The sequence below is a fragment of the Lytechinus variegatus genome, chromosome 11, assembly GCF_018143015.1.
Source record: "Lytechinus variegatus isolate NC3 chromosome 11, Lvar_3.0, whole genome shotgun sequence".
Lineage (NCBI taxonomy): Eukaryota > Metazoa > Echinodermata > Echinoidea > Temnopleuroida > Toxopneustidae > Lytechinus > Lytechinus variegatus.
In genome coordinates, this window is record NC_054750.1 from 16,560,745 (window position 1) to 16,702,047 (window position 141,303).

At 37.4% G+C, this 141,303-nt stretch overlaps 3 protein-coding genes across 8 annotated transcripts in view; 2 read left to right on the forward strand and 1 right to left on the reverse strand.

Annotated features, from left to right (window-relative positions):
• Positions 1-13,934: 13,934 nt before the first annotated feature.
• Positions 13,935-26,326, forward strand: LOC121424450. 2 transcript variants are annotated; one of them, XR_005971382.1, is made up of 5 exons: positions 13,935-16,827; positions 18,820-18,985; positions 19,352-19,587; positions 20,388-20,447; positions 22,920-22,945. XR_005971382.1 is itself a non-coding variant. In XM_041620139.1 (4 exons), the coding sequence occupies exons 1-4, from the start codon at positions 14,035-14,037 to the stop codon at positions 22,992-22,994; spliced, it is 3,270 nt and encodes a 1,089-aa protein (XP_041476073.1). In that variant the 5' UTR covers positions 13,935-14,034; the 3' UTR covers positions 22,995-26,326. The 2 variants fall into 2 exon arrangements, 1 of the variants encoding a protein (XP_041476073.1); XM_041620139.1 differs by lacking the exon at positions 20,388-20,447 and having other exon boundaries at positions 22,920-26,326.
• A 5,010-nt stretch (positions 26,327-31,336) lies between these two features.
• On the reverse strand, positions 31,337-121,685 carry LOC121423448 (KICSTOR complex protein SZT2-like). Of its 5 annotated transcripts, XM_041618786.1 has the most exons (70): positions 121,481-121,685; positions 118,231-118,356; positions 117,221-117,400; positions 114,868-114,945; positions 114,316-114,408; positions 113,169-113,268; positions 112,006-112,257; positions 111,287-111,507; positions 110,649-110,748; positions 110,098-110,143; positions 109,104-109,261; positions 107,496-107,592; positions 106,483-106,617; positions 105,353-105,508; positions 104,592-104,657; positions 103,920-103,970; positions 101,933-102,085; positions 100,474-100,585; positions 99,516-99,712; positions 98,727-98,945; positions 96,420-96,498; positions 94,860-95,056; positions 93,706-93,880; positions 93,217-93,448; positions 92,100-92,534; positions 91,304-91,657; positions 89,850-90,100; positions 89,415-89,521; positions 88,707-89,022; positions 88,137-88,254; positions 87,058-87,117; positions 84,671-84,979; positions 84,000-84,246; positions 83,364-83,442; positions 82,720-82,905; positions 81,974-82,175; positions 81,644-81,786; positions 80,934-81,275; positions 79,961-80,255; positions 78,800-79,075; positions 78,280-78,415; positions 76,934-77,027; positions 76,053-76,182; positions 74,730-74,885; positions 73,549-73,648; positions 72,687-72,799; positions 71,935-72,041; positions 70,147-70,267; positions 68,083-68,207; positions 67,203-67,494; positions 66,602-66,760; positions 66,148-66,357; positions 65,566-65,639; positions 63,267-63,341; positions 55,711-55,896; positions 53,624-53,786; positions 48,137-48,306; positions 47,228-47,384; positions 45,226-45,380; positions 44,160-44,321; positions 43,132-43,405; positions 42,021-42,115; positions 41,480-41,742; positions 40,406-40,547; positions 39,251-39,325; positions 38,031-38,244; positions 35,286-35,722; positions 33,475-33,717; positions 32,749-33,009; positions 31,337-31,704 (listed from the first exon to the last, which is right to left on the reverse strand). In XM_041618786.1, exons 1-70 carry the CDS (start codon positions 121,547-121,549, stop codon positions 31,558-31,560), a joined length of 12,048 nt encoding a protein of 4,015 aa, XP_041474720.1. In that variant the 5' UTR covers positions 121,550-121,685; the 3' UTR covers positions 31,337-31,557. The 5 variants fall into 5 exon arrangements, with proteins under 5 accessions (XP_041474720.1, XP_041474721.1, XP_041474722.1 ...); XM_041618787.1 differs by lacking the exon at positions 87,058-87,117; XM_041618788.1 differs by lacking the exon at positions 63,267-63,341.
• An 11,155-nt stretch (positions 121,686-132,840) lies between these two features.
• LOC121424528 (arylsulfatase B-like) overlaps positions 132,841-141,303 on the forward strand; it is a 12,870-nt gene continuing 4,407 nt past the window's right edge. Inside the window, exons 1-2 of the mRNA XM_041620243.1 lie at positions 132,841-133,553; positions 140,693-140,879. Coding sequence (XP_041476177.1) covers positions 133,263-133,553; positions 140,693-140,879 — 478 coding nt within the window. The 5' untranslated portion in view covers positions 132,841-133,262. The remainder of the gene's footprint in view (positions 133,554-140,692; positions 140,880-141,303) is intronic.

Consider the following 141,303-nt stretch of genomic DNA (forward strand, 5'->3'; position numbering starts at 1 on the left):
TCCAGCATTTTCGTCGATCTCGGAGCACGTGTCCCAGCCGACACGCGGGGCCACCCCGGCGCTTACTGGACAACCCCCCGGTTCAGTCCATAGAGCGAGACTCCCTTTACGAGGACAACCCCTATCCCGCGGTCGACTTTTCAGTAAGCGCTCAGGCGCTGCTTGACAAGTATCTACCTCACATCTACCCTCCGAGCGGGGGTATTGATGAAGCAAGGGAGTCCATATTTTCTCGCCCCGCCTCTTCAGGCGCTCCGAGCTCAATCGGCCGAATTGGGGGTCTCGGAGAGTGACGGGGTCGCTCTAGACGAGGCGGCTCCTACGACGAGGAAGCCGCCAGCTCCGTGGGTGTAAACCCACCCCCGCTCTGCTGCTTCCCGGAAGCGCCAGGCTCCGGCGCCGCCGTCTCGAAATTTTCAAGCCTCTCGAGGCTAGCGAGAAGGCAGAGGCAGGGGGGGGGGCGATTATTATGCAGGTACTCCCGAATTCGCCCTCTACGTCAAGCTCACATACGGCGACGACTCCTTCAGCGGTAACTCTCTCCATTCTTCCCCCTAAGCGGGCCCGTAGATTGGAGGTATGAATCTCTTACATACCGCACTTCTCTCGTGAGAATGTTTGGCTGCTTTGAGAGGACAACCTATCACGTCCGCGGACCGTCCGCCCAGGCGACGGGACCGTCGCCTTTCTGGCCTGAACCTCACTTTCTATTCGAAAGTAAGGGTGCCCTGTCTTACTTAGCTCCTACCCTTGCAACGCCAGAGTCAGGGCTAGTACAGACACCCGTTCTCCAGCGATCGCCGCTGAAGAGAGGGCGACTCTGATATGAGCACCATCACCGCTCAGCGGTATGTCTCACTATCTCATAGCTCTCCGAGCTTATGAGTATGTATATCGGATCTGAATGTCACGGCGATTAAAAGTTCTCCTGTGCTTAATAATCGCTATGCCTTCACCACCCGGTGCATTATGGTTATGTTAACCTATTTGTCTCGTATTCGGGCGGCTCGTACGAACCCTGCCCGAGCTGCCATCACCGGTCGTCCCCCCGGACACCGCCGGCAGCACCCGCACCGAATACGTGGAAGGAATCAGCTTTTCATATGCTAGATATCCCTCCTGTTGACATTCACAGCTGTTCCCCGAGTCTTTCCCGGTTGGGTAAACATCATCTCGGAGGAAAGTAACCGCCGTACATCTCATGAGATTGTTGGCTATGTACGCGCGTTCAAACTTGTTTAAAGACCCAGGATTCTCTGTCGGCATTCTATGCCTACTTTCTGGGCACACCCACCGTACCGGGTCGGCGAGTTCACACCAAACTGTACACCGCCAGACCATCGGTCGAGCTCTAACTGTCTATCTTATAGACTGCCCTCTATGTGGGTCAATCTTGCGGGCGTCTCCGCCGCTCCCTCCTTGTGCGGAGTGGTCTACGGTGGATGTCTTTACCGTGCCCGTTAGTCGAATCGGCTTCTTTCTTAGAAATTTTTTCACGGCACACTCGAGTCGCCCCGCATGCTGCTTTCATCCTCCTTCCATGCAAGGCATGTGGCCAGGGTCACCGCACGACCGAGGATGATGTAACAGTGGATGGATGTATGCTTATGCCTTCCTAACCACGATCACTACGACCCGCCTTCTCTCGGGCCGACTGTGGATGAGCCTCTCCATGTAAGTGATTTACTTCAGTGGAGTTCTTCTTTTAGAAATTTAGATTCTCATCCCCCGCTGCTTAGGGCGTCATTTTTGCCGCCCCCCCGCAGCTTTTTGGAGCTCCTTATCTTAACGATATCGGACTGTTCCACGCTGCCGCAACCGGCGCCGGCGGTGCTCGCTCTTACGATCACCTGAGAAACAGGCCTTGTGACTGTTTTCATAAACAACTGGTTCTCACCGCAGACTGATGGAAATTTTGTGATTACTTCCTCAAGTCTCCTTCGCTTGTTTCTTCAAGCGAGGACTTCGACACTCTTAGCCAGTTTCCGTCCCTAACTTGATAGGACAGGGCCGTTGCTACCTCATTCGATTCCGTTGGGAATGTAACGGTTGAGGTATCATATCTGGCGATGTCTGTTCGTTTAGAGCATCTCTTGATGGTCGTTTACACGTAATATCGTGACAGATTTTTTTTCGCCAGCTCCCTCTGGCGTACACTTGCTGCTGCTAGGGATTCCCCCGCCCAGCGGACAGCCATCGCAGCCTAGCCTCACGGGCTCTCTCGGCGATGGTGGCTTGAGCCAAGCCACCTCTTCCACCGCGGGCACTGCACCCTCAGATGGGTGCTTCAATCAGTATGGGAGAAAGGGGATCCTGAGTTCTCTCTCGATCACTCGGTCTAACACACTTTTGTCGTGATGTGTACCGCGCTGTATCCCTGACACGCCCGGTTGAGCTGTTTTGACCAGACTGCTCTATTCTACATAGGCAACATGTCCGCGGCATTCCTTATTAACAGGATGGCACTCAGTCGCTTCTCGACCCTTGTCTGCCTTACGAGTGGTTTTCTTCCTAAATCCCTACTCTCCGTCGTTCCTGGTCCCCTTCGGACCGCTAGTAACTTTTTACCACAGCTCTCTATCAGAATTCTGCAGATTTCTGCCCTCACGCATTTGAGACAGATATCGAATTCTGGGCGCTTTCTCCCACGCGGAGGCTTCCCCTACAGAAATTTCCAAGCTTGCGGGAAGCGTGCGACTAGCTTGCGCAAGCTTGCGGCATGCTAGTAACTAGCATGCGGTTAGCTTAATAAGCGTGTGATATGCGTGCAGAGTAATAGTTAAGCGATCTTTTAGCGAGCAGGGACTGTTCGCTAGCATGCACTCGCTTATTAAGCGAGTGCCCTGCTAGTCGCATGCTAGTTACTAGCAAGCGGCACGCTTAAATTTCGGTAGGGGTTCTGAGATATCTCGCCTTCTCAGATTGGTCGATTGATCACTTACTGAGCCTTAAAAGCTTCAGTTTTCCGATCACGATTCTTGTTGAAATTTTCAACAAATTTCGATTCTTACGCTCTAGTCAGCAGGTGATGTTGTTCTCCTGACACTAGGCCGAGGGCCCATGATACTTAGTATTCCTGAGTATTCAGGGCATTCCTCTCGAGGACATTTTTGAGGGCCGCCTTTTGGCGCTCAACTAACTCCTTCACTTCTTTCTACTTGAAGGACATTCCGTCCAGCGAGGCGAGATTTGCTGCTTCGGCGCTTAAAGCAGCTGCGGCTTTTTCCCCCTCTCCCTAAATTTCGTTGTTTTTGTTTTTTTTTTCTTTTAAATTTTCTTAGGCTTACAATTGAAAACATGCCTCCCTACGGTTTGAGTCCGTGCTGGTCTAGCAAATCAAGTAGATGTATGGAGTTATTGAAGTAAATTATGAAAATACTTACCTGATTTTCTTATTTACGAGATAACTCATACATCTACTTGATACCCTCCCACCGACCCTCCGCCTTGCGTAGCAACATGTTTCAACGTATGGGCTTGCGAAAGGTGAGGAAGATGGACGCTAATTGCGCGGTGATCATGGGTAGTAAGCCTGAACGGGAGAGGGCGCGCTCGCGCTTTTTAAATCCTTGGGAGTTCTATTCGGGTATGGCAGTCCAGAGGGCTGAACTAGCAAATCAAGTAGATGTATGAGTTATCTCGTAAATAAGAAAATCAGGTAAGTATTTTCATAGTTTAATACAATATGGTTCAGTCAAGGTGGTCCTTGTTGTCAAATATGTAAAAAAGCTGTTGAGTCCGTGATTGTGGACAAATAACACATTTTAATTTTTTTTTATATCTGGAACTTGGGATGAAATCGCTGTTTCTGTTCATCAATTTTTGACAAAGACTTCTTAGTTGTTCTTTGTCATTTGATGGGTCTTTGACAATACATTTACTCTGTTCTTGAGTCCTTTGAATGCCATTAGGTGGTTTCAAACCGCCTCGATCACAAGAATCCCTGTTAAATTACGAGAACTTTTTTTTTTTAGGCTGAAAAATACCATTAATTATTCCTGCATTCACACCGCCCTGAAACATACCCTTTGGGGTAAGTTCCTGAACTTACGAGCATGCGCAGTATGGTCTGATAAGCAGGCAAGGTGCGAGATTCAAAATCACTAGCCCAGCAGCCACCCACGGCGCCGCGCCCAACGACATGCTGGGCTAAAAGTTCCTGTAATTTGCTTTCAAATCGCCAAATTACCTGCGACCTTGGAAAAATCCCTGCGAAAGTTCTCGTAATTTCGCCAAGTACCTACAATTTAGCGAGTATTTTCTTTCGGGGAAATTACGCGTAGTTTGCTTTAGCATTACCAAAATACCTGGTATTTTCTGATTGGGGTAAATTTCCCCTTCAGAGAATACCTGGAACTGATGAACTTCGAGGCGGTCTGAAACCACCTATTGAGTGAAAACTCCCTCATAACAAATTGAGACAGACAGACATACTGACAGAAATGGAGACAGATGGATGATTGTAAGATGGGGACGGGAAGATGAATCAATGGTATTTATCCATATCTATCCCACGATTCTCTCGGATGTACTATTTGTGTAACATTTCCTGTTGACAATCAGTCTGATGCTGCATTAATTAAATCCAACGCTGTAATCACTGTCTACCTGAGAAATCTTACAGCTTTCTTACATTTGTAGCTGATATTACTTTGATATCAGGTATTTATCATAGCTCTGTTTCCTCCTAATATCGATCCTTGGAGATCCCAGGTGCCACCTTTACTTTTCTCAAACTCGCTCATGCTTTCTTAAAAACCTCCAAAATTATTCCAGATATGTAACCCAACTTATTTCATTCTAAAGCTATGTTCTCTTGTGATAATTGAAGGTTTTTTTTGTAGTAGTATAAACATAATTTTGTCCCCATACCAAACCTGATTATCATATTATAATGAGAACAATTATGAATTGAACTTGATGTCATTTTCCCCTCATAATGATGTAAGTTTTTGCACTCATTTTGAACTCGTATTCTTCAGCAGTTAGAGTCCATTTGTATTTTTTGTGGTATTGGATTTTCATTTCCTTAATGGAAGTTTTTTGAAGTATCCCTTGCATTCATATCTCTCACTGTTTCCCCCACCATGATCATCTTGCAAAAACTACGAAAAAAAAATTGACCTTTGTGTTTATCTGAAAAATTGAGGTTTGAAATATTTCTAAATTTACCAGCAGTGTACTCCTTTTGTCACTTAGTATCCATGGAAATACCTTCTACATTACTTGGATACACTTCCACTGTTGGAACGAAAAAGAGTGCGGTTGGGCCATTGGACGTCATTTCATCAAGCAAATATCCCTGTAACGTCCTTGAGAATAGTCCAGCTTTCAAGATTGGCATGACCCTATTTGAACAAGCGAGGGAGCTAGAGGAATGGGAGTATGCAAATGTATGGGGAGAGTGTGGAGGTTGGAATCGGAAGTGTTTGATTATCGACAATTGTGACATGGTATTTGATTTCTAGGCTAACTTGGCAATTAGCTCAATCTGTCATTGGCAGTGGAATACAAATATTGATGTGGTTTTGCTTTGTAATGGTTGGGTTGAGGTTAAATTCTGTATTGCAGAAATTATTTCATATGATTAGGAACCCAAATGATGAAGAAATAGGATCTTATTGTTAAAGTTATTTTGTATATATCTAGCTAGGAGGTGGATCTAGCTACTGTGTGTACATGTTTAGGCTCCCCTTTTTCACATTTATTGCAAATGAGTAAACACTTTGGTTAAGATGGGGGACAAATTGTTTGATTAATTGCTAGTAATAACTGCAGTGGCTGTTTTATTGATATTAAAAACCACTTCCTCCTTTTTATAAAAGAGGTGCGAAATGTGTTTGTCACATGATAATGAATCATAATTTGATCACGCAATACAAGTTAGTGTGCTGAAGGGCTTTGACATGATTTTTCCTAAATACAATTTTTTTTTTACTTTTCATCTCCGAGTGTAAAATTATATCATTGTCTCTGGACGGTGTATGCGCTCAATAAGATGTCGCTATTATTATTATTATCATTTCATTCTATTCAAAGGATTAAGATTCAAATTCAGGATTTTCCTTGTCAATGTTAATGTATTTTATAGAGGGCCTCTTACCCATGGTAAAGTTAAACTAGAGACTTGAAAATTGATTATTTTTTTTCCATGATAGGTGCTTCACATATATCAGTTGAAGACTATGCCATTACCTAAAAATGAAAAATAATTTAACGAAGGGCCAGCTGGAAGAGGAGTTGATATCAAATATAATGGCTACCCTGCATAAATAAAACCATTTTCATAAGAACTTTATGCATTTTCTAGGAATAAAACAAAACAATCTCCAGGGCTCGCATCTCCTGTCTGGTTACATTTCACCTTCGTATACAGCCTATAGGGGAAGGCGGGGTAAGTTGAGCATAGGGGCAAGTTGAGCCACCAGCCCCAGGCCAATAATGAATGAGTCAGACATTGTGTTGGTGTCATGTATTGATGACCCATAGCATAACCCCTAACCCCACCACATTGTTTTAAACTTTGAAACAAAAAGTAGTTTTTTAGAGGGAAAAATATGAATTTCAGCCAAAAAAGTAAAAAAGAGTGTGAAATAGGTAAGTGCTTTATAAACACACATGTCTTTAAATATAATAAAGACATGATAACAACATTATTAGTCAAGGTATGGATCTTCATTCTTGTCATAGTCTTTTATATGATGGATGCATAATAAATGTGTGGATATAAAATTATTGCACTAAGTTCGGACTGGGGTAAGTTGAGCCAAACAGCATGGGGCAAGTTGAGCCATGGTAATTCCTATGGTAATGTATCTTAAGAAACAAACAAACCATAAAAATCGATTGAAATGCTGGCTGAAAGGAGCAAATTTACATGACTGCTCTTTTCCTTTTAAAGGATGTTAGTATTTATAGAGAATTTGCAAGTGAAGAGACTTTAAACAAAAAATTGACATGCTGGTTCTCCCCTCATACATTTTGTAGGGGAAGGCGGGGTAAGTTGTGACAGTTTTTGCTTTTTGCATGTTAGAATTGATATGATTAATAATCTTGTCGAAATAAGTACCTTGCCTTGAAATTTTATTCTTCTGAAATATTTTCCACCTATATATAACTTTCTATCCCCACACTGAAAGTCATCGTGACCTTTGAAAAAAACGATGTCAAATGGCTCAACTTGCCCCATATATGGGGTAAGTTTGAGCCACCTTCTGGGGTAAGTTGAGCCACAAAAACTATGTACAAAATGTATTAGGGGAGAACCAGCATGTCAATTTTTTGTTTAAAGTCTTTTCACTTGCTAATACTCTATAAATACTAACATCCTTTAAAAGGAAAAGAGCAGTCATGTAAATTTGCTCCTTTCAGCCAGCATTTCAATCGATTTTTATGGTTTGTTTGTTTTTCAAGATACATTACCATAAGAATTACCATGGCTCAACTTGCCCCATGCTGTTTGGCTCAACTTACCCCAGTCCGAACTTAGTGCGATAATTTTGTATCCACACATTTATTATGCATCCATCATATAAAAGACTATAACAAGAATGAAGATCCATACCTGGACTAATAATGTTGTTATCATGTCTTTATTATATTCAAAGACGTGTGTGTTTATAAAGGACTTATCTATTTCACACTCTTTTTTACTTTTTTGGCTGAAATTCATATTTTTCCCTCTAAAAAACTACTTTTTGTTTCAAAGTTGAAAACAATGTGGTGGGGTTAGAGGTTATGCTATGGGTCTTCAATACATGACACCACCACAATTTCTGACTCATTCATTATTGGGCTGGGGCTGGTGGCTCAACTTGCCCCTATGCTCAACTTACCCCGCCTTCCCCTACATAGTTTTTGTGGCTCAACTTACCCCAGAAGGTGGCTCAAACTTACCCCATATATGGGGCAAGTTGAGCCATTTGACATCGTTTTTTTCAAAGGTCACGATGACTTTCAGTGTGGGGATAGAAAGTTATATATAGGTGGAAAATATTTCAGAAGAATTAAATTTCACGGCAAGGTACTTATTTCGACAAGATTATTAATCATATCAATTCTAACATGCAAAAAGCAAAAACTGTCACAACTTACCCCGCCTTCCCCTAATGTTGTTTATAATACTGTATTAGTCACATTATATCATAGAATCAAAATTTATTTTTCAGTAAACTGTAACATATACATGTCCCCTGAGAGGCCTATCGGATGGGGGAAGGTGGGATATTTTGAGCTATTTCCCTTCTAGGTGTTATATAGTTTTTCTTATCTGATCAAGACACCAAGATCAAGGGATCCTGACAGGTGTTCTGGTCCTCATTATGAACTGCAATGTCAAGGGTGTCTGGTGAGGAAGTTTGGGAGTTCAGGTCTTTGACCTTTGCAAGGGGCTCCTCGGCTTCTACCAGTAGCAAAGGGGTAAACAATATTTTTAAGGGAAGTAAGAGGAGTTAACTTACCTTAATGCAAGAATACCTTTAGCTCAGCATCTTCATGTACATTTAATCTTCAGCTTTGGTTTGAGGTTACTATGAAGGGCATTCTGGAAGGTGTTCAGTCAGAAAGTGTGTGGCCTGAAATAGACCTCTGTACTAAAGTGTTAGTCTCGTTATTCACACCTTTTGATCAAACGATTGAAAAAATGAATAAAGAAGTTTGGTGTAAATTATGTTGGCCATGTGCTTTTTTATTGGAAAATTAGAAAGCATTTCAGGAAACAAATGGTTTGTGATTCTTACTGTCGGACAGCTTTTGTAAGTGTAGAGTGGAACTCCTGGTGTAGTGGTCCACCTGCATCCCCCTATAAAATCATTTGTACTGACTGGGAGGGGAGACCTGTGGGTCATAGTGATTCAGTTCACTTTTCGCCTCCCAGGCACCGGTGGCACCAAACAAATAATAATAGTAAGCTACTGAAATCCTTGTATTTGATTGGCTCAGAACAAATTAGTCAGTGAAAAATCAAATCACTGTTTGCTTCAGGAAAAACTCCCTAGGAATGGTTCAAGCTATACTACCTGTTTAGCCCAATTATAAATGTTGTAAGAAAACACTAAAAATTGACAAGTTAGTAAATTTTAAGACTACATGGGTAGTTAACGATTTAAGGTGATGTTCTTTTCCCATTGAAATCAAAGTTAAATAGGGAGATAATTACCCAGAGATTTAAAATCTAGGTAAAGAATCTAAGTAAATGTCCATATATCTTATACCCCTTTCATGAACCTATCCTCCAATTAGCCGCCTAAGAGTAATGCGGATAATTCAATAAAAATTGCGTTCATAAACTCCGAAATTAATCCGCACTATTTTTACGAGCGCCCGTCCTGAAAAAGGAGGATAATCGTCATGGCAACCGCACACACCCCCTTCCGATGCGGTTGCATTGGAAAAGGGTGACCTTGTGACCGCTTCATGGCAATTATCCGCATTACTTTCGAAATGCGTTCATAAAGTCAAAATCTGGTCCCGATGCTGCTATTATGCGGATAATTGCAGCATCAAAATAATGCGGATAACTCTGGCCCTCCTCCGATTTTACGACCAAATTATGCTGCTATTAGCAGCATAATTGGGTTTATGAAAGGGGTATAAGTCAATGTATCTTAGTCATTGAGACCCCTTGTAAAGTCTGAGATATGACAGCAGGCAAATGAAGCCACAATTAGTTTCTGTTGGATTAAGAATAGTGAAGCCCAGAAACCCAGGTATTGACTCATCATCCGGGGATGGGGGGATTTCCTCGTGTTTTTTTTCCCTCTCATTTTCTTGACTCTATTTTGTTGCCAAACTGCAAAAATGTATTATATAGCTGTTTAAAACCAGTCAGCAATGAGTTTAATTAACTGTCAAACTCTGATTAAATACATACAGAAGGCCTACATGTATATGACAGATTAAGTATCATCTACATAAATATTTTTTGATAGAGGTGTGATATTGATTGTCCATCACAAGAACTTTATAATGGATAATGTTTTAGATTAAATTATGATTTCCACAAAAGTTCAGCGTATTAATTATGATTGAGTAATAAGTTCTTGCATAAATATTCATTATGAAATTGTGAATTTTGTAAATGAAATTGGATATTCTCTGACAAATTGCCCCATTTTATGTTGTTAGGCAATACTCAACTTATCCACATGTAGACCTTAGGCTATGCCTTTACCAGTAACTCCAGGTTTTTCTGTCCCCATTATTCTGTCAGTCTAGCCTTACACAATGACTTGCTCAATTGCTGATCACACTAATCTAGTTGGTACCACTCCCTAGCAGTGTTAGACCTTAAACCATGTCCCATTTAGCACTCTCGATCAAGAGCTAGTTTGCTGGTGCAAATTTCTTAAAACACGCTATCATGGTCTGACTTTTTTCTTTTTTTAGACTACTAAGGCGGTGCTGCACCATCCCGAGTCTGCTCAAACTCGGTATTTTAGCCCGATCGGCCCTCTTGGCGATTAATCTCGAGATTCAAGAAACCCCGTCTCCTCCATCGCAAAAAGAGCGATTCCTGCTCGAGTGAGGCATCCATACATTATGGTCTGACGCCGTGAAAAATAACCCCGAGTGCGTCTGCACCTAATAGTACAAATTAGCGCGATTATTCGTGAAATAGCGTGCGATTTTGCAAATAATCCTTGCAAATATTTATTGAAAGAAAAGTATAACGAATCATATTTGAAAATGAATCCAATTTTTTTCTGAAAACATTGTAGGGAGATGTAGAAAAAGGCATTATTATGAGAAAGTGGTTTAATAATTCTAAATGACACCTAGAGCTAAATGTGTGATCCATTAGAAGTTTGAATCATGATGGCATCCAGGTCCGGCAGTCAGGCTGACGTAAAGGTGCCTTTGAGAACATTATTTGAGGTCTGTTTGCTATGTGGTTGTGGTTGGGAAACTTCCTCTATTCTTGGGTTTTAGAAAAATTTAAAATTATATTTTTGTCAACAATTTTTTGTAACGTTTTGTCCAGGACTTGTCATAGTCTTACTTGATTGGCCAATTTTACAGGTCACAGTTTGGATCTCTTGTCAGAAAAAACCCTCGATTTAAAAAAAAATGTGTCTCTGAAAGTTTTCTTTTCTGAACTGTGCATTATCAAAATAGATTACCAGCATAGATGAAACTAATTGAATAATTTTTTAAAGAAAATTGTTTGAGTGCATTTTGCAGTAACTGTGAGGTCATGAAAAGAATGACAGATATATCTTTAACAAAAAGACTATATTGATGACAAAGTGATGATTACTGATTATCTGAATCATTGTATCACTTCAAGATGATAGTAAGAGCAGAAGCCCTCAGTTCATACCCTTGATTGTCAACCAATCACCGTTGAAGAATATCATTGCTATTTTTGTCAGTGCAATTTATTATGTCTTGGCAAGATCATGAAATGTTTCATATTTTCATTACTCTTTCTTGGCAGTAGTATTCCGTACTTCCTGATAGACACTGTTATTATACATGGAAACTATAATTATTCAGTCTTTTATTGTGTAATGGCATTTGAGTGCATGAATATATTGAGAGGAGAAAAAGAGCAAGTCACTTGGGTCTATTTCCGAATGTTTCAGGCAATTTCCTTTGTTTAATGAAACAATTCATGAATCACGTGAAACACAATTTTTGTCAACTGGGTGAAGTTTGAGAGAATTTCAACTTGGCGTGTGTATGATGTTGTGGATGAACTAAGAATAGGTTTAGTAATTACATTGGTCTGGTTTTGAATGAGGAATCATTGTTTCTTTGAAGTTATAAATAGTCTTATTGACACATGTGGGTGTACTATGAAAAAACAAGTGACCACAGATGTCGATAGTGATTGCATGAAGTATTGAATCACCATAAGATTCACAAATGTTGTTCCAGGTCGTTGCTTTAGCCAGTGGCATACATCTCGTTGCTTGGATCAAGAGAGATGTGGTATTGTGGTTACACTGGGCATCTTGAGGGAGGGGTGGGGCCTACAGAAAAGGCCCCAAGAACACTTTGAAATTTTGAATCCATATTTTCATTATTTAATGCAAAAAAACAAACAAAGCGCCTCTGCCTCAGACATGAAAAGTTGGAAAAAGACATGAGATGGTGCTATTTTCCATAGATACGCCATAGGCTTGAGACACGTTGCTGTCATTTTCAATCATTATGTGTCTTGCGTCAGTTATTTTGCTGCATTATTGATTTTGATTATATGCCTATTGAAATTCATGATTTGATTTCAAGAAGGATTGAAAGATCGCTGATATAATCTGTGTCATCAATACCGGCTGTTCAGACTATATTCTTAGCTTGATTTTTGAGGTTCTTTGGCAGTAAAAACCACATATCAATCACACACCACATTAAATGAGGATGATTTTGAAGTGCCCTACAATTAGGAAAATGACAATATTCATCCAACATGTCATTTCCTCTATTCATTGATTTTGAGTACTATCCTGTAGGTCCAGTCTCCTTTGTGGCGCCTAAGTGCCCTCAAGTTCAGGAACCAGTCCAATTCCCAAGACTCTCCTAACATTTCATTAATGTCCCGAGGCAAGTTATCCATAGGTTTCACCCTCTAGGCTTAACTTGGTGAACATCCTAAAGAACTTAGGCGATTCCTTCCAGAAGCCTGTTGAGTCCCTGCAGACACTTGTGACACACCCCTCATCCTGCGATAATTGTCAAACTACACTGTACATGAGGAGAAGGGAAAGATTTAAGTGTATTTAAATTTTGTATGATATCCCCATGAGTATGTCCTTCACTTAATCAAGTTCTTCTATCTTGTTACTACGTTTGTCAGAGTGTCATTATGGTCAGCTTGAAGTTGAACTATCACAATCATCTAAGAACTGTATGACCCCCTGGGACATGTATTGTGGGGATTTATAATTTTATTTCATAGGGATGCTTCTAATTATAAATACATGTCACTTGCTATAAATGAGAGTGGGGTGAGTTTCTCTCCTTTTTAGTGGTTTGATGGTTTAGAGGGTTTCTTCCAGGAGTTACTTTCCCAGGTCCTCCGAGGACTCTCTTCATCCGCTTCACCCTGACCTAGATGACTTCAGTCTCTGTTCTCTAGGCCAGCATTCTGATTTTCTTTAACGACTTTATAAGGATTTAAGTGCTAACATTCAACTTCCATTAAAGAGAATGAGTTAACAGGAACTTTGGGAAGGGTACATCCTCATTAGCCTTGGTGAGATTTGGTTGTCAGACTGATCAGCACTTCTTATGTGTCTCCAATCTCTTGAATCAAGTCATTAAAAAGCTGAAACTGCAGCGTTTTTGACAAACGAAAACTTTTATTTTGCCGCCCTCAGTAAACAGTCTTGCTCTTCTGCAGAATACATGAGCCAGACTATTTCATGAAGATGGCTTCAGCAAATTGATAATTCCAGTTTGCAGGATCCATGTTCATGAAAAAGCCTGGTATTATATGAAAAAGGCTTTTTTATAGGATTACAACCATGAAATAAGAAAGTATGTCTCAATTTGCCTCAAAACTTCTGACATTTGCAGGCGTACCAAATCGGTGGCTAATGGTGGTAGGGCTTCATGACTCTTCCTTGTATGTTACAGTTCGTCACATACCTCTGCGTTTTGTTTCATAGTGAATCATTCCTCATGGGGATGCAGTTCCTATGAATTTGCTCTTTATTTTATTGATATTGCCATGACAACATGTGACTTGTCTGTCTTCTCTGGTGGTATACAGCCCTGTTGAGGTTAATAAAGGTCAAGTAAAGTCACAAAAGGTTTTCATGTGAGATCAATGCCATATCTGTATCTGGTAAAGGCTTTTATTGAATTTAACTCATTAAATTCCTTTTGTTTCTTTTGATTAAGTATCCATATTAGCCAGTGTGTAATATATTTTCTTGGCAACAAACTCACTATTGCATACTGTACTTCAAGAGCAACATTGTCATCTTTTCTATTTTATTTTTATCATTTACCCAGATACCAGACGTCCCTAAATTTGAGGAGGGCAAATCATCAAGTAGCAAGAAAGGCGCTAGCACATCTGCAGTCATGGAGGAAGCCGCCACTGCCGATCCCCAAGTATATTCCAACGGGACCGACACCATGGATGTTGCTGACCACGATGACATCTTTGACATGAATGCGAGTGCAGAGGTCACTCAGACAGACGACGAATTCGAGAACAATGAACGATTGATGGAGGAGGAGGATGCAGTAACGAAGAAAGAATTTGTCGAGGTGGAAGACATTTTTCAGAATGACAATAGCATAATCCACACCAATGATACTGAACATGAAAAGATGGACAAAGAGAAAGAAGAAGTAGAAGATATCTTTGGAGATGACCTCCATGTTCAGGAGGAAGAGGAGCATGATTATGAACCTATATTTACAGCAGACGCAAGGGAAGAAGAGCCTGTCATAAAAATTACAGATGTAGATACCGAGAGGACCGAACCTGAGGTCGTTTTGGAACCCGAGGGGAATTTGGACAATGCGGCGGATACGTCTAAGCTTGATGCAGACTTGCCCTTTCCTGATATGCCCCGGAAAAGTGATATTTCCCTCAATTGGGAGGATGTCGTAGAGGAGGAGCAAAAGAGGGATCAGTCCTCAGCACCTACTTTGCCTTCCACAGACACTGAAGCACCTGCTGCCCCCGTGGCAGAGCAGGAAGAAGAAATAGACGAGGGAGAAGTGGCCAAATTTGTGGAGAAGATTTTGATCAGTTCAATGAATGAAGTGTCTAGTCAAGCAGAGGAGGAAGGAGAAAGCCAAAATGAAAGTTGTGTTGAGGTTCAAATCAGTGAGCCTGCTTTAGAAACCCCTGAGACCACGGTTGAGTCAGACAATGTTCTTTCCTTGGAGACTGGGCCAGAGAAGGTTGATGTTGATGTTGTCGATGAGCCAGCTGAAAAAGAGGACTTCTCAGTCAGCATTAAAACTCCAGCCAGTGTGCATCCTGAAATCAATGGACTTGCTAAAGATGAAGCTAAGAATGATAAAGAAGTAGAAATCCAAACTGCTGTTCCCTTGTGTGCAGTGGAAGTAGCAAAGGAAGTGGAAGATGAAGTGAAAGACAGTCCAGTGAAGGATAGTCCAGTGAAGGATATTAAAGAAACTCCAAGTGCAAGCTCAAATTTTGTTGACAGTCCGGATGTAGGGGTATCAAGAACATTTGATAAGACGGAAGAGCTTACGAAAACACCAGACTCTTTGGTTATTGAAGAAAGCAAACCAGAGGTTGAGGTTACCAAGAGCATGGAGTCAAGTGAAGGTCGACAACGTAAGATGTCTGTTCCGAAACCAAGGGATCTAAGGAAAGACTTGTCTGGAGCCAGACCCAGCTTTTTTGGGTCGGGCACTTCTGGCCCAAAGCCCTTTCTTTCTAATACGCTACCTAGGGTAAGTGTCCTTCCCAAAATCAGCACATCCTACCAACGTAAGTCACCAACGTCACCATTGTCTCTATCTGGAAATTACTCCAGCTTTGACAGTGCTGCAGAAGCACTACCAACAGTTGCAGGACCAGATTTGACCAAGGATGACACAAAAGTCATTAAAGAACTTGATACCATTGAACTTCCTCTTATTGAAACACTGTCAAAACCAACATCATCGAATGCAGCCACTGTATCAACAGATAACGTAGATCCCATTGTCCCGACAAAAGAGACCAAGGTGGAATCTGGTCCCATGGCACCTGTCTACGCACACAAAGGTGCAGGGAAGGATCCCATTATCTTGGATGGTACATCTCCTGAAGAACTTGAAGCAATCTTTGCCAAAGACCCAGAGGAAGACAAAACAAAGAAAAGCATGGGAAAGGACGATGTCATTGCATCAACACGAGTCAGGAAGGTATCCAGAACAACATGGAAAGGTCAAGATGAGTTCCAGAAGTCTATTGACAAGTCTGCTGTTATCCTTGATGAGCCGCAAGCTGCCAGCTTAAAGAGATATGAGGAACGGAAGAAGCAACGAATAGATGCATTTTCAGGAAAAGTCAGAGCCCGAGAAGATTCTACGTCAGAGGCTGAATCTGAAGGAAGTCAGTCATCGCATAGTGGCCCGAAAATGCCAGATGTTGTCCAGTCAGGAGGAAAAGTCTCCAGTAATGGAAATCCAGAGACAGAAAAAGTAGCACCCAAGCTGAACATGAAATCTGTTCGTTCTCTCTGGGAGCAAAAGGCTGCGGAAGTAGAGCAACGCAGACGTTCTCTACAAACCAAGAGTCGTCCAGTATCCCAAGGAGAAAGATCTAGACCATCCCAATCAAAGAGTATCAACAAGTCTTGTGATGCTCTGGACAACCTAGATGACAGCATTGAAGGCAGCACAACCTACTCGTATGATGGAACTTCTGATGATGGTTCTACCAAGAGGGAAAGTTTGATTGAAAGGGATCTTCGTCTACACAAAGAACGTACCTTGGATATTTCAAAAGACAGGGATCGTCTACGATCGGAATCCACCTCCTCAAGAGATGAGAGTCAGCAGTCGGAGACGTCAGAAAGTTTGGACGATCAGGCTGTGGACATCGTCCGTGACACCGAGCTAAGAAGAGACTCTGATGATGGAAGGTCTTCACCGAGTCAAAGCAGCGGGTATATGTCGGGTCGTTCCACACCGTCAACTCCTGCAGGAGATGACATCCTGAAGGTCAAGACAGGAAAGTCCTCAGGAAAGACTCCTGAGTTAAAGATGTCATTGTCACCCACCGATCCAGAGGCCAGTTCTAACTACAAGGAGTACCAGAAAGCTCTCAGGGGTTCCAAGGCAGATGGGAAGTTCTCCAAGAGTGCAACCTTCCCAAGGAGAATGGAAAACTATGACAAAGAGGTACATTGTAATCCCAGCCTTATATTTCTGTCTTGCACCTATTCTTTCATCTATATTCTACACATATTCTTCATCTTGCGTGTTAACAAAAAGTTTTCATGCTTGTATGAAGCAATAATCAGTATTTACATTTTGTCTATGTAAACATTCCATTTATTTTCAGCACATTAATGCCATTAATCATTACATTACATTAATTAATACTAAATACAATCAAGGGAAAAAGTTAGGGTTTTCCGAGAGAGACAGTTCAAAGTTAGTGTATACTTTCTTGATAGTCAGTATAGTGGCAACTATATGCTTTACTCTAAAATAAAATTTGTATCACTATTGCTTTATATTCTGTATTCTATTCCATCACAACGTTGTAGTCAGTTTGGTTATCTTTTTGTTATTTCCATTTTTCATTTGAAAATAGACATGCATGCTCATAAATTTATTAACCCATCCATTGTCACTGTTTCATGCTTGTATTGTGCAATTTATTTAAATGATTAGCCACTAACAATCATACCAGAATGGACAACTGTCAAATTAAAAAGCATATTTTCAACTATAAAGGAGGAGGTGAGAAGATCGTTTAAATTTTTATTCTGGGTAACTTTCCCTTTTCACAGTCTAAGAGACTATGTCTTAAAAAACTTTGTGTCAAATATTGGGTTGACTTGGGTTGAGTGTACGCTTTCAATTGCATAGATACCTAATTTAGATGAAATGCATGTACTGTGTGCACAAATGTTGATCGCTTCTTTTGACCCTGTAGGGCAAATCCTGAAAGTCCGCATTAAAAAAGTGAATAGTCGTATACATGTAGTTGTGTACATGAAGGTATGGTCACAATTTGGCTGATTTAAGATTTCATAAGGTGATGGTGAAGATGTATGCAGGAGGCATGTGACTCCTTTCCATTTTGCCCCCAAATGCACATTGTACATGTTCTTTTCATTTCTGTCTCGATTTGGAGAGTAAACCCCCTTTTTTATGTCAAAATTTTGTTGGGGATGCAAATCAATGCAATTTTGTGCTTTAGAGTAAGAATCCTTCATTCGCTTATTAGAAAAAAATATCCAACTTCCCCCTTCCTCCTCTTTCCCCTTTTTGGAATCTTGCTGGATCCACTCTGATAGTAATTTACAATGTAGATTCCCAGCACTGAGTCTAGGGTATCAGAAAGGAATCATGGTGCCACGAGTTATAGGCCATGGGGCAGTTGGGACAGATGAATTTATCATGAATCAGTTCATATCAAGCTATTTAAAGACAAATCTGACAGGTGAACAGATCGAGGTCCTTACACAGACCTGAGATTGCATCACAAGTAGGAACGGAAATGAAGACAGAACTTGTAATTTATCACAGACCCTGCAAACTACAAAACGCCAACCCAGCCTCATCCTGCTCCTGTATCCGACCACATTTCCCCTGTCAACTTGCATGCCTGCCTGCTATTTTGAGCTCCGATGAAATTCAACCATAAAGACCTCATCTTTCTCTGAAATTGATGCAGTTTTCTCAGAATATTTCATTCTCAGTACCTGAAAATATGTATTCTTTTAATAAAAGGGGGAAAAGGTGTGGCTAGGAATGGTCAGCAGTGGATGCAATGGAGGGGGGGGGGGGGGGGGGCAAAGGGGCCATGTGCCCCCTCCCGAGACTTCTTTTTTCTGTGAGTGTTTTTATTTGATTATTATTTTTTTTTAGGCTTGTCAGAATCTTAATGGAAAGTACCTTCAATGGTGGTGACCTTTTGCTCAGAAATCTTTTGCCGCCCCCCCCCCTGGAAAATTCTGGAATATTTAAATGAAAATTCTCATAGCTACACAGATCAAGCTGTAACATAACAAAACCTTGGCTGCAATATTGGACAATATTTTTTTTCATGTGTGATAGTTGCGTAGATCAATATATATATTTGAATAAAAAGATTTTGACGCATTTCCAAATCTTATGATCACATGACCATTACTTTTCTTTGTCTTTAACTTCTTACAGGGTGATTCATCTGGGGTTTCACCGACCAACAGCGTAGGTGACGTCCCTGACGTGATCATGGTGGATGGTAACAAAGCAACGTCTCCAACCGAAGGGAAACCAAGGAAGACCAGCATTGTTCAGCAAGGAATCAAGCTATCACAGACACTAGAGAAGAAGAAGATCGGTAAGCTTTCCATTCTGTATTTATACAGCAGTGAATAAATTTGTTTTTTTTGTTCATTATCCATCTTAGAAAGCCAACTTAGCTGTAGATAACTGATATATTCCACATATTTGCCAATCAAATCAATGCTGTATTGTACGTTAAAGTTGGTTGATAAGTATAAAAAAAAATATGACCAAAAAGGTTTCTTCAAAATGTTTTAGTTAAAAACTTATGCTATTTGATTTAGGAGGAACCTACTTTTGGCAAGTAATTGTACATCAGTTGCTTATGTAAGCGTTCTAGGAAAAGCTATCAACATATGAGAGGTTTGCATCAATCTGCAAAGTGTGTTTCACAAACTAAACTGGTGACTTCTTCTTGCAGAAAAACTTGAGAAGAAACCAAGACGCTCCTTGATGGAGCTGGAGATTGCAGCCCAGCGTGAGAAGGAAGAGGCGTTCCGTCGAGAACAGCAAACAAGGAAGATGAGCACCTCCAAATCGCTCTGCGAAGAGGCCCCGCCCAAGTCTCCTCCGGCCTCGTCATCGGCAGCCTCCTCAGTCCAGACGTCGCCCAGGAAGACCTCGGTGTCTGGGGTGACAGCCAAGCAGGTTTATAAGGTGAGTTCTTCTATTACCCTTGGGTCGTGACAGGTGAATTGGTGGTGAACAAACACTTGTGTCTGTTTCATAAAGAGTTACACTTATGATACCTTTGCCATTATTGGAACATGGCTTAGCAGCCAATCGTAATCAAGCTTTCCACTCTACAATAATAGCAAACTTACCATATAGGGGTAGTACCAGGGTACATTGCAAGTCTTTATGAAATCAACACTTTGGCGTAGTTTAAAGGATTTTTTTTCTTTGGGGGTAAGGGGGGGTAGAAAAGTCAATCACTGCCTAGACAAAATTGCTCTTGTATCAACTTGGTCAATAAAATTGTATTTGTTTATTCTTGATAAGAAACTTTAATTTTGAACTTTCAACTTGTCAAATGAAGAGATGCCTTCAGTGTCCCACATGATTATTTTAGAATGAGAATCATTAATAATTTATTTTGTAGATTTTATAGCAACAGATCTTGTATGAGCTAACGTTGAGCTGCTTTTTGAAGAATATCTGAATGTTTTCTCAAATAAATGTTTGCACTTATTAGGAATTGCATTGCATCTCGCCAAAGAACATTTAGCAACAGAATCCTTTAAAAAAAATACTCATGCAGCAAAATTGAAATCATCAAATGCGTTTCATTCTACGTTAATCCATGAAGCATTTTAAAAATAATTTTGGGGTTATTTGCATCATATTCTTCTGCCTTAACCCATTGGAATGCGATTCTAATTCAGTATAATGTATATTTTCCAATGATTTGATATGACCGACTGATAGATAATATGTACATTCTCTTATCCCCGCAGTAAAGCAAATGGATTATGGATTTTTACAATGATCAGCTATAGTTGCAAGCAAGGACCCAGGCACGTACATTAATCGTGCTCTTTTGTAATCCACAGAGATATAACACTACTAGAATGCCCACTTGTACTGATGGATGAGGTCAGCATTTAAGGCAGCCATTTTGGATTACTTTGAGATCTATTTACACAAAATGGTGCCATCCCCCTCTAAAAGATCAAATCTGCAAATTTTATCTGTGCTTTGTGCCATTTATATTCATCTTCATGATGTACCATCGAAAGGCATGGAAATGTAAATTTCATTCAGTTTTAGTATTATATATCCAAAATGGCTGCTATTTTGGCTTCAAACAGGGAAGAAGTGAGCATTCTAGTAACTGTAGGTCTGTGGGAGACAATCTCATTGTGCCATTCATGTACATGTAGCTTTCTATGTGACAATCAATATTAACTGTATCATGCACTTCATCCAACTTACATTAAACATTTTTTTGGACACATATTTTTTTCCCTTGACAATAATCAAGCAATGTAATGATTAAAAAAATATTCAAGAAGAATACATACAATTGTGTTGAGCATTTTCTAAAGAAAAAGTTTGTTCTTTAAAGAACTATTTTTATGAACAGAAAATACATTTTTCCCATGCATTGCAATATATTCATAAATGTGAACCTTGTTTTTGAAAAATTAAATTAAACTGATGCATTGATGAATTTAATGATCGGAATTCAAAGTGAAAATCAAATAAATATTAAGTTTCCAAAAGAAACCAAGATAGATATTCCAGTTAAAGATGTCTTATGAGCCTCCTTTGATTTATTTCTTATATTAAGTTAACATATTTCATATTCAGTCACCAAAAGTCTGAAAAGTATAGAGTGTATGTTTATCATTTTAACTTTGCTTTCTGTTCAGTCTGCATGCAACGTATATGTCGCCAGTTCAAGGATGGGTCTTTTTCCATCCGAAATATTTATTTTTACCTTTGTTTATGACATTTGTCCTACATTTGTCCTACTGTGTAATACACAGTATGGTCCCAGTTTGCATGCATGCTTTTTTTCAGTAATGTGATTTTTATTTGATTTGTAAAGTTGTGGGTTGTTCAGTTATCTAGTTTGTGGCATAAAATAATGATGGATTAACGATTTAACACATTGACTGTACCAATGAAGAGATCATTTTTATCTATTGTAGCTGGATCATGAAATTTCAAGTGTTGAGCAGTAATCAAAATAAAAAACTTGAATGTTTATCAGTTCGGTAATCTGGATAACTTTTTTATACACGGAAATAATGAATAAAATCTTGAATGATTTTGCTCAATAATTGAATTTAGAGGCTAATTAATCCTACCATTTATTTTTGTGATCAAATTTGATTCTGTGCAAGAAATTTCTACAGTAATATTTAATAATATTTTTATATTTACAAATTTGAAATGTGTTGATAGAATCTAAATCATTTTGTTTTGGTTTTAAATTTGATATACATGTAACTTCTGAAGGTTTTATAAAATGGTGCTCTCCTGAATTGATTGGAAAATTTTTAAATTTGATTTGCCATCTTTTCAACTTAATTTAGTTTTTCAATATTACAATAGCTGACAAGTATAGTTGTGTAGAAAATATAACAATGATTGTTTTACACCTACACTTACTCTACATGTAAATAGATCTTGATATACATTATTAAACTAAAATTAAGATACATCGGGGTAAATAAATTCTTAATTAATATGTGGGTCCACAATAAGTGACTAATTGTAAAAATAAATATTTTAATATGGTGCCATGTGATTAAGTGTTCTATTTGTGTTGCATGCTGTAATCCTTATTATTTTTGTTTATTTCTTTGTACTTGTAAGTGTGCAACCATGCCAGTCATAACATAACAATAATTTGTGTATTGTGTTCCAGATTGTGGGTATAGTATTGGGTGATCTGTGTTATCATCACAAGGCTACATACAGTACTTGTGGGTCTAGTTTCATTTGAATTGTCATCGATGACAAGTTGCAATACCATGACAGTTAACATAGTAACGTTGCTTCTTATCCAATGAGAAACAAAGGGTGTGTCATTAATCTCAATCTTTATAAAATGGTGCTCTTGTGAATCGATTGGGAAGTGATCTTGATATATTAAAATTTATCGCACAGGGTATTTTGGGGGATAGTTTATGATATATCAGGTACCGAAGTTCCATGTAGAACTTGCAACTTTCTTGTTTATGAAATGGGCCTGTATTCATAATGCCAGATAAATCTATCTGTTATTCTATGATGTTGAGCATTCTGAGTTTGGAACTACAGCAAGCCAATGTGTCATTTTGCTGAGGGTAGAATTAATTGAAAGAAGATCACATCAATTGCAAATTAAACACAAGTTGGACTGGAATAATATATATCATTTTTCTAATCTTAGGATTATTGAATCATTGAAAACTTGTAAAATATTGGGATTAAGTCAGCATGAAAGATTTATAACTTAATTTGCATATTTCTTTATTTTCTTTGTATCCATGCAGGATCTGAACTATGCTCCCCAAACAAACAAAAAGAAACTTGCCCTGGCCGGCCATTGGGAACACAAATGGAAGTGAGTTATTCTTCGCATCGTTCTGTCACTGCAACATTTATGCCTCTTGGGGGCGCTATTCGTGCTACATGTACATCACTCAGAATGTGTAGAGGCATGGACTATCCCTTGAAAAAAGACATTATTATGGGGTTTTGAGGGTAGATGTATGCACTGGCATGATGGAGGAGTCAGCTGTAGGAAGATGCTCCCTTAAACGCTTCTTGCTGGTGCTGTATATGCTGATCGCGCATGGAGCACAACTGACAGGAAAATGAATGCGTGGGACTGGAGGTGCTCCCTGCTGGCTGTTAATATTGAATTATATATATATAATACATAAAGAGAGGCCTGCAGGAGATAACGGCTGACATCGTAGGTGGGAGATTCCTCACCTTCATGTGTTGCTTAAAAAAGATAACATTACTGCCTGTTTAATCATTAATCACACATCATACTCAAAGCACATGGATGAATGTTGTCGCAGCTGCTCTGTCAATTTCCGCCCGCATTCGTCCTCCGCAGCAGTCTCTTAATCTATCTATGTGTCCGTCACCAACCCACCACACGTCTAGGATCTGAGGTGTCTTGCTGCATGTTTAACTCGTATCTTCCAACAACATCTCAGTCAAGCTGATCGAAACTCAGGACCAAATTCTCACTCTCTGCTAGAGCAAACGTATCGCTTGCTCCATCTGTTATTGTAATGTGATCATGTATGTTTCATCTGTCTTTGTGTATAATGCTTCAGTCATACCAACGAAAGAGATTCCACAATGGCTGATGGTATGTCATTGGTCATAATGTAATAGATTTGATTGTTCTGGAGTTGGTTTTGTTGGTATGTCTGGAGCACAATGTTCTGTAGTATTGGTAGGACATGAGCTCAGTGTACGTCTGCAGCTGTACAGTTTGATCAAAAACATTTTTGTCTAGCACCTGCTTAGTTTTAGTGTAAATAATTCTATTTTGAGATGTAGCAGGATTGCAAATGAAATCAAAATTGAATGAAATTATGAACTCAGGCTAAAGATAGCCTAAATGATTCTTCAGATTTTCTGTTTAATCGTAGCATGATCAGAATTTATTAACATTTCAAATTAATTTTGGTTAGTCCTCCATGAAACCACCAGAAACATACAAATGCATTGGTTTGAGTTTGGAAGGGAGTGTCGATTAAAATCTACATACATATAGAGCTGAAAGGGTAGATATATCCCAAAAGTAAACATCTTTCCCTGGCATGATATAATCTTCAAGGTATTAACCGATTTTTTAAAACTCCCTACCCGGGTGATGATCTTCATGGTGGTGAATGAGTCAGTGTAAAAACTTCACGTTACATCATATAACGGACTTACATACTTCCAAGACCTAACACATACAATATATCCATGTTGTACCATGAAACCTCTACTTTATTCATATGTAGTTTGCTTGGTTTTGAGCACATATAGGCACCAGTTTGGATCGTTCCCTAGGGAGTGGAATGTGTATACATGATGGTATGCTAACCTGATGATTGGGAAATAATTATCAGATCACTTTTCTACGAAACTCCCATACAACATGGTCTAATAATTATTTTGCAAGCTGTACATGTATATACATACTCTAAACATTTGTTTACCCTTTTTGACTTCAGGATTCGGTCACCACATAGGCCCATATTCCTAACTCTGGTTTAAACTAGACCTCGGTCTTAAGTAATGGCCAACCAAAAGTGTCAAAATTTATTAACAGTATATTCCCTCCCCCTATTAACTGATAATTCAACATAGTAAGTTGATTTTATGTTAATATAAACATGTAATATAGGTGGCATGGATACGTGTATAGTGGGGTTTTCTAGAACAAAGTTCAGGCTGCTTTATACGTGTATTTGGCCATTGAATGCAATGAAACATGTTTTTTTCTAACAAGGTTTAGTATACCTGGGGAGTGTTTCACAAATCATCTTGTCAGTGATTTTCACTCGCTCAATTGCTCTCATCCAATCAGATACTAGGATTTCAGTAGCTTATAACAGTCAGTGAAAACCACCAACCATGTTTTATGAAATTCTCCCCAGTTTGGTTTCTAACATGTGATGTATGTTTGTAAATATATGTATTGTAATGCTACAACTGTATATTTTCCAAAGAATTATATGTATAATATTTTGTAGATATGCCAATCTTTGTAATCTAGTCGCCATGTACTTGTAAAAAAAAGTTCATCATACGTGAGATATGATATAGCAGTGAAAAAGGTTTACTGAATTGATTATTGCAATGTGTTATTGAATATTGACAAAAATATTTGCAAGGTATTTAATTTGAGAATTTATTTCAATATTTGGTCATGAAAAAGTTATATATCATGTGCATGGGCTTTTGTAATATGTTTGAAAGTGAATTGTTTTTATGTTTGATGTATAAAAAGTGGTTTGCTAATTTTATTTCTAAATTCTATAGAAAAAGAAGTGGTTTGCTAATTTTCTCTGTTCAATGGAAAAAAAAAGAGTTATATACAGTGGTAGTTGTATTCTGATTTGTTGTATTATTGCAAATGTGTGCATTCGTACAGTTGTTATACGATAAATGTGAAGTACATATACGTTTCAGCCATTATTGAATTGTTTTTGTGTCGAATGCCAAGAAACCTTGTATATTTCTGTATACTGTTATACTTGTAGAAGCAAAGCATTGCATGGCAGCACAAATATATGTAAAAAGATATTAGTACATCGTAAGAACATCACTGGAAAATGTATTAAAATAGAAAAAATATCATACTTTGAACATGAGCTTACACGTTATGCCATTCCCTTTTTCTTTTTTTGTCATTGTGACATTGTAATACCCAAAATGCATGTTTTCAATAGATTTTTAATTTAGACTTGTTTTTATGTTTTATTTTTTAATTTGAATGAGTTACATGAACTTCAAAGTAAAAAGTCAAGTACAACTTGCCAGTAAATCCTTTTGATTTAATTTCTTTTATCTATAAGTGTAATTTTTTGGTTTAGATACGATGTAAGATCATTTTCTCAAAAATCATGAAGATAGGATAAATTATACAATTAGCATTATGAAAACAAATTATTCTTGTAATTGGAAAGTTATCTACATGTAGTCATATTTTTGTAGTCAAATTGTTGGTTTAATTTCAACAACTCCCCTGTAATTAGCATCAACTGTATAGAAAACCATTGTCTATCTGTATTCCATCGTAGTTGCGAGAATATTATGTTTGATGTGATGAAAGTTTTTTGTTTTCTTTACAATTGTTTCTCTTTTTTGTTGGTTGCATTAAATTTATATACTGCTTGTTATTGTATGGAATGTGATATCACATGAAAAATATATATTGTCACAAAAGTGAAAATATTTACTTGTATCCCTGTCCTTATTTATTTACATGTTTTCTTTCTTGCTGTTCTACATGAAATAACAGAGAATTCCTCATCTTTATGTTCATAATGCAGTAGTACCTATTGGATATGGATTATGACTAAAAAGCTGGAGAGTTGCTCTTTTATGTTCTTTATGATCAACACATCGCTATAAATTTTTATTTCCTTTTTCATAAGACTTGATTTTTTTTTAGCATCTTGACAAATAGACCCCCAACCAAAAATAATGTTGGCATATAGAAAATAGTTCATTTTATTCTCATAATTTCAGACATACATGTTGCAAATTCCATTTCCATACTTTAAATAATCATAATACAAATGTTCAAATTACACCACTTTCCTTTTTAAAGGGGCAAAGTGAGAGATTTTCTCTCTGGTTTCTGATGGCTCTGTCAGATGGTATTCCTTGAATTTTTTTGTCAAAAATAATAATATAGGTTTATTTACCCAGGGAAGCCGCTTCAGTTTTGGAAACTGTTCTCCCAGTGGGAATTTCTTACTACCGGGTACCCATTCACCTCACCTGGATTGAGTGCAGCAAAATGTGGATAAATTTCTTGCTGAAGGAAATCACGCCATGGCTGGGATTCGAACCCACGACCCTCTGTTTCAAAGTCAGAAGACTAATCCACTGGGCTACAACGCTCTTCATTAGTGTCATTGATATCATGAAATCATTAGTGTCTCTGATAAACAAGGCTAACATGTGTTCACCACAGAGCAAATAGCAATCTCTAACCAAGATTTCAGCACTAAGTGCCCTCTGCAGTGAAAAGCATGCATTAAATGGTAACCTCCGCCTTATGGTTATGATGGTCGACAGATATTAAGAAATAATTACAATGTCATATTTTACCCAGGGTGGCCACTTATGTTCCGAAAACTAGTCTCCCAGCGAACCCTGCTTATTTAACACGATTATGGTTGTGGAGCGTTGTGGATTAGTCTCCAGACTTTGAAATAGAGGGTCGTGGGTTCGAATCCCAGCCAGGGTGTAATTTCCTTCAGCAAGAAATTTATCCACATTGTGCTGCACTCGACCCAGGTGAGGTGAATGGGTACCTGGTAGGATTTATTCCTTGAACGCTTTAGCACCTATTAATATGGCGGCTTAGCTACAGTCGGGGTAATAATATGATAGCAAGTATCAAAGCGCAGTTGAGTATATGCACATAATAATTTGCGCTATATAAATGGACATATTATTACCCTGGCTATAGCACGGCTATCTTGATTGATATGAAGACATGGTAATTCCACTACTACAGATACAGTCAAACCTGTGTTGGAAGCCACCTGTATATAAAACCGATTTCCATGGAGGCAGATCGTGCGTATAAGAACCTACCTTTAAATGCTACATTTTGTGCTTCCGTTGGGTGGTCACTATAGACAGGTTTCATTGCAAATAGTTTATACATACTTCCAAAACTTGTTTCATCTTAGAATTGATGGGACGTAATGGAACTCGTCTAATCGGATAGATGATATTGTTTCAATATGACAACGCCAAAGGCAGTGCCGATAATGAAATCAACCCTCATTTTTAAATTATTTTTAAAAACAATATCAATTCTTATAACTGATCTGAAATGGACCTTTAACCTTGACCCTGTAACCTGTAAGTATATACAATTAACTTCTGATACCTGTCACCATATATCCAAGTTTGACCATGCTCAGTGATATTTCATGAAATAGTATACAAATAATGAATGTTTATATTTGTATACCAAGTGCAATAGATCATTTCATCCTTCACTGAATGAAGTATGCTGTCCATTGCACAACTGAAAAAACATTTTATGTTTTATGCAACGCCAAAAACAGATCGTTGTCATTTGACATTTATCAAGTTGGATGCAAAAATGTATGCAGCTGAGGGAGTGTGGTCTGTTGATTGTTGCAATCAGTAATACACCCAAACATGATTACACATAGCATTGTATGGATCCAAAATTGCATGAATCATGACGATCATGACATCATTGTAAAATGGGCTGAATGATTGATATCAAACAACCAATCAAATTTCAAGAATCTATCGAGGGTCATATAAATAAAGTTAGAACATCTAATTTGCACTGCATAGCGAGACCAAAATCATTTGTAAGGCATTCACTAACTTTGTCTCGGATTCAAAATCACCATTCCAGCTATGCTTAAAATTATTTTGCAGACGAAAACATGCAGGCATTGCATGAACTGAGAAGACATTCATATAGTATAAGAGATCAATGTTAGAATTTCAAACATATTACCTTATCATTACAGATTCTAGTGGATTACACCAGCTCACACATCTGCTGAGTCTGCTTTGATTTGTCTCAAACACTAAGGCCTGTATTCTGAAGTTTGGTTTAAAGGTAAATGCCAGTTGTGGTAATGATATCAAAATGAGTTTGTACAGAATCCAATGAAATGACCACCAAAGTGTCTGTTTGTATAAATAAAAAATTTGTGCCAAAGGATTCTGGAAGAAATTGTGTAATTGCTGAGAAATCAGCAAATAAGCACAGTATTCGGTTCAAGCATCGGGCCAACATTCAAAGCAATATTAATACACTGTCCCATGTGCGCTTATCTGTGTTGGTGATCTTCAGAGTGAACATTTTTCAGCGTAGATTTCAAGATTTCACAAAGTTCAGTTTATGTACATGTAACTGTACCAGATCTATATACTTGATGATATACTGACAGTTAAGCCTGGTTTACAGACTTTCTCATGAAATCAGTGTTTACTGCAACTACTGGCATTTCTCTTTAACCTTGGCCCATAGTCTCACTCTCTCTTCTTTCAAATTTTGGGAAGCCCAGAATTTCAAATTGCATTTACATTATGAATAATATTTGTACTTGGCTCTTTCCACAAGTTCTTAGAATTGCCTATTCATTATTAAACCATAACTTTGGACCAGAGTTTTAATTAAACCAAAGTTCAGAATACAGGTCTCAGGCACTTAGATCTGTTAGATCTTCTTCCAACAAAATTAGAATTTGCTTTCACTTCTTGCTAAAAAAAAGTATTTTCTATGGATATTCCTTTAAAAAAATCTTTAAAAACAATATCAAATTCACACTCAGCCACTTGTAATGCAGATCTTTAATTCTGAGCTTTTGTTTCGATATGACTTTTCATTATTTCTTGACTCTACTGTCTAATCCTATGGGAAAAAAATTTAGTTGCTAATTTTGAGCAAATTCATCCATATTTTCCAGTTACCTAATGGGTGTTTCATAAGCTGTTTGTAAGTTAAGAGCGACTTTAAGAACGACTGGTGATCCTTTCTTGTGGAAAATGGTATATTCATTGGTGATGGTTAAGCGCGTAAGAAAGGTTCACCAGTTGTTCTTAAAGTCACTCTTAACTTACGAATAGCTTTATGAAACGGCCCTCTGGATTGGGAGGACTGATGATCAGTCTTACAAAACCAAGCCATGTAACCAAACCTTTGGTTGCTATGAATCAGTTTAAAGGGGAATGAAACCTTTGGAACAAGTAGGCTTGTGTCAAAACAGAAAAATCAGAGTAAGAACAAAATAAGTTTGAGAAAAATAGGACAAATAATTATAAAGTTATGAGCATTTGAATATTGCAGTCACTAATGCTATGAAGATCCCCACATTGGCAATGCGACAAGGATGTGTGATGTCACATGTAAACAACTTTCCCTTTGATGGACTATAAAATACCCTCAAAATGTCTGTTTTTGCTTTTCTTATGGTGATACAAACTCTTTATCCATGATGTATTCTTTAAAAATATGTATTACATGCCCTCCTATAAGAAGAACGAATGATCTACTGATAGATGTGATAAAAGAGGCAGTTTAAGTGAAATATATACTAAAGTAATGGGGAAGGTTGTTCACAAGTGACATCACACATCTTTGTCGCATTGCCAATATGAGGATCTCCGTAGCATTAGTGATCGCAATATTCAAATACTCATAACTTTATCATTATTTGTCTGATTTTTCTCAAACTTTCATTGATCTGTTTCTTTGATTTTTCTGTTTTCACACAAGCTATTTTGTTCCAAAGGTTTCATTCTGCTTTAAATATGGAAGACGTGAAATACAAGTACAAGTGTGGCAGAGCAATCGCATCAGTATATATTCATTATACTTCTTTACACATTATCTGGCAGTTTCAATTCACAAAATTTCACAATTTTCAATTACTTATCTTCAGACTTACAAATATTGCAAAAAATATAGCATATTTATATTTATACAGAAACTTCAAATACATGTATACAACTGATTTTGGATAAGGTATATACCAAATATTAATTCATTTAACTCTTGTTTTGCCTAAAGAGAAGTTGGAGCAAATAGGCAAGAAATTCTATAATAGGCAAGGTATAGTTCACCTAAATACATGTATACACTTAAGTACATGTAAACACATGGTGCCATCAGTTGGGTACCAAGGATTGTTCTTTGCTTCTCAGGAGACTTTTGCCTAGAGATGAAAGCCAATGCCACTGATGATATTCTCAATGTAGATTTGAAGATTACCATGTTATGCAAGGTCTTCAAGGTCCAACCTCCGGTTTTCTTTTGTCCTTATAAAGCTTGTCAAGAATGATTGCACTGATGCACAGAAGAGCCCAGGTACCTACTTGTGGGATCACTATGTTACCATGTCTCAGGTTACATATACCTCAGACAATGTTTGATCCCTAGAAGAATGTACTTCCGAGTTCTACTGTCTACGATAATGCCATTTCTATAGCCTCTACCTCAGATAGCCTTTACCTCAGATAACCTTTACCTCAGATAATCTTATTTAGAAGACCACTGTCCAAAGAAGAAAGCCAACGGCATTGATTATGTCATCAAGGTTCAATCTCCAAGGTCCTACCTCTGAAGACTATATCCTCAATTGATGATATTCCCAATGTCCAAGATACCCATGTTTCCTCTCCAAGGTCCTGTACCCCTGACAATCTTTGATCTTCAGAAGACTTGTGGTTTAGATGAAACCTCTAATGACATTGATTATATCCTCAATGTCCAAGATCGCCATGTTGCCTCTCAAAGGTCTTGTACCCCTGACAACCTTTGATCTTCAGAAGACTTGTGGTTTAGATGAAACCTCTAATGACATTGATTATATCCTCAATGTCCAAGATCGCCATGTTGCCTCTCAAAGGTCTTGTACCCCTGACAATCTGTGGTCCTCAGAAGACCGTGGTCCATAGATGAAAGCCGATTGCATTGATGATATTCTCAATGTACTTCTGAGTCTCAATATCCAGGATGATGGTCATGTTGCCATCCCCGTCTGGTACCATGGTAGGACGTTCTTTACTGATCATCTCCAACTCCTATTGGGGAATAAGAACGGGAATATCAGTGAAACCTTTGGTATCGGTCAATAATAAGCACCAATACGATGGCATTTTGTTAAAGAGAGATTCATAAAATGATGATCCGGTATGATGGAAAAATAACACCTCATAATTATAGTCAAACCTGTCTACAAAGACCACTCACAGGAGACAAGAAAATTAGTATTTATATCCAAGTGGTCTTTACTAGCACATTCCTGTAGAACATGTTTCAATGGGGAACAACTATCCCAAAGAAACCAATCATGTGGTCTCTGAAGCAGATTTAACTATGACACATCTTATCAAGGGAGTGTTTCATCAACATTTTTGTCAGAACAGTTGTCAGATCTAACAAATTTCCTTGATTCTGATTGGCTGTGAGGCACTGTTACTATCATTTAATGGTAACTGTCGGATAAAACAGGTCTGGTCGGATGAAATTTCTGACAAGTCCTTTCTTGAAACGTTCCCCTGAATAACATGAAGGATTGAAAGTGAATTACAAAGCAAAGAGAGGAATACCATTGTGCATGTGTGACCTTGAAGTTAACAAATTAAGATGGTTTATCTAGGGAGTATCTTGTGAAGCAAATAGTCAATGATTCTTAATTGTTACAAGCTGCTGAAATCCTTGCAGCTGATTGGCTGAGAGAAAATTTGTCTGTGAAAATCACCATTCATGTAATGCTTCCCTGATATCTGCAAATATATTGGTTTAAACTGGTATGTTAAATAGGGATGCCAGTTGGAATTGATCAGAGGGCCTGAAAATCACCTAGAATACAATATTTTTTACACAAAAATGCTAAAACTATGGCCTGAAAATAAATTGCCAGAGCCTGAATTCAGGCTTTTGCCTGAAAACTGGCGAAAATTGTCAAATTGACTGGTTGCCAAATAAAAATAAGAACCCCCCCATCCCTGGTTAAAACAAATGTTCAGAAAAAACATGAACAAGTAAAGAATAGAATTACAAATAAAAAGCTGAAAGAAATGTAAAATGGGTGATTGGAATGGATCAGACAAGAAGCCTCTTACCGCTGTGTTCTCGTCGATGGTGAACAGAACCACCTGGTTGCAGGAGTCCGCAAGGAGAAGAACCAGATGCTTGGCCTTGCCATCCTCGCTGGTGATATACCGGGTGATGATGGGGTAACGACTGCCCCTCAAGGCACGGAAGAGCTCTGTATACCAGCCCACACTATTCGTTAGGAGGGGTTTGAGGGAGGGGTCCATGATGGTCAGAGGGGTGTGGTGGACACACCCTAGCAGCACCTTGAACTCTGGATAAGGCATGGACTGGTGGAGAATCAGAAAAGAATACTACAGGTAAAATCATTGTTGAAAAAATATTCATTCTACTTGTAATTTAGGACACCATTCATTGGACTCTTATACAATGTATTCCAATGCAATACTCATATTTCATGCACTGTGTATCATCTGGGATGAATAAAGCATAGTTATCAGTGCTATCAAAGTAAGTTAGCATGCAATTATAAACATCAACACCCATAAATCCATCCTACTGCTTTAATGGTGTTTCCATAGTCATGCATCCCTTTTTTTCCTTTGGTGACCAATGTGATACGATCACCCTGGTCATCGTAACCTGGCATGCCAGCACACAATGAATGCACTTTCTCTTCTCTTTGGGGAGCATTCTAACAAGAGTCCTAAGACTTAATTGCAAAGCCTACTGCAAAAGTACCCACTGAAGTTCACATGTTAATGTAAATCACATCAGTAGTCCGTTCATCTCACCTGTGACTCCTCTTCCTCTGCGCTGTCTCTCTTCTTCCCTTTCTTTGTTGATGCGGTTGCCATGGAATCCATGTCTTCCATGTCCCACATCAGTAGTTGATCCCACAGAGAGTCTCTTCTGCAGTTGATATCGGCACTGGTCAACATGGCCAGGATGCGCTCACGCTCGGCAATGGCCTCCGTCTCTCCGAGCTTGCACCGCTGGAGGAACGCTGATTTAGGGAGGAAGGAATCGTCTGCTCGCTGGAAGGAGATGATAATAAGAGATGGAAATTTCAGCGAAGGATTACGAAAAAAATGTGTGACTAAACGAAATAACATACTTCCAACAGTTTGAGTTGTTTGTAAATGTTTCTCATAATTGCCAAAAAGCTCTAAGTTTAAAGCAGGGTTGGTGATGATACTAAAATGTGCTGTAAAAACATTACTATGACAAGTGGAGCGCCTCTGGCAGTCTCACCTGCATCGCGTGATTCAATATGGCAGCAGTGCTGGCTTTGAAAACTACTATAAAATAAATATTCACCCCCCAAAGAAATTCATATATTGATACAATACTACGTTCATTGACAATAAATGACATTTGACCTTGATCATGCGACCTAAGACTTGTCAGTAATAATTGATTACCCCTATATCCACATTTTATTAACTATATCTATAAACTTTGAAAGTTATTACAGCAATCTAATAATTACCTCCAAAATGACCTTTGACTTTGGTCATGAGACCTGAAACTCGCATGGGATGTTCAGTGATACTTGATTACTCTTATATCCAAGTTTTATGAACTAGATCCATACACTAACAGAGTTACCGGTATGATGATTATTCAACAACTACCCCCAACATGGCCAAAGTTCATTGACCTTAAATGACCTTTGCCTTAGTCATGTGACCTGAAACTCGCACAGGATGTTAAGTGATACTTGAATACTCTTATGTCCAAGTTTCATGGATCAGATCCATAAACTTTCAAAGTTATAATGGTAATTCAACAGATACCCCCCACATAGCCAAAGTTCATTGACCTTTGACCTTGGTCATGTGACCTGAAATTCGCACAGGATGTTCAGAGATACTTGATTACTCTTATGACCAAGATTTATGCACTAGATCAATACATTGTCAAAGTTATGATGGTAATTCAACAAATACTCCCAACTTGGCCAAAGTTCATAGACTTTAAATGACCTTTGACCTTGATATGTGACTTGAAAATCCGACAGAATGTTCAGTAATACTTGTTTAACCTTATGTCCTAACCTTATGTCCAAGTTTCATCAACTAGGTCCAGTTTTTTTCTAAGTTATGAAGACAGTTCCAAAATTTAACCTTAGGTTAAGATTTTGATGTTGATTCCCCTAACATGGTCAAATTTTATTGACCCTAAATGACCTTTGACCTTGGTCATGTGACCTGAAACTCAGGCAGGATGTTCAGTAATATTTGATTAACCTTATGGCCAAGTTTCATGAACTAGGTCCACATACTTTCTAAGTTATGCTGTCATTTCAAAACTTAACCTTTGGTTAAGATTTGGTGTTGACGCCGCCGCCGTCAGAAAAGTGGCGCCAACAGTCTCACTCTACTTTGCAGGTGAGACAAAAAGCCAGAACATGTTTTTTTAATAAGTGTTAACGCCGAATATAATTCACAGCATGTGTATGTCAAATAGTTTGAAAAACATTAAAAGATGAAGGCTGAATAAAGAAATGTTTTAGGCGTGACTGTCATTTTAATGACAGCTCAATTGCAAATGACAATTAACAACTGAAACCACCAAAATTATTGAAAGATTTTATCCTTACCACGGGCTTAACTGTCTTCTGTGGGTAAATATCCTTGCGATTTGTCACAATGACATAGAACTCAAGCTGTAGCATGTTCTTGTGGTAAACCGCCATACTCTCAGCTGATGAAGACCCCGAGGCTCCAACGGCCGGTGAATTCGGCCTAGTCTGGCAGCGGTACTCGGCCTCATCCCAGGCCACCACTACGCTCACGTCATCTGGGAAGCGGTTGCTTTGACGATCTTGAAGGAGAGGGTGGACGCTGCCGTGGATGCGGCATAGAGCATGATGAAGCTCCTCCCTGTCGCTAGGAAAGCCTGCAGCCTCGGGCGTGCCCGTGGAGGAGGAGGAGGGATGGACCATCACAAGTTTCCGCCAGTTAGGAGGTGGGTGGTTGACAAGGTACTCGTACAGCTGGGGAGCTGGGGTGTTCAGGCTAAGGAATTGGATTGTGTCTGCAAAGAAAAAAAATGAACAATCCACGAGTATTACACGTGGAATAACCCTGGCCGTCTCGCCTGCATTATGCAATCCAATATAGCAGCAATGTCCCCCCCCCAAAAAAAAGGAAGAAACTTGTTTCTGTGTGCAGTATAGGTGTCTGTAATATAATAAAACAACTTCAAGTTAACATCACATTAGTTATTTTAATAACTTGTAAAACGCGGGAGCGTTTCATGAAAGGACTTGTCGGATGTTTTATCCGACAAGTTCCCTTTTATCTGACAGTTACCATAGAAACAGTGACTCTCAGCCAATCAAAATTAAGGAAAGATGTCAGATCTGACAACTTGTCGGACAAAATATTGATGAAACGCTCCCCTGGTATAACCTTTACCTTTCCAGAGGATTTCTTTCACAATCAAATTGAGTTTTTAAAAGCAAAAGGCAAAGTATTTCTAAATAGTAATTTCTTGCTTGCATTTACATTGTTCGCCTGCATACAACAACATACACTCAAGCCTAATTCAAAGAGAGATCAGTTTTTTTTTGGGGGGGAGGGGACAGTGGGGTCATCAAAGCATTCAAAATAGCGCATCATATATAATAATAATAATAATAATAATAATATACTCATACCAATGAAAAGTCTAACCCTTCGCATGCCACAGACATGTTTTTGTGCAATTATACTTATCACATGTACACATATCTATACAGTCGATATAATTCATTTTTCTCTTTAATACTAGCAATGCAGACTTTAGAAAACAGTAATATGCATTGTATTGTGTCTGTGGAATTAATATCCACTCATTCACATCAAGCAAGGATTTTTCATATTATCTCGAAGATCGAAAAGAAAATCTACTTTTTTTTCAATGCATATCAATGTGGCATGGTAAGACTTACAGATTGTAATTCCAAAAGTATGCATTTTATTGTGTCTGTGGAATTAATAATCCACTCATTCACATCAAGCATGGATTTTTCATATTATCTCGAAGATCAAAACAAAATCTACTATTTTTTTTCAATGCATATTAATGTGGCATTCCAAAATTCCAAAAGTATGCATTGTATTGTGTCTGTGGAATTAATTTCCACTCATTCACATCAAGCAAGGATTTTTCATATTATCTCGAAGATCGAAAAGAAAATCTACTATTTTTTTCAATGCATATTAATGTGGCATGGTAAGACTTAATTCCAAAAGTATGCATTGTATTGTGTCTGTGGAATTAATTTCCACTCATTCACATCAAGCAAGGGTTTTTCATATTATCTTGAAGATCGAAAAGAAAATCTACTATTTTTTTCAATGCATATTAATGAGGCATGGTAAGACTTAACTCCAAAAGTTTAAATTTCTTACCACTTACAAAACCTGTGCAATTCATAAAAAAATTGCACTCTCTATAATGGCAATGTAAAGCATTGTAAAAAAAAAAATGGCACAATACGATTGCAATCATACCTTTTCTTCTGTTGTATGTAAGATAGTGGAAAGTTCAAATTTGTTGCAAATAATTTGAGGAGGGGAGAGCTGACTGAATTTTACTTTGATATTCTGTCAGCTCTTGAAATTCAGAACTTTGAAAAAGCTTTATTTTAGACATAGGATATGTATGTCTCTGGCAACCTCTCTCTCTCTCTTTTTTTTACTTAGAAATTGGTATCAACAGAGATAAAGAGACTTTTATTGGGTTGCTGTAATTCTAAAATACTGCTTTTCCTTAACAGTCCTATAAAAAATGGGGATACAAGGTTTTATAAGCCGACTTAAAGATAAATTCCAGTTCTGGTAATTATCTCAAAATGACTTTTTACATAATCTAATATAATGACCACCCAAGTGTCTGTTTGTATGAATAATAATAGCAGGGCACACTGGTAGAACAGTTTTCAAAAGTGTAGTGGCTACCCTGGGTTAATATGCCTATATTATTATCATTATTATAATAAAAATATGTGCCAAAGGATTCTGGAAGAAGTTGTGTAATTGCGGAGAAATAAGAAAAATAAGCGCGGATTCGGTCACTTCCGTCGGGTCTTTATTCCAGCAATAATAATTCACTGTCCCACGTGAGCCTATCTGTGTTGGCAATCTTCAGTGTGATCGTATTTCAGCTTAGATTTTATGATTTCACATAGTCCAGTTTACCGGTATGTAACTGTACCAGATCTAGACACGATGATATAGTCATACTTAACCTTGGCTTTACAGACTTTCTCACGAAAGTAGTGTTTTACTGCAAGTACTATCATTAAGCTTTAAACAATGCTACTAAAATAAAATTCTCCATAACAGCAATGTCTTACCTTTCTTGATGTAGTTCTGCCTGAACTGTGGTGGCATCGAGTAGTACTTCATGAAACTCCCAAGAAAGCTGGAGACATGGTAATGTGACTGGAAGCCCATGTCAGGGTTGAAGAGATAGGATTGGATCGTCCGCAGGTGGAAGTCGTAAGCCGACGAGTGAAGATGGATCAGGTCTTTGTACTTGTCACAGTCATCGGTGAATAGGGTCGCCAACTGAATGAATGAACAATTCATAAATCATTTTGGTATGATATCATTATGCCACCATGTAAGTCAATAACATTTGGATTTTAACAATAATACAGGATTGATGCGAGGGTATTTGACTTACAAAGTAAAGGACTCATATTTGGAAATTTAACAAAAGTCATCAGCATGACCCCATTGGGACCCCTGGTGCCATTTTCTAAAGCAGTAAGTTATGCAAACTATTGTTAAACAATGTGTTGAGACATTTACCCGTTTACACCTGGGTGGAGAGTGGCAAATATGGATAAACGCCCTGCAATAGGACCCGAGTGCTACAGTACGCTTTGAACGCCAGATCTTGAGGTTCAAAATCTGGAGACTTGTCTACTGAGCCACTACACCTCTATGGCCCGTATTCTGAAGTTGGGTTTAACTTAAACTCAGGTATAAAGTTGTGGTTTAAGTATGGAGAGCCAATTGTTACATAAATCACTAACGGTAGGGATAGCATATTTCAGCTCATTTGGCTCTAAAATCATTCATAATTGTTTAGGAAGTATAAATAGATGATTGTCTTCACAATAAAGGAATCAGGAAAGAGCACAGTAAAAATATGAAACATACAACTTAAATAAAAAAGTTGACACTATTGGCTTCCAATATATTTAACACAGAGTTAGACCATGATCTAAGTTAAACCTGACTTCAGAATACAGGCCATTATGTTCTTCCTTATTTCTGTGATTTTTTTCTGTACTGAAGAATACTGGGGAATTTGAACATATAGTTCAAACAAATTTGCAATGATCAGGGGTGTGAGTGGTCACAAATAAAAAAGATCTGAAAAAAAGCTGAAGAGTGTTGAAAAAATCTGAAATAGAAAGAGCTACCATAATTTTTGTACAGAGGGAAGCCCAAAATAGGATGAAATTAAGCTGAAAATTAAAACAAAAAAAAATCTGAAATCAGATAAAATCTGAACTCTCACACCCCTGGCAATGAGTCTTCTCAAAGTTTACAAGTCACTCACCTCTTTGTTGATAGTCTTTCCCGATGGAAGTCTGGAGCTCTCAAAGGCATACAGCTTCACACAGAAATAGATGTGCTAAATGATGACAAGACAAACATCACTAACTATCAAATATGTGACTACATTATGTACATGTAAAAAATGGGTGTTATTCCCAGAGATGAAGTTATGATCTCAAGGAATTCTTGGGTAAAATCCGTACATTTAAGTTGTTTTAGTAGTATTTTTCATTAAAAAAAAATAATAATAATAGGCATTTATATAGCGCCATCTATCTAGAAATATTCTATTCCATGGCGCATTTTATATTATTATTTTTATTATTATTATTACCCCGGCTTTAGCTCGAGCTGCCTTCCAGCGCTCATGCATTCAAGGAATTATTCCTGCCAGGTACCCATTCACCTCACCTGGGTCGAGTGCAGCACAATGTGGATAAATTTCTTGCTGAAGGAAATTACGCCATGGCTAGGATTCGAACCCACGACCCTCTGTTTCAAAGTCAGAAGACTTATCCACTGGGCCACAACGCTCCACATACAGTATACATACAGTATTGTTTGATAAAAATAAAAAACTACTACAAATACTACCAAAAAAAGGAAGCATTCTGCTAGTAAATCTGACATGCCCATTCATGACCCCCCCCCCCCCTCTTCCCATCAAACTCCCATGGAGAGCAAGCTTGGTCCCTTGCATGGATTTAGGTCTTCTCTACATAAATCACACTATAAAGTTCAGTTCAGTTCAATGTGGATACAAAATAGTTTCTGTGAAACTTTTAAATAACTGACCATCAAGTCCACAGTATATATAAGTTATTGAACATCGATGTAGTAAATGCTGGCATGATTAAGAGTTACATTTTTCCTCGTACATGTGTTTTGCTAAAAATCTAAATAGCATGGACCTCAAAGATGATGACCAAGAAAGTATATATATTTTTTAATATATGTTGAGTACAACTATAAATCGTCCTGATCATACACATGAGCTTTTCAATATTCTCTTTTTAAAAAAAAAAGCTTATAATGATCTCTGTACTTGCCACTTAAATAACCTTTATGTCAATAAATTCACTTTCACAAGGGAACAATCTTCACCAAACAGATTTATAAACAATCCTGACAAATCTCCAAGTCCCATTTAACACACCTTGAAAGAGAGTTCAATGAGGATGATACCCCCTGGTGAGGTGATCTGAAGGTGACCTTCAACTCCTGATTCAATAGGGCGCTTCAGGCTTAGACGTCTGGAATGCTGTTCAGAGCTACCTCGGGCATGCAGAAGCTTGGATCTAAGGAGTAACCAAATGATAGAGAAAAGTGTCTCAAGAGGTATTAAACTGAGAAGTAAATGTGAGCCAATCAAAGGTTACTGAGATATAGAGTATGCCATAAACCAAAGTGACACTTCAGAAAATGACTGTGACACAAGTTTTATAATGCATGTGAGGCAACACTCAATATAAGTGGGATGGTCTGTATATAAATAAATCTAAAGACTATAAAAAATTGCTGCAACATGACTAAAGAAGGCATATAGTAAGTGGGTAGTCTTTAAACAAATCCCATATAAAAATCATTACAGAATTCAGTAGTTAATAAAAAAATAACAATGCAGTCCTGGTACATGTATATATCCCGTCCCTATGCGCTTCCACGGCACATGGATTTACCCTGGCTTTAGCTCAGTGGCTTTTTACAGCACAGAACCAATTAGAATTTCTGCCAGGTACACATTTACCTTAAAATGAATTCGTACAGAATCCAATGAAATGACCACCAAAGTGTCTGTTTGTAGAAATAAAAAATATGTGCCAAAGGATTCTAGAAGAAATGCTGAGAAATTAGCAGATAAGCACGGGATTCAGGTCAAGCGTCAGGCCGACATTCAAAGCAATAATAATACACTGTCCCACGTGCGCTTATCTGTGTTGGTGATTTTCAGTGTAAACATTTTTCAGTGTAGATTTCACCAAGTTCAGTTTATGTACATGAAACTGTACCAGATCTAGATCCTCGATGATATAATGACAATTAAGCCTGGTTTTACAGACTTTTTTGTGAAATCAGTGTAACTACTCTCATTTATCTTTAACTGGGTTCAGTGCATCAAAATGAGGATCAATTTCTTGTTGAAGGAAATTGCACCATGGCTTGGATTCAAACCCAGGACCCTGTTTCAAAATCAGTGACTAATCCACGGGGTCCACATGAGTTAACTCACCCTTGTCTACTGTGGGTCTGTGATGTATGTACACTGATGAAACCTTGCCACTTCAGGAAATCCTTGTACTGGGACACCATGGTGTTCTTGATGTCATTGTGCCACGGTGCTTCATTGGTATGCTTCACCTGGGAGGGGTCCATGTTGGCCCCGCCCGCCATGTTACAGTTCATATGGTCCCTCCAGTGGGGGTCGAGCAGGAGGGGCGTGGCACAGTAGTGGACGAGCCTTGACCGCTGTTTGAGCAGGTCAAGCATGTGGTCCTGTGGAAAATTCAAATCAAAGCTGTTAATGATTACAGGTAATGCGTAAAGATATTGAAACAAAAGAAAACAAAAAATGTATGCCTACACTATGCAAACTGAAAAAATAGCTATGCTGGAATTTGATGGGCTTGACAAATATAGCTTTGACCTACAGGTGTACATATTGTATAGACTGAATTTACTGTAATAGAAAAGGAGGGGGGGGGGGGGGTCATGTCAATAACTTACTGGAGTTCATGTATGTGCGGTTGGCTGTAGAATGAGCATTAACTTACACTTATCTTGCAGACTGGTTGCCTAGATCTAGGACCTCTCTTCAGATTCTCCCATGTCTTGAACAGAGTCTCAACTTCTTTCTGAACCTCCAACTCTGTTCATGGAAAAAAGAGATGCGTGCATTTATCATGGTCATGACATTTTCAAATGATAGTGCTGGTGGGTGTTTCATAAAGCTGTTCGTAAGTTAAGAGCGACTTTAAGAACGACTGATAACCCTTTCCTACGTGCTTAACCCTCGCCAATGAATATATCATTTACCACAAGAAAGGATCACCAGTCGTTCTTAGAGTCGCTCTTAACTTACGAACAGCTTTATGAAACGGTCATCTGGTAACTATACCAAAGTCAAATCTTTTGGGGCAATGGAATTCTGGTTGAATAGGATAACTTTGACTAGAAGTTTTGCATAAACTGATCTAAACAAAATGCCTTGACTTGGGTGAATATTTGACTTATGGAGGTTGACTCATGCAAAGTTACTTGTATTTCCAATCATGGCACAGAATAAAAAATAAAAACTTTGTAAACCTGGAAATCTTCCTTCATTTAATTTTCTTTCTTCGAATTCAAATCATGTTCTATCCCACTTATCAATATGAAACGATTTGCAATTTTTTTTATTTGAATATTTTGGGACTAATTTTAACATTATGACAGAAAGTAACTCACATCATCCTAATTATGAGTCATAGTTTGTAAGAATGTATTACCTAACTTCTGTATTCTGTAAATCCCATGGCTTTGTACAAGGACTACCCTATTCTATTAGACATCAGGTTAAAAACACAAACTGATTTACATAGTCACACACACACACACACACATACACACATAGGCGAGGAGCCCGCGGCATAAAACTTTTTACTTAAAAAACTCAGGTTGTTTTTACCAGAGTTTTTGCCCTGTGTTAAAGTCAATGGCAGAAATCAGACTAACCTTAGTTTTCAGTTTTTACCAGAGTTTTCTCAGGTAAAAAGTTGTATGCAACAGGCCCCAGGATTACTTTTAGTTATTCTTTATCATGTGTATCTTGAAACCAAAAGCTACTTTATTATGTTCAAAGAAAGTTAGGCAACCATAAAATGATGAGACTGTTCAGCAACTTACCCTTGCGTGTGTTCCTGCATATCTCTCCAAACTGGGCAGCATTCCTTGACACCGGATCATGGAGGAGTTTGTGCGGTGAGCCCTGGAGAGGGCGCTTTATCCTGGTGTTCTGGAGGGACTGGTCAAACGGTGGCAGGGCGGGGTGCAGTCGCCTCAGGTGGGTGGGGCGTGAGGAGGCAGGGAGGGACCGGGAGGAGAAGTCTCTGGAAGGGAGGGTGGGCTGTTTCACAAGAGACTCGATGGGCTCCAGGGAACGGGAGAAGGGGTTGTCATTCTGTGAAATAGAAAAATATGACATGTCATCAATTTTCCATTCAAGAAGCTTTAAATCTTCTATGAATTTGGAAAATCCGGATGTTGATGTCGATTCAAATTAATGTGTCATGCAGTACCAATATCTATAGACAAATCCAAGTTCAAGACACAGTAACTTACAGCAGCCCTAAATGTATAGCCTCCTGTTTGAGGTTTGTCAGACATAGCAATGGAAAATGAGTAGACTCTTACCATTTGCATGCAAGAAAATTATTTTCTAATTGAAGATCACTGAGCATAAGTATAAATGAATAAATAATGGATAAATGAATAATGAGAAGGAATGAATGAATTGGATGAATGGATTGAATGAGTGAATTGATGGATGGATGAATGAATTGATGGATGAATGAATGAATGAGTGGATGAATGAATGAGTGAATGAATGAGTGGATGAATGAGTGAATGGATGAGTGAGTGAATGAATGGATGAGTGAGTGAATGAATGGATGGGTGAATGAATGAGTGAATGAATGAATGAATGAGTGGATGAATGAATGAATTGATGGATGGATGAATGAATGAATTGATGGATGAATGAATGAATGGATGAATGAATGGATGAGTGAATGAATGAGTGAGTGAATGAATGGATGGGTGAATGAATGAGTGAATGAATGAATGAGTGAATGAATTGATGGATGGATGAATGAATTGATGGATGAATGAATGAATGGATGAATGAATGGATGAGTGAATGAATGAATACTAACCTGATCGGAACCAAAGTGACAATGATGGTACAGACCCATCTTCTGACTAACTAAGCAATCAAGGAAGTGCGCCCTCGTGTTGTGCCACATGACCAGGCGTTGAAAGAGCTTATCGACAGAACTCAGCTTGTCATTGGACCAGTTGTAAATAAAGACTTTCAGCTGAAACAAGAAAAACAGATTACCATAGAGTAGTTACAAATAATAACATTATCAAGTGAACCATCATCAATTCAAAACCTTGAATAAACTGTACAATGATCATCAAGTAGCCTTACATGATTTTTAATTGTAAAGTCATCATTAGCAATATAAACTCTATGGCCCGTATTCTGAAGTCGGGTTAAAGTTAAACTCAGGTTTAAAGTTGTGGTTTAAGTACGGGAAGCCAAAAGTATCAAAATTTTTATTAAGTTATATGTTTACTGTATGTTTACTTTGCTCTTTCCTGATTCATCGATGGTGAAGACAATCATCTATTTATACTTCCTGCACAATTATGAATGATTTGAGAGCTGATTGAGCTGAAGTACATGTATGATTCTAAACTGTTAGTGTTTACGTAACAATTTGCTGTCCATACTCAAACCATAACTTTAAACCTGAGTTTAAGTTTAACCCGACTTCAGAATACGGGCCTATATTTGATGAAATTTATCTGTATGATAAATTGAATCTCGACTTGAGGGTTTTTCCCCAACGACCAAAGAGCGAAGCCTGATTTTAGTCTGAGTTAGTCATAGTTGATTTATATGTAATTTTCATGATTATCATGTACTCCCTCCCCCCAACAGATTATTGTGCACGAATAAAGTTCTCTCCCTTGGTCTGACAGATCTCACACACTGAGAGGCATGTGCTTCAGACATGGGTAGGGTTTCACACACCAGTACTAAGGGGTGCATTTTCAGAATATGGAAAATATTTAGAAAATGTTTAGGGTGCTTTTCGAGACCCCATGGTCGCACATGGTATCCACCCGTCAATGGAAGTGCCCCCCCCCCCCGGTGAAACACCCTCAGGTATCTCACTGCTATACCCCGCCCCTACCTCATAATGCACTCACCTGTTTATTAGTGGCATGTAAGAGTAGAAGCCTCTGCCTGGGTACGACCAATCTCATGGATTGCGACGTATGTTTCAGACCTGGTAATCCGCTACGCTCACTGCTACACAATGACGTCATATCCAGCGGATCAAACTGCTGAAAACTCTTCTGACCTTTTAACATTGAAATTAAAAATCATTGCTATAGCCCAACTTGGCATACATGTATACTGTACAGCTGTACATACAAATAATGTAATTAATTATAACAACGATAATGATATTAATGGTTTTATTTAACCCAGGCAGTGGCGGACTGTGACCCGGAGGAGACAAAGCATTGTTCACAAACAATACAGTGCCCCTCCAATGCTTTGTCTCCTCGGCTCACGGTCCGCCACTGAACCCAGGATACTACATGTTTAACTGCTTCAACAACGGGCCCTGCTTAACCCTAAAAAGACTGGGGGGGCTGATTCAGCCCCCCCTCAACATTTTTCGCAATAAATATGCCGCACGAAATTTTTTGACCGCGTCGCTCGCTGACTTTTTACTTTCAAGTCTCGCGCAACTTTTGAGACCAAAATTGTGACCCCCGGGTACGCGGTTCCAAAATTACGCAACATTTCGTAAGTGCATGCAGACCCAAAATTGCTCAAAAACATGAATTTGTGTACAAATCCAATGCAAATAGTGTTCTTAGCCAAAATTCATAAATGTATCATTATTTTTCCTTTTACTGCTTAAAATCAATTAATTTGATCTTTTTTATGGTCAAAATAAAGTCCCTGACAATTTCCATTGAAAAAACAATAAAAAAACAAAAAGTTGAAAAACAAAGAAATACAAAAGAAATTTAGAAAACAATAGAATACACAAGAAAATAAATGTGATTTTGAAATTTTTTTAAAATCAATTTGATCAGATTCCTATCTATAGTATGTGAAACAAAGCATTATTTTATTAATTAGAGCAAACTTATGATTTTACGCATAAAGTAGCATAATCAATGAGACATGAGATTTTTTGCAGAATTTGATGTTATAGTTTTGTAGATAATGCCATGGGTAACGCATGTGCCAATTTTCGTCGCGATCGCGCGATCGACGGCCGAGATCATAAGGGGGGCGGAATCAGCCCCCCCGTCTTCTTAGGCGTCGAAATAGCCCAGTCTATTTAGGGTTAACATATGACATTCTTATTACCCTTCTCCGCTCTGAAAGATGAGCACTGAACTAGACGGCTGATTTGATTAAGTCTTTTGAGTGTCTCGGCAGGAAATCGAACACATTGCCTCAATTCTACTACTGAGAAGCTCATGAATGTACAAGAATACTCAACAAACAAAAAATGTTGAAAAAAGCTAAATATAACTGGCTTATTAAAGGGGAATGAAACCTTTGGAACAAATAGGCCTGTGTAAAAACAGAAAAATCAAAGAATAAGAATAAAGAAAGTTTGAGAAAAATCGGACAAATAATGAGAGTTATGAGCATTTGAATATTGCAATCACTATGCCATGGAGATCCTCCCATTGGCAATGCGACAAGGATGTGTGATGTCACTGATGAACAACTTTCCCTTTGGTGGACTATAAAATACCCTCAAAATGTCTCTTTTTGCTTTTCTTAGGATGATACCAACTCTTTATCCATGATGTATTCTTAAAAAAATATGAATTACATGCCCTCATGTAGAAAGAACACATGATCTATGGATAGATGTGATAAAAGAGGCAATTCAAGTGAAATATATAGTTACTAAAGTAATGGGAGAGTTGTTCACAAGTGACATCACACATCTTTGTCGCATTGTCAATTTGCTATCTCCACAGCATTAGTGATCGCAATATTCAAATGCTCATAACTTTCTCATTATTTGTCCGATTTTTCTCAAGATTTTGTTGATCTGTTTCTTTGATTTTTCTGTTTTCACACAAGCTATCTTGTTCCAATGGTTTCATTCTACTTTAAGTAATAGAATCATCGAAGAATAAATTGACAAAGCCAATAGATGCTTACTCTTTGGGTTGGTGAGGTTGGGAGGCTGCAGAGGTTCATCAAGTGAGCTTGAATCTAAGCTGTAACGCCATTGGTGGACATTACGTCCAATCAGAATGAATGTCTCTTCACTTCCTGGTAATGGTTGGCAGTGATGAAGGAGATCGGACTCTTGGATCTGTGTCAAAGAAATGGTCAGGAGACGATCACCAAAATAAAAAGAAATAGAATCAATTCCTCCAAGATTCACATTCTGAGAGTGACTCAATCTTTTGTTTCATTCTCTTTCCAACAATTGGCAGGCACCAATTTTACAATAGATGCAAGAAGGAATGGTGCAAGATCTTTCTTTCTGCTACAACAAATAAAGAAAAGGTAAAATTATTCTTCCTGAAAATATCATTTTTTTTCAGTTTAAAAGCTTTCATTCCTTACCTTATAATAATATGCAACATTTATATAGCGCTTAATACAAATGTTTCTAAGCGCTGCATACTATTACCCCGGGCCCCGGCTTTAGCATGGCTACCCTGATCGGGAGCATCAAGCATTCAAGGAATTTCTTCTTACTGGGTACCCCTTTACTACACCTGGGTTGAGAGTGGCAAATGTAGATAAACGCCTTGCCAAAGGATGCTAGTTGTGCGGTGGGATTTGAACCCCGGAACTTGTGGTTCACAGTCCGGAGACTTATCCACAACACCTCTACATGTATGCTGTTACAAGATTTCATTTCTAATCTTATTTGGTGTAACAAGATGCCCTTTCTCCACTTACTTGGTGTAATGCAATTTCATTTCTCATCTTACTTGGTGTTACTGATTTCATTTCATACTTATTTGGTGCAACACAATTCAATTTCTAATCTTACTTGGTGTATCAAGATGTAATTTTTCCACATACTTGGTGCAACAAGATTTCATTTCTCACCTTACTTGGTGGGGGTTCATAGGGTTTGAACTCTGAGCCGCTGGCTTGGTAGAGCTTGTGGGTGCAGTCCGTACAGACCTTCCCAAGCTTCTCTGAGAACTCCTGGAGGAATGTCCCCAGACTGAAGCGACAGGATAGTCTGGCTGTTAAGACCTTGACAGACGGTGTTTCTATACAAAATGAAGCAATAGCAAGAATAAGATGTCAGTCTCATTTAGGTAAAGTACGACATGGCTCAGATACATTTTGATAATGCTCACATATGGTGAGACAGATGACTACACTTTTTAGGGTGCAATCAACCAATTGCACCATACTTTAATCACAAATTAAAACCAAAACACAAACATGGTCCCCCTCTTTCTAAGTCCACTAAACATATCAAATTTTCTGAAAAGCACAAAGACAATTATTATTTTTCTGATCTTTATATGAGTGTTAACAATTTTCAGTTGAAGTTCTATCTATAGAAGCTGCAGTGCCATTCCTACATGTCGTCGCACGCACCACGAACCGTCCTCTCTGCGCACTTCGATGCGAAAGTTAGTTTGGCAGAAAACGCATTTGAAGAAAAGCTTTTCTAAAACCAGTAATAAGTGCACCTACAAGGAGAGTAAATTATTTACCGGTGTCTTCGTTCGATAGTTCAGGTTCCGAAGTTTCATCCCATATCTTTATTTTTCTTGAAGTGAATTATTTACGCAGTAGTGGGCATCGTATTAGAGCGGACGGTTTGTGGTAAAATCGCGAGGCGCGATAGCGCACTGTATCTAGTCCACGGACCGTCCTCTCTGTTACGATTCTCACTGTGGCGTAAATAATTCACTTCAAGAAAAATAAAGATATGGGATGAAACTTTGGAACCTGAACTATGGAACGAAGACACCGGTAAATAATTTGCTCTCTAGTAGACTTGTTAAGAGGTTGAGCGCTGCATTTTTTAGTACAAATGTCCCACTTGGCACAAATGTTCCTTGAGTCAAAAGAAAAAGATTAATTTGCTTAGAAAGACGGCAAATATGTCAAAATGTATGACGTGATATTGCGCTAAAACGAGACCAAAACGACCTCTATGTCCAGTCACACTCACGAATCGGACAATAAAGCGATCAATGGTATGTCATTCGAGATAACACAATCTCAACACAATAGCTTCAATCGGCTTCTCGTATCGCTTTTGTTGGTGTGTCTGCCACACCGTAATCTATGATACATACGGGCAAAATGCATTTCGGTATCGGTAAATCACTATTAATTGTGTTTTATTTGTTTCTAATTTGTTTCTCTCGGAAAATTTACAGGAGACATTGCTTTGCAGGTTACTGCTTTAATGAAGTTCTGGCACATGAATCATGACGAATGTACCCCCACCTCAATCCATATATTAACTTTGTTAAAATATATGTCTTTTGGAGACCCCAAAGTTGCAAAACTGCATCTCGAGTCCCCGGCATTTCCGCTACTTTACAAAACCAGTTTGACTTGTATTATCAACTTGGAAAACACAGATGTATGGGACATCAGACAACATGATTCCTGAAAAAAAGTTTTTTTATTTTTGTTTATTTAAACCCACGGGAGCCCTCCGTATTTCGACTTTAAATAAAAAAAGTATCATGTTTTAAAGCCATCGGCAAGGCAAATTGTGTTTTTTGGTATAATAAAGCAACTTTTATATCTATATTTTTATATTTACATTCATCATTATTGATATTATTATAATTATTAATATTATTATTATTATTACTATCTGCACGATATTATAATTATTATTGTTCTGCCGTTTGTAATAGTGCTCTAGCACAGTAAAGGCTACATGTATAACCCAACAGGAGCATGCCTAGGATACCCTTTCCCTTTTTGGTTTATGTATTAAAAAATAGTGTATTCATGTCTTTAGAACTCTTAAAAGATTACTTTTGTTTGTATTGATACCTTGGAATAGATTGAGGAGAAAATACTCAACTGACATGTAGAGGAGCTGTGGTAAATTGAAGAACAGCCACACGGCCCTTTATTGATTCCACTCCATGTTGAATTTAGATATTTTGAGATCCCAATCGGAAGAAAGATACATTTCTACTACACACAGTAAAGCCTCTTTGCGTTCTCCTCTTGAAAAAAACATAGAAGGCATTGTTTTATATCTCATAAAATAAGTTCGTGTACGTGACGGTGGCCTGTCGAAGTTGCCAAAACCGTTTATTTTGTTTTGACAATATATATTTAGAATATCGTCTAAATGAAGCCCTCATCTGGAAAAGGGCACTTATTAAAGGCAGCATCTACATTATATAGAGGAGGCCTTGGCACTGGGAAGAGGGGGCTTAAGCTTATTTAATTTCTTGGGACCAAATATTTACATTGAACCTTTTTTGATTTTCATATTTACATCAATAAATTTTACAGGCAAATAAAAAAAAGGATTGCACTACAAAATGAAGTTTTTTGGGTAACGTTTCTTTTTTGGTCACATCTGCCGGAATTCCAGGGGGTGCTATCTATCGAGAATAATACACGCAGCACCCCCTCTCCCCTCTTCCGGAAAATCTTGCGGGTGCTTCAGCCTCCGCTTCCAAGTACCAGGGCCTCCTCTATATAATGTAGATGCTGCCTTTAATAAGTGCCCTTTTCCAGATGAGGGCTTCATTTAGACGATATTCTAAATATATATTGTCAAAACAAAATAAAGGGTTGGGCAACTTCGACAGGCTACTGTCATGTACATGAACTTATTTTATGCGATATAAAACAATGCTAACTATGTTTTTTTTTTCAAGAGGAGAAAGTAAAGAGGCTTTACTGTGTGTTCTATATAGGGACAGTGATTTTCCGTTTCAAAAAATGGCCTTTTCCGTTTCAGAAAATCTCAAATTCCGTTTCAGCACGTCAGAAAACGGAAATTCTGTTTCCCCATAGACATTGTACACACGGAAAAGTGACAATTCCGTTTACACATTGAATAGCAAAATCAAAGCGCATACACTCGCACTGGCCAAAATTTGTATCTGCTACTGTACCAACAACACAATAGAATTCGTTCTAATCGGATCTATGCTGGTGTATTTAATGATTTTTCAAACTGATTTAGCATGCATACATCCTCACCTTTCACATAATTAGCATTATTTTACGGTGAAATTAAATTTCATCGATAATTTTGGGGTTTTTTGGACATCGTTATCATCAGTCAACGACTTTCGCAAATCCGCCATCTTGGATTTTAAGACCATGATATCGTGCTGTTACATCTTCAAACGTAGAGGGCAGCAACACACGACCGTGCAGTTGAGCGATCTGAAGCGATGTGAAGCTCAACCCGGGGTGCTATCGAGTGTAATGATGTCGAGAGAAATCACGATGTGTGAATTGTCATGATTGTAGCGAAGTGAGATCGTGTTTTCTGGGGTTTTGTGGCCATTTAATATTCTCATTTTGTTGTTATTTTGGAGTAATTTCTGTTGCTATTCTGTGTATTTTGAGGGAAAATACGTTTTCCGTGATTTTCCGTTTGAAATGCCACTTTCCGTTTCAAAAGGCCTTTTCCGTGAATTCCGTCCGTTTTCCGCGATCGCGGAAAATCACTGTCCCTAAGTATAGAAATGTATCTTTCTTCCGAATGGGCTCTGAAAATATTTAAATTTAACATAGAGTGGAAGCAATAACGGGGTTTGGGTATTATAGAGCTTATGTGTGGCTTCTTTTTTTCAATGTACTACAGCTCTTCTACATGTCAATTGTAGATTATTTTCTCCTCAATCTATTCCAAGATATCAATACAAACAAAGTAATCTTTTAAGAGTTCTAAAGACAATAAACTATTTTTGAATACATAAAACCAAAAGGGAAAAGGATATCCTAGACATGCTCCTGTTGGGTATAGCCTTTACTGTGCTAGAACATTATTACAAACTGCGGAACAATAATAATGATAAAAATAATAACAATAATAATATTAATATAGATAAATATGAAATATAGATATAAAGTTGCTTTATCATACCAAAAACGCAATTTGCCTTGCCGGTGGCTTTTAAACACGATATTTTTTTATTTAGTGTCGAAATACAGAGAGGGGATGGAGTAATTTCGGAGGGCTCCCGTGGACGTAGGCTTAAATAAACAAAAAAAACTATCTTCAGGAAACATGTTAACTGATGTCTCATACATCTGTCTTTTCCAAGTCGATAATACAAGTCAAACTGGTTTTGTAAAGTAGCGGGAATGCCGCGGGGGAATGCAGTTTCGCCACTTCGGGATCTCCAAAAGACATATATTTTAACAAAGTTAATATATGGATTGAGGTGGGGTACATTCGTCATGATTCGTGTGCCAGAGCTTCATTTAAGCAGTAACCTGCAAAGCAATTCTCCTGTAAATTTTCCAAGAGAAACAAATTAGAAACAAAACAAAATTAATAGTGTTTTACCGATACAGAAATGCATTTTGCCCGTATGTATCATAGATTACGGTGTGGCAGACACACCAACAAAAGCGATACGAGAAGCCGATTGAAGCTATTGTGTTGAGATTGTGTTTTCTCGAATGACATACCATTGATCGCTTTATTGTCCGATTCGTGAGTGTGACTGTGACATAGAGGTTGTTTTGGTCTCGTTTTAGCGCAATATCACGTCATACATTTTAACATATTTGCCGTCTTTCTAAGCAAATTAAGACACTAATACTGTCATGAAGCATATCGATGTTTTCGCTAATATATTCTCTTTCATGTAGAATGTTGACATTTTGTATTAATTGCTGTTATTTATAAAACAGTTCAGGATTCTTGAAAAAAATACTCTGTTTTAAATTATAATTTGCATAATTTATGTAAATTAGGTAATAATAAACAAGGATATCCCAATTATTTTATGACAATTTTCTTCCCTGTCTTACCCTAAGTCTTTATTTTCCAATTTTAGGGCAGTTCTGGTGAAATATATATTCTGAATTACTTGTTTTTACATATCGACATAATATGCAACTTTATGCAAATTACTTGCTTATTTGCATAGAGACAGCGTGTCTCTTTGGATGAATCTTTTTCTTTTGACTCAAGGAACATTTGTGCCAAGTGGGACATTTGTACTCAAAAATGCAGCGTTCACCCCTTTTTTTGCAGTTAACAAGTCTACTACTCCTTGTAGGTGCACTTATTGCTGATTTTGAAAAAGCTTTTCTTTAAATGCATTTTCTGCAAAACTAACTTTCCAATCGAAGTGCGCAGAGAGGATGGTTCGTGGTGCGTGCGATGATGTATAACATCAGATTGTGAATCGATGGCCAGATGTGGGTTTATGCCCAGACACAAATTGCTGGCCCAAAGAGATGTGTAAATGTGGTACATGGTCTTGAGATGGCTTCAACATTGCAGGTGTGATGCAGTCTCCGGAGCCAGCTTTGAAAGCGGCTGCATGTGTGCAGGGGTCATCGAGAAGCCAATTAATAAAGAAAGGAAGCATCGTCAGTGTCCGATAGTCTTACCCAACTCTTCCATGAATGGGAACCACTGGAGAGCAAGACCGGAGTACATAGGATGTAGAATACCTCTCCTTCCTTCCTCAGCCTCCCGACGATGCTCCTTCGCTTCTTCCTCTATTCTACGCTCCATCTCAATAATCTGCCAGCTAGTCTTACCTTCAGTTTCCTAAATAATTTAAAATAATATACATAGATAATAATAATGTAACTTTAATATAAAGCCCTCATATCCATTCTGCAATGTGCTAATATGACAATGATTGTTTTCATTTAAAATCATATAAAATATAAAAATAATAATAATACAACTTATAAAGCACTCATATCCCTTTCACATTGTGCACAAGGCGCTAGTTGTCATCATTAACCTGGCTCTTATTTTCAGAGATACATGTATGTAATTTGGTTATATGTAGTTTTTTTTTCAAATAATTTCACGTATGAAAAAAATATTCTTTATAATATTGCAGACCACATCTGTGAATTTGAAATACCATTTAGATCATGAACAAAAATAAAATGTACAATTTTATGACAGATGAGCCCAAAACGGACTACAATAAAGGATATGTCTACATAATTACAGAATTCATGACGTGATAAGAAACTACAACTTCAGCATCAATGAGACAAAGTACATGTATTAATGCACAGGCTGTAAAATTCTCAATAGAAATTATATATATATTTCTAAAATCTCACATGCATAGCTCTACAACCTAAAGTAAGGAGTCAAAATATATAAAAAGAAAACCCTATTGCACTTCATTTCTAAAGCCAATTCATCTAATTTCTACGTACAAGAAAAAAAATATATGCAGAAACTACAGTCCCTGGATTAATACATTCTGGGTTAGCTGGGCTAAGACACTCAACTACATTAATGTGCTACTAGCTTGGGCAAGAAAGCATTTCAAACAAGCAGCCAATTAATACCACCAAAGTAGCTTCTAAAATGCCCCCAAAAGAACCCCAGAAGTCACAGCTCTCAATTAGAAAAGGTAAAGATTGGTTGTGGGGGAGGGGTGGGGTCAAGTTCTTCTGAGCACCAAAATAAGGACCTGAATATTTTGAAAGGAGCATGTTAGAATGTAAAGCACATTTTTAAAGCAAAATAAAAATAATGTAAATACCCAAAGAAATTCTGAACCATCACCAACTAATATACATTTTAGAACAAAAATAAAAAACCAAACATAACAAAATAAAAGAAATCAATATAACCATGACAATTGGATGGAACAAAGGAATTTATAGAATAAAACCTATCTGTCACCATAGATTAGTGTGCCATATACATGTACATGTAACTACATGGATATGCTTGGAGTACCATACAGGTATGTTAGATACATTGTCTAAGAATATATCAATAAAACTTAAAACAAAAAAATAGACAGCTACATGTTCACTAGTTCATGAATGGTTAAACAGATTCAACTTTATTACATTAAACTATTCATTGTTTACTTAACATATGTGAGATCAGTTCAGGGGAACAATAAATGTACATGTATGCTGTATCACAATTAAATTTTGTTGTAATGGATAGGCACTACATGTAGATCGGATGCAGAAATAGTGGCATCGAAACATAACTACTAATAAAAAAGTTCAAAGTAACTGATTGCATCTGATTGACAACAAATATATTGCATTTTTTTTCTTTTTCTTATTTTTTAGTTGTGTGTAATTGTAACTCTTCCTACAACAGACCCATCAGAATAAAATGGCACCTCATATTACTTTCTATTTTACATTAATAATACATTAATAAGAAAGTGTTTGTTGCCAATTTGAATAATGTGATCAGTTCATTATATATATGCAATCAATTATTATCTTTACAATCAATTGTAAAGCTATTTTTAATGTGGCCCTCAAAGAATGGTAACCCAAATTTACAGATACCTAAGCATTTCCTAAGGTTTTCACTGATATGCCTTACATACACCACTGATACCACGCATGACGGTACTCGGCAGCAGCGCTTTTTTACCAGTTGACAAGGTGCAGCCAACGATATTTTAACTTTTATTGTATTTTTTTATAAAATGCCAGACTTCTGACTTTGAGCTTTGGCAGAATACCTTAGGACTGTACTCTCTGATAGGCTTGTGTTTGGTGGGTGTGTGAGGTCTCGAGGATGCGGGTGAAGGTTGGGGTGATGAAGCGTCTGTCAGACGTCGTGCCCGCCCAAGGGGTCCCGGTGGGGTGCAGTCTACGGGAGGAGCGTTCCCGCTGGTGACCAGGCCGGGTGTTACTGACTGAGACCGCTGCGAATATCAGATCCATTACTTGTAATAACTTTGTCTTTTTATACTCTTTGCTCAAAGGAGGTGATATTCATATTGACAATAACAACTGAATTGGTTGCATGCATTTTGCAAGGCAATGAAAACAAGCATGAAACAAAAATATGAATGAGTATGAAAGAAAAATCAGTCAATATTTTTATTTTTATGGGGGTTTAAGAGTCGCTTGCTAAAGTATACATGTACATCACAAAAGATTCAAACATGCATAGTTGACATCCGAACAGTTTGGCAAATTTATAAGAAACATATAATTCATGTATATCAATTCTGAAGCTATTTTGAATATTCAATAAGAATTAATATATTTGTACATGTAGTTTATTTCTAATTTCACTGAATTGTGATGTTTTCCAATGAACTTATAATGAATGAAAGCTCTATGTTTAAACTACAATTATGAACAAATCATGAATAAAAAAGCCTTTTATTATTGAATATAATTTATGGTTCTTATGCATGAAAAAATGTAATCATACCATACAACTACACATATGATGGTGGCTCCCAAGTCTGCGCACCTAACGATTTGGGTTAAAATTTAACATGAATTTCTTTTTTTTACAAAATCTTTCTGTTAATAATGTTCCCTATATCATCAAGAGTAAGTGTGCAAAATATCTCATTAAAATTTGAAAGAAATACAGGATTTTCTTGGAATAAACCTCGGGCAGTCATTTTTAGATTGAAGGAAAAAAATGGTACCCCATGTCTGCGCACCCATTCACTTTGCACACGATTCGGATATTTTCATGAGAAAGGCTGCGTTTTGAGGCCGTCACATGAAATGCCCAAAATTCATTATTTTCCACCATTTTGAGTCAGATTTTTTAATGAATATCTGTCTATATAATGCATATGTAAAGTTTGTGTTCGTTGTGTAACTTCTTTTACTAGAGTTGCGCAGATACGCAAGTGCGCAGACAAGGAGGACTGCGCAGACTTGGGGAACTTGCCATACATTGTTATATAGCAGTCAAACTTGAACTGAAAAGTCGAACAATACATGGACAATTTTCATGCAGTGACAGCATTAGGATTTACATACATGACATTCTTAGCAAAAACAAAAAAAATATTCATGAGATGTATTTTAAATACCCGGTACAAAAATACCATGATTCAAGCAAAACAACATTTACAATTATGATAAAATATGATAATTATTGATTTCATCACATTTTTCAATTTAAGATATCGGCAGTGATAATATTTCCATACAAGAGTATTGATTACATTAACAACTGAATTTAAATTTTGAATCTAACACATGACATCTTTGGGTACAGTGGATACTCGGCATGAAGAATGCAATTGATTCATATCTATTCCAACTACAGGATAGAAAGGGGCAGTATCATATCTCATGTACTCATTTGAAATGTGTGCATCCAAATACACTGTTCTCTACAAATAAGAGCATAAGTGCCTCTCCATGATTGAGATCAATTTGAATAAATCTGAACTACTTCTGACTAAACTCTGACATAATTTGTGTTCCTGATACAAAGAAGTGGCGATTCTCCACGTCCTGTCTGGATAAAAGTTAAAATCATCTTTGAATATTTTATTTTTTAGGAAACATGAATAACAAATTTCTGCTACATGTATATTAAGAATTTTTTATGAAAACAAATTATTTATTATACTGAGTATCCACTGCAATATGCATGAAAATGAACAGCAGAAAATAGAAATTCATTTAATTATGAAACTGCATGCAAATCCATCTGTCTATGAGTGGTGGCCCCCCTTAAGATAAATATTGAGATGGATTGCAAAATACGACAGAAACAATCTTATTGCATGCAAAAGTGATCTTGAATGGTCATTGATATTAAAGTGATAGATCGCAAGCCATAGCGTAACAGAGCCCTGGGTCCCGTCTTACAAAGAATCGCGATTGATCAAATCATCGCAACTATGATAGGCCAGCAACATCAACATCTATTATGCATATTTGTTCAAAATATTTTCCAAGTATGATTTATATTCATGCATTCATTGTTTTCTTGAAAATTCAGTGTGCTTCTATTTGTTTGACAAGGACATTGTGCAAATTTTCTATAGAATATATTATGACACTGATGGATTTCCATACAGTTACGAGTGATTGGATCAATCGTAACTCTTTGTAAGACGGGGCCCTGGGTCCTGTTTTACAAAGAGTTACGACTGATCTTATCAAACTCAGTTCTATGGAAATCCATCATGGTCATAATATTTTCTACATGAAATTTGAACAATGTCCTTTGTATTAAAACAAAGAGAAGCACAATGAATTTCCAAGAAAACAGTGAATGCATGAATATGCATCATAGTTCAAAAATATGTTGAACACACATGCATAAGTGGAGCATTGTGGCCCAGTGGATTAGTCTTCTGACTTTGAAACAGAGGGTCGTGGGTTCGAATCCCAGACATGGCGTAATTTCCTTCAGCAAGAAATTCATCCATATTGTGCTGCACTCAACCCAGGTGAGGTGAATGGGTACCTGGCAGGAATTTCTGCCTTGAAATGCCACCGCACTGTAAAAGGCTGCGGGCTAAAGCTGGGGTAATAATATCCAAGTCCTTTGGAAGCGAATGATGTGATTTGCGCTATACAAGAAATGCGTTATTATTATTATAACAGATATTGACGTTGCTGGCTTTCCATAGTTGTGGTTGATTGGATCAATCGCAACTCTTTGTAAGACAGGGCCCTGATGTGGGAAATATGTACAGTACAAATTTGTAGTACACATATCATATCAAATGAAATGCTTTTGGTGATATACAACAAACATGTATGCTTGTAAAGCACTAAACATGATTTTAAACACTACAAACAATTTATGTCATTTCAATCATGCTGGTGAACAATGATCCAAAATACAAACTGAACTCATGCAAAAAAATTAATCCTTTTACTGAAAATTTATAACATAAAACTCATGCCAAATTTAAACTTGAAACTATTAAAATGCATGCATGAAATTCTGATTATACAGACTCAGTGTAGAGATACTACATGAATTTAATGTATTAGTTGATTGATCTAAAAAAATTAAAAAGGATATCTAAATTTGCATTTAAAAAATAACAAGGGCAGATTGTTAACGTTTTGAACAGAACTTGATGAAAATAAGAAAGTTATGAATAACTGAAAGTAAAGTTTCACAATGACCAATAATGCATTGTTACAAGGAGAGTGACAGCTCCTACAATTGTTCCAACACACAAAGACCAACTTTTCATTCTATCCAAATGTTTCACTCAATAGAAACCATAACTAAAAGGCACTTAAATATACAGTACAATCAGGGCAAACTATCCATTAAATATTAAGTTAGATATTTACATAGATTTCATTTTTGAAACATTCATAAGTTTCTTACTCCTCTGTAAATTTCTTTCAAACTTTCTGCCCCCCAGCTTCCAATAAATGATTCATGATCAAGGCTGGACTCCCCTTTTAATAAAATATTCATGAGGTGAATGCCACTTTTATGATGTGACCTGCCTCTTCAAAACCAACATTAGGACACCATTCTCACTACCATCCTAAACTAGTTTACTGGAAACCAGTATAGTGGAAACTAGATTATTAACGTGTAATGACAATAGTCGAAGCGGTCTTGGAAGCGATCTTCCAAACCGGTTCAGAAAACCACCTCACGATGTAGTTTTGAAGATTGCTTTGCCTCGTCAAACTGGTTTAAGCGTAAGTGAGAACACAACCGTTCTTCAGGAAGCGATTTTCGCACATTTTGAGCAGGCAACTCCACACTCTGTATGTGGAATGCCTACGTTGCGGTTTCAAATTCTGCGCGAAAAATGTCATCCCACTGAGTGTTCCCATAGCAACAAGTCTACTTTATATAAAGTGGTTTTGAAAACCACTTTCAGCTGATCAAATGGGAATGCTAGCTAACAGGTTTCCTGAACCGACTTCCAGTAAACTAGTTTTAGAAAGTGTAATGAGAAAGGTGTCCAAGTCACCCATAATGAATTTTGAGATTGAATTGAGCTTGATAAAGCACATCCTATTGCTTTAAAATGATATATCTTGTCACAAATGATCATAACTAACCAACACAGTTACTTATTTGATTGCAGAAGAGATTCAGCGAGAGCTTACAAATTAGGAGAAAACAAGGTGTAAGGTTTGGGGTTCACTCAAGCATGAGATATGCACACTGTGCAATCTCAGTTTACCTTCCAAGAAGTACACAAAAAATGGTGTAAATAAACTCAATGGCAGGTATTCTGAAGTCAGGTTTAACTTAGACCATGGTCTAACTCTGCCAGTGTGCTAAAATTATGGGAAGCCAAAAGTGTCAAAATTTTTATTAAGCTGTATGTTTCTTATGTTCATTGTGCTCTTTCCTGATTCATCGATGGTGAAGAGAATCATCAATTTATACTTCGTAGAATCCCGTAGATAATTATGAATGATTTGAGAGCCAAATGAGCTGAAATATGATATCTTTACTGTTAGTGATTTATGAAACAATTGGCTGTCCATACTTAAACCACAACCTTAAACCTGAGTTTAACTTAAACCAGACTTCAGAATGCGGGCCTTTGTGTCTTGCTTTTAATTAACTTTTTAACTTCAAATTCAGATATGCTAATTCTGATTTTCGCCTTTTGAAGACCAGATTGCTATTTAAGTTATTCACAAAAAAACTTCCCTCAGCTGTGATTTATTGTTGGTTTTGGGCTGGCTGGTACTTGGGAAACACATAACAGATGATAGGTGATCATGTGCTTTACCCCCAAAAAATCATCATGATTATTATTTCATTATTTTAGTACAAATGCTAGGATGATGAAAAAAGCTGCGACCATTGTGACAAAAAAAATTAAATCGCATAGAAACAAATCTTAATCATTACCATTATCAATAGAAAAAAATCAAAGATGAACAGTTTTCGTAAGCAAAGATTATAATTAAATAATATATACTCTTTCATTTGTCATATACATGTATAAGTAAATTTAAATAGAAAATTACAGGAGTTGTCAATTAAAGGGGGTGGTCTATACTTATTAAAATTGATCATAACTTGTAATACATGTTAAGTCATGGATAGCTATTTGTATACCGGTAATTCATGGAATCTTTTATGTTTCAGTTCCCAGCTTTTCCTATTTTTATATTTATGTCAATATCCTTGAGCAGAAAATGTACTCAAACATTGCAAACACCAACTACTTGGTATAATTTCAAATTGGGTCTTACATTTCATGGGATATTTTAGTTTTCACCATTGCAAAAATATTCCAAGCTTACCCATAGCCATCACTTCTATCAAAAATGTATCAAAATTTACTTGTAATGATGATAAAAAACTACCATGTACATCAACCATATACATCTAGTAGAAAGAGGTTATGATTTGAAAAATGAAATTAAAAAAGTCCCTGTAGTACCTCAGACCTAAACATTGTCAATTCTTAGTTTGCATTGTGATCTTTAATGGGCATGATATATTGAGTGCATTCCATCATTTCATATGAAGTAGAAAGGAGTGACATTTGCCACATTTTGGGAAAATTGCATGTACAGTGTTTAAGACCTTTACATATTTTATTGAATAATCATAATGGGCATACTATCATAGGTTATCAACACAAGCCACAGATTATAATTATTATCTTTAATATCTTTTAGAAATAAAGTGAAGAATATTACATAATTTTCCTCAGAATACTGTTCAACATGTGAAAATTTCATAATACAAAATGGAGAAGCAAAAGAAGTGTATTTTTATGAACATAACGCAATATGGTCCAACTTGTGAGTAGTAAAATGTAATCAGCTTTGATGTGATAAGCAAATTAATACAATAGTATGCATACATGTACAAGTGTATACATGAAGTTAGCTGAAGCATTAATGTGCTTGCAAGTGATTAGACTCTTTTGCCAGTCACCAAAAATTAGACTTGAACTAGTTAAGTATGAATTTTCTTGCAATGTGTGTTAATAGTTAAGCATGCAAGCTGTTAATGAGACTAGCAGAGATTCTCAAGTCTGTAAACACAGTGGTATTATCATTAGTACTGGGCAATGTGTGTTAATCTAAAAGAATATCTTCATGAGTCAGACCTTTTTTCCTCAAAATTCAACTAGCATCATAACATTGTACAATGTTTGAATATTAAATATTAGAATATTAATGAGCTTCGCAAAGCATGGGTATTGGAATTATTACTATTTTCAACTAATTCATTTGGCAATCAAGGTCATTTTCAGGGGGTAGGTGTTATAAGCTTTCTCTCAATAAATGTTAATTTCATATTCAGAAATGCAAGGGAGAAGGATAAAATCTTAATTTAACATAAAATCCACTCTTACAGGCTTCGGACAGGTAAGATTTAGTATCCCATCTGACTTGCAATTAGGATTAATGCAAAGTGATTCAAAGTTAGAGTTTACTTAATGAACACTCTTTGTTTTCCTGATTTTTATAAAATTCAGTTTTGCCAGCAAACACCATGATAATACCACCTGTCATAAGAAAGGGTACTGTTGCACAAAACCTAACATCAATGGTAACTTTGCTATCAATTGCAACTAAAATGGAAACCTAGCTCAACGGCCAATCAAAATCAAGGTTTCATAGCAGTTACTATTAACTAGCAAAGTTACTATTACAGTAGGTTTTATGCAAAGGAACTGAAAAGAATGCCAATTATTAAAGGGGAATGAAACCTTTGGAATGAGTAGGATTGTGTTGAAACAGAAAAATCAAAGAATAACAATAAAGAAAGTTTGAGAAAAATTGGACAAACAATGAGAAAGTTATGAGCATTTGAATATTGCAATCACTAATGCTATGGAGATCCTCTCATTGGCAATGTGACAAGGATGTGTGATGTCACATGTGAACAACTTTCCCTTTGATGAACTATAAAATACCCAAAAAATGTCTCTTTTTGCTTTTTTTATGGTGATACAAACTTTTATCCGTGATGTATTCTTTAAAAATCTGTATTACATGCCCTCCTCTAGAAAGAATACATGATCTACTGATAGATGTGATAAAAGAGGCAATTTAAGTGAAATATATACTAAAGTAATTGGGAGAGTTGTTCATCAGTGACATCACACATCTTTGCCGCATTGCCAATGTGAGGATCTCCATATCATTAGTGATCGCAATATTCAAATGCTCATAACCTTCTCATTACTTGTCCGATTTTTCTCAAACTTTTGTTGATCTGTTTCTTTGATTTTTCTGCTTTCACACAAGCTATCTTGTTCTAAAGGTTTCATTCTCCTTTAAAAAAAAAAGAAAACTTGCTGAAATGCCGATGAAAACATGACATTCTATGTACCTTTTGCATCCTCTTCAGAAGGAGTTTTATATCAGTTCCAAAGAATTGGGGACTCTCCCCGACCGACATAGACCGCTGAAAATCAAATTCATCAACTCAGGATAAGACGCTAACATATTCATACAGTAAATTCATTTATCTTAAGATGGATTACATCTCCAAATACAAAGATTTCATTGATAACTTTACAAACTAGACAGTCATGTATTTGGACTGGATTTGAACTGGAGAATATTACGAATCAAACTTCATGATGGTCAATGCTTATGAGTTTTGTTATTGTTGTTATCAATCCAAGAGCAAAAGAGAGTAATGCATCATTTGAGAGTTTGAGAAAAAAGAGGCAAACATGCACCCTAAAATCTATAATAGAAACTTGAATATTGCTAATCAAACTCTATATGCAATAAAAAATAGAGAAATAGTGCTTATTACAAAGATTGGGCCAAATGATAATTATACATTCATCTACAAAGAAAGTTCTACTCTCTCTAAATTTAATGAAACTTCAATTCTTAAAGCCAATCTGTAAAGCATTGGTAGAGGGTAAAAAATGGGAGTTATACTCCAGTATCATCTAAACATTGAGGTTACAAATTTGTCAAGGGGGGTGTTTCACAAAGATTTAAGTATGACTTAAGTCGCACTTAAATGCCGGCGCGTACAAGATATGCAACGCGCGATCTTATTGATAGATACGCATTAGTGCGCGTCCTCTTGAGACGATCTGACCAATGCGGTCAAGCCTTTCATACCCTACGCAACCCGGTATTTAAGTGCGACTCTAAGTCATGCTTTAATCTTTGTGAAACACCCCAAGGATGGGTATCTTTTAATCATTTGTTGATTCCCTGTGGAAATCTGAATATAAATTTAGTGCTCTCTCTTGGCAATATCGTTATTTTTTCTTTAAAAAGAATATTTTGGGTTGAAGAATTAATCTTAGAAATGAAGTAAAATCATCAATAGCATTAACAAGGTTTAACAGTACACTGTGAATCAAAGCTGCAAATATTAATTAGTCAAAGTTGCTCAAATTAATTCTCACCAAAAATTTGATCATTTGTATAAGACCAAGTGATGCAAAAATTGTCTTCAGAAAAAAAATGACTAATTTTTTTTATTCCATTCATTATTTTTTCGTCTAAAGCAGTCTCTTGTAAAAGTCAGTGTTCCAGCTACTTTCAGTTATGCAGACTTGCATTTGGAGGGTGTTTCACAAAGATTTTAGTACGACTTGGAGTCGCACTTAAATGCCGACGCGCACATACATGTATGTAACACACAATCTGATTGATGGATACACGTTAATGCGCATCCCTTGCACGTGAGCTGACCAATGAGGTGAAGTCTTCTATACCATACGCAACTGGGGATTTAAGTGCAGCTCTAAGTCACACTTACATCATTGTGAAACACCCCCCTGGTTTTGCTCTAAGGTTAAAATGTTTTTGTACTGTCAGCAAAAGATAGTGCTATGAATGCTAGTTAACATGAACCATTTTACACCATCCTTGGCACTCAAATACTTAGCTCAACATTTAAAGAAGAGTGTGTTACGAGTGTCGGTGAATTCAGATTCTATACAAGCACTCAACACAAACAATTAACTCTCTAGGTGTAATCAATGATTGTGTTACTGATGTTTGTGATCTCATTGCAATTCACACTGTTTCTCAACATAAGCACTGAACTACTCTGGTGTAATCAATAATGAATGAGTGTAATTGATGTGTCTGTGAGATCCGACATCACTTTACGCCATTGTTAAACACTAATGTTAAACACAAGCAATGAAGTCCCCTGGTATCATTAACAAATCATTGTGTAATTGATGCATGTGTGGGTGATATAAAAGCACTTAACACCATTATTCAATATAAGAAGAGAACTCCCCTTGTGTAATTAATGGGTTGTATCATTAATGTGTTGTGGTCCCGTAGCACTTTACACCATCACTAAACACAAGCACCCAACATCATTAGTGTCATCAATGTGTTATGGGTGTGTGGAATCTCATAGTACTCTCCAACACCACTCAACACAAGCACTGAACACCAGCCGGTGGATTGAATGAAAGACTGTGTTAAGGGTGTCATTGACCATTTAGGACTCTATGCATTCATTCAACACCACTAGTGTAATCAACGCTAAATTGTGTCATACACCTATGTGTGAATTTGTGGAACTCTACATGTATATGAACACTCACTCAACACAAGTAAGGAATACTCCTAGTGCAATCAATTAATACACGTACATGTCTTTGGACTTGATTTATTTGTGTTTTTTTTCTTACCTTCATACTTGCAGTTGAGGGCATAGGCTTTTTCCTTGACTCACTGGACATATGTCTATTTGGATCAGGACGAACTACAGTATTTAAAAAAAAAGAGGTACATGTATAAGATTAAATGCTATCATTTTCTTTTGGTTAATGTTGTATACAGCAATGTAATCACCTTTGTAAATCTATCTACCACATCCAGGAAGATAAGAAAGTAATTTCAACATCATCTCTGTCACCAACATGGTTGGTTATTGAAATTATTATTAATACCAGCACCCCCAGCTGAAGCACCAACATCATCATCATCATCACCATCATCATCATTATCATCATCACCATTACCATCATCATCATCAGCAGCAGCAGTAGTAGCATCATCATCACCATCATCATCATCGTCGTCATCACCATCATCACATCATCATCATCATCGTCGTCATCACCATCATCACATCATCATCACCATCGCCTTCACTGTCATCTTCATCATCATCATCATCACCATCATCACCATCGCCTTCACTGTCATCGTCATCATCATCATCATCAGCATCTTAATCATCATCTTATCTAATCTTCATCATTCCCCACCTATCAACGTGGGGGATAATGGTGGAGTGGTCATTTGATGTTCCCTTCTTGGCCTTAGCGGATCGCCGGGGATGTGTCCCATGGGCGCTGTCAGGACGCAGTATTCCGTTAGCGTGTCACAGAGGGCGTGCTCTACTGCCTCCTGGAGCTGCTGGGCCAGGTCCACACTCCCACGCTTCCAGATGAAGAATTGTATCAGAGCAGTCGGTCCTAAGGGTCGAATACATAGTAAAACAGTCAAAAGAAATATTTGAGATTTTGTAATTGGACATTGAAAAGAATGACCAGAAAATAATTTCCACATTCGCCTGCACAACCATGTAATGATAAAATCACTTACAAAAAATATGCATGTGCAATTACATTAAGCTATGGTGGTTATCATCATCATCATCATCATCATCACTATCACCATCACCATCATCACCACCACCATCATCTTCAATTTGATTACCTGGTTTCTTGGTCTGAATTGGTTGATAAATTTGTGTATTGATGAGGTTCTTGAAGTCTGCCTGGGAGAGTTGTGAGGATGTTGATGGAGTGGGGCAGTCTACCAATACCACCGGGTTGCCACTCCCATCCACCAGACTGGTAGCTACACATGCAGTACCTGCAAAAATTATTAGGTTTGCAATCAGGGTTGCACCTCTTTGACACTGTACAATAAACATTAACCATGGTAATGCAGGAACAAAAAATTGATAATTGCACCATGACAATATTATAGCCTTACGTCCTATATCCAGTCTTTATGAATGCAGAATACTGTAATACAGGACCCAGAAGAGACACACCATTGTCTCTTTGCCCTTACATGTATGTGATATATTACAGGCGATGGGCATCAGCTTTCATCATGGTTGTAATTTTATGTGGCAATTACAGATGACCCATCAAATGTTCTTAAGAAAAAAAATTCATTGCATAAAAAACACTAACCATTTGGATGCTAGGGTCATTTAAGTTAATAAATGCAGCATTACTTCTTCTATCCTACTTCAAGGTGTGGTAAACATAGGATAGTAACATTATAGGACCAAGAAGACCCTTACCCGTTCCTCCTTCAGCCTTATGTGGTCTATTATAGAGAAAGACATCCATCTCTGATGGTTCCAGGACAGTTCCTGGTCCCGCTCCTGGTCCAGGCCTGCCTCCCTTCCAGGAGTTGCAGTCCTGGAAGTGGTGGTCTGGCTTAGAGTCGATGTACTTGGGTGGGTGGAGGAAGGGGTTCTGAAGGAGGTTCTGGCGTAGGTAGTAGCGGACGGAGTAGAGATATTGCACGGCCCACATGGGTATGGTGAACTGGTAGGATTCGGTCGGAGGCTTGCACTTTGGTTGAATGAACTAGATAATGAGTGGAACACCACAATGTATTAAAATAAACATTAGTTTACTGGTAGTAGCTGAAAAGAATATATAACAATACACGTATTTCGCCTTTTCAGTTTGAATTATTTCAATGAAGTAGCTCTTTTGTATGAAAATGTTCCTTTCATCAATAAAGATATCTATGCCTAAGTCAAATCTTTTCAGACCACATAAATTTGTTCAACATATCAGAGAATAATTGACTTAGAAGAGGTATATAAGACATTTATTCACAGAATCTGGCCTTAAAAATGGTTTTACTATTCAAATATTAAACTTATAAAAGGTAGAGACTTATGCAATGTTACGTAATGATGCCTTAGTCTCATTTATTACATAAATCTGTTCAACTTTAATAGTGGAGAAATCTGACTTAGTAGTTGTATACAAAATATGATTTACATAATCTGTTCTAAAATTGCTAAAGCTTGGGAAAATATTGCTCTTAAAGAAGGCTAACTGATGCAAGTTTACCTTGTATGTACCATTAGGTTTGGATTATCTATGGACAAGATTATGGTTCATTTCCAAAATCAGAGTACAATAATTGACAATGAAACCGACCTGAACATCATCGGGAGTAAGTTTGCAGAGTGGATTCCTGGCCAGCATATCGGCTATCACATCTAAGGTTGCTGATTCCAGCTTCTTGTTGAGAAGACCGACCAGATCATGCTGAATCTCAGGACCTGTAATTGCAAGGGACATTACAATGATTATTTTGTAACATGTTGTGTAATAAAACCTTACTGGACAATGCATCACTTGCTTCTACAATGGCCAAAATTCACACAAGTTGAAACCCCCAATAGGAACATTAAAATAAATCTTGGCATACATGTACCTATACCATGAATCACTTTCCAACAGGGAAATAGCAATTTGAGTTGTCACTGAACTCATCGCTATGGTATGCCAGTGTTATAAAATACACCACATCCCATTCTCTAGTATTGTGATGTTATAGTACTACATGTATAGTACTACAGTGCGTATCAAAAAAGTTTACACTTTGAAAAAGCAGTGGGAATACAAAAGTAAACAACATGTGGGTAATTTTTTCACATATAATCTTGAATTTGGGTCTCATCTTATACATAATTGAAATAAAACGGATAAATTCAAGCATTGTGTAAAAATGTTGCCACCCAAAATTGAAATTTCAACACTCAGTAAGCACAACTTTTGCCCTTTTTGTGCCAGCTGGATCTGAGGACATAACTAAATCTCAACAAAAGTTTATATCAGACATCTCCAGCATTTTTCACTAAGTTTTTATCATTTAAAGTTGGTTTACATTTCATCTTTCATTTAATTCTTGTTTCTCCACACTTTTTTCAAGCTTGACACTGACAATGATTAACAAAATGAAAATAAAGCGTAAGCCATGTCATGTAAACCACATGTAAGCAAATATCGTCACGATGGCCTCGGTGTGTGGTGGAATGGGGCGGGGCGCAATGCACTCTTCGAAGTGTTTTGGGAAAGCAAACAAGTTTGAAAGGTAAAAGATATCTTCAAATCAATTTTACTTGCTGAATTCCACGTGTTCTCCATGATTAAGGTCTACTTTTATTCGCATAATGATTTCTAAGTTCTGCGCAAATCATTTTTCACTAACTTTTCAAAATTAAGTGTTGCTCACTCAAGCGGAAATATTTTTCGACAGTTATATCGTCAATTGCTTAAATGGATCTGTACCAATTTCAAAATGTGGAAAAATTTTCAGGATATTACACATGTATAATTTTAAATGATTTTTTCTAAGTGTAAACTTTTTTTTTCATATGCACTGTAAAGCAAGGAAACCTGAGTTGTCACTGTAATGGTGCGGCTACAGCACAGCAGTATCACAAAAACCTCCACATTTTTTTTTTCATTTTTGGCACTGGTCAATCAAGTTTTTACCTGCTTTGGAATATTCAACCAATAAAAGAACTATAAAATGTTTTTTTATAGAAATGAAATAAAATCAATTTGCATTGTCACTAAACTCATTGTTACAGTATGTTACAGTACGGCAGTATAACAAAATACACCACTTCCCCCTTTGTAGTTCAATCACATACGTACTATCATGAAACACTTTTCTTGTAAGGAAATAAAAGCAACCAGAGTTCTAACCGAACAGGTGTACAGAGCTGCCAACCAGAACAAGAACATTTCAGTATTTTCAAAAGTTGAGAATAAGTATTTTAAAAGTTGAAAATCTGTATTTTAAAAGTTAAAATCAGGATTTTAAAGGTTGAAAATCTGTATTTACAAGTTGAAAATCAGTATTTTGGTGAGGAAATAAGCATTTTCAAAGAAATATCATAAGACAACATATAAAACTTTCATTTCCATTAATGCTCTATGTTATACTGTTTTTTTTTTTTTAAGAAGTAAGAATGCCCTATGAAATTGTACTTGATTTGTATTGCTTTATATTACTTTGTATTATGTTTTGAATGGAAATGAAATAAAAGAATTGAATTGAAAAAAAACTGAAACTATAGAAATCAGTAATTTGCATGAACCATCAGTATTCTTCCCATCATTCAGTACAAGTTAGCAGCTACAGCATATTAGCATCATAAGACTAAACCATTTTTCTTCCTTTTTGGCACCGGTATCCAATCTTATTACCTGCTTTTGTGACTCCATACACCTGGATGCTAATGATATGTTGTGCGCCCTGTAGTGTAGAAGCTTTGGTGGCAGCCGATGTAATAGATTGCACATCAACCCCAGAGTCACGACGGGAGTCCTAAAACATGCAAATATCGGAAAGAAGATAGAGCATTATGGCGTGATCATCTACATGTATGCAAGCTTTCTCTTTTTTTTCTGTAACTTAAAAATAGGTCATCTATCTCTAACCCACCCCACCCTTTGTCCAATTAAAAACACCATTGGGAAAGTATCATGGAAAATTGTTGTATGTTTTATTACACAAATATGCTTTATCTGAATAGGAGCTGTAGGGGAAGGCGGGGTAAGTTGTGACAGTTTTTGATTTTTGCATGTTAGAATTGATATGATTAATAATCTTGTCGAAATAAGTACCTTGCCTTGAAATTTAATTCTTCTGAAATATTTTCCACCTATATATAACTTTCTATCCCCACACTGAAATTCATCGTGACCTTTGAAAAAAACGATGTCAAATGGCTCAACTTGCCCCATATATGGGGTAAGTTTGAGCCACCTTCTGGGGTAAGTTGAGCCACAAAAACTATGTACAAAATGTATGAGGGGAGAACGAGCATGTCAATTTTTTGTTTATAGTCTTTTCACTTGCTAATTCTCTATAAATACTAACATCCTTTAAAAGGAAAAGAGCAGTCATGTAAATTTGCTCCTTTCAGCCAGCATTTCAATCGATTTTTATGGTTTGTTTTTTAAGATACATTACCATAGGAATTATCATGGCTCAACTTGCCCCATGCTGTTTGGCTCAACTTACCCCAGTCCGAACTTAGTGTGATAATTTTGTATCCACACATTTATTATGCATCCATCATATAAAAGACTATGCCAAGAATGAAGATCCATACCTGGACTAATAATGTTGTTATCATGTCTTTATTATATTTAAAGACGTGTGTGTTTATAAAGCACTTATCTATTTCACACTCTTTTTTACTTTTTTGGCTGAAATTCATATTTTTCCCTTTAAAAAACTACTTTTTGTTTCAAAGTTGAAAACAATGTGGTGGGGTTAGGGGTTATGCTATGGGTCATCAATACATGACACCACCACAATGTCTGACTCATTCATTATTGGCCTGGGGCTGGTGGCTCAACTTGCCCCTATGCTCAACTTACCCCGCCTTCCCCTATGCTTCTCAAACAATCAATATCAAGGAAAATTGTCAGATCTGTTAACTTCTTTGATGACAAATGTTGATGATATGCTCTCCTGGGCCCGTCTTACAAAGAGTTACGATTGATCAAATCAATTGTACACTGTAACTCTATGGAAATCCACCAGGGACATAATTATTTCTACAGGAAATTTGCACAATGCCTTTTGTAACCAAAGAGAAACACAGTGAATTTTCAAGAAAACAATGAATGCATGAATATACATCATAGCCAGAAAACATTTTTAACAAATAAGCATAACAGACGTTGACGTTGCTGGCCGTCCATAGTTGCGATTGATCAGATCAATGACAACTCTTTGTAAAACGGGGTGTTGCCCCTGCCTATTTTTGAACAGCAGCAGCATGTCTCAAAGAGAGTTGCAATCAAACACTACTCGAAAAAAATCAACCTTAACTTGATTTTCAACCTATCAGAAACTTGTATTTGTTTTTTTTTTACTGTAGTAGTTTCTAAACACAACCTCTCTACAGGGGTTCCAGATGGCCATAATCTATAAAATGACCATTCACAGAGCATGAAAAATATATGCAGGAGAGATCTAACCATAGATGGAGGAACAGTTGAAGCAGTTGTCATAGAAACGACATCCTCCTCCACGTTAATTGGACCACCGATGGTGTTCAGAGATTGGTTGGAGGTTGCTCTGGATACTGGAGGGATAAAACAAGAAAAACAGATTTGAGATTCGGGTGTCAATAAGAAACATACATTGTGGATTCCAATACGGGCAATTTATTTATTTTTATTCCTAATGGCTACAGATGACATCTAATCTTTGCAAATTAAGGTTCTCATTTTTAACAAACATCTGAATGGAATTTTTTTTTAAAGGTTTGATTAGGATGGTGTGTGGGCCGCTCACCCTATCTCATTAACTGAATATTGCTTTATAAAGACAAACAGGTTACTGATACATGAAGCTCCACACTTAGTGATGTCAACCCCAGCATCAGCCTTTTTCAAGTTTGGTGTTGGTGTCTGGTGCTGTTTTCCCAAACACCACCAGTAAGGATTTAACACCAGAGTTTTAAATGCAGACAATGGAGTACCATCTGGACTGAGATGCTTGAAGTGGTTTGGATTGAGATGAAGTGTGGTTAGACTTAGCAATTGAACACCGACACCAACCACAGGTTTTAGCACCAAACTCAAGACCTAACAATGGGATACCAACCAGATTGAGATGCTGGAAATGGTTTGGATTGAGATGAATTTTGGTTAGACTTAGCAATTGAACACCGACACCAACCACAGGTTTTAACACCAAACTCAAGACCTAACAATGGGATACCAACCAGATTGAGATGCTGGAAGTGAGTTGGGTTGAGATGAGGTGTGGTTAGACTCAGCAATGGAACACAGACGAGATGTATGCTGGTGACCGCTTACTACTGTTGACTCGTACAACCTGAAAGAATATTAGAAGAATATTCAGTCCATGCATGAACATGAATGGTCATATTGAAATCCCAAAATCATTAGATATAAGACTTCAGTGATGACAAAATTTATAATGATGATGATGATGCTAAATATAATAATCATCTAATTTTGGCTGTAAATGTGACATAATCAGACTTATCTGTAGTTGGTAGGTATTGACAGCCTCAGGCCCAATCATGTAGCTGGAAATTCTAATGAGCAATGCAATTTTAAAACTATTTGTTTGAAATCTTTGCATCATTCAACTTTCGATCAATTTGTCAATTTTGTTTGTAATTGTAGCCTTGTATATGCTAAAGGGGTCTACTGCTTGGCTAATGCCATACATTAAGTGTCTCCAGAAATAAAGCTACACCAATATTAATATATATATATTTTTTTCTCTTTATACAATTTCTGGTCTCATTTATTACATAACAAATCATCATAAAATTATAGGCTATTACAATGTCTCCTTTTTCAAATGAAAAATACAAACAAACTATATAAAATAATTCAAGGTACAGACAAGGAAAAAAATCAGATTGTCTGAAAATGATGACAAATTTATGTTAAAAAGGAATTTACAATCCTCCGAGGACCCTTTTTCACAACTCAATATTTATCTCTTTGTTTTACTTTTTTATTTTTTTCCTCTATATGGTCTCTCAATAATGAAGAAAAATAATTTTTCAAAATATCAATATTAACATTATTCAGCGAACTAGTCTTCACCTGAGATAGAAGACCTCACCAGAACTCTCTCGATAGACAAACAGGTTCTTACGATCATGGACAGCAAAGGCAGCAAGGGCTGTCTTCAGAGCCTGTAAGCCTGAAATGAAATGAAATCAATCTTTCTCAGAGTTTCTCTATAAAAAATTTACATGTATCCATGTGAGTAGAAATGAATGTATAAAGCACAGTGCACACTATGCGATCTGATGCGATGCAATTTTTTAATAAATCAAATTTTGCATTAAATGTGAAACTTCCAAGAAGTATGAATATTTCATTTGAAGTTCGGCATAACGTTAGGAATAATAAAATCATAACTTCAACCCTGTGGTTGGAGTAAAGTCCCAAATGGCCTCAAGTCGGAGTCGATGATGACGTCATTGCAATTTGGATTTGAATTATTTTGCTTTTATTCCTACAGAGATGCTCGAACTAGACTTAATTTTTATTTCAGTAGTCTTACCACAATTCCGAACTCTGATGGCTAAGATTTTATTGGTTGGTACATTTGTATGTCCATATCAAATGTTATAACAATTATATTGAAATTCAAATCGCAACAAATTGCATAGTGTGCGCCGTGCTACCTCAACATGCAACATCTGACCTCTAAATGATACATAAGATGGCCCTGTAGGACAAAGGTTTGCAATAGATTGCAAATACATAAGAACAATACTGATTGGCTGCTGGTCAATGTTCTGAACAAATAGGAGTAATGCCGAAAATTTCTTAAATAATTTCCTCCTATTAAAGCCTCTTTATCTACTATCTATAGTTCACGGCAGACGGCATTTGCATATTAAGTCAGGAAAGTCAGTAAGAAGAGGATCGAGGTATTTGTATTCCACTTCATTGTGAATTAGCCGTGAACCAGAATAGCCTGGTAGTTAAGTTGCTGCCCGGAAAGCAGTGGATGACAGGTGTAAATCCCACTGGTGCCAATGTTTTCTGACTTATGATTTTCATTACACATCTAGCATACTGATCTTAAACAAATAGGAGTAATGCCGAAAATTTATTAACAAAATATTTTTTGCTGCACTCATAAAAATAATGCAGATTAGTTTATAATTCATGGACACAGTTTTCATTGCTAGCCATCTAATTTTGAGCTGCATCCAATCTGAACTATTTGGGGTGAAACTATGAAAGGGGTGGTATGGAATAGATCTTACCTCGAGAAGGTACACCAGGTCTATGGGATGGTTTGAGTCTTGAGTGAACGGGGAGATCTTGACTCAGTACTAGATCACATGCAAAGTGACCTTGATTAAACCATAGCTGCGCTGCTAGGTAGTCTCCTTTGCCTCCTTGACGATACTCATCTTCATCTGAGTTACAGAAAGAAATACTTGATTAACATCTTCAATAAATGTCACTTTTTACATTGATGACGGAAGAGTGGGGGAGACAGGTGGAGATAGCATAGAGAGATAGGCCCGTATTCTGAAGTCGGGTTTAACTTAAACTCAGGATTAAAGTTGTCGTTTAAGTATGGGAAGCCAAAGGTATCAAAATTTTTATTAAGTTGTACGTTTCTCACGTTTACTGTGCTCTTTCCTGATTCATCGATGGTGAAGACAATCATCTATTTATACTTCCTACACAATTATGAATGATTTGAGAGCCGGATATACTGAAGTATGATATCTCTACTGTCAGTGATTATGTAACAATTGGCTGTCCATACATAAACCACAACTTTAAACCTGAAACCACAAACCTTTAAACCACAAAGTTAAAGCCGACTTCAGAATACGGGCCATAGAGAACAAGAAAGTGGGAGATGGAGAGAGAGAGAAAAGGAAAAAGAGGGAACGAGAGAAATGGACGAACAGGAGGGAGGTGAATAGATGAGAAAGGGAAAGGAAGAGGAGAAAAAAAATCAGAAATAGAAAAAGGAAAGAGACAGAGGAAGAGGAGTGAAATGAAGAGGAAAACTTAGAGAAAAAGAAATAGATATACACAAAGAAAAGATACAGATGATGAGAATGAGTAAAGAAAAAGGAAGAGATATAGAAAGAGAGAAAGAAAGAGGATGAGGAAGAGAAAGACAAAGAGGAAAAGAAAGTCAAAAGAAGGAGGAAAATAGAAACATAAAACAGAGGGAAAAGAGAGTGAGAAAGAGAATCAAGATTAAAGATCAATTTATTGGTAAATGTATGCATACAAAGAAATTTGGTTTCCAAAGGCTTTGACAATAACTAAAGTATACATAAAGATGAAAAATGCAGTATACGATGATGATGATGCACAGCATTTGTATAGCGCCATATATCTGTCAAAGACATTCAAAGGCACATTGGAGGAGCCAGCCAATCTGGGTCGCCTACAAGGATGCGTGCACACAGAACTGTGACCCACAGGTCTCTCCTCCCGATAACTGGTTGGGGAATGTATATCATAACAATATTTTTTAGAAATTGTACATGAAAAACAAACAAACAAAGTAAAGTATCAATGAAATGAAAAGAGAAATCACATTCATTGTATCTTACCTTCATCTGACGATAATCCCCTAGCCGATGGAGTCTCCGTATCTTCTTGCTTCCAGATATCCTCATCACTCTCGGCAACTAACAGAGTACTACATGTCTTGTTGTTATGAAGCTCTTGAAGGAGTAATCTCTGTGCAAATAAAAATATGAAATATAAGTTGATGAGTATTTAACAGATCTAAACAGAACTAGAAATTCACAGACTTAGGCAGAAACAAGTATATACAGACTGAATATGATATAAAAAAAGATATTGGTATAACTTATTCTCATTTTTTTGGTTTATTCTGTTTCACATTTCACACTACCTGTTACTGTTGCATGGCATAAATTGGCATAAATGTACCTTTACATTTGCTCATTTGTTTATAATATACTGAAATCTATGGTGTCCAGTAACATTTTGGATCAATTAAGTTGGATATGCATTTTAATTATTTATTTTTTGAATTCAATTAAATTCATTTATTATCAGGGTTAGAAATATATGTAATATTAAACAAAAATGTGGTGAAGAAATTTCTTGGCTGCCATGGACAAAATTGCACAGAAGGTTATAGACTACATTATAGATTTGTGATATGGACCCCAATTTGCTGAAAATTATCGTGTGACCTGTTATTTATTTTTGCTAACGAGGAAACTAGTAACGACTGGTACTAATGACTAGAACTAACCCATCATGATTTTGTAATAAAGATGGTTTATCAAATATCAAGGATTCACATCTTCACTGTTACACACGTTACCATTAAAACAGTCCAAATGCCCTCAGCCATGTATCGGGCATGTTAGAACTATTCCAAAGGTACCTTGTGTGTATAATTTTTTACTAATGCCCTCGATGATATGTTCTATCTGTATACATGTACTACACATACCTGGTTGACAAGACGACATGTGTTCCTGATAGCATCCGACACCTGTTGATAGATGTCTTTCTGCTCCACCAGCATTTCGCTCTCATTCCTCTCCCTGTTAAAGAAGATAGTAACAAGTTCTGACAGTGATAATGGCTAACATTTATAAAGACCCTTCTTCTTGTCATACACCCCAAAATATTGTGGTGTAACGGTTCTGACCCTTGCCTTGTAATCAGAGGGTCGTGAGTTGGAATCCCACCATGGCCTAGTGTCCTTTGGCAAGGCGTCAGTCCTCAATTTGCCACTCTCCACCCAGGTGTTAAATGGGTACCTGGTAGGATGCGAAAGCCTATGTAGTATGCCTAGCGATTGAGTCTTGTAACTCTTGTTGGAATGCTCCCCAGGGAGTGGAGAATGTGCATACATTGTATGCGGGCATGCAAGGATCGATGACTGGGGTGGAAATATATCTGTAAAGCACCTAGAGAGGTCATTCCGATGTATTAAAGGAAACCAAAACCCAAGAAGAGAAACAATCTTATTGGAAAGAGTAAAATGAGAGGAACAATTTAGAAAAAGTTTCATCAAAATCGGTTATGAAATAAGCAAGTTATGGACGATTAAAAAGTCTTGTTGTACTTACTATGTGGATCCTCAAATTGGCAAACGTGCTTGAAAATGGCTGATTTTGTGGACAACTCTCCATTTGTTTTGTACACATATTTTCAGATTTTCCCCTTTATTTTACATGTTTCACAATATCTCCTCCTGACCTTGACATATATGGTGTGGATTATATTTTCCCATGACATATGTTGTGCTCAGAAGGAGGCAACATGCTATTTGAAAGATGAGGAAAATCTGAAAATTTGTGTACAAAACAAAAGGAGCGTTGTCCACAAAATCAGCAATTTTGAAGCACGTTTGCCAATTTGAGGATGCCCATAGAAAGTACAACAAGAGTTTCAAACTCCCATAACTTGCTTATTTCATAACCGATTTTGATGAAACTTTTTTTGAATTGTTCCTCTCATTTTACTCTTTCCAATAAGATTACTTCTCTTCTTAGGTTTTGGTTTCCTTTAAGTGCTATATAAGAGTGGATTATTATTATTATTTATCTACTGTATGAGTAGAAGTGTGGGTACATGTATCTCAAAGGATTTCAAATTTAGCACTTCATGAAAAACAATAACAAAAATTCACCAAACCCTTTATTGCGAGTAAATACAAATTGTACTGTAAGTCTAATTGTCATCATGGTATTTTATGTTAATGTCTGCTTTGATAATAATCTTTGTCTAATCTAGCTAGATCAACCCTTGTTACGAACATCCCATGGATTGTAAGAGTTCAAATGTTACCTTGTGTGGAAGAAGAGGTTGACCTTATCCCTGCAGAGTTTAAGGATAAGCCAGAATCCGGGCATAGAATGGTTGAATGCATCTACAAATAGATGCGACTCTTCATGGTCAATGTCACTTGAACTGGCATCGTAACCTAAAGTGAGATGATTATGAAAAGGACAGACACATTTTAGTTTTGGGTATTTGCCGGTTGTCTATATTCTTTGCATGAGCCAAGTTTGGGGATAACCCAGAATCCAGGCATATAGGCCCTAATTGTTTGATACATCTCCAAACAGATGTGATTCCACATGGTCAATGTCACTACCATCAAAATGTTGACCTGTCAATTGTATACAGACCTAATGATAAAAATACTTTCAGTTTTTAAAAATTGTTTCAAATATCAAACTATTCCTCTCCTTACACAAACATGCAGTGTTTCTCAAAAAAGTTAAAATCAAATTGCCATCAAATCATAACATGCTGTTTTAGAAATTAATGATGATAAAACTTTATTTACAATAAAAATCACTACCTTCTTCATCGTTGTCTCCGGTACTGCCGCTGTGACTGACGTAGCTCTGGAAAAGACTTGATGGTCCACTGGACACGCCTCCGCTTCCCTGCCTGCTGTGGGTTGGGCGTTTCCCTGGCCCTGCTTCTGACCCCACCCTGGGCCTGGGAGGGGAGCTGGGGGTGGATGGGGTGAGGGGAGGGGAGGGGCTCTGGAGATGGGCCCCTGGAGAGGCGGGGTCCTCTGCAGCTGATGCAGTGGTAGTGGAGGCGGAGTCTATCTGGTGTTCAGGAGTAGCTGTACGCAACCATAATGATAAAATGTCACTGAATTTAATTGAAAGTTCTGTGTATATGACCATTTATACTGGATAAAAAAGTATTATTTTTTGATAGACTAAAATATATTCATGTGTTAATGGAGTTAAAGAAGATATATTTAGCATTTTAAATGCCTAATCAGTTTAAGCGTGGAGCGTTGTGGCCCAGTGGATAAGTCTTCTGACTTTGAAACAGAGGGTCGTGGGTTCGAATCCCAGCCATGGCGTAATTTCCTTCAGCAAGAAATTTATCCACATCATGCTGCACTTGACCCAGGTGAGGTGAATGGGTACCTGGCAGGATTAATTCCTTAAATGCATGAGCGCTGAAAGGCAGCTCGAGCTAAAGCTGAGGTAATAATAATAATAACAATGCGCCTCGGAATAGAATATTTCTAGATAGATGGCGCTATATAAATTTGTATTATTATTATCATCAGATATCAATTAACTTCATACAAAAGTGTAGATATTGGAAATGATCCATGTCTAATGATGAAATACAGGCAATCAATTCAGATTGAAAAAGTAATGGTCAACATACATGTAGTTCTTGTCTAATACAATTCCAAGCTGGAAACTGAATAAAGTATGCATGTCTGGTATCATCAAAAGGGGTGCAATTTTTTTAACAACATTATTATACAAAATATATGTATGTGTAGACATTTCTGCAGGTGAATAACAAGTAGGTACAATGTAGGATAATTTGTTCGTGGTCTGGGCGAATATTGAAACATGAAAATCTCGTTGTTGACCCTGTAATATTTTTCAGATTCTAGTCACTAAATGTCAAAAAAACTGGTCCATGCCCAGGTCATTATTCAAAGAGGTGTGGCATACAAATACATCAAAGACATTACCTGGTAATGTACACGTAGGGGTATCCAATTCAACCTCTGTCTCTCCAATGACGGAATCATCATCCCCTATCCGGGTCAGCACCTCAAAGCTGGTACTAGTCCTGCACAGCGTGCTCTCACCTTCAGAACCATCCCCGCTGAACGATTCCCCGTCCTCCCGATCGATGCCTTCTTTATGGTCACCATGATAACGCTGGAAGCCCACGTTGTCGGTTTCATCCATGCCTAGTTGGATGGATGATTCGCTGATGAGTAGGGTTGTAGCGTCTTCTTGTAATGTCTCCTCCGATAGGACCTAGGAACAAATTCATGGAAATTGCCCCCCCCAAAAAAAATTACAATGATTGAAATGTTGTGTCAAATTCAACAAGCACCACGAAATATCTGATAGCTTTAGTATTTTCTGATTGTGTAAACATTGATGAACACCATAAACTTAATACCAGATATAAGTTTCTATTGTCAGATTGTGTAAATTTTGATGAATAAAGAAGTTCAAACAAGGACATATACTATCACAATCACACATACATATAGGACAGAGAGTATTCAAGGTATCATCATATTTAGGTCTATCCAAATGCCCAAATCTCTTCTACATACACCTAACACCTGACCAATGCAGAATGGATGTGTGACTTTGATTCAAGCAAGCTTGACTCCTTACATCTTGTAAAATAAAAACCGAGCAATTTTTTGGAAAGGAATATAGTAGGTACGTCCTTCTTTGACTTACATATTTGCCCAAGTTGAAGCTATATTTAGCCCAGAAGATACAAAACAATTATATATAAATATGTAACTCTTCTAAGTCATATTTTCCTACGTCAATCATATTTCTGTGTCGAACAAAATTTGTCTTAGGCAAAGAAAACTATATTACGTGGAAATCTGTTTCATCGACTGCCTATAGGAACCAGATAGGAAATTCTAAGCTTGTGGAAATGAAAAATGCATGAATCAACATAATCACCTGTATGGAGCTTCCACTGCTCCTTGAGAGGTTATCATCAGCGTGTCTTGGTTTGACCAACGCCTCCTCTTCCACTTCTTCCCTCTCCACCTCTCCTTCATCCTTCATCCCTTCTCCATCTTGTTGCTTAGCAACATCCTCCAATATTGCACTGGTTATCTTTGAGTCCTCTTCCTTCTCAGCCTTTGTCTGGATTTCAGCGGTGTCCTCCACGATCGTGGCCCCTTCCAACGTTGCTTCGTCCTCCACATCTTCGATGTCTTGCGTGACATCTACGCCAACTTCAACGTCGGCTAAGGAGCCTGATTTTGAAGCTTCACCTTCAGTTTTAGGTGCACTCACCTTCAAAACAACAGGAAATGGAATGCCAGTGAACATAACTGCACAAAATAATTTGCTATCACTTCAAAATTTCAAAAAAATAATCCTGATTTGTTTACTTGAACAAAATGCGAATGCAACAGCGATCTCGATCAGTTATTACCATTTTGGGAGTGATAACAAACAGTGGCACATAAATGTAAAGTTGGATTTATAAGACACACTATGATCTCTTTGCAAAATCTAAGCAGGAAATTCTAAGATAAATGATACCATCCAATGCATTTGGTCTACAATGCTCAAAGTTCATCAGTTTTATCATGAATATGGAGCAAATTATGAAACGGGATGGTGTTTCCTCAGTGAGGTGTGACATCCTCTCTGATTACCTGAATGTCCTCATCTGCCTCCTTGGAAAGCATCCCTTCTCCTTGGTCCTCCCCCTGACTCTCTTTACTACCCGTTCTCTTTACTGCATGCTTCTCAGGAGAGGGGGGTGTGTAGATGATAGTGGTAGTTGGTATGATCAGACCTGACAACGAAAAAGCAAGATTAACGATGGGCATACTCATGCAGCTTTCAAAATGCCAAGTACCCAACGATATATTCGACTGAACCTTTAAATACAAAAGATTTTTGTCACACTTGTCTATCCATAGTTAGACCACATATTTGGACCAGAGCATAGCTTATGTTTACTGGTCCCATTGAAGTCTCACCTTGGTCATCTTTGCTGGACCCATCTCCCTTTTCGGTCTGGTCCTGGCCCTGCTGCCGGAGCTGGTTGTTATAGGTCTCCAGGGCTGTCTTCAGAGCCTGACCTTTCCTAAGGGTCTCTGCTTGGAGCTGGTCCAGGGCTAGGTACCAGTAGTCCTGGACCTTGCAGAACTGATGCTTGGGGATGCTCAGCCTCTCAAACTCCTAAAGTGTTTAAATGTTTGAAGACATTATTGCAAAGGTAACAGGTATACAGTGATCACACAAGTGTTAAAAATAGAGTTCCTAGTACAATTACAATAAAAAAAATTTGGTAATTATTCAATCAGCATAAATCTGTTTTGGTACATTAATTGCAGCCTGGGCTAAGTGATTCGAAGTGTACTGACTGATTGTGCAGATGACTGTGTTTATTTCAATTTTGAGTACCACCATCATTACCACTGATAACATCACCATCAACATCATCATCATCACACCACAATCACCACCACCACTGCCACCACCACCACCAATGCCACCACCATCACCACCACCATGATGATGATGATCATCATCATCATCAACAACATCATCACCACCACCACCTCCACCGCTACCATCATCATCATCATTAACAACATTACAATCATCATCATAACTGATTGATGCAGCCCTCATTTCTAATTTCTTGTTAACTCCAAATCTATTTCACAGAGCATAACTGACAAAACAACTCACATAAAACATCATGACATCAGAAACTTACACTAGTAAATTTAGCCAGGCTGTGCTCCGGTCCAAATACAAATTGCAGGGCTAGCTCCTCGGCTTTGCAGTTGGGCTTGTCCTGAGAGTCTTCTACATGCTGTGCTACCATCTCAAGGGTTGCCACGGTAACACGCTTAATGTGTAGCATTGCTGATACTATCTCATCCCTTAAAAGCCACTTTACCTACACAGAAAAATACAAGATTTTGTTTAACATTGTCGCCATCATCACTGTCACCATCAACATCAACATCATCAACATCATCATCATCACCATCATCATCAACACCATCATCACCATCATTATCATCATCATCATCATCATCATCAACATCATCAACATCATCATCATCAACATCACCCTCATCCTCATCATCATCCTCATCATCATCATCCTCATCATCATCATCATCACCATCATCACCATAATTATCTGCATCATCACCACCACCACCATCATCATCATCATCACCACCACCATCATCATCACCATAATTTCCATTCCTAAAATTATCGTCAGCAACAGCAGCTTACAAAACATGTTCTTATTAAAATAACTGCAATATAGGTAACTGTAAGGATTGATTAAACCTTAAATTCCCATTAAATATCAATTTCAAGTAAGGACGGATTTAATCATACCTCTTTTTCAGTGTCATCAATGGCTTTCCTTTGTCCATCTGGTAGCGCTCCAAGGAAGTCCATCATATCATTGACCAACCTAAAGAACAAACATTAAACCATCATGATCATCCATTGGGACCCTTACCAAACCAGAAGTCAGAGTCAATTCTTTCACGAACTGACTCCACAAGCATCTTATTATTACTAATTCTCATGTTACAAACAATGGGAATGCCACACACAACAGATGCATAGCAGTTTGGAACAAAGGTACTTTGTGTCTCACAAAGCGCAACCTCACAAAAGATGGAATATACATGTAGCAAGTTATAATGCAGGCCCCAATATATTTCAATCACAGTACACGTACATCGTGGCTTATGCTGAAGTATTTTGAAGTTTACTAATATGATAATGCTAATCAAAATTCACTGCCAAGCCAAAATAACTATATTTAGGGGGCGTTCATTATGCACAATTACAGCTTGTAAAAACTTCATGAAATACTTTTAGCAGACTTTTTGGCAGTTCATACTGTCCTCATCATAAGGTCATATGAAAAAATAACCAGCAAATATCAATGGTGTTTGTACAACTGAAAACATCCAATGAAATCTTGAAGACGGTCTGAATAAAGAGTCAAACAAAACTTACTCTCCAGCATCCGACGTTGAGAGAGTGTTAGCCCTCATGAGCTGATGATCAGGGTGAGGGGAGGTCGGTGGCGAGTGCTCTGTGAACGACGCACCTCGGTACGTGTCCTCATCATCCAGGTCGCCTGCCTCTGGGAGGTAGTCCAGGTCAGCAGGAAGTGATAGGCACATGAGGTCAAGGGTCACTGAGAGGTCATTCAGGTTGATTTCCTCAGAGGGTTGAGATTCAAGACAGCTGATGAGGTCTCCTGTAGTTCAAACCCAGAAAAACAATGAAAAATATAATCTTCTTCCCATATTTTGTACAGACAAGGTTGAGTGGTAATTCATCGATATGTGCTCTCTATTAACTTGAGTCAAACTGAATTTTATATCTTACATGTACATGTATGTAATTGCAATCGATATTCTTCTCCCTACCTAATATGGAAGAGTCATTGTCCCGCTGCCTTGTGCGGATTTTTGGCTGAATCATACAAAGAAATTCCTGTGATTTGCTTTATGGGCTAAGCCTCAAAGATGCAGCTTCATGCATATTACATCCTATCACACCATATTACACCCTATTAATTTCTAATGATTCTCATTAGTCTGGAATAAGCACATCGTGATGTACAATACTTCCCATGAAATCTCAAGATGAACTGACATAACGAGCACACCATGACTTACCCAAACAAGTTGGGATGGTCCTGACGTTGCGATGACCCACGTTAGTCTTCAGCTTCACCGAGCACACCAGCATGACGAACAGGGGCGACTGCTCCTCCTCCTCGCTGCCCATCACCGATTCCTCCGAGCTCCCCCTCGGACTGGGGGCTCCAGGCAGGAGCTCGTAGCTCCTCTCCTCCGACTTCTGGTACACGTAGCTGATGGAGTTGATGAGGCTGTTGTTGTCAAGGCGACCATGGTCATCCTCCATCTCGTTGGCGAAGTCATCCAAGTGGTCGTCCTCGGCTCCGTCTGCCAGTGAGTTGACCTCTGCAATGAGCATGAAAGAATAGAACGATAATGACCCGATGGTGATTTTCATTTTGTTTTAACTACATTGAACAGAATCTATCAAGTTCTTGTTAAATGATTCTCTTTATTGACTACATGTGCCATAATTTTCAAAGCCAAATCATAATTATTCTCTCCCTTATCAATCATTGATTGGAATTTATCTTCATCTTATAAAAAAGTGGTTAATTCAAGAAGCCATACGTAGTACGTGGAGTTACACATAGTCCTACTGATAAGATCTCTTTTAGAAAAACATGTAATTTGCAGTGTTCTGTGACATGAAATACATATACACTGCATATTGCGAACAGTCTTTCCACCATAAAATTTTGTCATGAATGTTTTGTTATGTATATTTTGATGAAAAGGATCAATAAAACATGAATTACAAAAAAAATAAATAAAATTTTGTCAACTTTTGGGTAAAACAAAATTAAAATGAATGTAAATGTAAATTTGAATATTAAATTTGAATGTGAAGAAGGTTGCGCAGGACTTTGTAATCTATCCAATAATGTCACAAATAATGAATAATCTGGTTTGCACTCATTCAAGTTTAAAGTCTCTCAAGTCCTGTAAATCTGCACAAGTTGAAATACATATAAATAATACCAAACAGTGTGACTTTCATACATGTATAATAAAAGTTGGCAAACTCTGACATTTGCATTTTATGAGACAAAAGTGTGCTAAATTTGTGCAGTTTAGTTTTTAGTTTCACAAATCAATTTATATTCATGAATAGCATGTCTAGCGTACCTTTGCCATACAAAATGCAAATGATGGACTTAACCATTCTTTTTACATTTGAGGCCTTCGCAAAACTTTGGGAAAAATTTTCGTGTGGAATATGAAAACTGCATTTGTTGTTTGATACATGTTTGTGATGATGTTGATGATAAAATAATGCGACTGAGGATAACATGTCAATTGATAATATTGAAAGCATGGAGAATATATCAGCAATATGGACACAAAACAGACAGCATCAAGCATTTCATAACATAAACAATGACCATGTGGATTGCAAACATAAAATTGGGAAAATACAAATGGCATTCTTAATACATGTATGTTAAATATTCAATGAGAATATGGATTAGAAAAATGTAACGGGGAAAAATACAAAATTGGCAACACTGCATCATCTATGCACAACTTTGAACCATACAGGAGCACGGTAGAGGATATTACAGGTTTATAATTATTATTCATCCTCTTCACAGTTTTTATTCCACATGCATAGTGTATGTACATGCAATGTTTGGGGGCCAACTCGCAATAAGATAAAGAAATAAATTCAACCTGGAATATTGGATATTCAATATATGAGGTGTTTCAATAAAAAGGAAACCCAACTTTCATGAATATTTGTGAGAAAATTATCCAATCAATAATCACAAACCTACATTACTTAGTCTGAATCAATAGCATTCTTAAGACAACAGAATTAGGTTTCTTTGACCAACCTCCACTGATCAGCATTGTTCTAAAAAAAGTTAAGTAGTGCAAAATAGTGATCGGTCCACTTCCATCACACATTGTGTCGGCGAATTGTGAATGGCAATGTGTGCTTTTACAGAAGGGAATTAGGAATTTTCTTGGTCAATAGTACTTCCAAAAAGAGTTTTTTTTATGCATTTTGATTTAATTCACTCAATCTGTTCAAAGCACAATTTACTTAAATGAAACTAATAACAGATGAGATGATGAGACATGAATTGATAAGATTTTTTAATGTTTCCGTTCTTCCATTTTTTCATTATGTCCACTGTGCTGAGCCAAAAATAAACAAATTGCATTTTTGCCCAACATTTCATTGATGTATGGCTCTAAATATATTATGAACGAACCATTTGAATGCTGATAATATTTACTTTTAAACCCTTTGATTTTAATTGTCACTGATTTCATATTTTCTCACGACTAGAAACTTTGAAAATTGGATTTCCTTTTTTGATGCACCCAGTAAATATATGGTATGTATGAGGGCTGACGTCAGACTGGGTCGCAGGCATGTACGTGTGAGTCTGGGATACAATATTTTCATTTACTCTTTTGAGGAGGAGAAACGGTTTCGCTGTTAGGTTTAGTTGGTTTCGACACCTGTTTGGCTACAAGACAATGAGAGTATAAGAAAGAACAAAGAAAACAACAGAAAACACATCAGAAAAAGAGACATGGGAAATTATTGTTAGACATTTCCTAGTGGAATCAAAATCAATTCTTTAAAAATAAAGTCAATTAGTGTCCGAAAAATCATACATATTGAAGCAAAACAATTTCCTTAGAATACACGTACTTGCATTTGTGCATTACAGAAAATAATACTATATTATCACCATTAATGAAAAAAAATATAACCTATCTCATCCATCCATCCATCTATCTATCTATCAAATCATTCATCCATCCACCCACCCACTTACCCATCCACCCATCCATCCATCCACCCATCCATCCATACCTCCATCCACCCACCCATCCATACCTCCATCCACCCATACATCCATCCATCCATCCACCCACCCACCCATCCATCCCTAAACCCATCCACCCACCCACCCACCCACCCATCCATCCATCCATCTATGCATCCATCCATCCATCCATCCATCCTTACATCCATCCTTACATCCATCCATCCATCCATCCATCCACCCATCCATCCATCCTTACATCCATCCTTACATCCATCCATCCTCCGTCTATGCATCCATCCATCCACCCACCCACCCATCCATCCATCCTTACATTTACATCCATCCATCCATCAATCCATCCATCTATGCATCCATCCACCCACCCACCCATCCATCCATCCTTACATCCATCCATCCTCCGTCTATGCATCCATCCATCCACCCACCCATCCATCCATCCTTACATGTACATCCATCCATCCATCTATGCATCCATCCATCCATACACCCACCCACCCATCCATCCATCCATCCTTACATTCATTCATCCATCCATCCTCCATCCATCCTCCATCTATCCATCCATCCACCCACCCACCCATCCATCCATCCATCCACCCACCAACCCACCCACCCATCCATCCATCCATCCATCCATCCTTACATCCATCCATCCATCCCTACATGCAAAGCAAAGATTGAAGGCTTACCACTTGGATTCTCAGAAGAAAACACTTCTGGTGTTTGAGATCCAGAAAATCTAGGACTTGGTTTCAAGCCTTCCGACTCTAAATCTTCACTAGTGCGGTAAACAACTTCAGCAAAATCCTACATGCAAAAGAGGAAAATGTAACAGGACTTTTTTTTATATTTTCAGGTTATTTCAAGATAAACACACACTTTCTACATGTACTGTACATCATTATCCTCATGACAAATGCACAAATTTTATTTTGCTATGGTCAATATTTAATCATGTAATATAACATCTTTGCTCATCAATCTCCCCGGAAAAAAAAAAATGCAAAGTATGAATGTACATCTTTATTTAAAGTGCATTGCACTCTGTAATATCTTGGATGAATATGAATCTACTTGTATGCCAATCATGATTGAAATTTTGATTGATAATTTTTCAACAAAAAGTAAAAACAGATTTTGATCATAAAATTGTAAAATTGCAACTGTTATTTGAAATGAATTGCAAAAATATTTCATGCAACATTCTTCGTTAGTGTAACGTAACAAGGCTAAGAGCAGATTCCTCACGATACGCTTACCTGATCATAATCCTCGACATCTCTGTAGTCGTTCCCGCCATCATCATCTCCTTTACCATCTCCTTCCTCCTCCTCCTTCCCCTCATCTTCCTCATCCTCTTCTGCCTCCCCACCAAGGCGGTAGAACCAGATATCACGGTTGGATGGAACCGGCTTGAAGTGGTTCCCCATGACCTGGGTGAAACGCTCCCTGACCATGGCATGCAGACCCTTGGTGACCTCACAATGTCTGTTGGGTGAGGTTGTGAGGAGCTCCAGGGGGACCATGACGCCAGGGGATTTCTTGCGACCGGCAATGCTGGACTTGATCTCTTGGCTGATGAAAGATAAACAACAACAGTAATAATAAGGATACTATTCAGCTCTAAAAAAAAATGCATAGCACCATAGTCTCCATGCATGTGGAAAGGTGACTAAATTTATTTCTCACAAAGGTGGGTTTTTAACACAGATTTGAACCTGTCCAAGTCTGTATTTGATCCGATATCATGGGGAAGGTAGCTTCACAATTTTTGTGCCATTTTCTCAAAAGCTGGATCACTGAATTTCTTGGATTTTGCATGTATTTCGGAGAGACGATTGTTTGATTGTATACAAAGACTCTGACTGGGCTGATATCTAATAAGATCATTGAGGCAAGCAGGGATGCTAAAATTAATGCACTTAAAAACAAGAGTAAGGATTTTTGAGCTGAGAACTGTATCTTACTTGAGAGTTTTCTCTGGAGCAGGTTTCTCAGGTGTTTCTTCTTCATCTACGTCAGCAAACTTGATTCTCTTCTGGAGCTTATCGGCAACCTGTTGCTCTGCATCTACCTATAAACAGAGATCAAAGACAGATAGACATTGTAGATAAGACAAAAGAAATGCAGAAAGACATGCAGCATTTCTTGAAGGAATCCTGCTATCAAGCAGCTTTCCCGCAGCCTTATTGTAATGATGATGATGGTGATGATGAAATTGATGATGATGATGGTGGTGATGGTGGTGGTGATGATGATGATGATGATGATGGTGATAATGATGAAATTGATGATGGTGGTGATGGTGGTGGTGATGATGATGAAATTGATGATGATGTTGATGAAAGTGTTGATGGTGAATCATTGGGATTTCCCTTCAAACAAACTGAATTAATTCTTACCTTTGCCCGTACACCGTAGACATGCCCACAAACAACCTGAACAAACTCTGTGATGTCAATTTCATAGAGTGACTCCTCGCACACCCATTCAATGGCTGACTGGACATCGTGACAGTCCACCCACTGACCGTACTGCAGACTCTTGAACAGGCCGATGACAAAAGCCTTGTGAACTCTGTTGGCGAGCCTCCCACAGAACCACTCCAGAGCCTTGCTTCCCTTCCTATCGAAGGATGGTGGGATGAACGAATCTATAAATAGGAAATAAATCGAATGTAAGAAATACGTTCAAATTCAGAAGACATTTAGAATGCAAAACAGATCAGCTAAGATGTACCATGTAGTTTTCGACCAAAGATTAATGATTGACTGCAGGGCTGATATTTCATACACAATAATCAATGCAATCAAATGTAGAAATCAGTCCACACATTCAATCGCTATTTATTATTATTTCATTTCATTAATTTTCAGTTTCATTTAATCAGAGTGGCCTCAGAGTCAGTTACATGTACACAAACTGCAGTTCTTGAGGGCTCTGAAAATTGCTAAGCCTTATGTAATAGAGCCCAAGTCATGGTGCCAGTAGGAGGGGGGGGGGGGGGTCGGGTGTCCGGACACTTCATATTTTTGAAACCTTCTTTTTTTCTCTTTGGATTACCCTAAAATTATGAATTCAATTGTTGTAATCATCTTCTATTTTGTTCTCTATAATATTTCCTAACATTTTGTAATAAAAATTGATTATAATTCGCTTACAAATTTTTCCAAATGACTTTCTAAAATTGATCGTCCGGACATGCCAGCTGTCCGGACACACAACAACTGGGTATATACAATATACTGCACCCTTGACTAAGATATTACTCCTCACTACCCCTGAGGGAAGCAGAAAGGTTGGTGCTCATTGGCATCCTAACTGGTATTCTAAAAGTGGAGCAAGAACAACCACCTATAAACCACTTTAATTCAAGGAATCATGAAATGAATAATATCCTACACACAGGGGCTTGTCAGTGCCTACCTGTACATGTGTGTGTGTGCAGTCTGGTACTTGGATACTTACACAAAGTATTGCAGTACTGGATAATATCCAGTATATTGCATTTCCTAGGCCTTCCTTACATGTATGTTGTTTGTGAGTTTATAACCCCATTATTCACATTCTCTGGTAAATTTAATACATGTACATGGAGTAAATTTTACATTATTTCTACCAACTCGTAATTCAATCTGTCAAAGTCTTGAAATTGACTGCTTAAATGTGTATTTAATTAGCTCTCAAATCACATATCACTAAAATTTCCAAAAGCTTTTCGCTAATAGTTCTTATAGAATCATGGATACAAGAACACAATAGCTGAGCACCAGGAATGTCATATCTGACAGACTTGAGTGCAACAAAAGAAACCATTATTGTTTTTAGGAACAGGTAGATAGAATAAATCTCTCACCATTTTGTTCACTGAATCCCCTTGTCCTCTGCCTTGGGATATTCCTTGGTGTGGTCGGGACCTGGGCACCAGCATCCATAGACGCAAAGGTCAAATCCTTGACGATATTCGTCACTGAACTCTCGTCAAGACGTTCCAGGAGGAAGTTGGTCAGGGCCGCCAGAGAGCAATCATAGACGAAGATGGAAAGGGGGAGGCTAGTGGCTGTCTTCTTCTCAACTCCAGGTGGCGCTGTTTTTCTGCCAGGACTCTCATCTTCACTATCTGTCTGGTCAAGGTTCTTGCTCCAGCGGGACTCGCGTGATGGTTTAACCTGATCTGATTCAGGTGCCATGGATAGATCCGCTTCAGGATCTAGTTGAAATTTTAAGGTGAAAATTTATATTTGGGATGATTTTTTTTTCTTCTTTTCTCGCAAAAAAATATAGACAAATGTATCAAACTAACATGAAGAACTTAAACAATGTACCAGGAATTTCATGTGGAATAAAATTAGCACCTTCATTCAAAACAAAATAAACTTCTAAGTCAAGCAAAGGGCAGCAAGTTCTCCCTTTATTCAGTATTCAATACATAATAAATAAGCAGGCAGAATGCAAAAGCCAACTGGAAATAGTAATGTGCATGAATCACCAGCCAAGCATCAGGCAAGCATGTCATGAAGAGATTTGTCAGTGATTTTCACAGACTAATTTACTCTCAGCCAATCAGTAACAAGGATTTCCAGAAGTTCATTGCATTAGTCATTGAAATCACTGACTATTTGCTTTGTGAAACACTCCCAAGGATCACTCACCGTCCTTGGTAGCACTGAGCAGCTCCAGGTCCTGATAGGAAGCTGGCATGAAGACCAAGATCAGATGGTCCTTCCCGACATTGTTCACATACAGCGTCCACTGAGGCACCTTCTTCCCCTGCTCCTCCACCAACGGAGTGCTAGGTCTGTCCTGCGAACCTGGTGTCTTCTCTACACCTTCTGCAGGGCGATCGGTGATATCCAAGAGGAGACTGGAGATGTCCGCAGAGGACAGGCCAAAGGGACGGGCCACATCGCTGTCTTTGCTTCGATCAAGGACAGACTGGGCAAAGAGTAGGCTTTCCTTTTCAGAGAGGTCCAGCTTGAAGTCTGTCATAGTTTTCATTGAGTCTGTGAGCAGTGTGTAGAGGATGTCGTTGGGCTTCGGGTACCTGAAGCTCAACCTAGACCTGGTACTCTCTGTTCCATTTTTACCTACAGATAAAACATAAAGATGATAGAATATGTTATCATAGCAGCTGCACAATATAAAAGCTCTTTTATTATAATAATTTCCAAATTTCTCACCAGCCTTAAGCATTGTGAGCAAGCTGCTATCCAATCTAGTGGACTATTTAAAGCTCAGGTCAGTCATCTTTTTGCAGCGCTTCCTGTATCATAAGTGGATGGATCCTTGAATACATGGCAGTCACAATTTACATCTATGCCTCTGTCATTGCCAGACCAACAATATTTCACACCCATAACTTGAAAAATTTTCAAATATTTTCCAGTGACCGTTGACGCTGTGACCTCCAAATCTAGTCAGAGCATTCTTACTAACTTATACATACATCAGCCAAGTTTGAAATTGGTTTCTCAAATGCTTCTTCAGTTGTAACAATAATGATGACGACGACGACAATGACGATGATGATAATATTCATGCAATCTGTAAAGCACTATATCCATCTTGTTAGAGATGATCAAGGTGCACAAGTGATGGGGGGGGGGGGCAAGAAAAATATTTCCTTATAGGCCTAAATGAAGAATGAAAGAAAGGGCACTATTGCTTATTTAGTCCTTGTTGCTGGGTCCTTGGTTGATGAAAAAATATGTTTTAAATCTCCAATATCTATATTCGTTTAATTCAAACCATCGTGTTTTTCCTTCTCACCTGCAATAAAGGTCGAGCACATGACCTGGGCCTGCTGGCACATGGGTAGGAGAGTCATCACATCCAAGGCGTAAGGCATACGCTGGATAGTCTCGCTGAGCGCAACCCCTCCAAAGCCACGTTCCCCTTTGGACATGGTGGCCATGTCTCCGTCAATGGCGGAGGAGCACATGACGCGGAGGTGCTCGAAGTTGAGGAGGACAGAGATGATGCGCTGGTCCTTTGGAAACATCTGTTTGTTCAAGGTGACAAGAAAAGGCATTACAGTTTCACAAATCAATTGTTCCTTGTATTATACTACATGTAATTTTAATGTTTGACTTCAATTCAAATTCCCTTTGATATCCCTTCCCCCTCCCTTCACTTTCCTTTCTTCTGCTTTCTTTATTATCCTATTAAGTATGCTTCCTCTGCATCATTATAGTTATATTTTTTACTGAAGCAATATGGGAGCACATTCAACTTTCATAGGCATCACTGTAATCATACCACTCTTGGGATGGTCTGGTAGTTGAGGCCATCTAAGAACTTCATCTGTTTCGGAGGATCAATGATGGTTCCACTCTGGGGCTCTATCCAGCATTCCGTCACCAGCTGTAGTCTTCCATCCGCTTCTGATGTATCCTGATCGTCACCGTCATCATCATCGTCGTCATCACCAACTCTGCATAAAAAAAAATACATGAAGTACTCTTATATTATATATATACATATATATATAGTTTAATCATTAACTCTGTAGTGAACCACTTGAGAATTTTTCCTGTACAAATCAACAATACTTTCTGTCTGTATCCTGAAATTTTACTCTGTACAAATTCATGTAATTCAGCCTTTGGCTGCGAATTGAATTTTATCACAATAAATACCATTTTGAAAAATACTGAGTCTCAAATTTTGAGGGGACTGAGTCAGGATATTTTCCTAAGTATTCTAAAGGAGTCTCCCCTAGCCCATTCATCAATTTGTAATGTAATTCTGTCATTGATTTATCGAGGGTGAATTGAAAACTGAATGTACAAGCATATTCAAGGAGGTCTGAATGAGATCAGCAGAAAATATGTTTAAATGGTTGGCACTACAAAATTAATCAAAAACATTTGAATAATAAATCACAGGAAATTGAAATGTTTATTCACTACGACCCTGTTTTAGCTTTGGATAGACGATACCAGACCTGCAAACCTCTGGGAATGAAATATTGTATTCTGTGATTAAAAAAATGCATTTTTCCCAAAATAAGAGTATTTCATAATAAAATGCTTGGCACACTCGCTCATTGCGGCGCTCAAGCTGCATGCAAGCTAAAATATGTGCTGCTCTTGCAGATGAAAAAAACAACAACATTGAAGCATGTGGATATCTCACCCTGGTTTTAACAAAATGATTGAAAAAAAACAACCAAGTTACCTGAAATCACATTGATCTAATAACTATATTTGTTTAAATTTAGGAAATAGAGACATATAGAGATTAATTTTCTCAAGAAATTACGATTTTGTAAAAACAAATTTTTTTTTTTATTTTATTTTTTTACAAAAACATATTTTTTAAAGAAAAAACGTACTGCCGTATTTCGGTTGCAAAATGTACTCAATACGCCAAAAACCTACTGGTTGGAAGCGCGCATAGATGATACTCACGATGTAGACCGGTCTCTCCTTGACGTTGCAGAGTGGGGAGGGAAGACAATGTACTGGAGCAGACATGGGAACACCTCCTGACCATTAGAGGATAATGTCTGCTCTATGCCTTGGTCACTCTCCGTGGCTTCATCTGCGTCAGCTTGGTCTGTGGCTTCAGGAGGTTGCTTGGCATCCAGGATGCTACCAAGAGGATTCTGAGTGTAACAAGAACATGTAAATGTATAGGGAGTGTTTCACGGAACAACTAGTCAGTGAGTTTCACCGGCAGATCAGTTTTGAGCCAATCAGATGCAAGGATTTTCGTAGGTTATAACAATAGTCAGTGAAAATGAATGACTACCCATTTCATGAAAAGCTCCCTTACTTTTTTCATAGTAAGACAAACTGTCAGGTGCACAAAATGGTGAGTTTCCTCTTATAATATAATAATAATATAGGCATTATTACCCAGGGTAGCCACTTCAGATTCGAAAACTGTTCTACCAGTGAGCCCTGCTATTATCATTACCCCGGCTTTAGCTGAGCTGCCTAGGCGCTCAAGCATTCAAAGGAATTTCTTCCTACTGGGTACCTATTCACCTCACCTGGGTTGAGTGCAGCACAATGTGGATGAGTTTCTTGCTGACGGAAACTACGCCATGGCTGGGATTCGAACCCACGACCCTCTGTTTCAAAGTCAGAAGACTTATCCACTGGGGCCACGACCCTCCACAGACGCTCCTCTTGGTCTACACCCGCTTTGAATACTTCCCATTCATCCTCATCCCACGTGGTCTAATCATAGTTCGTCTACAACCAGGGGCCGGTAACACAAAGCTTAGTAATCATACTAGAACATTTTTTTACGACCGATTGAATTGATTACATTGCACAATTAATCATCAAAATCAATCATGCGATCACTCACTAACCTTTGTGTTACGAGACCCCGATCATCTATGAATCATTTGATCTAACTGCCATTTAGCTCATTTACTACTTCGTACAATTACAATTCAGCCTATACCAATTTCGTCTATTGAAAATGTTGGAAAGCAGTATTCATAAATTCTAATTTTACTTATTTCACCCTTTGAAAAATGATATACGTTAACATGTACATCATCAACCACGTACATTGTACATGCCATTAAACAGTGATTTCACAAAGGGTACTTTTCCATCATTCAAAAGAAAATTGGAATATTCTTGATAAAGTATAGCCTTCATCAGCTCGGTGTATGGAAAACATTTATCTTTATAGATAGTTGATTTTGATATAAAGTTAAAGCAGTGCTGAAATTGTTATGACTTGATTTATCTTGTTTTTATTCAAATCAGCTTGGTCTGTGGCTTCAGGAGGTTGCCTGGCATCCAGGATGCTACCAAGAGGATTCTGAGTGTAAAAGGAACATGTGAATGTATGGGGAGTGTTTCACGAAACAACTAGTCAGTGGTTTTCACCGGCAGATCAGCTTTGAGCCAACCAGATGCAAGGATTTTGGTAGCTTATAACAATAGTCAGTGAAAATGAATGACTACCCGTTTCATGTTGGGGGTGGGATTGGCCTTTATTACCTTCATCTTCAGTTCCATGACAAAGCTGAGTATTCCGCTGGTTGAATAAGCCACATGGAAACCTTGTTGTAACCTCAATCTGTCACAAACGAATAAGAATGATGATCAATATGAATCGAGGTATCGAATCCTAAAGAAATGTCTGACATAAACTACATGTAAGAAATAAAATTATCATGACTGTTGTTTTCCTTAGATGAGTACTGTTTCATACTGCTGTTCTTATGAAAGACAAGGCTCGACATTGCCTGCACTTCTACAACTACCAAAATAAGCATGTCTTGACCTGTAATCTCCACGTCATTCAAGACAATGAAGTCCCATTTTTTGAGACATGGAAAACTGAAAGATTTCGCAGAATTTGGGTACAACACCTATCTCACAGAATTTTATCTGTTCAGGACCAAAATTTTGAATCGCAGAAAAAAACAAAAACAAAATCAAAGCAAAATCCAACGAAATCATGAAACAAAACCATACATCGTCAGAGAATCAGCCAATCAAATCAAATCGCAGTGTTTAGCATGTGTTTAACAAGTATTATCTGCATACTGCTGTGCTTGTACAATAACACCTTACCCTTTTCTATAGAATTCTGCTAATTTCAATTGCTTTATCATATGATTTGTTAATGTCACCGAGGACTAAGAAATCAAATTTAAATGCATTATAATAGCAGGGATGCCACTAGGTGTCCTCCAAAAATACTGAAGCGGGCAGGGACAGTGTCCAGGATCAGTGAATTGGGGCATTGGTGGTGGGGGGGGTATCCCCACCTCAAAATTTAGGGGGGGGCAAGTGGCTTCTTACCTTGTTGTGATCGATGACATTCAAGCCAAGGTTTGAAAAACTGATGGTAGTTAGTTGTGTGTTTCTAAAGTAATAGAACGCTAGACTAGTAAAAGCTTCAGTCTCTGTATTTTGGTTCCTCCGCTGAACCGCGTTGGCTCCACTGACCAATACATAGACTGAAGAGTTGTTGGCCTGTACATAGACAATCAGCTAACCCAGTACCAGGGAGCACCGGCCAGCGAAGCGGGCCGGAGCTCCCTGGGTTACGTACCATATCGGCATGCAGCTGTAACGTTAGATCCAACATTCGGCAGACCGATTTTTTGATCGTTTTTGGTACATAAAATGTCACATTATGAAAAAACAATCACATCCAAATTCACAAGAAAATATATAAAATTCAGAAACATCGTACCTTATACAGCAGCTACCGCTAATTCCTTTCAAATTATGATCAAAACTTAGTCATCCTCGATCCTTTCGTTGGTCATTGTAAGTTGCCATCTTGGATGACGTCATCATCTTTACAGACGTATTTACCAGTCGCTATTATATCGCGATTCGTGCCGCTGTTTTGCGCTTGTCTATGTGCTTGCGTTCGGAACTTGTCGCTTGCATTGATTGGCCCGGATATTAAGGATTCCAATCGAAAAAGCCTTGATACAAGCATAACTCAATGAACGTAGTGGGCAGTGCGCGCGTTTATAAATTATGTAATGTATAAAAGCAAATATCTCGGGGAAATATCTTTCACTCGGTCGATCGACATGCATCGCAATCGGGAGAGTTGTAGGGGGGTAAAAGGAGGACTTTCCAACTTTTTTTTAGTATACAGAAAACAGGAAAAGTCGGAAATACGGAAATAAGACGGACAACAGGGAAAAAGTCGGAATTCCGTATAAACACAGAAAAGTGGCATCCCTGTAATAATAATAATAGCAGGATTCATTTAACGCTCTTTGCTCAAGGATACAAAGTGATGCTATTATTGCCCCTGCTTAAGCTCGAGCTTCCAGTTTTTCAATGGTGCTCAGGGCATTTAAAGAATTAATCCTGCTGCATGCCCATTCACTTTACTTGGGTTGAGTGCAGCACAATGCGGGTACATTTCTTGCTGAAGGAATACACGCCATGATTGGGTGATATCAAGTTCAGTGTTGACCTTTTGGTGTTGGTGTTAGGTCAATTTTTACATGATCATAACACCAAACATAAAATGAAGATGGTCCCGAAAAGTCACTCACTAATTGTTGAGATGTCGATAAAGTGATCTGGGTCTGTTTTGCAAACTCTGAATAAGTTTTGAAGCAAGGGGAAGCAATCCAAATTTCAACACCAACACCGGACTTGAAATCACCAATTGAGTATCAAACCCACATTGCTCTGCCTAAAAGAGTCAGAACCACCAGACCACAACACAACCACAGAGAGAACACTGAAGAACATAGAATTTGCATGCTTGAAACAGAAAACTGGAGACTTTTACTCAGATACTAAAGACATACTTCAACTTACTTGGTGAGAACATCTAGGATGTTGGCAACAGCCTTGGTGGCAATCTGAATCCCGCTATCACTCTGAGCTTCCCAGATCCACCGTCGATGGTGGAGATAACACGCCAATCGGTTCAGGTTGTTAGAGGGCGCCTTACTGTTCATGTAGACGGGTACCGAGGTGGATGTCACCTCGATGGATGTCTTTAGGTCTGTGAAGTCTGATGGCATCTTCTCATATCTAGAAGTGGAAAGTGATAGTAGGAACGTGACTGATTAAACCATAATCTCCATCTTTTCAGGAAGGTCTGAAGATCATGGGACAACACATAACCAAACTGTAAACAAACACATTTCAGAATAAGGTATATCTGAATCTGATGGCATCTTATTGTATCCTGCACAGGAAGCAAAAGTGGGAACTTACATGTAACTGGCAAAAAACCTTAATCTCCATTTATAAAGGATGGAAAGGAAATCATGGGATTGCAAATCTCTAAGATATAAACAGACACATTTCAGCATGACATATATTTCTAAAATAGCAGATTGGATTGAGCTGATTCAGAGTGTTTGGTCTTGGGATGAATACATGTACTTGAGTAGATAACTGACAACAGTATTTAGTTTGACCACTAACATGGAGCCCATCAGTCCAAGGCATTTTCAGCACATCATGAGGACAATCTCTACAGGTCCAGACAGCCTTTTTACTATCAAAGGGGAACACTATGATAAGGCATTGATCCCCGCATGATAGTCTACAATGATAGCGTACTATCATACAGATTAACAGTCAACGTAACATTACCTCATGAGGATCATCTCTATGGGCCTGGAGAGCAGAACGACACAGGAGTCATTTCCGCTTCCAGGAGGACCATCAGAGTCTGGGTCCTTCAGAGCAGCCGCGGTCTTGGTGCACTGTTCCTTGTCGTAGCCATACTGGGGAGTCTTTTTCCGAGGCATCCTCAGGGCTAGTAGGTCGTTCTTCAGCTCTCTCACAACCTATACATAAAATGGAAAAACCATAACTGAGTGACATCTGAAAAGCCTTCCCCAGATTAGTCTTCATGTTGCATCTAAAATTGGAGATTACAAACTGTTCAGATGAAATCATAAAGAAATGCTTCAGATTAGGTAACAGATACCTTTCTAACAGTTGGTCGGTCAGAGCTACTCTAAGCAATGTCTTTCCACAAAAGCACTTTCCCCTTCTTTGTGTAATTCTCTGTATTGTTCATTCTTAATTAAAGGACTACAATAGGGAAATTCTACTGAAAGGTATGACTGAGCGGCAATCTGATCATCAGCAGGGTACAACTTCAAAAGAAATCCTGATTCATATTTCTTGCCATTGTGTAATCAAGTCAAGTCTGTTAAGCAACTGCCTGTCAGTCCCATTTACTGCGTCTCTCTTGAAAACAGTAACATTTACCAAACCAATCCCCCATAGAGACCTCTTTTCACATTCTTTGAGATAATCTTTTCACGAAGTCACATGAAGAATGCCCCAAGAACCACTTTTTGTGCATCACATGAGTGCAGTAATGCCTTTGCATGATGTTCAATTGTGTGGAGCTCAGGGCGATGTATCACCACTGCATAACCACATACCTGGGGAGTGTTTCATGACAAAAATAGTAAGTGATCTTCACTGAAAAATTCGCCCTGAGTGAAACATATGCAGGTTTTTGGTAGCTGATAACAAAATTAATTGAAAATCACTTGACTATTTTGTTCCATGAAATGCTCTCTTGATGACTGACCTTATTCCTTTCATGGCCTGGTGTTCCTCCAAGAAAAGCCAGTCTAAGGACTATGGGTGTCTTGGTGGATACCCTGATGACATAGAAGGAAGTAGGTGGCCCTCCTGATTCACTAAAATAAAGTAAGATGATGTACATTATACAAAGTGTTGTTGCCCAGTGCATTTACAGTCTGAAGACTTTGAAATCCCAGCCATGGCACAATTTCCTTCAGCAAGAAATTTATCCACAATGTGCTGCACTCAACACAGGTGAGGTCATTGGGTACCAGCAGGTAGTAATTCCTCAAAAAGCTGTGAGCACCCAAATCTTTAGACTAGCTTAGCTGGGGTAATACAGGAGTGTCTTGATCACCTATCAAGCTGGATACGTGCACCATTCAAATACCCTACATGTACACGCCTGTTATTATTCATTTGATGACATCATACAATTTTTCAAAATAAAAAAAAACATAAAGGACAATGCCCATATTCATAAATCGAGTAATCACTCAGTATAGAGGCTTCCAATGGTTCGTCCTGAAAAGGACCACCCAAACTCTTGGTAGTTGGTGATAGTGATCACCTAAGTGTCCTATGCAAGTTGGTAAATTACTAGACTAATTCACGTACAGGATCAGGTCCACCAAAATAACAAGTTGATCTTTAAGAATAGTGAAAATCAAACAAGCACACCATTGAAAGTTTACTTTGCTTACTTTAACAAAGCAGTGATAATTTATACATGTCTTGGTCAGCATGCAAATGAAGGTGCTGATGATGTCATACTCTATTTATTTTGTATTCAATTATATGAATTGCAATAACTGCAATAGAATAATGACAACTTATGAATATTATTTCACAAGTTCATTACATGTATATATCAAACCAAGTTTTACATTTATTGGATGGGGGAAATACTATATCGCCACTGAGCTGATACAGTCTTCTTTTAAAAAAAAGAAAAAAAAGAGAGGTTTTGAAGGCTGCTCAGAAATAGCAGTATTTTAGAAGAATGGTAATGAAGGCAACCTGATACTGTCTGAAAACAGTCTCTAAAGTCCAGTAGAGAACTCTCTCTAGGATTTTTTTTTACATGTTTTTGATGTCATCCTACATTATTATAATGATCTAGATATGCCTGTGTAATATGTATTATAATTTCTTTTGAGAACTTATTCTCACAAGGCCTCTATGCTTTTCTTCTCAAGTTCTCTTTCATTCAATTATGAAATTTAATCAAGGCAATGTTTTGTTTATTTATGAAATGATTTACTCTGTATTATTGTATGCATTGTACATATGTTTTTTTTAACCTATTTGAATTTGAATGAATAAAGAATTGAATTGAAGGATAAAGAAGGTTGCTACTTTCTGCTATAACTCCCAAATCACACCGATTTTTTTCTAGCTGTCCTAAAAATTGTTGGATATTCAGATACAAGATTTTGACAGCCGATGACGATAGCACTCACGTGAAGTTGAGATTGATGTAACTGTGATTGTCCAACATGATGAATGTACTCTTTTTCTTGAGGAGGCTGTTGACTTCCTTGAGGGCCACACGATACTGGATGGTGGCGTAGCGACCGCTTGAGTTGGGGAAGTGAAGGTGCTTTGGTAGCGGCCTGGTAGGAAATACATAAACAATGCATTAATTTGCATCCTATTTTTATAGAATAGTCACAGTTATCATCATTCAGTTCAGTTTGTTCAGTTCATATTTATATCATCTCTAAAAACAATGAGTATATACACATCAAGTATACAGATTATTTAAAAAGCAAATAAATCATGCAAAAATAACTTATGATAGATACAAATGATATAATTCGACCTGTATATTCATAGAAGAAATGAAATAGAAAATCTTCAAATACAGTACATAATGGCCTTGTGAGATAAAGTCTCCTTAAATATCAAATGCTTATGTGGAGGCTACTTTGCATATTATAATAAAAGCAAATATATATCTAAACAAAACATAGGTGACATACATGTAAGTAAGGGGTGAAGGATATATACAAAAATATGATAAGTAACACATGTTTGAGGAGATCCATATTGTGGGTATATAACAAAGCTGCTAAACTAGACATATTTGAAGTAGAGTATTGTTATTTCAATGTGACATATCCATAATAGAAAAAAGTCCATCATTTTCATTCTTCCCTCTCTTGAGCTTTTGTTCTAGTATCCTGTTTCCTGTTAAAAGTTACTACTACAATTATGGTAATTATGCCAACCAATGGTGACTTCCATGGCAACCAAGCATAGCATTTTCAAACGCAAACTTAAAAAGATGCTCATTTGTCAATACTCCACACCAACAAGTCAAGCTAACACATAACCTAAAACTACATAATAACTTACCCTTTAAAATTTGTCAAACATTACTTATAAAAACAACACTACAACATGATACAATACATTACGACCTGTGCACCTGCCATGTTTCCTCTTTTCATTTGCACTTTTTATTTGCACCTCCCTTATCTCCCTCTTTCTTTCCTTTGCCACTTTACCCTCCCTATTATAATTTTGTAAATCCTTTTTTTGTGTGTTACCACTGTAATTATTATTATTTGTACTACTTTCTCTTATTTTTTGTCGCTTCTTCGTTTTATTTTGACATTTTGTGGATAACTTGTTTTAAGTTTGTCTTCTGCGTCCGTCTCGATTTTTGTATATAGTTGTATATATAGTTTGTTTATAATTAGCATTGAAACTAAGTTTAGGGGCTTGCCTTCTTTACAAGCTTTTGCTTTTCTTGGCAAGTCCGTCCGTTCATTTCTTGTTTCTTTTCATTGATAAAATTACTGCAACAAATTGTAGTTTTGTTTAATTTATATTCAACATTTGTTACGAAATGTCATTGATTTGTCTGTAATATCTATTATATTGAATATGTATCGTTACTTTGATTGTATTTTGAAAAAAAAATTGTTGAACGGAAATAAATCTAAATCTAAATCAAATCTAGCACTCAATGAAAATCAAGGATTTCATGGAAATTACCACTGGATGGCAAACTTCAAGGGCCCCCGTCGCATAAAAATTACCATTATGGTAACTTGGCCATCCGATTGGAACTACCATGAAATCCTTGATTCTGATTGGCTGATTAGCTTTGTCACCATTTTAGTTACCATTGGAGGGCAAAGTTACCATGATGGTAACTTCTAAGCAACAGGGCCCTGGTAAGTATAGTCAAACAAGAATTGAGAACAGGTAAAAACATTACCAAGATTAATGTTGACACACCAAAATGGTTAAAACATTGAAATTTAAGATGTACATGTAAATGTATGGTAACCAAAGATCATTTCCATGATTTTCAGTGTGATTCAAGAATCAAGGATGATTCAAGATTTGAAGAGAATCATAGGATTTTATTGCTTATATGATCCTTGTATCAACTGTACAAGAATACAACCGAATGATTGTATTCAAATTACTCACAAGTCGGGAAGCAGGAGCAATGCAATACGATGTGTGTGGAGCCATCGCTGCCTGTAGAAAGATATAACAACACCATGATGATAACACTAGCCTTGAATTATGTCTATAGAACAGGATCAATAATCTATACCTACTCATTACAATAAGCCAGTCACACATGCAATTTGTGCATGAGTAGATGAAGGTCATTGGCTGTAAACCAGGGCCCTGTCTTACAAAGAGTTACGATTGATCCAACCAATCGCAACTACATGGAAATCAATGTGTCATATTTTTTTCTACAGGAAATTTGCAAAATCCTTTGTAAACAAATGTGAACACTCCAAATTGTCAAGAAAATGATGAACATATGAATATACATCATAGCTAGAAACATTTTGAACTAAAAATGCATTTAAGATGTGGGCGTTGCTGGCTTTCCATCGTTGATGTTGATCGGATCAATCTCAACTCTTTGTAAGACGGCGCCCCAGTTAGCAGTGGTTCCTCTATTAGAGTTGAACATTGCAGATTGGTATACCAGGAAAGCTTACATTAAAGACATCTTTTTATTGAACATAAATTATTTGAGTCATGAGTGGTGTAAGAGTTACAAGTAGGGTAGCAATAAAAAGCTGAGGAATTACTCTTTCCTTTTATTGATAATTTAAAATGCAATTTTCAATCATTTACCATCTTTTTGAGTCCATAAGAGCTATTCGTTTCCAGAAGTCAGCAAACTGGTCTAATCCTGAATGCCTGCAACGAAACAAAATGAAAGAAATCCCAATAATCATTGTTAGCTCCACTTGCGTGAACAACGAAGAATATGATTACATGAATAAATTACCACTAATTCTATCATTCATGTACTCTCTCCTTAAGAAAAGTGAGTAGCAGATGTATTTTGACACCAAAAAAATCACCATAATCAAGTGTCATGAGATACGCCCAAATGTATTGCTGTTTTATCTAAAGTTTTATAGACTAATTTTCCAAGCCACAAAGGCACTTATTGTTTTTGTTGGCCGAAGCTTAGAACCAGTGGCGTACCCAGGATTTAACAAAGGGGGGGGGGGCAAATTTGACTGCCAAAAAATTTGACAAGCAAAAAAAAAGGTCTTCAAGTTCAAAAGAGGGGGCCACTTGTGGCTCGTCAGGGATCAGTTGTGATTCATCAGGGGGGCAGGGGTATGTCCCTTGCACAAGTTGTGACTCGTCAAGGGGGGGTCTCTGGACTTTGGAAGAACATGTGCCTTGAGCACTGTTCAGAGAATCCCAGGCTTTTTTTAAATTGAGAAGAGGGGGAGGGGGGTCTCTATCAAATAGTATTTGTATTTCTTTACAAAATCAGCCATACAGTAGGTCATAACCATTTCTATCACAATCGATATTCAAATCAATTTGGAGGGATTTTTAAAGAAAATAATGAAACGATTCAGAAGCTGACTTACTTTGGATGAGATTGTTGAGCTAAGACTGGTGAGGTGGAGTTAGGGGGCATGTAGAAGAGGGGCATACCCCCCTTAGTACCCTCAGGCAAGGAGTAGTAGATGGGGTTGGCTGCAAACGACTGCAGGTGAACCAACAGTAGATCCGTTTCTCTCAAACTAGTACAATAGAGAACAAATTGTGATTTGAATGAAATACATACATGTTAAATAATTCAAAGCTCTTGTATAGTGAATAATACATGTACACGTAAATGTAATTGAGGTGGTTCCAAATGAGAGCACACCAACTTCTGCCAGAAAAACCGGTGAATGTAGGACCTACCTGAAATGATTTACACTATATCTCTATTTTGTAGCTCATATGAAAATCTTAAAGCTAAATTACAGTAGTTGCAGTAAAACACTGATTTCGCGAGAAAGTCTGTAAAACCAAGGTTAAGTATTACTAATCATCGTCGATCTAGATCTGGTACAGTTACATAAAGTGAACTTTGTGAAATCATAAAATCTAAGCTGAAAAACAATCACACTGAAGATCGCTGACACAGATAGGCACACGTGGGACAGTGTATATCATATTGCTGGAATAAAGACACGACAGAAGTGCCCGAATCCGCGCTTATTTTACTTATTTCTCAGCAATTACACAATTTCTTCCAGAATCTTTCGGCACATATTTTTTATTCATATAAACAGACACTTGGGTGGTCATTATATTGGATTCTGTAAAAAGTCATTTTGAGATCGTTACCACAACTGGTATTTACCTTTAAAAGTGTCTAAATCAACTCCAGGTGGTGTTTCACAAAGATTTAAATGTGATCACTTCAATACCCATTTGCTTGCGCTATTAAAGGCATCACTGTATTGGTCAAATCATGCTGAATAGAGGTCTTGCACTTTTTTAGTCAATAAAATTGCGCTCTACACATCATGTGCACGTTGGCAAATAAGCATGACACTCTAAGTCACAGTTAATTCATTGTGAGAGTGAGAGCAACCAAGAGTAAGAGCAACCAAAGCTTTAATACTAATACCGATGACAAACCATCAGTAAGTTTGGAGTCTGTTTCATCATTGGAGTGAAAATAGCATCACCATTTTTTCTCTGTACCAAGAGCCGCACTCACCTTTGCAGTGTCTGCCAGAAGTTCTTGACCACCTTTGTCCTATAATGGTTCTGAGGACCTTTCTTCATGGGGCAGGTGATGTCATGAAGGAATTCATAGCTGCCTTCCATGATGATCTCAATGTCTGTCACATGTCTGTAATCACATATACAAACCCATAGGATATCAACGCTAAAAAAGAATGCTTCTGGCCATGGCTGTACACAGAATTTTTTTCTGAGGGGGGGGGTAAGATGTGTAATTTCTTTTTGAAAACTGCACAAGTGAAGAAGCAAATTAAGTAAGCTTATTATGAGGGCGCTGTTATATTTTCTAAAGTGAAATTGAAGGATTATGTACACACGTTTGGTAAAATACATGTATGTGGAGATTTTCTGGAAAAAAAAAAGAGTTGTTCAAAAATTGGAACCAGTGGGATTCGAACCTGCCGGAAAGCAGTAGATGGCAGGTTCGAACCCCACTGGTTCCAATTTTTTCTGACTTATGATTTTCATTAAAGATCGAGCATGCGATCTTAATACATAGGAGTAATGCCGAAAATTTGTTTACAAAGTATAATTTCCCTCCTATTAAAGCCTCACTTACTATCTATTGTCCACGGCAGACTGCATTTGCATATTATGCATATTAATGAGTCAGAAAGAAGAGGATCGAGGGTATTTGAATTCCAGTCCATCGTGATTTAGTCGTGAACCAGAATAGCCTGGTGGTTAAGTCGCTGCCCGGAAAGCAGTAGATGGCAGGTTCGAATCCCACTGGTTCCAATTTTTTCTGACTTATGATTTTCATTAAAGATCGAGCATGCGATCTTAATACAAAGGAGTAATGCCAAAAATTTGTTTACAAATTATGTTTGCCTCCTATTAAAGCCTCATTTATTGTTGAATTATTATTGCAATAAATTGAGGGCAGTATTGCATATATTTATTTTACAGGCGTTTAACAGAATTACAATGTTTCAACTTACCTCGCGTTCCAACTAACCCCGGTCTCCCCTACATACTACTACCTACCTGCTAGAGTCCAGGGGCCAAGGAGCTGTGGCTATGTACTCTATCCTGGCGTTGTACTTCCAGGGCAAAGCTAGACGAACTTCAATGCAAGTACCACCTGAGTACAGAAAGACGAAAATAAGAAATTGCGATGATGATGATGATGATACAAAGAACATGATAATGATGCTACATTGAACAACTAATAAGCAGCTGGTCATTTCATATAATGATGTAACAGATAATTTTTCACAGATCCATGGGCCCAAGGAATCAGTCATTTTACCAGAATTCATAGACTAGCTTAGTTGAGGTAATAGAGGATCGCCTTGAGCACCCATCAAGGTGGATACGTCTAATATACAAATCCTATATTATAATTATTACCAAGATCAACAAAAGTCAGAAGAACGAAAAACAAAAAAAATCATGATAACGAGAACAATAATTATGAAATTATCATTGCCATTACTAAGTTTGTGAAACAGATGCACAACAAAACTAACCATTAACAACAAGTGATAATGGAAGAATAATTTTTATTATAATTAGATATTTCATTATGACTTCATTTCGTGTATTACCTCTACTTCTTCTTCTCAGGTCCTGTCCAGTGAAGGGTACAAGATCTGACTTTGGGATAAAAAGACTCCTGGGGTGGTATTCTGTAACTCTGTCATAACTTTTGTCATTAATTTTGTCATTTCTCTCCGAGATATGACACCACTATGATTGTCACAAATCAGTATTCTGAACATTGTCTTTTCCCTGTCATATCTCTCAAAGTTCCCACCCATCTTTTCAGAGCAAACCAATTAAAATCATTGTTAGTTCCCAGCTGGAGCCCTTCTAGCCAATAGGAAAGCCCCGTGGCAAGTAGGGCGTATCCCCCAAACAGTTGCTTGCATCGCGCAACTACTCGTATATTGATGCGCTTAATTACAAAGAGAGACAGGGAGCTGTGAAGAATTTTAGAGAGGTATAAAAGTAAGGAAAACAGAGAAAAAAAAGGAGGAATAAATATGTAGGGCCGAAGTAATTGTAGCATGAAAAAATAATTTTGAAAATTGTCATGGAAGATGAGTGAAACTAATACCACAATCTAATCTAAATAATATAATTGTTTGCTTGACATTCAGTCGGCAGGGTATCGGGATATTTGGTACTAAAAGATATGACAAAATTTATGACTGCTACCCCCCTGTCATAACTTTTGTCATATCTTTTGCTTGTATAAAAGGATTACGCGCATTTCAAGCGGCGTATTTTTGCTGCGCGCTAAAGAGAAGAGACAAAATTTATGACAATTTTTGTGACAAAAGTTATGACATCCACCAGAATACCGATTTTGTCATATCTCTGAGATAAGATAAAATATGGAGAAAAGACAATGTTCAGAATACCACCCCAGATCTTCGGCAGTGCACGACTCTGGCAGGAGGGGGCAGACCAAAAGGTGCTGCATTGTCTGATCCTCCCCATACTTGCAGGCAGCATCTCCATCTATGTTGTAGGCCAATTATTATTTCTACGTGTTGATATTTTAATCTCTTTTGTTGCTTTTTTATAAACAATAATGATTCTCAATGTTGGTGAAAAAACTATATCAACAGAGGCATCGGTACATACTCTTTGTGATGCAGGCATCCTTGATAGTATACCCTTCTCGAAGACGAATAGAGAGAACATTGCCCAGCTCTGTGTGAAGTCTGTAGTTTGTATGCTTCTTCCTGATGAGGGGGATGGTGCATAAACCCTGTTTATTGACTGCAAAGGATGGTAGGATACTGCAGAAAAAGGATGAGAAAGGGTAACATTCTTATATTATTAGGGACATTGAATGTTTCTTTCTGAGAGGAATGGTGCATAAACCCTGTTTATTGACTGCAAAGGATGGTAGGATACTGCAGATAAAGGATGAGAAAGGGTAACATTCTTATATTATTAGGGACATTGAATGTTTCTTTCTGATGAGAGGAATGGTGCATAAACCCTGCTTATTGACTGCAAAGGATGGTAGGATACTGCAGAGAAAGGATGAGAAAGGGTAACATTCTTATATCATAAGGGACATTGTATGTTTCTGATGAGAGTAATGGTGTACAACCCCTGTTTATTGACTGCAAAGGATGGTAGGATACTGCAGAGAAAGGATGAGAAAGGGTAACATTCTTATATTATTGGGAAGCTTGTATGCTTTTCTTCTTGATAAGAGGAATGTGCATTACCCCGGCATATTGAAAGCAAAGGATATAGTATACTGCAGATAAAAAGGGGTACCATTCCTATGAAAACACACATACAAGTGCTAGAAGAATACATTGCCAAGATCTGTGGAGATTGAGTGCTAAATTTTTATGGACAATATCTCAATTTCAAAGGCATGAAAGTCCAAAACATTTAGATCTTTGGCTAAGATGATCAGAAAGAGTATAAGAGACCCAGCTCCATTTTTTTTCAAAATCACATTTGTTTATTATTCCTTTTGGAGAGTACCTTCAAAGAAATTTTCCTTTATCCTGTCACAAACTATTGCTACAGCAAAGCAGCAAACACCAAGAAATAACAGTATTTTCATCTAATGAAGAGTAAAGTACCGTAAGAAAGAAAGAACATAATGTACCTTTCTGGCCAGCCAGACTCTGATGATATGACTTGATGTTGACGACCTGATTGCAAGAAAGAAATAAGAATAGAGTGACCATGGAACCTTAAAAGTTAATTGTGTATGTTTTGAATGCATAATTATATTCCACTTTTATGTAGTGCCTCACACATCAGAACGTCTCTAAGCACATTTCAGATATATTCTTCACTCCTGTCATGAGAACACGGTATGCCCGCACACAATGTATGCACTCTCTCCACTCCTAGGGGAGCATTCCAGAAAGAGATTGGGCTTTTACATCCTAACGGGTACCCATTTAACACTTGGGTGGAGAATGGCAAAGTGTAGATTGACACCTTGCCAAAGGATGATAAGATGTAATGGGATCTGAACACAACCCTCTGATTACAAGGCAAGAGGCAGAACTGCTACAGAAAATGTTTACAAAATTATCTATAAAATTCAAGGATTCTATGAATAATTCAAATAGAAGACACATACAAATTCATTATTTTAGGGTAAGAAGTGTTGTTAGGTTTGTATCCAAATCATAAACATGAGTTTACCTTTGATAAGATCAATCTTGATGCCATCCAATCCTTTCTGAAAGCTCCAAGACAGGAAAGCTCTGTGGTACTGATTCATCAAGTGGTCTTCATGAGATTCCTGCAAGAGGCATAAACATCACAGAAGGCTCTAACAATTAATTATCAAACTGAACATTCCTCCAGTATCTTGGTGGCTTACAATATACAACAGATTATCAGTGGATGGAAAGAAAAAAAATGGTATACACTGATTAATCAAATGGACATTTACTCAATTTCTACAGGAAGTACAAACATTGCAGAATGGCTAAAAAATTACAAATCAATATTGATTCAATCACATTATCTGGAGACAACTTTAACAAAGAGAAGACATTCAAAATCCAGATGGCTTTCAACAGATGACGACTCAAAGAAAAAAAAAAGAGTTTTGAAGAATCATTGCAAAAAATAAATTGGTATTACTTTGTTGACACCATTCTCTCTTGCATCCTTCCTACGTTAAGGTCAGAAATCATTTATACCAGATAAAGTAATTGAAGACATTTTCTTTGTGGATTGTTAGGTTTCGGCGGGTTGCATGAAGATTCATTCATAATCAACACAATTCATATCTGGATGCAAAGTTCAAAACAATGAAAAATAAGATACCGTACCATGCTGGGACACCTTGAAAGAAAGGCTCCAAAGGTAGCAGTGGCGATGAACTGCATGATCTCTGTATGGGGGACGTAACCAAAACCAGCATGAGGATAGAACCCTTTACCAAGCTGGATGAAGGAGCAAGCCGTGGTACTGGTACGAAGGTTGCCAAGAAGGTTGCTGAGGGTCAGAGCATCAGGGACCGCGCCCACTCCATCACTGATGACTACGATGCCTGACAGATGAGAAAAGAAAAACACAGAGTTGTTTCAACGAGGTAACTTTACCAGTGCATATGCATACATGTAGTTTCTTCTATCTCATACTGGTAATCTAATTTCTTTTTGAATGAAGTAACTGATAAAGAGTTGCTCAAGCATCTCGCTGAAAAAACATAAACTTTAGTATTTTAAACACAATATAGAGACATTGAATGAAGGGTAACTAACATCTGGGTGCCGTAACACAAAGATTAGCGATGAAAAGCAAATATGAGATAACACTTCTGATTGGTTCCCAGTCAGTATTTTGCACCAAATGCGCATGTAACATTGATCTTGATTGGTCAATTCATTTAGCAATTGATTGCTAATCTGTGTGTTACGGAGCCCTGGTCTGCCAAAGACAAAATCATTAAAATTCACTTTATAGTGTATACTTTTCAAAATCTTTAAATAACCTCCAATAAAGGGGGCATTCCCAAAAGTAAAGGAGCAATATGTTGTACATGTACCTGCACTTGTGTTCTCTGGTAGCAGCTGAAGGGCAAGCACTCCACACCACAGCATGTTGACAAACGTTGCCTCAGGGTTGGCCATCTCAACCTTGCTAGGAGGATGGTGGTGGGTGCTTGCGGTAGGACTAGCAGGACCTCCCTGCTGGCTATCCCTCCAGTCACCCCCTACCACAATGTCCAGCCCGTTGGTCAACCAGCCGTCCATGGCGTCGAGGTTGGATGCTGAGGGGTTCTGAGATCGCATCGTACCTGGGTGAGTTTTACAAGAATACAGGTTTTCATTGAAGACAAACTGTGAAAGTAGCAAAATTTAAAATTCTGAAATAATGGTTATAATTTTACTTGTAACACACCAAATTCACTCTTAGAGTGCCCAAGGCACATAAAAAAATCATAATGAAAATATAAAGGTTTTAAGAAAAAAAATTGAAAAAAAGTTGTCCAAGATACAAGTTTTGATGTCTTCAGGGGAGAATTTCATGAAGAGGTTTGTCTGTGATTTTCAATGACGTATTTGCTTGCAACCAATCAGATGCAGGGATATTCAATAGCTTGTAACATATCATTGCACGCACCACGAACCGTCCTCTCTGCGCACTTCTATGCGAAAGTTACTTTTGCAGAAAACGCATTTAAAGAAAAGTTTTTTTTTAAACCAGCAATAAGTGCACCTACTAGGAGAGCAATTTATTTACCAGTGTCTTCGTTAAAAAGTTCAGATTCCAAAGTAGTTTCATCCCATATCTTTATATTTTCTTGAAGTTAAATATTTATGTCACAGTGGGCAACGTAACAGAGAGGACGGTTCGTGGAATAGAAACAGTGCGCTTAACTTTTGCATCAAAGTGCGCAGAGAGGACGGTTCGTGGTGCGTGCAACGATATGTCTGTGAAAATCAATATTATTACTGTTCATGAAATCCTTCCCTGGGCCCTGTTGCAAAAAAGTTACTATTATGGAAACTTTGCCATCCAGCGGTAACTACCATGGTAACAATGATCAACAGCCAATCAAAATCAAGGATTCCATGCTAGTTTCCATCGGATGGCAAAGTTATCATAATGCTAACTTTTATGCAATGGGGCCAAGGAAGGCAATTCCACGATGCACTGTGGAACACCTCTATATACAACAAGATACTGGACTGTTGGTGTACTTACTATTATATATTTTGTTCTCAAAGTCTTCCAGCTGTGTAAGAATGCTTTGCAGGAATACATCAATATTCTCAGGGGTCAGCAAACACCCTTGTACCAGTACCTGTAATTATACAAAATAGAATGGGGTGGGGGTGTTTCACTAAACAACCTGTCAACAGAGCTGCCAACCTGAAAAAGAACATTTCAGTATTTTTAAAGCTGAAAATCAGTATTTTGATGATGACATCAGTATTTTCAATGAAATACCATAAGGCAACACATAAAACAGAAACTTTAGAAATCAGTATTTTGCATGAAACCATCAGTATTCTTCTTATTTTTCAGTACTAAATACCGAAAATCCGTACTACTTGGCAGCTCTGTGTCAAGGACTTTGACTGAACACTATTATAAACCCGCAATAAGTTCTGAGGCAAGATTCATTGTAATAAGGCAGAATTGCCAATTGGGCATCAAAATCAGAGCTACCAAGTCTCACGCATTATGCGTGAGACTCAATTTTGGACTCTTGTTCATCCCCTCAAATCTCTGTCTCACGCAACTATCACAGCCTATCCCCATACACATTGTACACAATGTCTGTGATCTCACTCAGATTCACAGAAAATCTCACGCATAGCTGGTCTTTGAACTTGGCATCTCTGCAAAATCTACTTTTTATACCTGTCAGGAAAAGTAAATCTTCCTCCATTTGGTTACAAATAGGAAATCACGAATTTCATCCCCAAAAATGAGAAACCAGGATTTCTTCCAGATGATTATTTGTTGAATGCTAAACGAGGAATGTTCTTGGAATGATCATGAACAGTGCCAAAAGGTCCATGGTGAACAATGAGGTATAGTCGCGGGTGTTTTGCTGTATTTAAGTTTTGATGGCATAACGATAACAACTTTTATTTACCCAGGGTAGCCTCTTCAGCTAGAGCTGAACTTCCAGCAGGCCCTGGATACCATTACCCTTCTCCTTTCTTATACCTCTAGCGCCCGACAACAAGGTTAAGTTCCTCATGCATGTATTTTAATACTTTATTGTGACTTGGGCGGAGATAGAACCCATGACCCCCTGTTCACCAGGCCGATATCCTACCACCGAGCCACCATGTAATACCTTCAAATAAGACCTTAGAGGGTATAGCTTCGTTCTTACCTGCTGTGTTGTGAGGTGGGCAAGAGGTGTGTAGGCAATGACTGTCACATACAGACTCGGAGAGAGTAAAATCGTACTTCCAGGAACACAGAACTAAAATACAAAATGTAATTTATTTGATTGAAAGAAATTTTTCAAAGCTTCCTGACTCCTGTAATTTTTTTTGCCTGCTAAGTCTTGCAAATGATTTATCTATCTTTTACCACTTTCATATGCATTAGTTTCCAGAAAAAAGCCACAAATGTTGGGGCTATTTTACTAACGTAATCCATTGAAAATTAAACCAGCGAAGCTACACATTGATGAGAAATATAAAAATCGAGATTTCACTTCTGCTTTTAGATGAGTTTGGAAAACAAGTTTATGAAGTTTATTCCAACGATTTAACGTTAAAGAGCTGTTGTGAAAATGAAGACATAGATTCAGTGTTCGTATCACTTTGACTTTCAATGAGATTTAGTATGCACCCGACTTTTATCTTCCAAAATTCCTAAGGCATTTATGCTACCAAATATGGACTAAATGTATGCCACAGTTGAATATTATACTCACCGGCTTGGTTATGCCCTTCAGAAAGTTTGTCAAAGCAGCATGAATCTCGGCAATGTGGATACTACCTGACTGAATATCCTAAATTTCAAGGGCAAAAAAAAGAGAAGAAAGATTATACAAGGTGGTATATGCAATTGATTATCCTTACCACAAATAAGTATTTTACTGTGCAAGTCCTTTCATTTTGTTTATTTTTTATTAATTGTATATAAATGTATTGTTTATTTCTTTATTTTATCTTATTTTTTATTCATAAAATGTACTTATGAAAGGGGGCCTTCACCCTACAAGCTCTGCTTTTTAGTTGGTCTCCTTCTCTTTCGATTTCATAGCATTATTGTATTATAGAAATGATTTATATATTATATTTTGTAAACATGTCTATTGAACTATCATTGTAAATGTAAAAAGATTGAAAGAGAAAATAAATGAATTGAATTTGATTTGAATTGAGGACAGTGGTCTGAATTTGCAGCCTGGGGGCCGACTATGTTTTGTGTATGGAGGCTTTCTCTCACTGACTTGAAACATGGTGCATGTGCGCTAGTCTAATCTCAAGATTCACTTGTTGATTTAAATTTCAATCGGAGTCTGTGCAAGCCATATAGGTTATATCACACAGAACAATGCATAGAGAGGACTGGGGTACGAGAGTGAGAGCTAAGGGCCCATTGCATTGTATTGTGGAACGTTGTGGCCCAGTGGATTAGTCTCCGGGTTAGAAACAGAGGGTCGTGGGTTTGAATCCCAGCCATGGCGTAATTTCCTTCAGCAAGAAACTGATCCACAATGTGCTGCACTCAATCCAGGTGAGGTAAATGGGTACCAGTAGGAATTAATTTCTCAAGAAGCTGTGTGCGCTGTGAACGCCTAGCTTAGCCGGGTAATATAGGAGCGCCTTGAGCACCTAACAAGGTGGATACGTGCGCAATATAAATACCCTATATTATTATTATCATAAAAATTACCATTATGGTAACTTTGCCATGCAATGGTATCTTGTGTGGAATCCTTGATAGTAACTTCTATGCAATGGGGCCCAGATGTACAATTTTGCGATTCATCCTGAAACATTATTATGAGCAAGAGACATGCAACAGGTAGAGCATACAACTTCGACTATGAACATGTACTACAATTACAGGACAGAAATAAAAATCAAACTCTTTCAAACACTTTGAAACATCATAAACAGGAGCCGCCCACACCCTAATATTTTTGTAGGAGAAAATATGCACCAGCAACCAAGGACATAGTAGTCATTGTGGATTTGTCAAAACAACTAACAAATCACTTAGCAACTTGACCTTCATAATTTAACACTAAGAAAAATTTCCCAAGGAAATTGCTGAAATACACAGGAGATATTTGCAAGCAGCAGTAGCTGATAGTTACACGTACATGTATTCTACAGTAATGCTTGCCTAAATTGAAAATGACTCTCTCATTAAATTACATAAGAATGAAAATTTGGAATTGGGGCCCAAAAAATGATGATGGCTCTTGAGCTTCACGATCAGGTATTTAGTAAAAGATTGAAAAAGCGATTAAAGTGGTTAGAAATATGTCAGGGATTAGGGTTTCGCAAAAGAGGAACCTGAGGGTAAGTTCATCGCAAACATCGATAGGCTACAATGTCCCACAACACAGGGGAAAAGAGCAGGTTGGGCCAGGTCATCACCCAATTATTGTTCATTTGTTGCCATGATGAATAGAGATATGGGCCCCGTCTTAACAAAGAGTTACGATGGATCCAGTCATTCATAACTCTATGGAAATCCATCAGTGTCATAATCTTTTTCTACGAAAAACTTGCACAATGTCCTCTGTATGCAAAGAGAAGCGCAGTGAATTTTCCAGAAAACAATGAATGCATGAATATACATCATGGCTAGAAAATATTTTGAATAAACATGCATAATAGATGTTGACGTTGCTGGCCGTCCATAGTTGCGATTGATCAGATCAATCGTAACTCTTTGCAAGACGGGGCCCTGGTATTGAATGTGTATTGGCAAAAAGCATGAATGCCTCCAATCACACATGAAGGTCAGGGTGTTTACGGACCTACCGCCCGTTTGGTTTCAGATCAACCGGCCACTCTCAAATGAAAGGGCTCCATTTCTGAATATTGTGCAGAACGAGTCCTCATTTTAATTCATGAAAGATAATGGTAAGTTTGAAACATTGGTAACTACAATGGAAACCTTTATTTTGATTAGCTTCAGAGCTCTCAGTTAAAAATCATAAACCCTTTATGACACTAGCCCATGACTTGTGCAGATCAAACATTTGGGGAAAACAATTTGATTAGGGCTGAGCCAGTTTCTATAAGAAATGTAGTAATACATACCACAGCAGTCATAGAAGGACTGAGATCTAAGACTACAACCAGCCTGTATCGTCGGGCAAAGAAGGTCACATGACATGTTGGCAAGAGACGATATTGGATGTGTTTTCCCGCCGTCTGCTGACTAGTTGGTGGATCTTTGGGAATGACAGACAGGATTTCCAGTTCTTCTTGGGAACATCGCTGGAAAATTAATAAAGACAGTCATTACTATTCATCTAGCCTACATTGGATCTATCAGAGGACAAGTGTTCTGCTTCTATAGATGTGATTGTCACCTTTTGGTGTACATCTACTACTACTACTACTACTACTACTACTACTACTACTACATGTACTACTACTACTACTACTACTTCCACTACTACTACTACTACTACTACTACTACTACTACTACAACTATAACTACTGCTACTACTACTACTACTACTACTACTACTTCCACTACTACTACTACTAATACTACTACTACTACTACTTCTACTACTACTGCTACTACTACTACTACTACTACTACTACTACTACTACTACTACTACTACTACTACTACTACTAGTACTACTACTACTACTACTACTACTACTACTACTACTACTACTACTACTACTACTACTACTACTACTACTATAATAATAATAAAACAAAAACAATAATAATAGTAATAATAATAACGATGATAAAACTAATGATAATGATTATATTTCTACTCATTCTAAGGATAGTTCAAACTCATTGTCCATGATCTATATATTTTGTGAAAATTGGATTTCATGTTCTCCAATAAAAAGAACACCTGGCATACCAAAGCAGTAGCACTAATAATGAAATAGACAACATGATTGAAATATGCACAGAAGTAATGGGGAAGATCACACATCCTTATCGTAATGACAATGGGAGGATCTCTTCAGCATTAATGATATAAACATTCAAATGCTCATAACTTTCTGATTAGTTCATTCTTTGATTTTTCGCTACTAATTTTTGTTTCAAGGATTCGTTTCTTCTTTACCAATTCCTTTTCTTCTTTGACTGAAATGATACTGTTGATGTTCTTGAGGAACCATGATGCTCTGATATTCCTTGAGATGCGGTATTCTTCCTTCATGAGAAGGTACACTTCCACTGCATCCAGAACCTGTATAAAATAAAGTCAAATAATAATCACAGAAAGAATGTAGGACTTTTAGTTATGGTAGTTAAATTACTTCATAATCGCTTACCTCGGCCTGGAAAGTTACTTTTTGATGGAAATAAAAGGAAGGTCGTTGGTGGTGCTAATACAATTCATAACCTTAATTCAGCTTGTCGGTATTTTTCAAACTAGATTTTTTATTCATTGTTAAGCGCAATTCCAATGATTGTTTGATAAAATAGAGACACCAATAACTGCAATTGCCAATAACTTAAAAACATACTTCTTATATCATTTTTGCTGACGATAATACTTTTTGGAAAATATTCAAAGCGATGACAAATTAAACAAAAAATGAAGATAAATTGCGCGCCCGCTTTAGCTCATTAAGACGAAAACTTTGGGAGATGGTAGCAGGGTCCATATTTTTGTCAACGAGAAGAAAAATCAACTCTTAAAAATGATGGTATTTGAGGGATATTCATCATTATAGTGCCATTAGTGGGAATTGAGTTCACATCGTTCAAAAGGAGTTGAGTTAAATTTACAATTTTTTTGGGGAGGGGAAATTCGCGGGAGTTTGATTCAATTTTGCATGCGTCATGCCTTCAATTTTCCTGTAGAAGGTTGCAATAAATAATGCACACACGGGTGACCAACAACAATAAAAACGTCAACAATAAACTTGTAATACAGTATTATGGAAAGCCCCACCCATGGTTTCAAATCATCTCGTGTGTGAAGGATTCATATGCACCTGGTACACACGAATCTTTCACACCTTTTTAGCTCAAATAACCATGACTTTACATCAAAGCTACAAATTCTAATTGTGCTATGACACTTACCAAACTATATGGATCATTTGTTGACTTCTCTTTGCTGTTTTTTTAAAAAAGCATTTTTTCGTGATCTTCAAGTAGATGCCTCTTGATCAGCCTGGATATCAATTTTTGCCTAAAGAGGGCGCGCGATACTATTCACAAGCCGGTTTGTTTCACATCTCTATGGTTTGTTTACGGTTCTGCAGCTTGTATTGCTAGCTGCATTCTAGGCGATCAGCATTATTTTCTTGCTCGTTCAATCCACTTTCATCATCATCTTGTCAAAAGATGGCGTACTTTAGTATAAGTATATACATGAGATGCAACCTGTTGATTTTTGGTACAATTTCCTATCATGCGCCGACAACTTGAATCGAGAATGTTCGATAGGCAAAATTGAATTCCGATTGTTGTTTACGTAATTTCCACCGCAGTATTAAGCCCTAAGGATGGATTTAACGGTTGATATTTGGAGGTAAGTGATAAAAACACTTTTATAAATTATTCCTTTTTAAAATGAACTTAAAATACGAATGTACAATTACAAGATTAACATAGTGGAGAAATATTGAAAGGTTTGGCGTGTTTTATTCCCTCACATTCGTGTATACAACTGTATAAACTTCTCACTTTATATTTTGAGCATATCTTCATTCCGTTTACATAAAACTATTTCTCACTCTATCACAGCAATTGATGTACATGTAATCCTGGAAGCATTATAAAACAAGGCCGTTAAACAATGATTATGTTATGTTTGTTTTTGAATTAGTGATTATATGCAATGATTTAATAATTTTCCATAATTTTTCTCCATTCGTTTATACATCATGACCAGGCATTATCAAATGTATGTACTTTACTCTGATATACATGTATGTATATATATATATATATATATATATATGTATTATTTCAATCAATATCAGGTGCGTCTGGTCAGGTATGGGGAGGAAGGTCTGCGGACCATAGTTATTTACTTATTAAGTTAACTTTTTCCAAACCCTGGCAGCACTCATGGTTTCAAATCGTCTCGTGTGTGAAGGATTCATATGCACCTGGTGCACGCGAATCTTTCACACCCTTTTCAATAAAATAACTATGACTTTACATCGTAGCTAAGCATTATATTTATTCTATGACACTTACCGAACCATATGGATCGTTTGTTGAATTCTGTTTGCTGTTGTTTTTAATAAAATAAGAGCAGTTTTCGTGATCTTCACGTAGATGCCTCTTGATCAGCGTTGATATCAACTTTTGCCTAAAGAGGGCGCGCGATATTATTTCAAAGCCAGCAGGCACTTAAGAACCAAGTTTGAAAGGATACTCGTAAAATTATCACTCTCGCCGATGAATATTCATTAGATCGTGGTCGTGCGTGTTCAATACACACTGAGTGCATGCACGCACGACCACGATCTAATGAATATTCATCGCGAGAGTGACGTAATTTTACGAGTGTCCTTTCAAACTTGGTTCTTAAGTGCCTACCGTACCTACCTTTGTTTACGGTGTTGCAAGCTAGGCAAGCTAGCTGCATTCTAGGCGATCAGCATTATTTTCTTGCTCGTTCAATCCACTTTCATCATCATCTTGTCAAAAGATGGCGTACTTTACCAATAAGTATATACATGAGATGCAACCTGTTGATTTTTGGTACAATTTCCTATTTACGCTGACGACTTGAATTGAGAATGTTCGATACGAAAAATTGCTTTTCGATTGTTGTTTGCGTACTTTCCACCGCAGTATTAAGGACGGATCGAAGGGAGTATCCTGGTTGAGACTTGGAGGTAAGCGATAAAAACACTTTTATTAATAATTTCCAATTCATTAAAAAAAAAAATTAAATGATTAAAACAAAATTCCAAAGTGGAGAAATACTGAAATGTTTGGCGTTTTTCATTTCCTCACATTCGTGTGATGAATGAAAACGTCAAAGTCCACTATGAAACCACATGCGTTGTGCGAGGTTAGTATTACTAACCTCGCATGTTGTGTGAGTGCCTGGCAGCTTGACCAGACGCGCCTGATACTGATACAACGTAATTTTGTCTTGAATTTTATATTATGATTTGTATGACTCTATTGCATTTTGTATTCACTTGTTTGTAATATTTTATTTGATTCTGTATGCCGAATAAAATAATAAAATAATAATAATGAATGAAAACGTCAAAGTCCACTATGAAATCACACGCGTTGTGCGAGGTTAGTCTCGTTGTGTGAGTGGGAAAGCCCCAGCGACCAGCGTGAATTTCAATACATGGGACTGTAGTGACAAATTAAACGGTATTTACCACTTGTTCGACATCAACATCGTGTCCCTTCTCCTTATCATGATTCACTGTCATGCCTGCGGAGGCCATTACTTCGTTGAGATTCTTTTTCTATCACCAAAGCATGATTAAAATCATTTACCAGTCACGAACATGAAGTTATTCGACCTCCCGGTCACAAATACGACTTCCAGGGTTGTTTGCAACTTTGCGATGATGTCATACTGTAGACGTAGTCTAATATGTAGGCACAGACCGGTACCCTTACTTTGATCAACAAGTGTGTCTCCACGCAAAGACTAGCACATACAAAACTGTTTTAGAGCCCGGGGGCCGATTGCACGAAAGGGTCTTTGCAAGGACCGTCTTTCGTGTCGCCCATATTTTATGATGCGCCATGTGAAACGCATTTTAAATAAATCATCTGCAAACATATTTCATTCGTCCGTTAAAATAAACAAAATATTTGTTTATAAAATGATGTGATTTATCATGAAATTGTATAGAATTTCATTTAAAAGCAAGCTAACGAACCTTATTCTTTATCATAAATTTCAGAAACACCCCGCTTTATAGCGTATCATAAAAGATGGGCGACACGAAAGACGGTCCTTGGAAAGACCCTTTCGTGCAATCGGCCCCCGGTTCAGAGCTCGATCTTGTAGCTCCCAGGAATGTTTCACAAAGAGATAAAGGTACATATATACCGAGGTTTTTACCTGAATGCTTAGAAAGTACGAATGCCTGTGAGCAAGCAACCAGGGGACCAACGGCTCAAGGTCCTCTCCGAGGGACCTGATGGTAATGAGGATAAATGCCTTACCAAAGCCGAGGGCACTAGCGCACTTGGGAATCGAACCCGGGTCACCGGAATCCGATACCCCCGCTCTACCGACTGAGCTGGAGCTATCACTATCACTGATAGACCACGTTCCCATGCATCTACGTTCACTCAAATGGAAATACATTATCTTTTCAAAATGGCCGATTTTTTGTTCACTTTTACCCGAAATTCAAGTTTTATTGACTTTTTAAATTTGCTTGTCAAGAGCATGATCTGCATAACGAATATTTAATGCATGCTATTTATGTGATATTTTTTGTACATCATTCATCATCAACATGCATCACTATTTATTTACATCACTTCAACAAAGGGCTACTCTCCAGTCACGCACCCGGCATGACCAATTAACACTTCCTTCGTTTCTCGATCATCCTTGGGGATCATCCACAACATTCAGAGCGACCTTATTATTTCCCCCCTCCTCATTATATATCACGGGTGTAAATCCAGGGACGATGGGGGATACATCCCCCCCCCCACTTAATTTTCGGCGAGGGGGGGTGACATGTACAATCATCCCTCACACTTTGCAAGATAGAAAAAAAACAATATTTTTTTTCATCATCAAAGAGTAAATACTAATGTTAATGTGTGGATCCAAAGTGCTTAAATTGGGGGTAGGCCTAATCTCGCATTGTAGAAAAGCAAAATTTCTCCACATTTTTTTTTACAAGAATACCTACGTTTAGCTTATTGCAAAGGTTATATCCGCTGCATTATGCGAGTTAAGTTATGATAAGTTCATTTATGAATAGAGTGTATGTGATTCGATTCCAACAACTTTCAAATATGATTATAAATTTTATGTACACGAATTAAAACATCCTTTAAACATGTTCAATACACGTCTGTGAGTATGGGAGCGTTCATCTGCTATAAAAGTTTGTAGAAGCGGGAATTTTGTATGCAAAATATTTGGCCTATATAATTATTCGTAAAAGTACAAGATGATTTATATTGATGAAATTGATCAAATCAATGCCGTTAATGAAACATTCATCTTTACAATTATATCCATTTATAGAGGAATTTAAATCACACTGATTAACAATGTAATAGATATTTTATACGTGATTTTTGCTCAAAATTTGGAATGACTGTTGCATCATCTCCTAATATAATCTAAGATGATATAAGATTATTATAAACATGGGTGTCGATCGGTATTCTTGGTTGGGGGGATGACTGACACAAATGTTCTTGTTGATGGGGATCTCAACATTACCCCCACTAAAATCACAAGTTAGGACATTTGGGAGTGGTTGATATGCAGGGTGTTCTTGGAAATTCCTTCATTGTTACAGTGTACTGTACTTATATATATAAGTTTTTTGAAAATTTAATTTGTGTTACAAGTAAGCCTATATTCTAAACTCATACGAAAGAAAAATGACAAAAATTGTCTGGACCATGTACAAAGTGATCTGTTTATTGAGCATGGTGTATACAACTTCTCTCTTAAATCCTACCCGACTGGCAATATATTTTTCCTTCTCAATGCATGATGATAAAATGCAGATTCGGACAAATTAAAACTAGCACAAATTACAAACTGTGGCTTCTCGTGCGCCATCGAGCTTACCACCATTCCTTAGACAATTTCAACCCTGGATTTTAACATGCTTTATAAGTGCATGAAACAAAAACAAACGGTTCTAATTCACTTATACTAGCTGTTTCTTTTTCTTACAGCGGACTTTCAGATTCCTTTCTCCTTTCCTTTTCTGCTTTCTTGCTTGGGGTTGCTTGAAAGAAGTTTGTTATTTTGGATTACTTTTTGCGCTTTGCATCCATTTTTAGCTTCAGAATATGTCCGCGATGTAATCAGGATAATTTGCTCAAGAGCTTTTACATGTTTGACCAGCGCGTTTTGTTAGATATGCGCAAAGAGAACTTCTTGGTATGGGTAGCTTGTTAATTTCGCGCATTGGAATTTGGTTACAATAACTTTTTATGACAGCGATGCCTGGCGATTTACTTATTTTACTTAACAAACATGAAGTGATATTCAAAAGGGTTGTAGATTAAATGGGACAAACATCATGCACTTGGATGTGGGGAGGGGTAAATCTGAGAAAAGTTATTTGTACCCTTTCAATAATGTTTCAATACCAGACATTTCATGGAGGTCATTTTACTTATTTTTGTGTGCAAATATTCTTCATCGACCGTTAATAATTGTATCAAATAATCTTTATTTTGTTAACTATTACAACTGCAGTATTTTTCAAACTCGAATTTGGGGTCATGACGGTATCAAATCTAAAAGATGCTTTATAATGCTCAGCTTACAAAGATTTTGATTTAAAATGGCAATATATTCTATTTCATAATGGTGGATAATATGCGTGATTTCCCATTTTATCATCTGAATAATGATGATTTCTTATTACTAAATCATCCAAGTCAGGATAAAAGTAATATTATCTCAAATCATCATACTCCATTTGATAGATTTTCTACTGATATTCTTACAAATAATTTTGATGAACTTCAAGTTGAATTCGATATTCATGATAAAGCATACAATCTTTCCTCTTCTCCATATTATACAGAAAATTCATTCAAAGACTATGCTAAATTGATTGGAGAAGATGATGTTTTTATTTTGCATTTGAATATAAGAAGCGCTAACCAAAACTTCGAGAAATTACGATTATTATTAGAAAATACACAATTTGCCAATCCCCCAATCATTGCTCTTACTGAAACTTGGTTCACGGAAACACCTAATTCCTTATGCACCATCCCGAATTATGATATTGTTATAAACAATAGGAAAAATAAAATTGGAGGTGGACTAGCATTATATATTCCGTCTTCATTTGATTATGCAATTAGACATGAATTTGAATATATGAATGATATCATCGAATCCTTATTTGTAGAAGTAAAACTTCAAAAAGATAAGAAAACTCTAATAGGTGTCATCTACAGACCTCCTCAAACTTCTTGTATAGAAGATTTTTTACTTGCTACTAATGAACTTTTGCAAAACGGAGAATTGATAAATAACAATTGTATCATCACTGGTGATTTCAATATTAATCTCTTGACCAGTAATCACTCTGCAACAAACGATTTCCTTGAATTAATGTTAACTTCTACTTTTTTGCCGATTATTTCTAGACCAACCCGTATTACTGATCATTCTGCTACGCTTATAGATAATATATTCTGTAACTCTCACCCTCTTCCGAAAGCTGGCATTGTAACGACAGACATATCCGATCATTTTCTTATTTTTACCCATATCCAAACAATGCAATCACTCGCAAAAATGGAAAAGAAATATAGGATCTGTCGCAACTTTAGTGACAAAAATATTGAACGCCTCCAAGAAGATTTAAGCTCTGTTGATTGGTCTGACGTTTATAACTCGAAAGAGAATGTCGATGACTCATTTGACATATTTTTGAAATATTTCAATGATTGCTTAGATTCTTGTGTTCCTTTAAAGAAATATCGAAATTACGACTATAAACGTGTTCCAAAGCTACCATGGGTTTCAAAAATGATATTAAGGTCTATCAATCGGAAAAATAATCTCTATGTTTCTTATATATCAAATCCAAATGATGTTTCACGGAATAGATACACGTCTTATAAAAATACCTTAACAACTACTCTCCGAATAGCAAAAAAGAGGTTTTATTCAGAAAAATTACAATCATATAAAAACGACCTTAAAAATACATGGAAAACAATAAATGGGGCTCTAAACAAAATTAACAAATCTAGTGCTGTTAATAAATTATGTGTAGATGGAAATATGGTTGAAGATACTCATTCTATAGCAAATGAATTTAATTCATATTTCTCTCAAATTGGACCAAAGTTAGCTGGAAATATTATCCCTGTAGAAAATTCGTTTAAGGACTTTTTGGACAAACAAAATGATAATTCAATATTTCTTACTCCAGTTCATAGAGAAGAATTACTTGAGATTGTATTTAATTTGAAAGCAGGAAAGACACCCGGATATGATGGCATTACAAATAAAGTATTGAAAAACATTATACATTCTCTTGCTGATCCCCTGCTTCATATATTTAATTTATCATTGCAGCTTGGCCAGGTCCCAAAGAAGATGAAAATAGCTAAAGTTATACCCATTTTCAAGAAGGGGGACCAATTAATTACTAGTAATTATCGCCCAATATCTTTGTTAACTTCGTTCTCAAAAATTCTTGAAAGGATCATTTATAAAAGGACAGTTGCTTTCCTTAAGAAATATAGTATTATATGTGATAATCAATTTGGTTTTAGAGAAAAACATAATACAACTCATGCTATATTGACATTAATAAATAAAATATCTACTTCTTTTGATAATTCTGATCATACTGTAGGATTATTCCTTGACTTCTCAAAAGCGTTTGACACAATAGATCATGAAATACTGTTATGTAAGCTATCAAATTACGGTATCAGAGGGACAGCTTTACAATGGTTTAGGAGTTATCTTACTGATAGAATTCAGTTTGTTACAGTAAATGAATCAGAATCTCCAACAAGGCCAGTTTCCTGTGGAATTCCACAAGGTAGTATTCTTGGCCCCTTGTTATTTATACTTTATGTTAATGATATGAAAAATTCATCTCATGTTCTCTCATTTATTCTCTTTGCTGATGATTCCAATATTTTCTATACACACCATGATCCACATGTACTTGTGAGCACTATGAATACAGAATTTAAAAAAGTAACAAACTGGATTAAAGCCAACAAATTGTCACTGAATCTGCAAAAAACTAATTATATGCTTTTTAGTCATTCATTGAAACATCTACCGCATCAAATACTTTTAGATAATACTGAAATCAAAGAAGTGCAAACAACAAAATTTTTAGGTCTTACTATTGATAACAAGCTTACGTGGAATGCTCATATCAACAATACTTGCAAAACTCTGTCAAGAAATATTGGAGTCATCAATAAGCTTAAATACGTTCTACCAGCACAGGCGCTATCCATGTTGTATTGTGCATTAATTCTACCATATCTTAATTATGGAATTCTGGCATGGGGTAATGCCTCTCAAACGAGACTGAATAAAGTCTTGCTACTTCAGAAAAAAGTACTGAGAATAATATGCAATATGTCCTTTAGAGCTCATACGGATGAATTGTTTCGTCAGAAACGTATCCTTAAAATCAATGACCTGTACCGCTTGCAACTATTCCAATTTATGTATCAGCTAGATAGAAATAGTTTACCTAATGTCCTACAAAAGAAATTTATGAGAAACAATACTTTACATTCATATAATACGAGACAATCAAATGACTATCACTTACCTAAAAGTAAAACAGTATTTTCTAGCAAAACTGTATTTTTCACAGGACCAAAACTCTGGAATTCTCTGGACAGAGAAATGAAAGAGGCAGCTAATCTTATACGATTTAAATTACTCATCAAAAAATTTCTCCTGAATTCTTATTGATTCAATCTAATATTTGTGAACTTCATACTTATCCACGGTAGTATTGAATATTTTTTTAAGTCAATATTTAATTTTGTATATAGTGTAAATACATTTGTGTTACAGTGTTTATATCTATATAATTTTATAGAATTTTGCTGATTATTTTACTCTTACCCTTGTATAAAGTTTTGATAGGGGGTCTACATTTTACAAGCTCTGCTTTTTAGTAGGCCCCTCCACTTTTTTCATTTCATTGCTACGTTTCAATCCTGCATATGTTATGCATTTTTTTTCATTGTAAACATGATTACGAAATGTACTTTGATGATTGTGGAATATGAATATATCAATAAATAAATAAATAAATAAATAAATAAATCTACCCCTCTGGGATTTACGTCCATGGGGTTTTCCCAAATCTTGCCACGCTTTTACTCCCGTTTATTTTTCCACCCTTTTGAATTAATTGATTTATTAATATTAATTTATTCACCACTGGTGGGATGGAACACCCAATCAACAAAAGTTGCTTTTCGCCGGAGTCCTATTATGTCATGATAAACATTTCATTCCTTTTCATCTTGAACCTCCACCCATCTGTTTCAAAGTCTTGCCATGTGGAAAAGAATGTTTTTATTTAATAACAAATTGCGAGGGAAACAAACTGATTGATGGCATATTATAGTCACCACTATAATCATCATGATCAAACTTTTCATTTTATCATCATTATCATAATTTTTCTACCCTATTGGGGGATGATAGTACAGGCCATCCCCCACTTGAAATATCGGGGGATATATCCCCCACCCCCCCCACCCGTGATCAACACCCATGATTATAAATCTGTCGATTTCATATTCATCATTGTGAAATTTCCACGTTTTGGGAAGTTTATATTGTGGTCTATGATGGCCTATGATCATTTCACATGACACCCTTTTCCAGATAATCATGATACTATTTTTGTTTTCATTCTCATCTCCGGCCTTTGACCAGTGAGCAAATGAGTTTTCATTGAAGAAAACTCGACTACTAGTATTTAAATCCCTTTTTCCAGGACTTTCCGACAGGGGGAACTCATTTTCCCGAGGAAAAAATTGACAACCCCCTCCAAAAAAAAAACGGGGGGTAAACCAAAAATTAAGGGTATTTCGTACACGCAAAAAAATTTGGCAAGTTAAAAAAAAAAGAGTCTTCACTTTCAAAGGGGGGCACATTTCTAATTTAACGGCATTTTTACATTACAAATTTTAATTGTGCCTTTCAAGGGGAAGGGGCACGGGCTGGCTGTGCCCCTGGGTCCGCCAGTGCCTATTTGCTCTAATTTATATATATCTTGTTCATATCCTTCTAAAGTACACGCTATTGATAATACACCCTTATCATCCTCTGTATAATGCATATTATTTCAAACGACTGAAACAATTTTTTTGTGGCTCACTAATTACGCTCACCGCCGCAATTTCCCCCATATACTACACTCCCTCGAATTAACGATTTGATAATCATTCTGTTTCTTCCAACTATGGAAAATTTGCTTGCTCGGTGAGCTCGCTCGCATTTGGATACTAACTGTTATCCAGAAGTTTACGTCACAACAAATCCATTACAATATTACCATTATTGTGATAGTCCTTGAAGAGAGTATTAACGACCCCTGTATGACATGTAGTAATGACCCCTAAGTACCCCTTATGTAATAAACAAAGCACATGTACCCCTTCAGTTACCCCATTCATGTTTACATGCTCTGTCAACCCAATGTTATACCCTGTATATATACTTTATTCTGTCTCAAATTTTGTTCTTCATACTGTCAGTCGCTGATGATCCTTCGGGTGAAACAGTCTGTACGACCAGCTTAGTTAAGCATCCAACCAATAAGTTATTTATACTGAGCTCCTACACAGTCGAGCACTATTAATTAGATATTGCAGTATATCACTACTTACTTGCTTACATATATATAGTATTATGCACGCAGTTATGTAAGGTATGTTAATACGCCAGTGGCGGACTGTACCAGAATGGAAAAAGAAGAACCAAATTATAGCCCGTGATATACACACCACTCATGCCACTTGACAGAGGTTTTGGGGCAACATTCTTTCTTCCACTTACTGAAGCTCGCTCGCTTTGCTCATTCGCCATATTAATCAATGGTAACACCTCATGCACGACGATTTTGATCATCATGTCTTCCAACTAATGAAAAATTGCTCGTTAACTGCGTTCTCTCGCATTTGGATATTATCTGTAGTTCACTAACACAACAAATTCATTATTACAGCCATTGAAAAGTCCTTAGATTATGGCAGCCTTTAACTGAAAGATAAGGATTATGTATACGGTTATATACCCCGTATACATAGCCTTGGGTGTGGGGATGTCCCCCAAATTTTTAATTTGCAGGTCAGATATACATCCCCCACCCGGGGGGGGGGGCCACTTACATTGACGAGTGGATACCATGCGCGACCAAAAAACACGTAAAAAGGATGTCTTTTTCACGATAGGGCACGTTACGTACGTAACGTGATAAGGGTGTCAAAAACACCAAAATAATGAAAAAAGGGTATCTATTTCGCTAGGATAATTACGTGTTTAGGCTCGAATATGCGGGGATGATAAAACAAAATTAAAATGTTTTATAAAGGATGTCCTTTTTGCCCCAACACTTCGTGTATAGAGTCCGATTTCAGCGACGTGTAGAAGGTGGGGTCGTACTAGACCAAATAAGGTAAAGCCGACGACCGAAGGACCCGTAACAATAAAACATTCCTGCACTTGTTTAGGGGTTCATTTCAGGGAATAGAGTATCGTTTTGTTTCCAATACTTCTTAAGGGTAGGATTTCACACGCCAATACTTGTTAAGGGGTGCTTTTTTAGAACATGGAAATTACGTGTTTAAGGTGCTTTTCGAGACCCCATGGTCGCGCATGGTATCCACTTGTGAATGGAAGTGGCCCCCCCGGGATCCCCCATTGCTCGGACCATATTTACGCCAGTGTTATATAGGCCTGTGTCAGTTCAATCTTCATTTCAATCTTTCATTTTGCATCATTACCCTCACAACTTGCATTCTTTCACTATCATCGAGTTTTATTCTACCTCGTTACATTTTATTCAGTATCACCCACTCCACTCACTATTTCCTTTATTACCATTTGTAGGCTTATCAAACATTGTAGTCCTCCCTGAGCATGTGTAGTTGCTGTTTTAACATTTTGTGGTTCACCTAAGTTGGTCATGATTCAGGACAAATCTGTAAAATTAAATGTTTATAATGCGCAAACAATGCACACCCATAATCAATAGTAACTCCATAATATGCTAAACACAAATTGAATATGAAAAAGGGGTTTTAATTATTGGGGTGTTGCATGGAGGCAGTTATTTGTGATCAGGGGTTATCTGAAATTTTCAACAATTAGGGTTTTCGCTGATGTGGTTTACGGTACAACATGTGGAGTGTTATAGAAACAGTGGATAGAAGAAGAGAAGAAATGGATAGGCGAGAAGGTGGAGATTTGAGAGTAGAGTATTCTTTCTAGGGTTTTATTTGCTGAAATCAACATTAAAGGACAAGTCCGCCACCCCAATAAGAACTTGATTTGAATAAAAAGAGAAAAAAATCAACAAGCCCAACATTGAAAATTTCATCAAAATCGGATGTAAAATAAGAAAGTTATGGCATTTTAAAGTTTCGCTTAATTTAACAAAACAGTTATATGCACATCTCAGTCGGTAAGCAAATGAGGAACTAATGACATCACTCACTCACTATTTCTTTTGTATTTTATTATAAGAAATATTAAATATTTTTATTTTCTCGTCATTGTCATGTGAAATGAAGTTTCAGCCCTCCCTGAACACGTGGAGTTCCATTATTTTAACATTTTGTGCTTCAGGCAAGGAGGTCCTAACCCTAATCTTATTTGGATGTGACTGGCTCGTTCATATAATTGGTTAAAAATAAGCGAAACTTTGAAATGTCAAAACTTTCTCATTTTACATCCGATTTCGATGAAATGTTCAGCATTGTGCTTGTCTGATTTTTCTCTATTGATTCAAATCAAAATTTTTCTGAGGTGGACTTGACCTTTACTATGAGTCACAGTCACACAATATGCTCAGCAAGACCGTATTAATATTGTCACAGGCGTTCAAGTTCAAGACAGCGGAAATCTGCCTGACCCTGCCCCCTTTTTTCTACTCTTTTGTTTTCTCTACCTATATTACGCAGGCGCAGATCGACGTGCAGATCGAAGTGCCTACCACAGATTCGTTGGGACCTACTAAGCCCACTGAACTGGAAATTCCAGATCAGTGACTATGCTCCATATGCTAAATTTATTACCCCCCCCATTGAATTGAGAACAGATTCGTTGGGACCTACTCTGCCCACTGAACTGAAAATTCCAGTGACTATGCTCCATATGCTAAATTTATTACCCCCCCCCTATTGAATTGAGAAAACTCCCTTATTGTAAAAGGGAATTAATGAAAACCCCGCGGGTGAAAAGCGCACAGCATGACAAAAGAATTATTGATCTCAATTAGGTCACAACGCGTATAACAACGGGGGGGGGGGGCACTCAGTACATAATGCATAGTGGGTATATGTGCCGCGGAGGGGACCCCCATTTTTACACTCAATTTTCCGTTCCAAGGCATAGCATTTTTGTCTTAATGAGAAAAAAGAACAAAGAAAGCCGCTCCAAGGCATAGCATTTTCTTCTTATCGAGAAAAAAAAAGAAGAAAGAAATCCGCTCCAGAGCTTAGCATATTTTTGGTTAAGCCGTTCCGATCGCGTTGATCTGCGAATTTTGGTGAAAAGCGCCCGCAGAGCTCATCCGGGCTGAAGGAGGCCGCGCTAGCTGCATCCACTGATCTCTCCCTTAGGGGAGAGATCAGTGGCTGCATCATGCACGCATGATCGTTCCATAGGCGTAGGGATGCATACGCACTCACACGCTGGCGATCCGTTCCAAACCTCCCCGTTTTCACAAACATTTGTAGTTCCGAAGCCCGTTCCGAGGACCCTCCTTTTTACAATAAGCCCGCTCCAAAGTCCTGTTTTGTCTCGCCCGCGGCACACCCCATTTTTGGTCGAGTGCCCACGGGTATAACAAAGATGGGTTTAATCTCTTCTTTGTAAGAGTTTGGTCCCTATATTGCACATCTTAAACACATTCAGCGGCTGCATATACTGCATGTATAATCAAGAAGATATCTCCTTGGTATAACAAGAATATTTCAGCGATAAATGCATCATATGGGACGGTGAAGATTGGCGCCGGAAATGTATTTTTTCTGTGTGAAGAGGAGGTAATGAAGTCTCAGCACGGTAACGTGGTTATGGACGCCGACCTTTAAGCTTACAATTAACTCTCGCAAAGATCATTTATGATAATCCGGATCTAAAATACCCCGGGAAAAATACATCGGTGATGATTTTGGTATGATTACTCTGACATACGATATATCATAGCGTGGACCCAGTTCTATCATAATCACTAGATGCTGAAGTTAAGGATGGCCTTTAAATATCTACTACCAGTTGTCGTACTGTATTGGTCACTGGAAACTGTTACTTCAGATCCTTCGCATTCTCCCCGACCAAATGTCATATTCATCCTCGCAGACGACTTGGGACACAACGATGTCAGTAATATCGGTCGCGAGCATGGATCGGCGATACAGACGCCTCACATTGACCGGTTAGCTGAGGGAGGGGTCAGATTGGATAAATATTATGTCCAGCCAATCTGCACACCTACTAGGAGCCAGTTACTATCAGGGAGGTACCAGGTAATAACTTATGTTTAAAGGGATGGTCCGGGCTGAAAGTATTTAGGCCTATAGCTCAATAAATAGAGTAGAAATCACTGGGCAACATGCCAAGAATTTCATCAAAATCATAGACATAATTGAATACACCAAATCAAAAGACATCCCTGGTGCAATCCTCCTCCTTGATATCCAAAAAGCTTTTGATAGTGTCTCACATTCATTCCTTTTCAAGGTTTTATCTAAATTCAATTTTAGTGAAAATTTTATCAGTTGGATCAAGGTTTTGTATGCTGAAAGAAAAAGTTATTTAATTAATTATGGAAATCTGACAAACCAAATAGATATGCAAAGAGGAATTTTCCAGGGGTGCCCAATTTCCCCATATTTATTTTTGTTAGTAATAGAATGTATGGCACTTGCAATTAGACAAAACCCTAATATCAGAGGAATACCTGTAGAAAACACAGACCTAAAAATTTCCTTATTGGCAGATGACTCCACTTGCTTTATTGATGGTTCAGAAAACTCATTCCAATCTTTATTTGATACCATTGAATTCTTTTCCGAGAGTTCAGGATGTAGATTAAATATCAATAAATCAGAGGCAATATGGATTGGCTCAAAAGAGGGCTTAACCTCCTACCCCTTTGCAAGTAAGGAATTAAAATGGAACCAACGTACGTTTAAAACATTGGGCATCCATTTTTCAATAAACACAGCTGATCTATATAATCTTAATCATAAACTAAAACTTAAATCTATTGAAACTACCTTAAATTGTTGGAGAGCCAGAAATTTGTCCCTTGTTGGGAAGATCTGTGTGATAAAGACCCTATTGCTACCACAGCTGCTTTATTTCTTTTCTGTGCTGTGTATTAAAATTCCTAAAAGATTTTTTAAACAATTGAATTCACTGTTTTACAAGTTTATTTGGAACAATGGTAGTGATAGGGTCAGAAGGCAATTCTTGTGTAATGATTTTTCACAGGGGGTTTACGCATGATTGACCCCTATACCTTTTCTCTGGCGCAGAAAATGTTTTGGGTAAAATTATTATTGGATGACAAGTATCAAAGTTTGTGGAAAGAGATAGAAATTTCTGTTCAAAAGAGATTTAGTTCTAAAGAAAATTTATTATGGTATGCTAATGCTCCCTCATGTGTTCTTGATAAATTAATTTCCTCGCAATTAGCTGAATCACTTCAAACATGGTACTTGTTTAGGGAATATTTTACTATAATGGAATGGGATACACCATTTTCATTGATTGGTAAATGCCAGTGTATTTGGTACAATAAAAATGTCAGATCTAAGTCAAAGCAGTATTTCTTGTATCAGAATTGGCTAAATAATGGAATTGTATTTATTTCTGATTTACTGAACCCCCCTCTCCCTGGCAGTATGTTATTTGAAGAGTTGATACTAGAGTATGATATAGCCCCTCATGAGAGGAGAAAATATAATTTCCTGATGAAGAATATTCCTGAAGACTGGCTGTCCTACTCTGAGTTCACACCTGACACAATATTTGAGGAAATTAAAAGAAAACTTCTTGCAAGTCACAAAATCCCAAAATATGCTTATGGTGTCATGTTGAAAACTTTTTTACCCGAAAAACAATTTGAATATTGGGGGAATTTCAGTGAATCAGGTATAAATGATTGGGAGAAAATTCATTTAAGTAATTTGAAATCTACAAATATTACACGTATTCGTTCATTTTACTTCAAACTGTTTCATAGGGCTATAGCCCTGAACAATTTTTTATATAAAATAAAAAGGAAAGATTCCCCAGATTGTGTTTTTTGTTCCTCATCACCAGAGACCTATATTCACTTGTTTGTGGAATGCCCTGTAATTAAACCCATTTGGAGCGAGATTATTCATGTTATGAGTAAGAAAATGAATAGAGTGGTGAACCCCTCGATCTTTGAGAAGATGTTTGGTTCTGAGAAGGACAAATTTGTTACATTTCTATTTCTTTTACTTAAATATTACATATATATATGTAAATTTCAAGGGAAAATTCCATCATTTGAAGGTTACAAAACATATATTGTTACTCACAAAAATTTAGAATATGCTATTGCAAAAAAGAATAACAAATTGCCTCTTCATTTCAAGAAATGGAGGTTTATATTTTGAATCCTCTATTGTATTTTTTATAAGGTGCCACAAATTTTAATGGCTGTACAGTATTCCCCCTATACCCAAAACAATATTCAACTGACCTACCCTACTAGACGGAAACACTCATAAGAAAGTTGTACTGGATAATCAATACTGAGAAGGATGCTATCTGACAAAAGGTGTAATATTTTGGTTTCTTTATAATGTTTACATTTTGCCATTTTATAGGGTAGAAAGCTATTTTTTCACATAATGATGCTGAGCTTCAGCTTGTTTTGGTTTGCAGAGGTCATTCGCATCCTGTTAATGTGTTTTCTTCCCACCCCCTAAATTCCACCAATAGGGCAGACATCATCCATTCAATCCTGATCTTTATTCTGATTAATGATTGTGAAGCTTAGCGAGTAGTTTTACCAAGCAGACACCATGCTTTGTATTATGTGTTTTTTTTTCTAACTTTTTCTTTTTTTTTTTTTTTGTTATATTGTAACTATTGTTTTACATCTATTTTAAATCATTGTAACAATCACTTGTAAATTTGTAATTTTGTTGATCCAATAAAACATATATAAAAAAAAAAAAAAAAAAAAAAGAATTTCATCAAAATCGGATAACAAATAACAGTTATTGAATTTTTAATTTTAGCAATATTTTGTGAAAACAGTAGTCATGAATATTCATTAGGTGGGCTGATGATGTCACATCCCCACTTGTTCTTTGTATTTTATTATATGAAGTTATGTTTATTCAATTATTTTCCTCCAAGTACTAGAAAAATTGGATTGACAACTGATTTAGTGCATTAGATATTTATTGCTGCAACTTATTTCATTGTAAGGGAGACATAACACAAGTATGAAATAATGAAGAAAAAAATGATTTTGTGTAATAACATAAGAAAACGGAAGGTGGAGATGTGACATCATCCGCCCACCTAATGAATATTCATGACGACTGTTTTCATAAAATATTGCTAAACTTTAAACTTCAATAACTTCGTTATTTTGTTATCCGAATCCGATTTTGATGAAATTTTCGGCATTTTGCTCGGTGAATCCTACTCTATGTATTAAGATATAAATATTTCAAGCCCGGACCATTCCTTTAAGTTTCTTCTATGCAGATTCATTCTTCCTGTGAGATAATTCACTCTACTGATTTCTGATTTCTTTTCTTATATTATGTTTTCTCTTATCTCTCATACCATGCATACTGGTCTCTACCTTTCACCCCCATGCTAAAAACTCTAATGCGTGTGCTGAAGTTGACCTTAGTAAATTCAGTCTTGCAAATGCAATCATCATTTTAGTGCACAGGTGTATTATTTAAAGGTATACAAACCAAGATGAAACATGTGTACAAGTGCATGTATTAGAACTAATAAACTCTGAAAACAACCATTAAGAATGAAAAGCTAAAACTACAAGGCAAACCATGATTTGTAAATAGGCGTCTTATAAATAATACACGTAAGTGTATATGGGATGAAATTAAGATGGTGTTTCCGATCACTTTATATTTCAATTTTTGAAGCACTAAATAATTATTTTCGAACGCATTTTTTTCTGGGCTTCATTTTTGTAACATATCACAGACACAGGTGACAAGACAGTGTGACCTTCCAGCTCAGATTTTTTAAAAGTCAAACCAATGTTAACCAATCACTTTAAGCATGCAATACAGTGCGTATCAAAAAAGAGTTTACACTTTGAAAAAACCCTGGGAATTAAAAAATATACAGCATGTGGGTAATTTTTTCACATATGATCTTGGGTTTGGGTCTCATCTATCCATTGAAATTAAAAGTTTTGACAGAATGTTACACTTGAGTGAGCACTGTCCATTTTTTAAAAGCTCGCAGAAATCTGTTTGCGCAGAAATGCTTGTTTTCAGGCTGTGTCAAGGGGAAAGGACGATATCAAACTTATCCTGCACAAAATTTCTCATACTATTCCTTTGCTCTTTTAGTCAATTGAATTAAAACGGATAAATTCAAGCATTTAGTAATAATTTTTGCACCCAAATTGAAATTTCAACACTTAGGAAGCACAAACTTAACCCTTTTTGTCCCAGCTGGATCCGAGGACATAACTGAATGTGAACAAAAGTTTATATCAGACATCTCCAGCATTTTTCACGAAAATTTTATCATTTAGAGTAGGTTTACATTTCATTTTTGATTTGATAGTTGTATCTCCACACTTTTCCGAAGCTTGGCAATGATTAAGAAAATGGAAATCAAGCCTGAGCCATTTCATGTAAATCACAGCTCAGTGTAAAGCAAATATCGTCACGATGGCCTCAGTGTGTGGGGAAATGGGGTGGGGCGCAATCTACTCTTCGAAGTGTTTTGGGCCAGGAAACAAGTTTAAAAGGTAAAATATACCTTCAAATCAATGTTACGAGCTAAATTCCACTTTTTCTTCATGATTAAGGTCTACCTTTATTCGTATAACTATTTCAAAGTTCTGCGCAAATCATTTTTCACTAACTTTTCAAAAGTGAGTGGTGCTCACTCAAGCGGAATAAATGGATCTGTACCAATGTTAAAATGTGGAAAAATCTTCAGAATATTACAAATATATAATTTTACATGATTTTTTCTAAGTGTAAACTTTTTTTTTGATACGCACTGTATACTCTAGTAGAAATATCTCTAATAATCAGGAGCACAAAATGATGGACATTGATTTGCTCATGGTGCCAAAAAAGACATTTCTGATATATGAAATAGGCCTATTGTTAACGTACTGATGATAATATAATTAAACCCAACCCTTAAAAAGATATATTTCAAATTAACATATACATTCTTTCTAAGGTACAATATCTTTAAATCAAGGAAAAGAAGACAATTTAGATGCAGAGGATAATTGCGTTGAAAAGCACAGGGACCCTAACACTAATGACATAACTCTATTGCAACCCTAACCCTATCTTAGAAGAAATAAAGCCCGCAGCAAATGACGTATCGCCTTACACTTGAATAATCCCCGCAAAATGCACAATCCCGGGGTGGGGGGGGGGCGGGCACTCAGTACATAATGCATAGTGGGTATGTGCCGCGGAGGGGACCCGCATTTTTACACTCAAATTTCCGTTCCAAGGCATAGCATTTTTCCCTTTTTGAGAAAAAGAACAAAGAAGAAAGCCGCTCCAATTAAGCATTTTCTTATTATCGAGAAGAGAAGAAGAGAGAAATCCGCTCCAAAGCCCCAATGCATCGCATATTTTTCGTTACGCCGCTCCGATCGCATTGAATGAGCTGCAGTTTTGGTGAAAAGCGGCCGCAGAGCTCCACCGGCGGAGGCCGCGCTATCTGCATCATGCACGCATGACCGTTCCATAGGGATCATAGAGATGTGTAATAACTCTATGAATAATATACATCTCTATGATAGGGATGCATACGCACTCACACGCTGGCAATCCGTTCCAAGGACCCCCGTTTTCACAAACATTTGTCGTTCCGAGTGCCAGAGGCGTCGATCATGGGGGGCAGCGGGGGGGGGGGGGGCGATCGCCCCACCAATGAAAATATTGGGGGGCAAACATATCGTTTTGCCCCCCAATAATTCCGCATGTGCAAAAAAATAAAATAAAATTGTAATGTTACACAGAAATCAGCAAGCGAGACTGAGATACACAACTCATTCTTTATTTAGAATCGTGCTTAAAATGTCCGATTTTCAGATTGGAGTATATAAAAATTTTCAGCTCGCGCTTCGCGCTCGCATCATTTCTATAGCAAAATCCTTATTTTTCATGATTAAATAGATGAACAGAATGACCCGTTTTCAGTTTTAAACCCCAAAAGAATTCCCGCTTCGATTTGCAATAATCTTTTGTTGGATCTTATTTTATTTATCTTGTTCTTTATTAAAAACTGAAATCGATTATTTCAGATCGAAATATCAAAATTTTGGTACCAAAAATGCTAGACTATCAAGCCTTCAGGTCTCAGCTCGGTCTTGGCACTCGCATTATCTGTGTAGTGAGACATGTATTCTCATGAATTACTGGCACCCTTTTTTCTGTTATCAGGTCAATATATCAAAAAATTTCAGCTCGCGCTTCGCGCTCGCATTAATTTGTTGCTGAGATATGTGTCTCTATATGATGAGTCATATATATATATATATAAAAATGAAGGTCCTGCGTCGGTTGTGGTAGTATAAAGCAAAATACAATGTGAAAAAACAACCGTAGACAGAAAAGTTGATCAAATTTTCGCCCACAGGGCTTCATCAGGAAATGATGAATTTATTAGTCAACAACACCAAGAAACCCAGTGCGCAAAACGCGAAGCGTAAAAAACAACGCGCTAAGAGGTAAGACGCGAAGCGCAACAGAACAAACGCACGGGATAGTACGTATATGTTACGTCTCCCATATATATATATATATATATATATATATATATAAAATGTATAAATATATTGTCTTTGCCGTTTTGCCCTTGGAAAGTTGATGATTTTTGCCCCCCAATCTGAAACTCCCCTGCCGAGTGCCCCCCCCCCCGGGTGCACAATGTTAAAACAACAAATTCTCGACCACCGCTGCTTCTGAAACATTTTTGAAACAAGGGGAACAGAGGTAGATTGTATTACCTCCTATAGTCTAGTTCTAAACGATTTTAATCGAATCTACTCCGAGGGTTTTCCTCGGAGTACAGGTTCTCGGTTTTGCCCACACACTCGGCTGGGCAAACGCACGGGATAGTACGTAAATGTTACGGTCTTAAACTGTAATCTCCTGCTATCGGTGAAGATATATTCGATTAAAATCGTAGAACGAGACTAATTACCTCCTTGTTCGTGCTCAGTCCATTTTCGTTCGGTAGGGTCCGATCCAATTATCCACAAGTAGTTATTCAGATTACCTTAATTTTGTGTCACATAACAATTGCATGTAGTTCTGCTTCTTGATCTATTATGAATAAACTTGATAAGGGCGGACAAATCTGTTTTCTTTCTTTTTTGTCGAGTTCTAGTGGTCATGACTCCCCCTCTGTTTTTTTATCAAAGATCCACACAGGTCTCCAGCATGGTACAATTAATGCTGCACAACCTAACTGTCTTCCTCTAGATGAGGTGACTCTCCCCCAGAAATTGAAAGAGAAGGGCTATGCCACTCATATGGTCGGGAAATGGCATCTTGGATTCTATAAAGCCGCCTGCATGCCAACGGAAAGGGGCTTCGATTCGTATTTTGGTAAGGGAAATCGTTATGACTGGTAGCCTCGACTGTTCCAAAGGGGCGGATCCCGGATCTCAGGGGGCATGCAAATGGCAATGCCCCCTGCACTACCTCTTTTATTACTTGTCAATTATTTTTAAGCCAATTTCCATTCGGGTTTCGATCTCTGATATAGGACCCTATTGTGTTGTTTTTAAGAAACTTTGTGTAAGGGCAACAATTATACACGGCTACCCCAGGTCAATTCTGGACCCACCACTGGTCCTTGCATGAATTCAACATGGCATTTACATGTAATTCTATCAGTTTACAGGGCAAATAAAAGGTCAATCAAGAAATCCGCAGTGAATAGGAATGTTTAATTTACATCACTTCACCGGGTCACTTCAGTTTTGTAATTGCTCAAAATGAGTGTCGGGCTTCCTGATGAAAACCATGA

What these genes read in the sequence shown, in the direction of transcription:
- LOC121424450 (XM_041620139.1), top strand. Translation starts at nt 14,035, where the DNA reads ATGGAGGAAGCCGCCACTGCCGATCCCCAAGTATATTCCAACGGGACC. An exon ending in TGGAAAACTATGACAAAGAG is followed by an intron (nt 16,828 to 18,819) that starts GTACATTGTAAT and finishes AACTTCTTACAG; the next exon opens with GGTGATTCATCTGGGGTTTC. An exon ending in CAGCCAAGCAGGTTTATAAG is followed by an intron (nt 19,588 to 22,919) that starts GTGAGTTCTTCT and finishes GTATCCATGCAG; the next exon opens with GATCTGAACTATGCTCCCCA.
- LOC121423448 (XM_041618786.1), bottom strand. Translation starts at nt 121,549, where the DNA reads ATGGCCTCCGCAGGCATGACAGTGAATCATGATAAGGAGAAGGGACAC. An exon ending in TTCTGGCAGACACTGCAAAG is followed by an intron (nt 105,509 to 106,482) that starts GTGAGTGCGGCT and finishes CTATTGTACTAG; the next exon opens with TTTGAGAGAAACGGATCTAC. An exon ending in AGAAGACAGTTAAGCCCGTG is followed by an intron (nt 33,718 to 35,285) that starts GTAAGGATAAAA and finishes ATCTCCTTCCAG; the next exon opens with CGAGCAGACGATTCCTTCCT.